The sequence below is a fragment of the Symphalangus syndactylus genome, chromosome X (assembly GCF_028878055.3).
Source record: "Symphalangus syndactylus isolate Jambi chromosome X, NHGRI_mSymSyn1-v2.1_pri, whole genome shotgun sequence".
Taxonomy (NCBI): Eukaryota; Metazoa; Chordata; class Mammalia; order Primates; family Hylobatidae; genus Symphalangus; species Symphalangus syndactylus.
Window position 1 is genome coordinate 79,113,082 of NC_072447.2, and position 144,179 is coordinate 79,257,260.

The 144,179-nt window shown below is 43.4% G+C and overlaps 1 protein-coding gene and 2 pseudogenes across 12 annotated transcripts; 1 reads left to right on the forward strand and 2 right to left on the reverse strand.

The window, feature by feature from the left end:
* Positions 1–7,661: 7,661 nt before the first annotated feature.
* Positions 7,662–104,027, forward strand: TAF1 (TATA-box binding protein associated factor 1). 12 transcript variants are annotated; one of them, XM_055268530.2, is made up of 40 exons: positions 7,681–8,063; positions 9,368–9,482; positions 9,918–10,034; positions 15,614–15,733; positions 17,400–17,641; positions 18,046–18,264; positions 18,676–18,894; positions 19,265–19,472; positions 22,181–22,357; positions 22,960–23,087; positions 23,185–23,292; positions 23,415–23,588; positions 24,384–24,557; positions 25,381–25,485; positions 27,687–27,887; positions 28,643–28,784; positions 29,144–29,274; positions 29,993–30,073; positions 32,977–33,126; positions 33,283–33,402; positions 33,715–33,890; positions 34,477–34,655; positions 37,640–37,853; positions 38,946–39,111; positions 41,909–42,120; positions 47,358–47,466; positions 48,305–48,403; positions 48,706–48,883; positions 62,215–62,282; positions 64,039–64,161; positions 64,895–64,987; positions 65,073–65,157; positions 93,939–94,006; positions 94,504–94,620; positions 94,770–94,775; positions 97,988–98,113; positions 98,905–99,006; positions 99,301–99,457; positions 100,373–100,550; positions 103,563–104,027. In XM_055268530.2, the coding sequence occupies exons 1-40, from the start codon at positions 7,884–7,886 to the stop codon at positions 103,783–103,785; spliced, it is 5,790 nt and encodes a 1,929-aa protein (XP_055124505.1). In that variant the 5' UTR covers positions 7,681–7,883; the 3' UTR covers positions 103,786–104,027. The 12 variants fall into 12 exon arrangements, with proteins under 12 accessions (XP_063490422.1, XP_055124505.1, XP_063490421.1 ...); XM_063634351.1 differs by lacking the exon at positions 94,770–94,775 and having other exon boundaries at positions 7,765–8,063; positions 97,988–98,104; XM_055268535.2 differs by lacking the exon at positions 98,905–99,006 and having other exon boundaries at positions 7,766–8,063.
* Positions 60,986–61,801, reverse strand: LOC129476337 (polyadenylate-binding protein 2-like; annotated as a pseudogene).
* On the reverse strand, positions 81,942–82,068 carry LOC129476616 (uncharacterized; annotated as a pseudogene).
* Positions 104,028–144,179: the final 40,152 nt, after the last annotated feature.

The following is a 144,179-nucleotide window of genomic DNA, read 5'->3' on the forward strand; positions in this document are numbered from 1 at the left end:
AAAACTGAGGGTCCTGAGAATTTAACCACGTTAAATGCAGTTTTTTTTACATAATGAACTGAGGAAAGGCCGGGTATGATGGCTCACGCCTGTAATCCCAGCACTTTGGGAGGCCGAGGCGGGCGGATCACGAGGTCAGGAGATCGAGACCATCCTGGCTAACACAGTGAAACCCCGTCTCTACTAAAAATACAAAAAATTAGCCGAGCGAGGTGGCGGGCGCCTGTAGTCCCAGCTACTCAGAAGGCTGAGGCAGGAGAATGGTGTGAACCCCGGGAGGGCGGAGCCTGCAGTGAGCCGAGATGGCGCCACTGCACTCCAGCCTGGGCAACAGCGAGACTCTGTCTCAAAAAAAAAGAAAGAGTTAAGAGACCAGCCTGGGCAATATGGCGAAACCCTGTTTCTACAAAAAATACAAAAATTAGCTGGGTGTTGTGATGTGTGCCTGTAATCCCAGTAATTGGGAGGCTGAGGTGGGAGGATGGCTTGAGCCCCAGAGGCAGAGGTTGCAGTGAGCTGAGATTGGACCACTGCACTCGGGCCTGGGGGACAAGTGTCAGACCCTGTCTCAGGGCTGGGTGTGGTAGCTCGCACCTGTAATCCCAGCACTTCGGGAGGCTGAGGTGGGTGGATCACTTGAAGCCAGGAGTTCAAGACCAGCCTGGCCAACATGGCAAAACCCTGTCTCTACTAAAAAAAAAAGAAAAATTTAAAAAATTAGCCGGGCATGGTGGTGCGTGCCTGTAGTCGCAGCTACTCGGGAGGCTGAAGCAGGAGAATTGCTTGAACCCAGGAGGCAGAGGTTGCAGTGAGCCAAGATTGTGCCACTGCACTCCAGCCTAGGCAACAGAGCAAGACTCCATCTCAAAAACAAAAACAAAAAGTCAGACCCTGCCTCAAAAAAAAAAAAAAAGAAAAAAATAGATGGTCTGCGGCTGTCAGCTTCATCTTCAATATTGTCTTGTCCCTTCTTACAATGAGTTATCTATTTGTAAACCGCTTTCTGTTGTTGTTTTTTTCGAGACCAAGTCTCGCTCTGTCACCCAGGGTGGAGTGCAGTGGCGTAATCTTGACTCACTGCAACCTCTGCCTCCTGGGTTCAAGCGATTCTCTTGCCTCAGCCACCCGAGAAGCTGGGATTACAGGCCTGTGCCACCACGCCCGGGTAATTTTTGTATTTTTAGTAGAAGCGGGGTTTCACCATGTTGGCCAGGCTGATCTCGAACTCCTGGCCTCAAGAAATTCACCCGCTTTGGCCTCCTAAAGTGATGGGATTACAGGAGTGAGCCACCTCACCCAGCCAACTGCTGATTTCTTTATGGCATTGTCCCCATAAACTTTTCATGAAGCACCAATGATTTCACCATTCTTTCACCCAAACTTGAACATAAATTTGATGTTCTTGCTTCAATTTTAGCAGAATTCATATTGCTCTGATAGGGGCTCTTTTCAAACTGATGTGTTATCCTTTTTAGTGCCTGAAACTAGATCCTGTCTAGACTTTTTTTTTTTTTTGAGACTCCATCTGTTTTTTTTTTTTTTGAGTCTCACTCTGTAGCCCAAGCTGGAGTACAGTGGTGTGATCTCGGCTCACTGCAACTTCTGCCTCCCAGGCTCAAGCGATTCTCATGCCTCAGCCTCCGGAGTAGCTGGGTCTACAGGTGTGAGCCACCATGCCCAGCTAATTTTTGTATTTTAGTAGAGATGGGGTTTCACCAGGTTGCCCAGCTGGGTCTCGAACTCCTGAGCTCAGGTGATCCACCTGCCTAGGCCTCCCAAAGTGCTGAGATTACAGGCATGAACCATCGCGCCTGGCCTCAGCAAATAATTATTAAGCTCCTACTATGTTACAAGCATTACCACACTAGGGGCTGGAGTTGTAAAGATAAGACATCATTTAACGTGCTTTGCCTCTTCCAGTCATCTCAGCAAAATATCCTTCTGTTTGTTATAAAAATTGACTAATTCTGGCTGGTAATTGTGTAGCGCTGGTGCACCTGTAAGGAAAGAACCATGTATTCTTATTCAAACCCAGCTTTATTGAGGTATAATTTACATAACATAAAATCCACCCATTTCAAGTGTACAATTTAATACTTTTTAATACATTTACTTAGTTGTGCAGCCATCCCCAAGATCCAGTTTTAGAATATTTCTATCACCCCAAAAAGATGCCTCATTCAGTTCCCACCTCTAGCCCTAGACAAACTAGTCTACTTTCTTTTATAGATGTCTTCTCTGGGTATTTCATATAAATGAAATATGACATATGGTCTTTTGTAACTTACTTCATTCATTTTAGATGTTTTCAATGCACATTCATTTTGTAGCATGCATTAGTACTTCATTTCTTTCTTTTTTTTTTTAAGAGATGGGGTCTAGCTGTGTTTCCCAGGCCGAAGTCCAGTGGCTATTCACAGGCACAGTCATACCACGCTAAATCTTGAACTCCTGAGATCAAGCGATCCTCCTGCCTCAGCTTCCAAAGGAGCTGGAACTACAAGTGCTGGCCGCTCTGCCTGGTTACATTTCTTTTTATTGCTGAATGATATTCCATTATGTGGATATCCCATACTTTGCTTATCTATTCATCAGTTGATGGACATTTGGGTTGTTTCTACTTTTTGGCTATTATTAACACTGCTGTGAACATGTACCAAGTTTTGTGTGGACATATGTTTTAATTCTCTTGGGTAGAAAACTATGAGTGAAATTGTTCGGTCACAAGGTAAATTTATGTAAAACCATTTTTTTAAAATTTTTTTGAGATGGAGTCTCATTCTGTTGCCCAGGCTGAAGTGCGGTGGCATAATCTCCACTTACTGCAACCTCTGCCTCCTGGGTTCAAGCTATTCTCCTTCCCCAGTCTTCCAAGTAACTGGAATTACAGGCATGTGCCACCACGCCCAGCTAATTTTTTCGTATTTTTAGTAGAGATGGGGTTTCACCATGTTGGTCAGGCTGGTCTTGAACTCCTGACCTCTAGTGATCCACCTGCCTTGGCCTCCAAAAGTGCTGGGATTAAAGGCGTGAGCCACTGTGCCTGGCCTATTTTTAAAAACATTTTTTTTTTGAGATGGAGTCTTGCTTTGTTGCCTAGGCTGGAGTGCAGTGGCGTGATCTCGGTTCACTGCCAACCACTGTCTCCTGGGTTCAAGCGATTCTCTTGCCTCAGCCTCCCGAGTCGCTGGGATTACAGGCGCCCACCACCGCATCCAGCTAATTTTTCTATTTTTAGTAGAGACGGGGTTTCACCATGTTGGCCAGGCTGGTCCCAACTCTTGACTTCAGGTGATCTGCCCACCTGGGCCTCCCAAAGTGCTGGGATTACAGAAGTGAGCCATCGTGCCCAGTCTATTTTTATTTTTTTTTAATTTTTATTTTACTTTTTGGACAGAACAGTGTGAATATATAAAACCATATTTTGAATCAAGAATGGTATCTTTAGGTTAGGTGTGATGGCTCATGCCTGTAATCCCAACACTTTGGGAGGCCAAGGCGGGAGGACTGCTTGAGCTCAGGAGTTCAAGACCACCCTGGGCTACAAAGTGAGACCCTATCTCTACCAAAAAAAAAAAAAAAAAAAGAATATTATGTTATCTTTTATATCTATAGGACCTGAAGTCTCCTTCCACATCCTACAAGCCTCTACCTCTCATTGAATCTGCTTTTTCTCAAGCACAAGCATCCAAGAGACAATATGTTGTACTAAATAACTTTTTTTTGAGGCAGAGTCTCGCTCTGTTGCCCAGGCTGGAGTGCAGTGGCGCGATCTCAGTTCACTGCCAACCTCCATCTCTTGGGTTCAAGCGATTCTCTTGCCTCAGCCTCCCGAGTCGCTGGGATTACAGGCGCCCACCACCGCATCTGGCTAATTTTTGTATTTTTAGTAGAGATGGGGTTTCAACATGTTGGCTAGGCTGGTCTCAAACTCCTGACTTTAGGTGATCTGCCTGCCTGGGCCTCCCAAAGTGCTGGGATTACAGGAGTGAGCCACCGTGCCCAGCCTATTTTTATTTTTTAAAAACTTTTTATTTTACTGTTTGGACCAAACAATGTGAATATATGAAACCATGTTTTGAATCAAGAATGGTATCTTTTGGCCGGGCACGGTGGCTCACGCCTGTAATCCCAGCACTTTGGGAGGCCGAGGCGGGTAGATCACGAAGTCAGGAAATCGAGACCATCCTGGCTAACACAGTGAAACCCTGTCTCTACTAAAAATATAAAAAATTAGCCGGGTGCGGTGGCGGGCGCCTGTAATCCCAGCTACTCGAGAGGCTGAGGCAGGAGAATGGTGTGAACCCGGAAGTCGGAGGTTGCAGTGAGCCGAGATCGCGCCAGTGCACTCCAGCCTGGGCGACAGAGCAAGACTCCATCTCAAAAAAAAAAAAAAAAAAAAAAAAAAAAGAATGGTATCTTTAGGTTAGGTGTGGTGGCTCATACCTGTAATCCCAACACTTTGGGAGGCCGAGGCGGGAGGATTGCTTGGGCTCAGGAGTTCAAGACCACCCTGGGCTACATAGTGAGACTCTGTCTCTACAAAAAAAAAAAAAGTTATCTTTTATATTTATAGGACCTGAAGTCTCCTTCCACATCCTACAAGCCTCTACCTTTATTCAGTCTGCTTTTCCTCAAGCACAAGCATCCAAGAGACAATATATTGTACTAAATAACTTTTTTTTTTTTTGAGACAGAGTCTCGCTCTGTTGCCCAGGCTGGAGTGCAGTAGCACGATCTCGGCTCACTGCAACCTCCACCTCCCGGGTTCAAGAGATTCTCCAGCCTCAGCCTCCCAAGTAGCTGGGGCTACAGATGTGCACCACTGCGTCGGCTAATTTTTTTGTATTTTTAGTGAAGATACGGTTTCACCGTGTTGGCCAGCTTGGTCTCAAACTCCTGACCTCAGGTGATCTGTCCGCCTCGGCCTCCCAAAGTGCTGGGATTACAGCCATGAGCCACTGCGCAGGCCGCTACATAACTACCATAAAGTACATTAAAAAGCATTCCAGGCTGGGCGCAGTGGCTCACGCCTGTAATCTCAGCACTTTGGGAGGCCAAGGCGGGTGGATCACCTGAGGTCAGGAGTTCGAGACCAGCCTGGTCAACACGGCGAAACCCCGTGTCTACTAAAAATACAAAAATTCGGGTGCGGTGGTATGCTCCTATAGTCCCAGCTACTCAAGAGGCTGAGACAGGAGAATCGCTTGAACCCGGGAGAAGGAGGTCAGCACTGCACTCCACCCTGGGCGACAGAGTGAGACTTTCTCAAAAAAAAAAAAAGAAAGAAAAAGAAAGATCAACCTTTTGCATTCTCCCAATATAACTGATTTAGGCAAGGGACATCAATGAATGCTAAAACCACACTGGGTGCAAGGTCAATGGGGAAAAGAATATTCACAATTTATTCTGCAGAAGGATGGGCTCAGTACCAAAAGACCGAAAAAAAAAAAAAGAATATTCACACAATCTCTTAAGTATCTGTGGATTACTTAGTAATTACACAGGGTAAATCGTACCTTTGTGATGGAGCAATCTGGTAGTGACTACTTTATCAAGGTGATGACATTTAGCATCACCAATACTAGGACAACACTGTATTTGACAGCGTACCTTCTGATGGCTGATAAAATATTTAACCTGGGCCGGGCGCGGAGGCTCACTCCTGTAATTTCCAGCACTTGAGGCGGGCAGATCACAAGGTCAGGAGTTCGAGATCAGCGTGGCCAATATGGCGAAACCCCGTCTCTACTAATCATACAAAAATTAGCCGAGGGTGGTGGCGCCGAGATTGCGCCACAACACTTTATCCTGGGAGGCAGAGCAAGAGGCTCCCTCTCAAAAAAAAAAAAGGCCGGGCGTGGTGGCTCACGCCTGTAATCCCAGCACTTTGGGAGGCTGAGGTGGGCAGATCACGAGGTCAGGAAATCAAGATCATCCTGGCTAACACAGTGAAACTCCGTCTCCACTAAAAATACAAAAATTAGCCAGGCTTGGTGGCAGGCGCCTGTAGTCCCAGCTACTCAGAAGGCTGAGGCAGGAGAATGGCATGAACCCAGGAGGCAGAGCTTAAAGTGAGCCGAGATCACACCACTGCACTCCAGCCTGGGCGACAGAGTGAGGCTCCGTCTCAAAAAAAAAAATGGCTCACGCCTGTAATCCCAGCACTTTGGGAGGCCGAGGCGGGCGGATCACGAGGTCAGCAGATCGAGACCGAGACCATCCTGACTAACACGGTGAAACCCCCGTCTCTACTAGAAATACAAAAAATTAGCCGGGCGTGGTGGCGGGCGCCTGTAGTCCCAGCTACTTGGGAGGCTGAGGCAGGAGAATGGCGTGAACCTGGGAGGCGGAGCTTGCAGTGAGCCGAGATCACGCCACTGAACTCCAGCCTGGGCAACAGTGAGACTCCGTCTCAAAAAAAAAAAAAAAAAAAGAGGAAACGAGAAATTAGAAATTCAGATCATGGAATGTTTTCAAGACAACTTGCCTGGATTCTTCCAAATATTTAGTGTCATGAAAAACAAACAAGAAGGCAGGTGGATTCTGGACTAAAGAATATGACCAAATATAATGCATGAAACGTGAATGGATCCTAGATTGGAAAAAAGGGAGAATGAGGAAGAGTGCTATGATGTGGTATAGAAATTATTTGTCTATATTATCATAATAAGTGAAAAAAGCAAGGTGAAAGCCGGGCATGGTGGCTCATGCCTGTAATCCCAGCACTTTGGGAGGCTGAAGCGGGCAGATTGCTTGAGCCGAGTCTGAGACCAGCCTGTGCAACATGACGAAACCCCGTAAAATGTCCCAACTAGGACAACTGGGGAAATTTAAGTGCGGACTCTTCGTTAAATAATATTGACTTACTTCCTAAAGATGTGATAAAGGTACTTTTGTTCCACAGTTAAGATGCTTATTTTTAGGAGTGAAGAACAAGATGCCCGTAAATGGTTTAGAAAAACAAAAATCCTAGCAAAATGTTAACCATTGTGAGTCTAGGTGAGGGGTCAGCTGTTCATTTTACTAAACTTTCACATTTTCCGAAATAAAACGTTGGGGGAACAAATATTTTTTTTGAGGCGGGCTGGAGTTCAGTGGCCCGATCACAGGTCACTGCAGACTCCAACTCCTGGCTCCCACCTCAGACCCCCCCAACAGCTGGGACTACAGGCACTGGCCACCACATCAGGCTAATTTTTTTGATTTTGTGTAGGGATGGAGTCTCGCTTTCTTGTCCAGGCTGGCCTCATACTCGTGGGCTCAAGCGATCCTCCCACCTCGGCCTCTCAAAGTGCTGGAATTACAGGCGTGAGCCACCGCGCCCGGTCAAAAAACCAATTTCTAGGGAAAAATGTAAACTCAAAACAAGTAACCTGCATAGCTGGCGAATGCCTGTATAATTTACGTCAAGTCTCTCCTTGGGACGCAGCGGTGAAATTGCAGGCAGCACAAAGACCGGCTCTTATCCTTACTTCCGGGTATTGTGGCACAGGAACCCGACGTTGCCCGATCGTAAGCCACGTGACCCGAGCAGCTCCTTCTGATTGGAGGAAGAGCCGCTGCTCTAATTCGGTGCCGTGAGAAAGCTCGCGCGCAGAGCAGTGGGAGCGGGCGGGACTGAATATTTTCTTTGACCAACCACTTTCCACATATCCATCCTCCTGATCCCGTAGCGTCGAATCAAAAGCCGCTAGTAAAGTAGTCACTTCTTTCTCTTAGGATAGCCGGTCTTTCCGGGTTTTTTCCGCCCCCTTCCCCTCTCCCCGCTTCCTCCTCCCCTCCCCTCCCCTCCCTCTCTGTATTCAGCTTCCGGTAGAGGCTGGTAGGGTAAGGGAGTTCAGTAAGTCACTTCTGGGCGACTGTTGTTTTATTTCCGGTCTATGGGACCCGGCTGCGATTTGCTGCTGCGGGCAGCAGCTACCGTCACTGCTGCCGCCATCATGTCAGACACGGATAGCGACGAAGATTCCACTGGAGGCGGCCCATTTTCTTTAGCGGGTTTCCTTTTCGGCAACATCAATGGAGCCGGGCAGCTGGAGGGGGAAAGCGTCTTGGATGATGTGAGGGGGTGGGCGTGGGAGTAGGGCTGGGGGGGTTGCGGCTAAGCAGAGGAAGGAGGTGCAGGGAGGAAAGGAGAGGGTGCTCAGGCAGCGAGAACAGGGCACAGCTAACGCCGGGGTGGAGGATCCCGTCCTCATGGGTGCGGGAGCAACGTGGCGTGGGAGTGATCAGTTCTTGGGGAGGGTGGGCAGAAGAGAGCGAGGCGAGCCCGGGGCCAGGGGCGCAAGGAATGGTGGCTTTGGAGCTAGCGCTCTGCCGACCAGACAATAGGACACATGCTCGTTTCGCCTACTGAGATGGCTTCCCACCTGCTTGGAGATTCTTGACACTGCCTGCCCCTCTGACATCGCTGACCTGAGATGGCTCTATAGAGCCAGAGGACTGGACAGGACCTGCCACCCGCTCGTTTGGTTCCGGCCCCAGGCTTAGTACAATGGGGTGTTCCTAGCACCCGGGCAGGCCTCCTGGTTCCAGTGCGCCTTTTAGGTGGTTCTCCCAGCGTCTTCACTGACTTCCGTGAAATAGTGTCCTGAGCCCTAGTGAAACTACCCTGCCTTCACTTAAGCCCGTTTTCTTGAGGAGTAAAGCTGTCGGCCGCTGTGGCCCTTCCTGTGCCGCAGGCGCATGCGAAACAGGGCCCGAAAGAGCCCCGCCTCGCCGCCTCCAATCCCACTGATCTCCCTGCCTCGGCCCTGGTTCCGAGAACGACCGTTCCATTCTTTCAGTCTTTTTTTTTTTTTTTTTTTGAGACGGAGTCTTGCTCTGTCACCCACGCTGGAGTGCAGTGGCGCGATCTCGGCTCACTGCAAGCTCCGCCTCCCGGGTTCACGCCGTTCTCCTGCCTCAGCCTCTCCGAGTAGCTGGGACTACAGGCGCCCGCCACCACGCCCGGCTAATTTTTTTTTGTATTTTTAGTAGAGACGGGGTTTCACTGTGGTCTCGATCTCCTGACCTTGTGATCCGCCCGCCTGGGCCTCCCAAAGTGCTGGGATTACAAGCGTGAGCCACCGCGCCCGGCCTCGTTCAGTCTTAGCAGTAGTTATTTGATTGGTTTTCTCTTGTAGTATTATACTTTAAAGTGTGGGCGACGCAGTCGGCTGTGGTGCTTTAATAAAGATCTGATCGATGCGGAGTTTGGTAGATGTATATTACAGTTCTTGAACGTGTTGCTTGTTTTGGCACACTGCACAGTCATTTTTCATGTGGATTTGTGACTTTGTCGTGGACCAGGGAAATAAGCCCTGTGGTGTGGGAGTGGTAGGTTTAGTTGTTATCTTCGACTCTGGTGCTGTCCCTTTTTCAGGAATGTAAGAAGCACTTGGCAGGCTTGGGGGCTTTGGGGCTGGGCAGCCTGATCACTGAACTCACGGCAAATGAAGAATTGACCGGGACTGACGGTGCCTTGGTAAATGATGAAGGTGAAGTCTGGGTTGTGGGGAGTAGGCGGGGGAGGAGGCTAGCCACGTACTATATAGGTACTTTTTTGTGTGTGTAAGACGGAGTTCGCTCTGTCTCCCAGGTTGGAGTGCAGTGGGGTGATCTGGGCAGATTGCAGCCTCCGCCACCCGGGTTGAAGCATTTCTGCTGTCTCAGCCTCCTGAGTAGCTGGGACTACAGGCACGCACCACCACGCCCGGCTAATGTTTGTATTTTTAGTAGAGACAGGGTTTCATCATATTGGTCAGACTGGTCTCGAACTCCTGACCTGAGGTGATCCGCCCGCATTGGCCTCCCAAAGTGCTGGGATTACAGGCGTGAGCCACCGCATCCAGCCTGTATGTGTACTTTTAAATGGGAATTATCTGAGGGAGTGAGGGCTACTTACTGTTGCGATTCTCCCTGCTTTTTCATAGGGTGGGTTAGGAGTACAGAAGATGCTGTGGACTATTCAGACATCAACGAGGTGGCAGAAGATGAAAGCCGAAGATACCAGCAGACGATGGGGAGCTTGCAGCCCCTTTGCCACTCAGGTGATTCTTTGGTGTATTGGCTTGAACATTCCAGTGCATTATCCTGCTGTATAGTCCAGTTTGGGCTCTGGTTTCCATACCCGCTGTCTGCCATTGTTTCTACTCTCTATGCCTTTGCTTTGGCTCCTCTCCCTTTGTCAGGTCAGTTCCAAGTAGCTGCCATGTTTTTTTGTGTTCTGGCCAGTCTTAACTGTACTCATGTGGTTATTCCTCATACTGTTCAGTCATGAATTCTTGGTTAATGACAAGTAGCTTTCTTGTCACCTCGTATTTGAATACCTACAGGGTTTGTGAGATACACTTCAAAGTTGGAAACTATGAAACAAATTCAGTTTTTGCCCTTAAGGAATTGATAGTTCAAGAAGGATACAACGTCATACATAAACAATGAACTAAGGCAGGACGTGGTGGCTCACGCCAGCACTTTGGGAGGCCGAGGCGGGCAGATTACCTGAGGTCGGGAGTTTGAGACAGCCTGACCAACACGGAGAAACCCCGTCTACTAAAAATACAAAATTAGCCAGGCGTGGTGGCGCATGACTGTAATCCCAGGTACTCGGGAGGCTGAGGCAGGAGAATTGCTTCAAACCGGCAGGCGGAGGTTGCAGTGAGCCGAGATCGTGTCACTGCACTCCAGCCTGGGCAACAAGAGTGAGACACTCCGTCTCAAAAAAAAAAAAAAAAAACCAATAAAAAACAACTTTTTTTTTTTTTTCATTCTTTGCACTGCCCTGTTATACCTCTCACTGCTTGACACTCCCCCACCCCACCCCACCCCACCCGACGGTGTCTGTCTCTGTCACCAAGGCTGGAGTGCAGTGGTGCGATCGCGGCTCACTGCAACTTCCACCTACCAGGTTCAAGTGATTCTCCCACCTCAGCCTCCCCAGTAGCTGGGACTACTGGCGTGCGCTACCACTCCCGGCTAATTTTTTTTGTATTTTTAGTAGAGATGAGGTTTCGCCATGTTGGCCAGGCTGGTCTCGAACTCCTGACCTCAGGTAATCTGCCCACCTTTGCCTCTCAAAGTGTTGGGATTACAGGTGTGAGCCACTCTGCCTGGCCTGCTTGAAACTTTTATGTGAAGTTGCTCGTTATTTATTCATCGTCCACCTCTTTGAACTAGATTTCAGGCTGCTGATAAATGTAGATAAAACCTTGGTAAATACTTGAACTTAGTTTTTTCGGGACAGCTTATGGATTTGAGTGCTCCTTATATGAAAAGAATTAACTGTACTGCATATACAAAAAGTAACCCATGAAAAATAGAAGATATAAGCCCTGCCTTTAAGGATATTGTTATCTTGTGGGGAAGATGACATGAACAAATGCAGAACAATTATTCATAGTAAGACAAACCACCTATGAGCTCATGTTTCTGTATATAGAGTGTTACATTTAGTTTTGATGGGCTGCAAGAATAGGTAAGTCAATAGCTGTCATTTTTGAGCAACCTGACTAGAGGGAGATGGTGGCAGTTATTTTCAGTAGAAGTTATAATTTCCAGGTTTGTGTTTGTTGTCTTGACTAGGGATGGTAAGGAAAAGGCTGGGAGTTTCCCTAGGTGAGTTTTATGAGCTAACTTCCTATAAAAGGAGGATGCTACATTTGATAGAATCTCAGTACTCTGGGATGCTCATTTCTAAGTTCTCTTGTCCTCTAGGGGTGCCTTCACCTATACCCTTAGCTTTTTCCTTCCTTGGCATTGGCTCTTTTGCATGGTTTGGTTTACAAGGGTGCTTCTTTGGAATAATTGGAAGTGGGTATAGATTGCTAATAAAGCTTTCATGGAGGTGAATTTTGAGTAAAATTTTGAAAGTGAGGCAAGGTTTGGTGGAGAAGGAGCAGCACGGGATTTTGGTTTAGAAACATGGCTTGTCTAAAGGTTTGGAGATACTTAGAAATAAGCAAGTAGTTGTGTGGAGGGGGGAGTTAGCCAGTAGGTTTTCTTGAAAGTAGTAGAAAACATGCTGCCAAATAGCAAGAACCAAGGATATAGCAATTTCACAGTACCTTTATGTATGCATTACTTGGGATTTGATGACATAAGGAATTGTAAACCAACATAGACTGTTGAGTGAGAGGCAGGATGGTATAATGAAAAGAAAAGGACTTTGAAGTCAAAGTGTCCTAGGCTTAGAGTGTCATAGATTCAAATTCCAACTCCATATTTAGTGTGACCCTGAGCAGGTTGCTGAATCTCTGAGGCTTGGATTTCTCATTTGTAATAATCCCCCAGTTTTCTTGTCTATAGTAAAGGTGATAATAGCAATACTTTTGTGAGAATTTAAGTTCATTATCACATGATGTAAAAGCACATAGTATAATATTATGGTAAATGCTCTGTAAATATTAGTTGGCTTTCCTTTTTTTCTGCTTTGCTAGCTTATAGTCTTAGAGGCTTCCCTTTCTGAGGCTTTAGAAGAGTGATACTTGTCGCTCTGGGGTTTTGATTAGTAAAAGAGTGAATGTGACACCAACTTGCAGGCTGTTCTTGCAGGCTAGAGATGTAAAGTTATTAAGGTCCGAGGTAGGGCGACAGTTGTAGAAAATGATACCTAGGGTCAGGCCAGGCGTGGTGACTCACGCCTGTAATCCCAGCACTTTGGGAGGCCAAGGTGGACGGATAACTTGAGGTCAGGAGTTCGAGTCCAGCCTGACCAACATGGTGAAACCCCGTCTGTACTAAAAATGCAGAAATTAGCCGGGTGTGTTGGCACATGTCTGTAATCCCAGCTACTTGGGAGGCTGAGGCAGGAGAATCACTTGAACCCAGGAGGCAGAGGTTGCAGTGAGCTGAGATCATGCCACTGCACTCGAGCCTGGGTGACAAGAGCAAAACTCCGCCTCAAAAAAAAAAAAAAGATAGCTAGGGTCAAACTTAGAAGATACTGATAACGTATTGTAGGACTTGGTTGCCTATAGTCCCAGCTACTCAGGAGGCTGTGGCGGGAAGATAACTTGAGCCCAGGAGTTGGAAGTTGCAGTGAGCTATGATTGAGCCTCTGTGCTCTAGCCTGGGCAACAGAGCAAGACCCCGTCTCAAAAAAAAAAAATAAAATACAGGGCTTGGTGAGTGAGGAATTGTGTTGGAAAGAGTGTAGGCTTTGTTGTTAAACCAGGCTTGAATTCTGATTTTGTCACTTAAAATTCAGTCTCTTCCGTATCTCAGGATAATTCCCGTTTTAAAGTGTTATTGGGAGGATTATACATAAAACAGCTAGAAATGCCTGGCACACAATGGAAGTTTAATAGTAGGAAGTTGCTATACTTACTTTTTTTTTTTTTTTTTTTTTTTTTGAGATGGAATCTGGCTCTGTCACCCAGGCTGGAGTGCAGCGGCGCGATCTCAGCTCACTGTAAGCTCTGCCTCCCAGGTTCACGCCATTCTCCTGCCTCAGCCTCTCCGAGTAGCTGGGACTACAGGTGCCCGCCACCACGCCGGGCTAATTTTTTGTATTTTTAGTAGAGATGGGGTTTCACAGTGTTAGCCAGGGTGGTCTTGATCTCCTGACCTCGTGATCCACCAGCCTTGGCCTCCCAAAGTGCTGGGATTACAGGCATGAGCCACCACACCTGGCCACTTTTTTTTTTTTTTTTTGAGACAGAATCTTACTGTGTCGCCCAGGCTGGAGTGCAGTGGCGCAATCTCGGCTCACTGTAACCTCTGCCTCCCTGGTTCAAGCGTTTCTCCTGCCTCAGCCTCCTGAGTAGCTAGGATACAGGCCCGTGCCACCTCTCCCAGCTAATTTTTTGAATTTTAGTGGAGAGTACGTTTCACCATGTTGCCTAGGCTGGTCTTGAACTCCTGAGCTCAGGCAATCCGCTCGCCTCAGCCTCCCAAAGTGCTGGGATTACAGGTGTGAGCCACCTCACTGGCCCTATACTTACTATTTGTAATGATCAATTGGATAAATGTATATTGGGGGTTACAAGATTGATGAAGGAGACAGTGGACTAAAGTCATAAGCTGGGAAATGCATATGGATGTGATGTTGATAGGGAATTTAAAAGTGATAAAGGATATTTCAGTGTTTTTATAAGGTACAGTTGTTAAATATCTGAGTAGAAAGATTCCTTAGGAAGCAGAAGAGTCGTGGAATTGTAGAGGAGGTAAATTAGGGCCGCATATGTAGATTTGGGTTTAATCTAGGTGAAGGTGATTCTTGAGAAAGGGAGTAGGGAATGTATAGGGGAATAAAAGCAGAGTCTTTAGGACGAAGTCTTGAGTGATGCCAATGGTTAAAGGGCAGTGAAAAGAGTAATAAACTGCAGATGATAGATAGAAAAAGTGTGTCATCTCTCATTTGAGAGATGAGAAGAAAGACCAGTCTTATGGGAAATTGACAGAGGGAGAAGATTCCCAAAGTGCTGGGATTACAGGTGCGAGCCACTGTGCCCGGCCCAGTATGAAAATTCTAAAAAAGATATGGTCAGGAGGGGAGCAAAGGTTTCAAGCAGCTCTTGGAAATGCTTTCATATGTTGTATGATTTTTTTTTTTTTTTGGAGACAGTTTCACTCTGTCACCCAGGCTGGAGTGCAGTGGCACAATCTTGGCTTACTGCAACCTTCACCTCCCAGTTCAAGTGCTTCTTGTGCTTTAGCCTCCCAAGTAGCTGGGATTACAGGCACATGCCACCACTCCTGGCTAGTTTTTGTATTTTTGACAGAGATGGGGTTTTGTCATGTTGGCCAGGCTGGTCTCCGAACTCTTGACCTCAGGTGATCTGCCTGCCTCAGCCTCCCAGAGTGCTGGCGTGAGCCACCATGCCCAGCCATCATATCTTGTATGAGATATTATACATGTTATAGCAGTTGACTTGCACTGTGATGTCATCTCTTTCTGAAGGCTAAAGCTACGTTTCAGATATATATGTAAAATATTTTGAGGCATGGTCTTGCTCTGTCACACGATTACTGCTCATCAAAGCCTTGACCTCCGGGCTCAAACTGTCCCCCGACCTCAGCCTCCTGAGTAGCTGGTACTACAGGCGTGTGCCACCACGCCTAGCTAATTTTTGTATTTTTTGTAGAGATGGGGTTTCTCCATGTTGTTTAGCTGGTCTTGAAATTCTGGGCTCAAGTGATCTGCCCATCTTGGCCTCCCAAAGTGCTGGGATTACAGGCGTGAGCCATCATGCCTGGCCCTCACCTTGCTTTTTTCACTTGTGTGTTCTTAAGGGATATGCATAGTGCTTCATGTGGTGCTTTAAATTATTGAGTGGCCCTGTAATCCCAGCACTTTGGGAGGCTGAGGCAGGTGGATCACGAGGTCAGGAGTTCGAGACCAGCCTGACCGACATGGAGAAACCCCGTCTCTACTAAAAATACAAAAATTAGCTGGGCGTGGTGGCACATGCCTGTAATCCCAGCTACTCAGGAGGCTGAGGCAGGAGAATCACTTGAACTCAGGAGGCAGAGGTTGCAGTGAGCCGAGATTGCGCTGCTGCACTCCAGCCTGGGCGACAGAGCGAGACTCTGTCTCAAAAAAAAAAAAAAAAATTTGAGTGGCAAGGAAGCTTAAGGCGGTTGTATAATATTTTGGATATTGAGGAGATCACATTCTTGGTTTTATTAGATTATGATGAAGATGACTATGATGCTGATTGTGAAGACATTGATTGCAAGTTGATGCCTCCTCCACCTCCACCCCCGGGACCAATGAAGAAGGATAAGGACCAGGATGCTATTACCGGTGGTAAGTAGAGATTGTCTACTTTTGTCTTAGGAGCAAGTTTCCATTCATAAGCCCAGGCTTGTGGCACACACATAAGGGACAAACTTAAGCTTATACGAAAGGACAAAACTTCTAGAAATAATTCATACAATCTCAAATTTTAGTATTAAAGGGAAGTTTTACTTTTAAAACATTTGGCAACAGTATTTTAACATGTGCTCAAGAAATAGTTTAGTCAGTGGTTCTCAAATCTGGCTACCCGTCAGAATCACTTAGAGTCTTTAAAAAAAAAAAAAAAACAAATACGTGACTTTTACCCCTTGAGCCTGATTCAGAAGATCTTGGGTAGAGTCCAGGAATTTAATTTTATTAAATTAATTAAAATTTTTTTGAGAAAGAGTCTTGTTGTGTTGCCCAGGCTGGAGTGCAGTAGCACGATCTTGGCTCACTGCAACCTCCGCCTCCCGGGTTCAAGTGATTCTCGTGCCTCAGCCTCCAGAGTAGGGGCTGGAACTCCTGACCTCAAGTGATCCACTCGCCTTGGCCTTCCAAAGTGCTGGGATTACAGGCGTGAGCCACTGCTGCCTGCCGAACCCAGGAATCTTAAAGAGTTTCTTAAGTAATTTGTGATACAATTGATCTGTATACTGGTATTTGGAAACTACTTGTTTAGATGGCTTTATTTTAAATGAAGTGGTTAAATTAGGAAGGTGCCCTGGAATGTTGATAAATAAGATAGTGTCAACTACCAGATATTCAGAGATTTCAAGGCTGGTAGAGTCTTCAGTGTTTATTTTACCTATTCCTATAACAGTAACTGTCCTAGGCTTGAAAACTGGGGAAGAGCAGTGTCTTTGACCTCCTGTATTTTGAGGCTTGTATTAACCTAAATTCTTCCTGTTGGAGTTTTAAGCCATTTCTTTTAACAGTCTGCTAAATGTCAGCTGTTAACTTTGTTTTATAGATCTTATTTATGCCAAAGAACCTTAATGTTGTCCCGTGGGCTTAAAAAAATTCTCCAGCTCATGGGTCTCTGAACTAGGACTACCTGAGTGGTATAAAGTATTACATAATTTTGCTATTGGTCACAACATTGGTTACAATATTGGTTACTTAACAGAAAGTAGGGCCAGGCGTGGTGGCTCACACCTGTAATCCGAGCACTTTGGGAGGTGGAGGCAGATCATTTGAGGTCAGGAGTTCAAGACCAGACTGGCCAAGACGGTGAAACCCCATCTCTACTAAAAATGCAAAAATTTAGCCAGCCATGGTGGCGCATGACTGTAATCCCAGCTACTCAGGAGGCTGAGGCAGGAGAATCACTTGAACCTGAGAGATAGAGGTTTCAGTGAGCTGAGATCTCACCACTGCACTCCAGCCTGTGTGACAGAGCAAGACTCTGTCTCAAAAAAAAAAAAAAAAAAAAAACCAAAAGTAGTAAACATAGTAATAGTGTTTGTTTTCTCATCACAACCCTAGGGTACCAGGTACGTGGTGAGTTGGGGGATGATGGGAGATAACTAGTCAGAATGAGTTTTCTGGGTTGCATACTAGTATTATGATTTGGGTGCTTGGGCCTATATCTCCTGGCATTGAGCCATGTGTATAGCCTAAAGTGGATGTTTGCGGAATTCGAGGAAATATGTTCACAGTTACATGCCAAAGGGGTTTCTCTTCCTTGTTGCAGTGTCTGAAAATGGAGAAGGCATCATCTTGCCCTCCATCATTGCCCCTTCCTCTTTGGCCTCAGAGAAAGTGGACTTCAGTAGTTCCTCTGACTCAGAATCTGAGATGGGACCTCAGGAAGCAACACAGGCAGAATCTGAGGATGGAAAGCTGACCCTTCCATTGGCTGGGATTATGCAGCATGATGCCACCAAGCTGTTGCCAAGTGTCACAGAACTTTTTCCAGAATTTCGACCTGGAAAGGTACATTCTATGGAGAATGCTCAGATTGCAAACCACTGACCTCTTCCAAATAATGAGTTTTGTTGTTAAGATGCTGAGTATGGAATGGGGTTTCATTACTCAGTGACATATTATTGGCTATATAAGAGCTCTTCACACTGTATTAGGTCTTTTTTTTAAAGTTGTATATATTGATAGTAAATGATTTATGCAGTTCTCGTTGGAAATATCTCTGTTATCTTAAAAGAACTAGTCCAAATTATTAAGGAACGCTTCTTTCTTAGACATTATAAGTCTGAATGCGACACTCCTTTGTTTCTTCCCCACATTTGAATAGATCTCTCAAGGGAGTTTTCAGGCCCAGATGCTGCTGTTTTCCTATCTGACTTTGAGTCTGTGTCATAGTAATGTATTCTGTGTTCTAGGTGTTACGCTTTCTACGTCTTTTTGGACCAGGGAAGAATGTCCCATCTGTTTGGCGGAGTGCTCGGAGAAAGAGGAAGAAGAAGCACCGTGAGCTGATACAGGAAGAGCAGATCCAGGAGGTGGAATGCTCAGTAGAATCAGAAGTCAGCCAGAAGTCTTTGTGGAACTACGACTACGCTCCACCACCACCTCCAGAGCAGTGTCTCTCTGATGATGAAGTAGGCAAAATAGAGACCTGAGATTAAGGCTTATGAGAGGAACAAATGAATTCAATGAATTCTCCCTAGTTTATGTCTAAATTGTAAATAACATCATAGCAGATAGAATTCTGTGCTAATTTTCAATGAGTAATCATGGGTTCAATCTCAGCGGCTGCCCCTTCCCTATTGTAAAAGAAAAATGTTTGGTGGGGTAGGCGGGGATGAGAGGGGTAGATGGTGATATGCTGCTGAATAAGAAGGTTTGATTGATAAGCGGAATGTGCTATGATACATCTCCATTGTTTACATTCTAACTCCAGGTAAATCATCCTCAGTTTCTCTAAGTTCCCCTCCTGACTGTTAACTCTCTATAGCTTTAGGACATCTGGGATCAGGAAATTCTCCCTGCTCTACTTTCTTCTGTTGCAGATCACAATGATGGCTCCTGTGGAGTCCAAATTTTCCCAGTCAACTGGAGATATAGATAAAGTGACAGATACCAAACCAAGAGTGGCTGAGTGGCGTTATGGGCCTGCCCGACTGTGGTATGATATGCTGGGTGTCCCTGAAGATGGCAGTGGGTTTGACTATGGCTTCAAACTGAGAAAGACAGAACATGAACCTGTGATAAAATCTAGAATGATAGAGGTGAGCAACACTGGTATGTAAGAAAGGAATCAATGTACTCAGGTCCTATTACTTTTACTAACTTTACTTTTTAATTGGGGAGATACTGGGTGGTAGGGTTTCTTTGGTGGGAGATTGAGGTGTCTCAGCCTTTTATTTGGTATGGTATATCACCCTGGTAGCTAGGTCCTATTCTAAGGATTCTGTTTGTGAAATGAGTGCTGTGCCAGACTAGGAGTGGGAAGAGGCAAATATTCCTCCGTTACCAGGTGGTTGTTTCAAGTAAAGGACCACTTACAATGTGTCTGATGTATCTCTAATGTGGAATTTGGAGTGGAAACTTTGACCAGTGACCAATCAAGGATGTGTTTTTTCTTCCCTACTTACACAGGAATTTAGGAAACTTGAGGAAAACAATGGCACTGATCTTCTGGCTGATGAAAACTTCCTGATGGTGACACAGCTGCATTGGGAGGATGATATCATCTGGGATGGGGAGGATGTCAAACACAAAGGGACAAAACCTCAGCGTGCAAGCCTGGCGGGCTGGCTTCCTTCTAGCATGACTAGGAATGCGATGGCTTACAATGTTCAGCAAGGTGTGCCTCTGTGCCAGCTATGTCTAGCAGATACTGCCCTTAATCTTAGTCACCATAAGTAGGCTTAGCTGTGATTTTTTTTTTTTCTTTTGTGAGACAGAGTTTTGCTCTTGTTGCCCAGGATGGAGTGCAATGGTGCAGCCTCGGCTCACTGCAACCTCCACCTCCCGGGTTCAAGCGATTCTCCTGCCTCAGCCTCTGGAGTGGCTGGGATTACAGGCGTGCGCCACCACGCCCGACTAATTTTTGTATTTTTAGTAGAGATGGGGTTTCTCCATGTTGGTCAGGCTGGTCTCGAACTCCCGACCTCAGGTGATCACCCGCCTCGGCCTCCCAAAGTGCTGGGATTACAGGTGTGAGCCACCACGCCCGGCTGGCTGTGATGTTCTGAGCTGCCAAGAGATAGTGAAATGTTTAGGATCTGAGGCCTAATTCTAGTCCCTGTAATTTTTATTTTATGCTCAACCTGGAGGGAGATAGTCCATGTAATTTTTTGCCCTGTGAAGAAGCTAGGCCAGACTCAGGTTTCTTAAAAACATGTGATAAAGATCTTTTTTTTTTTTTTTTTTTTTTTTTTTTTGAGACAGAGTCTTGCTTGCTCTGTTGCCTGGGCCGGAGTGTAGTGGCGCAGTCTCAGCTCACTACAATCTCTCCGTCCTGGGCTCAGGCGATTCTCCTGCCTCAGCCTCTCGAGTAGCTGGGATTACAGGCATGCGCCACCATGCCCAGCTAATTTTGTATTTTTAGTAGCGATGGGGTTTCTGCATGTTGGTCAGCCTGGTCTCGAACTCCCGACCTTAGGTGATCTACCTGCCTCAGCCTCCCAAAGTGCTGGGATTACAGTCATGAGCCACCATGCCTGGCCTGAAGTTACAGATCTTTCTGAACTATAACAGTACTTTATAGTATATTTTTGTTTCCCAAGTCCCTTTGTATTTAGAATTCTAGTTTCCTTTTTTTCTCCTTAAATAGGTTTTTTTTTTTTAAGGTACGCCATGATTAATGTAAAAAACTTTGAAAATACAGTATAGTGTTAAAAGTCACTGGTAATCTATCTGGAGATTATCAACTGTTAATTTTTGGTGTATTTTCAGTGTTCTGTGTGTGTATGTAGTTGAGCTCATTTCTGTATGTACAGTTTTGCATTCTGTGCTTTTCACTTAATAAATATTTTTCTCTCTTTCATTTTTTATTTTTTATTGTTGAGACAGGGCCTCACTTTGTTGCCCAGACTGGTTTCAAACTCCTAGACTCAAGCGATCTTCCTGCCTCGGCCTCCCAAAGTGCTGAGATTACAAGCAAGAGCCACCCCACCCAGCCACATAAATATTTTCATGTCATTTAGAGTTCTTTATAAAAATGTTGAATGACATGGGAAACTCATTCATTTTATTTTAATTAAATTATTATTTTTTGTAGAGGTAGAGTCTTGCTATTGTTGGTCAGGCTGGACTCCTGGGATCAGGCGATCCTCCTGCCTCAGCCTCCCGAGTAGCCAAGACTTCAGGTGCACGCCACCACGCCTGGCTTGAGAAACTCATTTTAAATGGAAAGAAAGAAGATACGAAACAACATATATGATATCCTATTAGTGTAAATGAAAAAAAGCAGACTATATAAACATAGAAAGCTGGATTACTTTTGTATTTTGGAGGAAAAACAAAATTTTTTCTTTTTTGAGACGAGTCTCTGTCGCCCAGGGTGGAATGCATTGGCGCGATCTTGGCTCACTGCAACATCTGCCTCCCAGATTGAAGTGATTCTTGTGCCTCAGCCTCCTGAGTAGCTGGGGTTATATAGGTGTGCACCACTGTGCCCAGCTAATTTTTGTATTTTTAGTAGAGAAGGGGTTTCACCAGGTTGGCCAGGCTGGTCTTGAACTCCTGACCTCAAGTGATCTGACTGCCTTGGCCTCCCAAAATGCTGGGATTACAGGCGTGAGCCACTGCACCCGGATACAAAAATGTCTGATTTTTAAAACCTAAGAAATAGGTTTTTTCCCTTCCATTCTGCCCACTGTATGGGTTGTGTATTATTACGAATGTTTCATAATTTACCGATACATGTTGCATTTGTTAATACAATTTATTACCATTTATTTTTAGCATACTTTACCATATTAATTATTATTGTAATTTAACCAATTCCTTAAACATTTAGGCTATTTAAATTTCAACTATTATAAACAGTATTGCAATGGACATTTTTGACTGCAACATTATTTTATTTTTATTTATTTATTTTTTGAGACAGAATTTCACTCTTGTTGTCCAGGCTGGAGTGCAATGGCACGATCTCAGCTCACTGCAATCTCTGCCTCCTGGGCTCAGGTGATTCTCCTACCTTAGCCTCCCGAGTAGCTGAGATTACAGGCATGTGCCACCACACCCAGCTAATTTTTGTATTTTTTGTAAAGATGGGGTTTCTCCATGTTGGTCAGGTTGGTCTTGAACTCCTGACCTGAAGTGATCAACCTGCCTCAGCCTCCCAAAATGCTGTGATTACAGGTGTGAGCCACTGCGCCCAGCCTGCAACATTATTTTAAAATGAGAAATACACTGTGTAGGTTCCTTTTCAGTGGACACATGAGTAACTCCACTAAACTCACTCTACTAACATGAGTAACTCTTTTTATCTTTGCCAGAATCTTGATTGAAAGGGGCATAAATGTTTTCTCTGTTACTGTTTCCTCCTTGCACTTTGACTAGGTTTTGCAGCCACTCTTGATGATGACAAACCTTGGTACTCCATTTTTCCCATTGACAATGAGGATCTGGTGTATGGACGCTGGGAGGACAATATCATTTGGGATGCTCAGGCCATGCCCCGGCTGTTGGAACCTCCTGTTTTGACACTTGATCCCAATGATGAGAACCTCATTTTGGGTATATTACTGGCAGAGGCCAGTGTTCCTTCTCCTTTGACAACTTGCTGTTAATGTCAACGGGCAGGAGGAAATCAGAAGGGTTGGAGATGATTAGGACTAGAAACTTATAGGTAGTGGCTTCAGAGAGCGAAGTTTTGGCTGTTAGTTTATATTATTTGTGTATATGCTTAGGGAACACTCACGTAGGAATGTTGGAAAGTTGCAACTTTGAGATGTCAAGAGCATAGTTTGTTCCATTAGTGAATCATGGACTGGAAACTTCTAGGTAGCAGTTTGAGAGAGCAAAGTTGTGGCTGTTTTTATGATTTGTGTATTCCCTAGGGAAAACTCACGTAGGACTGTCGGAAAGTACCTTTGAGATGTCAAGCATGTAGTTCAGTTAGTGAATCGTACTAGAAGTGATTTGGGATGGGATGAAAAGATATAGCTGTAGTTCAGTTAGTAAATCATGGACTAGAAGTTATCTGGGGTGGGATGAAAGGTCTAGTTAAGAACTTCATTGGAACATCCATCACCTTAAAGAAGAAAACCGTATACTTGTCTGTAGGAAAGGTGACTCTTCAGGGAGAGCAACTCAAGTGATTTTTGTTTTATTCTCAGAAATTCCTGATGAGAAGGAAGAGGCCACCTCTAACTCCCCCTCCAAGGAGAGTAAGAAGGAATCGTCTCTGAAGAAGAGTCGAATTCTCTTAGGGAAAACAGGAGTCATCAAGGAGGAACCACAGCAGGTGTGTGAAGAAAAAAGGGGCTTGGTGTTTAGAAGAACAAAGAAAGGTAATAGAGAAGGATAGTCTGACCAAGATTTGTTTGATTATCTATCATTAGAACATGTCTCAGCCAGAAGTGAAAGATCCATGGAATCTCTCCAATGATGAGTATTATTATCCCAAGCAACAGGGTCTTCGAGGTACCTTTGGAGGGAATATTATCCAGGTACAAATAGTGTCTTTTCTGTGGTAGAGGAGAACCCCATGGCTTTGTTCTGACGGAGGATATGGGAAAATCTTGCTTAGGATGGAATTAGCTAATTTTAACCCTTCTATTTCCTGTTTTAGCATTCAATTCCTGCTGTGGAATTACGGCAGCCCTTCTTTCCCACCCACATGGGGCCCATCAAACTCCGGCAGTTCCATCGCCCACCTCTGAAAAAGTACTCATTTGGTGCACTCTCTCAGCCAGGTCCCCACTCAGTCCAACCTTTGCTAAAGCACATCAAAAAAAAGGCCAAGGTATAACTGAATTCTGGTTAGAAAACAGCTATAAAGGATATTGGGGTATAAATTAAGGGAATGTACCAGGTATTAGATTGTATCAGGGAACTGGTTATTTTCTCAGATGTGATAGAATGTTATTTTGGTTATTTAGGAGAATGTCTTTATTCTTAGGTGATGCATGTGAAAATATTTAAAGGTGAGGTGTCAGAATGACTGCATCTTTCAAAAACTCCAGCAAAGTCTATAGAAAGATAAAGGTTTTAAAAAATGGCAAAATATAAACAGCGACGTGGGATAATAAATGTTCATAGTACAGTCGTCCTTAGGTATCTTTGGGAGATTCGTTCTGCGACCTTCTCTGGATACCAAAATCTTTAGATGTTCCAGTTTCTGATAAAATAGCACAATATTTGCACATAACCTATGCACATCCTCTCATATAGTTTAAATCACCTCTAGATTACTTATAATACCTACTCCAATGTAAATGCTATGTGAATAGTTGTTACACTGTTATTGTTGAGGGAATAATGACAAGAAAAGTCTGTACCTGTTCAGCACAGATGCACTTGTATTTTCTGAATATTTTCTATCTGTGGTTGGTTGAAATCACAGATGCAGAACCCATACATGGATATGGAGGGCTGACTGTACCATTCTTTGAACTTTATAGTATGTTTGAAAATTTTCATTACGAAATTGAAAAATAGGTAAAATCTTTTTGGTGTGTTTGTCTCAGACTGAAAAACGTCATTGTGTGTAGTAGTTGTCCTGTCAGGAGCTAGATGGTATTTTCTTTGTTCTGGACAGATGAGAGAACAAGAGAGGCAAGCTTCAGGTGGTGGAGAGATGTTTTTTATGCGCACACCTCAGGACCTCACAGGCAAAGATGGAGATCTTATTCTTGCAGAATATAGTGAGGAAAATGGACCCTTAATGATGCAGGTTGGCATGGCAACCAAGATAAAGAACTATTATAAACGGGTGAGTCTCTGCTCAGAAAATTTTTTTTCCATACATAATTCTGCTTATGCTTCCATAAACTTTTATGTACAAACTTTTTGTTATTAACATAGCTGCAGTGAGACAAACTGCAAACTTACAAAGTTTTTGTTATTAACGTAGCTGTAGTTAGAGATCTACTGGTAATCTGTGAACATATACCATAAATTTCTTGGGAGAAAGGAGTGGTACCTTTTTTTGTAGTTATAACATGTTGAGCATCTCAAATCTCAAAATTCGAAATCAAAATCCAAAACTTTTTTTTTTTTTTTTTTTTTTTTTTTTTTTTTTGAGACTGAATCTTGCTCTTTTGCCAGGCAGGAGTGCAGTGGCATGATCTCCACTCACTGCAACCTCTACCTCCCGGGTTCAGGCAATTCTCCTGCCTCAGCCTCCTGAGTAGCTGGGACTACAGGCATGTGCCACCACACTCAGCTAATTTTTGTATTTTTAATAGAGACAGGGTTTCACCATGTTGGCCAGGATGGTCTCGATCTCTTAACCTCGTGATCTGCCCATCTTGGCCTTCCAAAGTGCTGAGATACAGGTGTGAGCCACCATGCCCGGCCAATCCTAAACTTTTTGAGCACTATCATGATACTCAAATGCTCATTGGAGCATTTTGGATTTCCAGATTTGGGATGCCCAACTGGTAAGTATAATGCAACTATTCCAAAATCCAAAACACTTGGTCACAAGCATTTTGGATGAGGGATACTCAACCTGTATTAGTAAAGTGCTATGCTCATATTTTGTAGGATTATTGATATATTCTAAATAACTGGGTCTTCTGTGTTCCTTATAGAAACCTGGAAAAGATCCTGGAGCACCAGATTGTAAATATGGGGAAACTGTTTACTGCCATACATCTCCTTTCCTGGGCTCTCTCCATCCTGGCCAATTGCTGCAAGTGAGGAATTCTTTCCTGTTTTTACTGTTAACTAAGGAAATTAATAAATGAGGAACCAGTCAGCTCAGAAAGAACTATTATAATTCTAGTTGATTGAGATGCTTTAATTTTAAGTACAGAGAAATTAAGTATAATCCAAAAATGTTTTAAAGAAATCTTTTTCTTAAAACTGGCTGTGAATTGTGTTATTCTTAGGCTAAATGTAAAATAGGTTTTTAAAAATCACACTGGTAAGCTCAGTAACATCTGGGAAGCATAAGGAAGTCAACCTAGGATGAATTTACTATAATTTATGAATGTTTAATTTTTGTGTATAAAATTGATAACATTTTGATCACATTAGCTGTGGTTATTGTGAATATGGAACCACACCTGAACTGTGCCATCTACAGTCCCCAGCCATAGTGAAATGCTTTTTTTTTCCTCCTTTGTTCTAATGGGTGTAAAGAGGCTCTCTTGTAACAGCTTTTATATATTCAAGGCGGGGGAAGTATGATGGTCCACAAATGATGTGGAAAATCTCTAGCACCCTCCCATCTTGTTTTTTTTCTCCATTTCATTTCTCTTGGCAATCTTAACCATTTGTCCTACTCTTATACCTAGTTTATTCTACTGTTGATATTGTTTATTCTCCTAAAGCATCTGCAAAGCTCAGTTTTTTTCTTTATCCTTTACATTCATAGTCTATTGCCAACCAGATGTTTAGTATCATCTTTGTATTGGTCTTCTCCTTTCCCTGGAACTTTCTGTTGAGGTTTTCTACCAATTCAGCCTCTTCTTTTGTGGCTACTTTTGTAGTCTCTTAAAGATCTTTTTCTGGCCGATCGTGGTGGCTCACGCCTGTAATCCCAGCACTTTGGGAGGCCTAGATGGGCGAATCACCTGAGGTCAGGAATTTGAGACCAGTCTGACCAACATGGAGAAACTCTGCCTCTACTCAAAATACAAAATTAGCCGGGCGTGGTGGCACATGCCTGTAATCCCAGCTACTCGGGAGGCTGAGGCAGGAGAATCACTTGAACCTGGGAGGTGGAGGTTGCAGTGAGCCGAGATCGTGCCATTGCACTCCAGCCTGGGCAACAAGAGTGAAACTCCATCTCAAAAAAAAAAAAAAAAAAAGAAGATATTTTTCTGTATTCTTCTGCAATTCTTTTTCTGCCTATATTTCACATTTAGAATTTTCTTTCCACACTCCGTGACGGTCTTCCCTCTTTCTGTCTACTCTTCTGATTTTCGGGGAAGGCTTTCCTTAGACTCAGGCTTCTTGTGGCAGTTGATCCCTATCTTGCCTCTACTTAAACTAGCTCAAATATTTCTGTTCAGCTGTCCTCTGTCCTACTGTCTTGTGTTTTCCTTTTTTTTTTCCAGCCTAATCTGTCTAGCACTCTTTCTACCTCATTGGTTGTTTTATGATTTATTTGTTTGGAGACAGGGTCTGGCTCTGTGACCCAGGCTGGAGTGCAGTGGCACAATCTTGGCTCACTGCAACTTCTGCCTCCTGGGCTCAAGCCATCCTCCTACCTCAGCCTCCCAAGTAGATGGGACAACAGGTGCACGCTACCACATCCAGCTAATTATTGTATTTTCTGTAGAGATGGGGTTTTGTCATGTTGCCGAGGCTGGTCTTGAACTCCTGAGGTCAAGTGGTCTACCTGCCTCGGCCTCCCAAAGTGCTGAGATTACAGGCATGAGCCACTGTCCCCGGCGTTGTTTTATTTTTTAATTAGTTTACTAATTTATTCAACAAATGTTGCTCTCACGCGTTGTGTGTCGGGCTACCCCGGGGTCTAGGGTAGTAGTATAGTACTTGGTACATTATGAAGTGATTTTCATATGTAATCTTCGTAGCAGTCCTGTGAGGTATAGGCATTTTTAAGTATCTCTCTTTTGTAGATGAGGAAAACTAAACTTAGACACGTTAAATAGCTTAAATAGACATGTTAAATCATATAGGTAATGGCAGAGCTAGCATCATCTGAATTCACATCCTGTATTTTCTCCCCTACTGACTCTGAAAGATAGTGGATGAAAAATTGTTTAGTCACATTTGATAATCCATATTTTAATTTATTTGTATTACTGGATAGACCTTAGATGGCGTAATTAAGATGGAGAGCAATAAGCCTGGTTTTTCTTTCTCAGCAGTTGACTGAATTTCCTAGGGCTACTCTATATAATTTTTGTGTTTTTACTTTTGTTAGGCATTTGAGAACAACCTTTTTCGTGCTCCAATTTATCTTCATAAGATGCCAGAAACTGATTTCTTGATCATTCGGACAAGACAGGGTTACTATATTCGGGAATTAGTGGATATTTTTGTGGTTGGCCAGCAGTGTCCCTTGTTTGAAGTTCCTGGGCCTAACTCCAAAAGGGCCAATACGCATATTCGAGACTTTCTACAGGTAAGAATGGGAGGATTGGGAGGGGGTTGGGTTGTATATAGAAAGGGTATGTTGGTGCCGGGCGTGGTGGCTCATGGCTGTAATCCCAGCACTTTGGGAGGCCGAGGCGAATGGATCACTTGAGGTCAGGAGTTCAAGATCAGCCTGACCATCATGGTGAAACCCTGTCTCTACTAAAAATACAAAAATTAGCTGGGCATGGTGGCTCATGCCTGTAATCCCAGCACTTTGGGAGGCCGAGGTGGACGGATCAGCTGAGGTTGGGAGTTTGAGACCAGCCTGACCAACATGGAGAAACCCCGTCTCTACTAAAAATACAAAATTAGCCAGGCGTGGTGGCACATGCCTGTAATCCCAGCTACTCGGGAGGCTGAGGCAGGAGAATCGCTTGAACCCAGGAGGCGGAGGTTGCGGTGAGCTGAGATTGCACCATTGCACTCCAGCCTGGGCAACAAGAGTGAAACTCAGTCTCAAAAAAAAAAAAAAAAAAAAAAAAAAATTTTAGCCAGGCGCGGTGGCGCACGCCTATGGTCCCAGCTACTCTGGAGGCTGAGGCAGGAAAATCACTGAAGCCCAGGAGGCAGAGGTTGCAGTGAGCTGAGATCAAGGCACTGCACTCTACTCTGGGTGACAGAGCGAGACTCCGTCTCAGAAAAAGTAGGGTGTGTGGGTTTGGGAGCACATCAGGAAGAGGCCCTAGGGAGGACTTTTATCCTTTTCTTTGCCAAATAAAATACCCTTGGTTTGTTGGGCAGGTTTTTATTTACCGTCTTTTCTGGAAAAGTAAAGATCGGCCACGGAGGATACGAATGGAAGATATAAAAAAAGCCTTTCCTTCCCATTCAGAAAGCAGCATCCGGAAGAGGCTAAAGCTCTGCGCTGACTTCAAACGCACAGGTCATCTGTTGTGACTAGTCATTTGTTTGCCTTTTTCCAAGAAAAGAATTTTGATGGCTTTGAGTTAAAGGATAAGCATATAGTTAATAAAATAGAAATTGATGGCCGTTGAAAGGAGGTAGCAGATCTTCTAACACTCTGGTTGCTTTTTTGAATTTGGCTGCCAGGAAGTTTAATGTGATAGTTGGATATCTTCTATGAGTTGTAGGAAACTTAGCAGCTGGGGTTTTCTTGGCCAGTCATGCCAACTGTGGCTAGGCCTGTTACAGTTTTGGTTTGCTGTCCCTGTTGCTGCCAATAAATATCAGGGCCTTTGGAATTCAGAATGGTCTCATTCTCTATGTATATGTCTTTTCCAGGGATGGACTCAAACTGGTGGGTGCTTAAGTCTGATTTTCGTTTACCAACGGAAGAAGAGATCAGAGCTATGGTGTCACCAGAGCAGTGCTGTGCTTATTATAGCATGATAGCTGCAGAGCAACGACTGAAGGTGAACACCTTCCTCTTAGACACCACTTATGCCTGTGGTTTTTTGTTTTTTTTTCTCCCCCCAAGAGAGATGAGAGAGAAGACTCTCTCATTGGCTTAGGGAGGATGGTTACTAGATTATTACCAATTACTAAAAAGTTTAATTTGTATAAAGTACTTCTATGTACATCAGTTCTGGAGAAAAACTACAGTGTAGCTAAATATCAGTGGGAAGACATAACGAGGAACTTTGAGCATATTGTTTTGCTTTGAAAATGGTGACTGGGTGACTTTAATCTCTTCTTTGCAAGATAAGCATATAAGCAGGGAAAGTACTTGTCAGCCTCTCAGGTAGGCAGAGATGATGATGGTGCTGAATGTGTGGTTTAGAGAAGCACAGAATTCTTATAAGGCCAAAAGAGAAAAGGTCCAGCTGAGGTGTGACAGCACAGCTCTTTCCCACTGAGTTAATGCGACTCAGTTATTGAGCATCTCTGTTCAGCTTGCTTATGGGCTGTAACTATCTGTATATCAGCCAGTAAGCTCCTTGGCATGTGGTAATGTATCTTCTCATAGCTTAAGGATGTGCCGTGGTGTTAGATATAGTGAAGACTTTATGGAATCCATCTATGCAAAATAGGCTTTGGTATTCTGTACTTGTATTCAGTAAAAAAAAAAAAAAAACTTGTGCTTTGTGTTTTTTAACTGACTGATTTATGCATGGATCTGTCGTCTTCCAGGATGCTGGCTATGGTGAGAAATCCTTTTTTGCTCCAGAAGAAGAAAATGAGGAAGATTTCCAGATGAAGATTGATGATGAAGTAAGGCTTTATACTAGTTTGTATTAGTCAATAATACATCTCATTTATCCTTTTAAAAGAGACAGCTTTATTGAGATAACATGCAATAAACTGTACACATTTAAAGTATACTGTTTGATGTTCTTGCTTTATTCATGCCAGAAAAAATGATGCAATATATGAAATATTATATTTTATATGATATGGGTTTGTTTTTTTTTGTTCGTTTGTTTTGTTTTTTGACAGAATCTTGCTCTGTCACCCAGGCTGGAGTGCAGTGGTGTCATGACCTTGGCTCACTGCAACCTTCACCTACTGGTTTCCTGCGATTCTTGCGATTCTCCTGCCTCAGCCTCCTGAGTAGCTGAAATTACAGTTGCACGCTACCATGCCCAGCTAATTTTTTGTATTTTTAGTAGAGATGGGTTTCACCATGTTGGCCAGACTGGTCTCGAGCTCCTGACCTCAAGTGATCCTCGTGCCTTGGCCTCCCAAAGGGCTGGGATTACAGGCATGAGCCACTGCGCCTGGCAGGATCTTCATTTCTTCTAGAAAAAAGACTTAGACCTGATTTATAAGACTCCACATTATTTGAGCCTTGCATATTAATCTGACCTCCTTTCATCTCTTGTCACTGCCCGTCTTATATTCTAAGCTCCAACCATACTGACGTTCATTCAGTTTCCTAAATTTCTCTCCCCTTCCAGAATTCTGCAACTGTTATGTCCTCTGCCGAGATACTTTTTCTCCACTCCTCTGCCATTTGACTCTCATCTACAAGTTATTTTCTCTGGGAAGCTTTCCTGGACTTTTCCCCTCATTCCACCCTGGATTTCGATTGGATGATAATTCTCCTTTCATTATGTACATATAGTACGCCTTTACTTTTTTTTTCCCAAGATAGGGTCTTGCTCTGTTACCCAGGCTGTACTGTGGTGAGATCACAGCTCACTGTAGTCTTGAACTCCTGGGCTCAAGCAGTCCTTCTATCTCAGCCTCCCGAGTAGCTGGGACAACAAGCACACACCACCACACCCAGCTAATAGTTTAAATTTTTTGTAGAAATGGGGTCTCACGGCTGGGCACGGTGGCTCATGCCTGTAATCCCAACAGTCTGGGAGGCCAAGGCGGGCAAATCACCTGAGGTCAGGAGTTCAAGACCAGCCTGGCCAACATGGTGAAACCCTGACTCTACTAAAAATACAAAATGAGCCGGGCATGGTGGTGTGCGCCTGTAATCCCAGCTACTTGGGAGGCTGAGGCAGGAGAATCACTTGAACCTGGGAGGTGGAGGTTGCAGGGAGCCGAGACCACGCCATTGTAGTCCAGCCTGGACTAAAAGAACGAATCTCCATCTCAAAAAAAAAAAAAAAGAAATGGGATCTTACTGTGTTGCCCAGACTGATTTTGAACTACTAGGCTCAAACGATCATCCTGCCTTGGCCTTCTAAAGTGTTGGGATTATAGGCATGAGCCACTGTGCCTGGCCTCTACTTTCTTCCCATGGTACTGATCACATAGTACTGAACTTGGTTGGCTGTTTTTCCCTCACTAACTTGAGGTTCATGAAAAAGTAGTATGGAGTAGTGTGTAGTTGTTATTCAATAAGTATTTGTTAAATGAATTAAGTGATTATAAAATGAAGCAGAAAATGAGGCCACACGGAGTGAGTAAAGAATCGTTGTATTACTCTCTTGAGGTTGGAATGAAAAATGAGTGGATATCTAAGAATTTCAGAAATTAAGAATTCTATTGAGGCCAGGCGCAGTGGCTCAGGCCTGCAATCTTAGCATTTTGGGAGGCCAAGGTGAGAGGATTACTTGAGACCAAGGGTTCAAGACCGACCTGGCCAACATAGTGAGACCCTGTCTCTAAAAAAGAAAAACAATTTTTTTTTAAATTAAAAATAAAAAAAGAATTCTGTTGAATGGCTTTCAAGATTGAATCTTAGAGAATTGGCCATTTTCTTGCTAATCATATATACTCTTTTTTTTTTTTTGAGGCAGAGTCTCACTCTGTCTCTCAGGCTGGAGTGCAGTGGTGCAGTCTTTGCTGACTGCAACCTCTGCCTGCTGGGTTCAAGCCATTCTCGTGCCTTAGCCTTCTGAGTAGCTGGGACTATAGGTGTGCGCCACCATGCCTGGCTAATTTTTGTATTTTTAGTAGAGATGGGGTTTCACCATGTTGGCCAGGCTGGTCTTGAACTCCTGGCCTCAAGAGATCTGCCCGCCTCAGCCTCCCAGAGTGTTGAGATTACAGGTGTGAGTCACCACACCTGGCCTCATGTACTCCTGACTGGTCTGTGTGGGCAGGCACATTCACCCCTTGGCTTAATTCTTTAAGAATTTTGCAGGGGTTGGTAAACACTATTCAGGGTCCCAGGAGAGGACAGACCTTTTTGACCAAACCAGTGGCAGAAATAGAATGGACTTTGATTTAGTGTCACTGGAAAAGGGGGCCAATGCTTTGAAAGCAAGCATATCAACTATTTAGAGAAAATAGGTTTCATTCTAAAACAGCTGTTTGAGCAATTGGACAATCAAATGTAGTCATTAGTCTAATTTTGAGCATCATGAGGGTGAGGGAAACACTGTCCTTAAGAATGCTTATTGAAGCCGAAGGGATAAGGGGCTGAAGGGTTACCACTGTTCTTTATTTTTCTCCTTATCCTGCCTGAGCTCTTGACCTCTATTTAATATCATGTTGTAAGTATTGTACCATAGGATAGAAGAGAACTGAGTACTAGGTAGCTATATTTAACTGTTGATTTTTGTGGACAGTTTAAGAAAGCGTGAACCCACAAAAATTAAACATTAGAAAAAAAGAACATGAAAATAGTTTGTAATTATTCTACTCTTGTAGATATTGGCTAGACATAGAACAAATGTTTCCCACTGCCCTGAGAATCTTTTTCTTTATCTCAGGTTCGCACTGCTCCTTGGAACACCACAAGGGCATTCATTGCTGCCATGAAGGGCAAGTGTCTGCTAGAGGTGACTGGGGTGGCAGATCCCACAGGGTGTGGTGAAGGATTCTCCTATGTGAAGATTCCAAACAAACCAACACAGCAGAAGGTGAGATTGTGTTTATTTCTAGAATGAGGAAGTCAAGGGAGAAAGAAATGGGTGAGTGGAGGACTTGGAATGTAGTTAAGGTAGCAGAATGACTTAGATGCCTACTTAGAAGGAATTCAGGTTTTTAGGATTCTCACTTTTTTTTGTTTGAGGTAGGATGATAAAGAACCGCAGCCAGTGAAGAAGACAGTGACAGGAACAGATGCAGACCTTCGTCGCCTTTCCCTGAAAAATGCCAAGCAACTTCTACGTAAATTTGGTGTGCCTGAGGAAGAGGTGAGTGTGGAAGTGGAAAATTTAGAGTATACTAGGGGCTTTGTATAGAGATGGAATTGCTAGGAGGCAGATGTAAAGAACTATCTGGGGAACTTTGTATTGTAGGGTATAGTAAGCTAAGTCTTAGATATTGTTTTAGGAGTTATCTTTCTATGTAATCTGCTTTGGGATGATTTTTCTTTTTTGGTCTAACTAATTGTGTACATTGGCTTGTCCTTTGAAATCCCTGAATGATTTGTGTGTGTGTGTGTGTGTGTGTGTGTGTGTGTGTGTGTGTATAGATATATTTTTGTGTGGCTATTTGTCTCGTAGATTAAAAAGTTGTCCCGCTGGGAAGTGATTGATGTGGTGCGCACAATGTCAACAGAACAGGCTCGTTCTGGAGAGGGGCCCATGAGTAAATTTGCCCGTGGATCAAGGTTTTCTGTGGCTGAGCATCAAGAGCGTTACAAAGAGGAATGTCAGCGCATCTTTGACCTACAGAACAAGTGGGTGGTTTTAGTGCTGCAGAAAATCCAAGCTGGAAAGGGGAGGAGTTCCAGGCACTATTTCATAATAAAGAGGGAGGTCACCTAAAAGTTTGACTACCTAGGTAGTCAGATATCCGACATGTCAGGGTAGTATGTGTTTGTAATCCCACCACCAGATTACCTGTTCCCTTCAACCCAACTTGGCAAAAGTTTTTAATGGAAGGAGACGCTAGTCTTGTGTTCTAGGTTCCACAACAACTCTTATGGCCTACTTGGGCCTAACAAACAGCACAATGGTAGCAGGTGACAGGTAGGGTTTTTTTCTAAAGGTTTAGTTTTGAGAGGACGTTAATACACTATTAAAAATGACCAGTGTGCTGATTTATTTATCAAGTTATCTCCAGGAATTCTGAATTACTACAATTTTTCAAACTTGTTGACCAATTGTCTAGGAAAACTTTGTAAAGCTTTTCTGTTAAGGGCCGGGCCCCATGTCTTAGTGGATTTTGAGTATGCCTTTTTAAGGTTGATTTCCCAATTTTTTACTTTTGCCTGCAACCATATTTCTTTAGCTCTTTCTGCACATTGCTTTTTCTCTTTTTAGGGTTCTGTCATCAACTGAAGTCTTATCAACTGACACAGACAGCAGCTCAGCTGAAGATAGTGACTTTGAAGAAATGGGAAAGAACATTGAGAACATGTTGCAGAACAAGAAAACCAGCTCTCAGCTGTCACGTGAACGGGAGGAACAGGAGCGGAAGGAACTACAGCGAATGCTACTGGGTGAGGATAGTGGCTTCACAGACAGATAAAAAAGAGAAGGATTAAAAAAGGAGCCTATATAACTGCAGACTGTAATTGAGGGAGATCTGGAGGCAGAAGATGTAAGGGATGCATGTAGAAAAATGTGAATGAAGTAGAAAGCTTTTTACAAACTGGACTCTAGGATTGTCTGTGGAGGACAAATTGCAGAGATGATGCCACTCCACTACTGCCTCTGTCTGTATCAGGTGCCTGGCCAAGCCTGGGCTATTAGTGCTGTACTTCAAATGAGCTTTTTGTGCATTTATCCTAGAGGGTAAGAGTTTTTAATACAGAATTTGTAAATGAATTTAGGGAGTTATCTTTGAAACTTCTGAAATTACATGTAAAATAATGCAAATGTGCATTTTATTATTTTTTTGTTTTGGACATGGTTTCACTCTGTCACCCAGGCTGGAGTGCACTGGTGTGATCTTAGCTTACTGCAGCCCCCGCCTCCCAGGCTCAAACGATCCTCCTGCCTCAGCCTCCTGGGTAGCTGGGACTAGGTGCATGCTACCATGTCTGGCTAATTTTTGTATTTTGTATTCCTCCTGCCTCAGCCTCCTGAGTAGCTGGGACTATAGTGCATGCCACCATGTCTGGCTAATTTTTTTATTTTGTAGAAAATGTTGCCCAGGATGGTATCGAACTCCTGAGCTCAAAGTGATCTGCCTGCCTCAGCCTCCGAAAGTGTTGGCATTACAGGCGTGAGCCACTGCGCTTGGCCTTAAATGTGCATTTTCTGAGAACATTCATGGCTTTCAGAAGACCCTCAGAAGGAGTCTTAGACCCTGAAAAGAGTTTTAAAATTGTAGAAATTGAAGGTGGGAATAATAAAGACCTGAATTGGGTTGGGATATGGAGGGCATTAAGGATGAAAATCAAGGCAACCTTAAGATTTCACTCTGGGATTACTAGAAAGATGTTGGTACCATTGATTAAAGTAGTGAATTTCAAGGTCTGACATGCTGGCTCATGCCTGTAATCCTAGCACTTCGGGAGGTCAAAGTGAGAGGATCACATGAGCCCAGGAGTTTGAGACCAGCCTGGGCAACATGGTGAAACCCTGTTTCTACAGAAAATACAAAAATTAGATGTGGTGGCAGGCACCTATAATTCTAGCTACTTGGGAGGCTGAGGTGGGAGGATCGCTTGAGCCTGGGAGGCAGAGGTTGCAGTGAGCTGAGATTGTGCCACTGCACTCCAGCCTGGGTGACAGGGTGAGACTCTGTCTCAAAAGAAGTTAGGAAGGGAATGTATAATATGTGGAGTTTGAGGTCCCTTTGACACCCTTGAAGTATACATGTCAAAGAGGCAGTTGAAAACTTGGATGTAGATACTGCGAGAGAGGATAAAGGCTGATGATGAAGATTTATATGACTTCTCAGTCGCAGTAGTCTTCCTTTGTTTCCTCTTTTCTGTAAAAGTTTTGTGTAATTTCATTGTTTTGGGTCCTTTGTAAAAATGTGATATAGCCTTTTCACCAATGTGTCATCTATGTTTTCTAGTGTAGTCCTGGAACACAGTATCTATATCATTTGGGAATTAGAAATGTGGAATCTCAGGCCTCACTCTACATCTACTAAATTAGAACCTACATTTGCAGCCGGGTGCGGTGGCTCACGCCTGTGATCCCAGCACTTTGGGAGGCCGAGGCGGGCGGATCACCCGAGGTCAGGAGTTTAAGACCATCCTGGCCAACGTGGTGAAACCCCATCTCTACAAAAATTAGCTGGGCATGATGGTGGGTGCCTGTAATCCCAGCTACTTGGGAGGCTGAGGCAGGAGAATCGCTTGAACCTGGGAAGCAGAGGTTGCAGTGAGCTGAGAGTACGCCATTGAACTTTACCCTGGGCGACAGAGTGAAACTACTTCTCAAAGAAAAAGAAAGATAACCTACATTTGAACAAGATCCCCAGGTGATTCCTATTCATATTAATGTTTGAGAAGCATATGTTAGGCTTTAAGACTCGGAACTTGTTTTTGTAGTGCCATTTTTCCCTGAGTTGCATGCTTGGGTACTTTTTTTTTTTTGAAACAGGGCCTCATTCTGTTGCCCAGGCTGGAGGGCAGTGGCGCAACCATGGCTTGTTTACTGCAGCCTCAACCTCCTGGGCTCAAGGGATCCTCCCACCTCAGCCTCCTGAGTAGCTGGGACCACAGGTGTGTACCACCACACCTGGCTAGTTAAATTTGTAGAGACAGTGTCTTCTTTGTTGACCAGGCTGGTCTCAAACTCCTGGGCTCAAGCGATCCTCCTACCTTAGCCTCCCCAAATGCTGAGATTATAGGCATGAGCCGCTGTACTCGGCCTTGCGTGCTTTTATCTGTAATGTGATCATCACCCACTTCCTACTTGGTCTTTTCTCTTGCACTGTTGTTCAGAGGAATCTGCTTGTCTATCTCCTATAGCAAACATGTAGTTCTTTGAGGTTCCTTCAGAACTTTTTGTACTTACAAAAGTTGGGAAAGTGGCCAGGCGTGTGGCTTAGGCCTGTAATCCCAGCATGTTGGGAAGCCAAGGCTGGCCTATCTCCTGAGCCCAGGAGTTAGAGACCACCCTAGGCAATGTGACAAGACCCTGTCTCTACAAAAATTTAGCTGGGTGTGGTGGTACATGCCTGTAGTCCGAGCTACTCAGGAAGCTGAGCTGGGAGGATGGATTGAGCCTGGGAGGTGGAGGTTGCAGTGAGCCGAGATTGCACCACTATACTCCAGCCTGGGCAACAGAGCGAGAGAGATCCTGTCTCAAAAAAAAAAAAAGTGGGGAAATTGGCAGTGCCTAAAATGAAGTCAGGAAAGGACAAATCAGCATATTCTTGGGGCTGATGATGACTTTGATGCTTTTTGTAGAACCATAGTTTTGTGGCATGTTGAGCTTTGATAGCTCCACTCAACCCCAAAAAAATGATCATTTGGGAGATAAGGGGAACGTTTGGAAATCTTTTCTACCTACCTTGCAGCAGCAGGCTCAGCAGCATCAGGAAACAATCACAGAGATGATGACACAGCTTCCGTGACTAGCCTTAACTCTTCTGCCACTGGACGCTGTCTCAAGATTTATCGCACGTTTCGAGATGAAGAGGGGAAAGAGTATGTTCGCTGTGAAACAGTCCGAAAACCAGCTGTCATTGATGCCTATGTGCGCATACGGACTACAAAAGATGAGGAATTCATGTGAGTTTGATTTACCACTTCCTTTTTTTCTTTGAGGACAGAGTCTTGCTCTGTGGCCCAGGCTGGAGTGCAGCGGTGTGATCTCGGCTCATTGCAATCTCCATCTCTCGGGTTCAAGTGATTCTCGTGCCTCAACTTCCAGAGTAGCTGGGATTACAGACACGCACCACCGTGCCCAGCTAATTTTTGTATTTTTAGTAGAGATGGGGTTTTGCCATGTTGACCAGGCTGGTGTTGCCTGGGCTCTAGCAATCTGCCTGCCTCATCCCAAAGTGCTGGGATTACAGGCATGAACCACGGCACCTGGCCTGATTTACCACTTTCGAGTGTGATAGGGAGAATAATAATAATGGTGGGGAATGGTGATTGGGGTGGGTGCTTGAGTTTTAGTGACAGGATTCTTCACAGTTATTTCTAGAACTCTGCTGTAATTGAGAACTACCTTGCCTTTAGATTGGGTTTGAATAGAGCCAAATTACAGGGAAAATTCTATTCAGTATTTGCCACAAGATGAAGGCATGTCTTGTTCCAATTTGGTCCTTTGCATTTTGATTGGTTGGTTTGCAAAAATCTTAGCGATTACTGGCCGGGCACGGTGGCTCACACCTGTAATCCCAGCACTTGGGGAGGCTGAGGCGGGCGGATCACGAGGTCAGGAGTTCGAGACCAGCCTGACCAACATGGTGAAACCCTGTCTCTACTGAAAGTACAAAAATTAGCTGGGTGTGGTGGCACGCACCTGTAATCCCAGCTACTTGGGAGGCTGAGGCAGGAGAATCGCTTGAACCTGGGAGGCAGAGGTTGCAGTGAGCCAAGATCTCGCCACTGCACTCCAGCCTGGGTGACAGAGGGAGACTCCATCTCAAGAAAAAAAAAAAAATCTTAGAGATTACTCAGGACTTACTCTAAGAGAGTTACCTCTGCAAATGGAGGGCTAACTAGGGAGGGAGGTGGGAATGGCATGTAGCCCCTTTTATCTTAGCCTGGATGGATTACTTTAGTCCTGAGATGTTAGCTATCACGATAGTCTTCTTGGTTAAGATTTGCTTATGGTCCTGTGATTTTTCTTCCTCTGCTGCCCACATGGTTCAGTCGAAAATTTGCCCTTTTTGATGAACAACATCGGGAAGAGATGCGAAAAGAACGGCGGAGGATTCAAGAGCAACTGAGGCGGCTTAAGCGGAACCAGGAAAAGGAGAAGCTTAAGGGTCCTCCTGAGAAGAAGCCCAAGAAAATGAAGGAGCGTCCTGACCTAAAAGTAAGTATAATGTGGTATGATTACGGCTAATGGAGCAAAGGAAGAATGTATACCTTTTCCTTTAGCTTTTGACATTCTCTTTTGATATCCTCCTTTACTGGGAATGAGGGAAGTGGAAAGCTGGTTTGAATTGATGTGACTACTTGGAGGTGTCCTCAATACTAATGTGAGTGGTATTAACAATTCCACACCAAATCTGGTGCTATTGTTCTCTTTTTTTTTAAGACAGGGTCTGGCTCTGTTGCCCAGGCTGGGGCGCACTGGCATGATCTCGGCTCACTGCAGCCTCTGCCTCCTGGGCTCAAGCCATCCTCCTACCTCTGCTTCCCAAGTAGCTGGGACTACAGGCACGTGCCACCACACCCGGATAATTTTTGTATTTTTTGTAGAGACAGGGTTTTGCCATGTTGCCTAGGCTAGTCTCAAACTCCCGAGCTCAAGTGATCCTCCTACCTTGGCTTCCCAAAATGCTGGGATTGCAGGCGTGAGCCACCATGCCTGACTTGTCATTTATTCTTTTTTTTTTTTTTTTTTTGAGACAGAGTCTCACTCTATTGCCCAGGCCGGAGTGCAGTGGCGCGATCTCAGCACATTGCAACCTCCGCCTCCTGGGTTCAAGCGATTTTCCTGCCAGAGCCTCTCGAATAGCTGGGATTACAGATGTCCGCCACCATGCCTGGCTAATTTTTTGTATTTTTAGTAGAGACGAGGTTTCACCATTTTGGCCAGGCTGGTCTCGAACTCCTGACCTGGTGATCTACCAGCCTCTGCCTCCCAAAGTGCTGGGATTACAGGCATAAGCCACCACGCCTGGCTTGTTATTTATTCTTTTTTTTTCTTTTTTTCTTTTTTTTTTTTTTTGAGACAGAGTCTCACTCTGTTACCCAGGCTGGAGTGCAATGGCACAATCTCAGCTCATTGCAACCTCCACCTCCTGGGTTCCAGTGATTCTTGTGCCTCAGCCTCCCAAGTAGCTGTGCTACCAGGCGTGTGCTACCACGCCCAGCTAATTTTTTTTTGAGATGGAGTTTCACTCTTGTTGCTCAGGCTGGAGTGCAGTGGCGCCATCTCAGCTCCCTGCAACCTCCACCTTCCCGTTCCAAGCGACTTTCCTGCCTCAGCCTCCCGAGTAGCTGGGATTACAGGTGCCCGCCACCATGCCCAGCTAATTTTTGTATTTTTAGTAGAGACGGGGTTTCACCATGTTGGCCAGGCTGGACTTGAACTCCTGACCTCGGGTGATCTGCCCACCTCGGCCTCCCAAAGTGCTGGGATTACAGGCATGAGCCACTATGCCTGGCCTTATTCTTTATCTGAAATATTTTCTAGGAGTTGAGATAGATTTGGTAGGTTTTTTTGTTTGTTTGTTTGGTTTTTTTAGAGACAGAGTCTTGCTTTATCGCTCAGGCTGGAGTGCAATGGTGTGATCTCCGCTTACTGCAACCTCCGCCTTCCGGGTTGAAGAGATTTTCATGCCTCAGCCTCCCAAGTAGCTGGGATTACAGGCGTGCACCACCATGCCTGGCTAATTTTTTGTATTTTTAGTAAAGACGGGGTTTTACTATGTTGGCCAGGCTGATCTCGAACTCCTGGCTTCTAGCGATCCTCCCACTTTGGTCTCCCAAAGTTCTGGGACTACACACATGAGCCACTGCTCTTGGCCCAAGTTTGGTAGGTTTTTTAACATGTACTTTCATGTCTCTTGTCTGTGTGTATGTATTTTTAAATATGTAACTTTAAAATATTGTACATATTAAAAGAAGCAACAAAAGTAAAACATACAAGTTGTTTTCCATAACTTAGTATCACAGATACTACTGTGTTGTAATAAGCATCCTAAGATGAGGCAGTTGTGGTACAGTGGAAAGAGCCATGAGCTTGGAAACGGAAGATCTGAATTCAGGTTCTGTTTCTGCCATTTAATAGGTCTGTGACCTTAACCTCTCCAAACTTGTTTTCTCTAATATAAAATGATATGTCCACAGTGGTGTTGTATTAAATGATATAATTCAGGGGAAGCACTTTATAAACTATAAAATATTCAACAAATGAAGCTGTTCTTAACGCATACTGAGGTCATTAAGTGTTTTAATGTTCCTTTTTGTATGTAGCATTAGATAAGTGTGATACAGTATTGGCCCCATTTTACAGATGAAACAGGTCTAGGATACCAGAGCTACTCATTTGCAAAACTGAGATGGAGACTTGGTGTTATCGAAGCTTTTTCTTGTTTTGACTAGAGAGTGGGAATACACCCAGCAGGCTGATTATGCTGCTGAATGTAGATGGGCTTCCAACAGCTTGTCTCCTGCATATTTAATATTTTCATAGTTTACAACTTAAGTTGGGAGTGGAAATCTTCTCTTTTTTCTTCTTACCTGATTTTTAAAGCAATGTTTAGTCTCTGGATTTCATTTTTTTTCCATGTGTCATTTCCATACATGCAGTTTTGTCTAGTGGCTTCTGGTTGATCAGTGCATAACAATTCTATTAGAGCAAAAGTTCTGAAGCTGACTTTGTTTTTCCCGTCTTGTATGTACAGTCGAGCTTTGAACAACGTGGGTTTGAACTGCATGGTTCCACTTATGTGTGGATCGTGGTATGTGGAGCCTGTGTATATGGAGGGCTGGCTTTTTGTATATATGGGCTTCACTATGTGTGGATTTTGGTATACTTGGGGGTCCTGGAACCAGTCCCCTGCATATACTGAGGGATGACTTTATTTCTTACCTGCTTATCTCTGATGTGTGTTTCAGCCTACTTACCTCTGACGTGTTTGATACTTTTCCTTTTGCAGCTGAAATGTGGGGCATGTGGTGCCATTGGACACATGAGGACTAACAAATTCTGCCCCCTCTATTATCAAACAAATGCACCACCTTCCAACCCTGTTGCCATGACAGAAGAACAGGAGGAGGAGTTGGAAAAGACAGTCATTCATAATGATAATGAAGAACTTATCAAGGTTGAAGGGACCAAAATTGTCTTGGGGAAACAGCTAATTGAGAGGTAAGAGATACCAGGCAGGAAGTGCTGTGGGACAGATTTATTTGAGGTTGGTATATTGGTGGCTGGCAAGGGTAGATGTGATGTGTTTTCTGAAGTGGAACTGAAGGAACAGGAATTTTGATGGCGTTTCCTCAGTTACTATTGCCAGTAATGAAAATTATAACACTCATTAGGTTGTACCACTTGTTTTGGGGCATGCTGCCTAACTTCTGAGTCTGGTTCCTTAGTTACAAAATAAAACCACCCTTACCAGGATAGTTAAGAAGATAAAATGAGACAGACTACAAAGCATACAGTACAGTGCCTGACATATAGTAGATGTCAGTTATCTCTTCTTGTTCTACTTCTAGACACTTATAATATTTGCAAGGTCCCTAAGCTTGTTGTGTTTTTTTTAAGATAAAGTCTTGCTCTGTTGCCCAGGCTGGAGTGCAGTGGCTCACTGCCACCTCTGCCTCCTGGGTTCAAGCGATTCTCATGCCTCAGCTTCCTGAGTAGCTGGGATTACAGGCGCACGCCACCACGCCCGGCTAATTTTTGTATTTTTGTAGAGATGAGGTTTCATTATGTTGGCCAGGCTGGACTCGAACTCCTGACCTCAAGTGATCCGCCTGCCTAGGCCTCCCAGAGTGCTGGGATTACAGGCGTGCTGGGATTACCATGCCCGGCCTAATTTTTGTATTTTTAGTAGAGACAGGGTTTCGTCATGTTGGCCATGCTGGTCTCAAACTCTTGTCCTCAAGTGATTCTCCCACCTCGGCCTCCCCAAGCGTTGGGATTACAGGCGTGAGCCATCACGCCCGGCCTCGTAGTGTTCTAATAAAGGACCATCCTAAAAGATGGACGAGACATAGAAACTGCTTATACTTGTGTCTTGCCCTCAGAGAGTTTAATAGATAATAAAATGGAGAAGTTGTAAAGTTCTTTCCCCTAACTTTTTAGTTTGAAAATGGCAAACCTACAGAAAAGTTGAAAGAGTACAGTATATAATTCCTCTAAATTCACTAATTGTTAACATTTTGTCACATTTTCTTCATCTTTATATACCTAAAACTTTTTTTTTCCTGAATCATTTGGAACTAAGTTGCAGGCATCATATTTCACTCCTAAGAAAGTTAACATTAATGTAATAATATATAATATTCAGATCTCATTTAGTCTTCCCCAGTTGTCTCAGTGTCCTTTATTGCTTCCGTCCCCAGTTCTGGATTCAATCCCAGTTCAAACATTAAATATATTTTGAATCTCTCTTAATCTAGAATGATTTTCCCTACCTTTTATGTTTTTCTTTTCTTTTTTTTTTTTTTTTTTCTTTTTTTGAGATAGGGTCTGGTTCTGTTACACAGGCTGGAGTGCAGGGGCATGATCTCAGCTCACTGCAACCTGCACCTCCCAGTTTTAAGTTATCCTCTCACCTCAGCATCCAGAGTAGTTGAGACTACAGGTGTGCAGTACCACACCTGGCTAATTTTTGTATTTTTTGTAGAGAGAGGATTTTGCCATGTTGCCCAGGCTGGTCTCAATCTCCTGGGCTCAAGCAATCCTCCTGCCTCAGCTTCCCAAAGTGCTGTGACTACAGGCATCAGCCACTGCACCCAGCCCCATTTATGTTTTTCATGACATTGAATTTTTTGAAGATTCCAGGCCAATTGCCTCAAAATATTCCACATTCTGGAATTGTCTGTTCTCTCACTGATCAGATTCCAATTAAATGTTGTTGGCAAGACATTTTTTTTTGAGACGGAGTCTCGCTCTTTCACCCAGGCTGGAGTGCAGTGGCGCGATCTCGGCTCACTGCAGGCTCCGCCCCCCGGGATTCACGCCATTCTCCTGCCTCAGCCTCCCGCGTAGCTGGGACTATAGGCGCCCACCACCTCGCCCAGCTAATTTTTTGTATTTTTAGTAGAGACGGGGTTTCACCGTGTTAGCCAGGATGGTCTTGATCTCCTGACCTCGTGATCCGCCCGCCTTGGCCTCCCAAAGTGCTGGGATTACAGGCGTGAGCCACCGCGCCCGGCCGGCAAGACATTTAATGTCATATTTAGGTGATATACTTACTATACTACATCAGCAAGCACATAATGTCAGGTTTTCCCACTGTTTTGATCATCTTGTTAAAATGGTGATCCTCAGATCCTATAATAAAGTATGTTTTTTCTTTGTAATTAACATGTTGATGAATATCCTGTTCCCTGACAATCTTTTAATAGTTTTAGCATCGGTTGATGACCATTGCTTTATTCAGTTATTTCAGTGGGGGTTCCAAAATGGTAATTTTTCGAATTCTAGCATTTCTTCAACATTAGCTAACATTTTTCTATAAAAAAGAGCTTTCTACTCTCCAAGTATTACTATGGATTCTGAAATTCTTTCCTTTGGAAATTTAATGTTTTATAATTCCTTAACATAATTAATTTTGATGCTCACATAGTGTCCCAAATTTGACTCCCTCAAGCCAGATCCTGTGGTTTTTTTTCTTTTTTTTTTTTTTTAGATGACCCTATAAATATTTGAGAACTTCCTTGCTTTCTGGCACAAGATGTTTTTGTTTTTGTTTTTGTTTTCTCGAGACAGTCTCACTCCTTTGCCCAGCCTGGAGTGCGGTGGCACAATCTCGGCTCACTGAAACCTTTGCCTCCCGGGTTCAAGGGATTCTTCTGCCTCAGCCTCCCGAGTAGCTGGGATTACAGACATGTGCCACCACACCCGGCTAATTTTTGTGTTTTTAGTAGAGATGGGTTTTCACCATGTTGGCCAGGCTGGTCTTGAACTTCTGACCTCGTGATCCGCCCGCCTGGGCCTCCCAAAGTGCTGGGATTACAGGCGTGAGCCACCGCGCCCAGCCTTCTGGCACAAGATGTTAAAAGCTCTCTTTCAAATTTTCTTATCTTATATATCTAGAGTCAGCCATTTCTCCAAAAGTCCAGGTTCCTTTTTCTTTTTGAGACGGAGTCTTTCTCTGTCGCCCAGGCTGGAGTGTGGCACACCATAACCTCCGCCTCCCCGGTTCAAGCAGTTCTCCTGCCTCAGCCTCCCGAGTAACTGGGACTACAGGCACGTGCCACCTTGCCCTGCTAATTTTGTATTTTTGATAGAGACAGGGTTTCTCCATGTTGGTCAGGCTGGTCTCGAACTCCCGACCTCAGGTGATCTGCCTGCCTCCACCTCCCAAAGTGCTGAGATTATAGGCATGAGCTACCACGCTTAGCTGGTATACATATATTTTAAATTACAACTTTATACTGATAACCTCCAATTTAGTTTATATCTATTGATCTTCTTTTCTCATCTTCCCTTATTTCATATTTGTATCCATTCTCAGGAAATAACTTAATTTCTGTATATATTTACTTAGAAATCAATATATTTATTGAGAAATTTGCTCTGTCCTATGGTATGTACAAAATAGTTTCAGAATTACTATAATAATACCACTACCACCAACAAACCCATAAAGTAGGTTCAAGATGTTTTTCGTAGTTTATTTTTCTTGGACTGCATGCCACTGAGGTATAGTTAGGGTATTCCAAACATATTTGAATCACTTCTTTTTTTGTGTGTAATTTAAGAAATCAATTTGATACAGTTACAGTCATTCATTTCTGTTTGTATTTAGTTTTGGGTTCCTTTTCCCATCCTTGTTGATTTATTTTATATGCCCAGGCTGGAGTGCAGTGGTGCAATCTCAGTTGACTGCAACCTCTGCCTCCTGGGTTCAAGTGATTCTCCTGCCTTAGCCTCCCAAGTAGCTGGGACTACAGGCGCGTGCTACCACGCCTGGCTAATTTTTGTATTTTTAGTAGAGATGGGGTTTCACCATGTTGGTCAGGCTGGTCTCGAACTCCTGAGCTCAGGCAATCCACCTGCTTGGGCCTTCCAAAGTGCTGAAATTACAGGCGTGAGTCATCACACCCAGCCTCCATCCTTGTTGATTTAATTATTAATATCTGTAATAGTCATTGTTTTTTGAAACACATTAGAAGAGGAAGATGGGCTGGACGTGGTGGCTCATGCCTATAATCCCAGCACTTTGGGAGGCTGAGGTGGGAGGATCACTTGAACTCCGGAGTTCGAGACCAGCTTAGGCAATACAGTGAGACCCTGTCTCTATTACTGAAAAAACGGGTTTTTTTTTGTTTGTTTGTTTGTTTGTTTGTTTGTTTTGAGATGGAGTCTTGTTCTGTCCCCCAGGCTGGAGTGCAGTGGCGCAATCTCGGCTCACTGCAAGCTCCGCCTCCTGGGTTCACGCCATTCTCCTGCCTCAGCCTCTCCGAGTAGCTGGGACTACAGGCGCCCGCCACCACGCCCGGCTAATTTTTTTGTATTTTTAGTAGAGACGGGGTTTCACCGTGGTCTCGATCTCCTGACCTCGTGATCCGCCCGCCTCGGCCTCCCAAAGTGCTGGGATTACAAGCGTGAGCCACCGCGCCCGGCCGAAAAAACAGTTTTTAAATTTAAAAAATGAAGAAGAAAAAATGTGATACCATGGTCCCTTATAGTGGAAAAGAAGAAGGTGAATGAGCTTTAATGATTGAGGGAAGTCTAAACTAGTTTGTTTTCTGTTTTCAAACCAGTTTTTAATTTCTTATTTCCATTCTTGAATGAGTTAGGTTTCCTAGCCTTTTAACATTTTAGATAGAATGTTGGGGCTGGGTTCGATGGCTCACACTTGTAATCCCAGCACTTTGGGATGCCAAGGTGGGTGGATCACCTGAGGTCAGGAGTTCAAGACCCGCCCGACCAACATGGCGAGACCTTGTCTCTACTAAAAATACAAAAATTAGCTGTGCGTGGTGGTGAGCTTCTGTAATCCCAGCTACTCGGGAAGCTGAGGCAAGAGAATCACTTGAACCTGGGATGTGGAGGTTGCAGTGAGCTGACATTGCGCCATTGCACTCCAGCCTGGGTGATGAGCAAAACTACGTCTCAAAAAAAAAAAAAAAAAAAAAGAATGTTGGAACTGGAAGGATTCTTAAAATTCTTTAGCCTGGTTTCCTTATCTTCCCAATAGGAAACTGAAGTAAAGTTGTGACTTGCCTAGTTATTTATTAACTTGGAGAGCCTATGAGGGCTTGCCTGATCTGAGCCTTAGAAGGTGGATGTCTGGCCTTTGGTTTGGCTTTTTCCTCCCTAGGCTCATGCTTAGGTACCTTGGACTTTTTTTTATTATAGTTGCTTTTTTTTCCCCTGGGAACTAGAAATATGGGCTGTATCTTACTAAAGTGTTTTGATTTTAGTGCGGATGAGGTTCGCAGAAAATCTCTGGTTCTCAAGTTTCCTAAACAACAGCTTCCTCCAAAGAAGAAACGGCGAGTTGGAACCACTGTTCATTGTGACTATTTGAATGTGAGTATGTGCATTGCTTCCTTCTGATTAGGTGGGTTCTCATTGATTCCCCAGCCGTGTATGCCATAGCTCTGACAGCCTTAGATTCTCCATTTGTCTTGCCCTGAGAATTATGTGTACTGTTCATTATAAGATTTCTAAAATACGTTTGTCTAGTTAGAGAAAGTGGATTTTTTTTTTTTTTTTTTTTTTTGAGACGGAATCTCACTCTGTCGCCCAGGTTGGAGTGCAGTGGCACAATCTCGGCTCACTGCAACCTCCACCTCCCAGGTTCAAGCAATTCTCCTGCTCCAGCCTCCCAGGTAGCTGGGATTACAGGCTCACACCACCACGCCCAGCTAATTTTTGTATTTTTAGTAGAGATGGGTTTTGCCATATTGACCAGGCTGGTCTTGAACTCCTGACCTCAGGTAATCCACTCGCCTTGGCCTCCCAAGGTGCTGGGATTACAGGTGTGAGCCACCATGCTCGGCAGATTTTTTTTTTTTTTTTTTTTTTGAGACAGAGTCTCGCTCTGTTACCCAGGCTGGAGTGCAATGGTGTGATCTTGGCTCACTGCAACCTCTGCCTCCCAGGTTCAAGTGATCCTCCCACCTTAGCCTCCTGAGTAGTTCAGATTACAGGCACGTGCCACCACACCCAGCTAATTTTTGTATTTTTAGTAGAGACGGGGTTTCGCCATGTTGCCCAGGCTGGTGCTGAACTCTTGGCCTCAAGTGGTCCGCCCACCTCAGCTTCCCAAAGTGTTGGGATTACAGGCGTGAGCTACTGTGCCTGGAGAGAATGTGGGTTTTTTTTTTGGTCTGAGGAAGCATTCTGTTTTCATGTTTCTCCTTAGAGACCTCATAAGTCCATCCACCGGCGCCGCACAGATCCTATGGTGACGCTGTCATCCATCTTGGAGTCTATCATCAATGACATGAGAGATCTTCCAAATGTGAGTTCATTGCATTGGATATCTATAGTAGGGATGTCAAGGCCTTTTGTTCTGTCTGTGACTTCCAATAGAGGGCAGTAATCTATAGATTTAGGTAACTGGAATGCCTAATTTTTAAGGATTTAGTTTTTTTGTTTGTTTTTTTTTTTTAAAGCAGTTTAGTAGAGGAAACAGACCTGCTCCATCTAGAAAGATTGCTTTCAGAGTTGATACCCAGGTAGATAGGTAAGATGTGAGAGGCTTCAGGAATTGGCTCTGGCAAGTGTTCTTTGCTGATGTATGGTTCTGGCCCTTGTTTGCAGACATACCCTTTCCACACTCCAGTCAATGCAAAGGTTGTAAAGGACTACTACAAAATCATCACTCGGCCAATGGACCTACAAACACTCCGTGAAAACGTGCGTAAACGCCTCTACCCATCTCGGGAAGAGTTCAGAGAGCATCTGGAGCTAATTGTGAAAAATAGTGCAACTTACAATGGTAAGAATCAAATGTTCCATGATTGCAAAGGTCACTGTTCAGATCCTTATTCCTTACTGGCCCTAAATTCAGACTAGATTGGACTGAGAGGACTACAGTGTATTTGTGCATTCATTTGTGGGTATGAAAATCAGGTAATGTACATTTTCAGTCATTTAATAAATATCACTTCTTTTTTTTTTTAGGAGGGGGTTGGAGTCTCAGTCTGTCATCCAGGCTGGAGTGCAGTGGCGCAATCTTGGCTCACTGCAACCTCTGCCTCTCGGTTCAAGTGATTCTCCTGCCTCAGCCTCCCAAGTAGCTGGGATTACAGGCGTGTGCCACCATGCCTGGCTAATTTTTGTATTTTTAGTAGAGACTGGGTTTCACCATGTTGGTCAGGCTTGTCTTTAACTCCTGACTTCATGATCCACCCGCCTCAGCCTCCCAGGATTACAGGTGTGAGCCACTGCGCCCGGCCTAATGTCACTTCTTTTTATTCCCACTGTTTAATTCTTATATCCTCTGGAGAATTTGGAGTCTATTTGTTGCAATGAAACAGTTCCATGGAATGTAGTGGAAGAGGTGGTCCTAGGTTAGTACAAAAGAGAGACATTCGGCCGGGCACGGTGGCTCACGCCTGTAATCCCAGCACTTTGGGAGGCCAAGGCGGGCGGATCAGGAAGTCGGGAGATCGAGGCCATGGCGAAACCCCATCTCTACTAAAAAATACGAAAAGTTATCTGGGCGTGGTGGCGGGCGCCTGTAGTCCCAGCCACTCAGGAGGCTGAGGCAGGAGAATGGCGTGAACCCAGGAGGCGGAGCTTGCAGTGAGCCGAGATCGTGCCACTGCACTCCAGCCTGGGCAACAGAGCGAGACTCTGTCTCAAAAAAAAAAGAGACATTCAGTGTGGATGGAACCTGTGTAGAGTATGCACTTGTGACCGTATTTGCTGTGTCTGAATCTTTGATTTGGTCTACAAATTTGTTAGAGGTGCTGTTACATGTTCACTTTGCTCAAAAGCTGAGAAGACAAAGAGGAAGAAATCTGTTTGTCTTTTTTTTTCCCCTTGTGAGACAGGGTTTCACTCCTGTTGCCCAGTAGCCTCCTGAGTAGCTGGGACTACAGGTGCTTGCCTTCACACCCTGTTAATTTTTGTATTTTTTTGGTAGATATGGGGTTTCGCCATGTTGCCCAGGCTGGTCTCAAACTCTTGAGCTCAACCGATCTGCCCACCTCGGCCTCCCAAAGTGCTAGGATTACAGGCATGAGCCACTGCGCCTGGCCTGTTGCTGTGTCTTAAAAAGAGGAAACAGTATAGCTTCTGCATGTAAAGGATAAGGTTTTCTGGTTTCCATTTGCATCCTTGAGCACAGATTCACAGATATAAATGTAGGGATTCGGAGTACAGATAAAGTATAAATCATGGCTCTGGCACTTACTAATTGAGTTACCGTAGACAAGTTATTTAACTTCTCATACCCTCCTCAGTTTTCTCATCTGTAAACATGGGATAGTAGTACTACGTGAATTTTAAAACCTTTCACAAGCAGGCCCAACCCATTTATCTACTTTCCATCTCCAATGACTGGCTCCCATACCCACTATCAACCCCTGCCACACTCAGCATTATATTTCACAAAATGTCCCCTATCATTTCTTCATAACTTTGCAGTCTTTGCTCTCCCAGTCTTTGCTCTCTTTCTGGGATGCCTTTGTTTCCTATATTTCCGGACCAACTCATATTACCTCTTTTTATTTTATTTTTTTTTTGAGCTGGAGTCTTGCTCTGTCGCCCAGGCTGGAGTGCAGTGGTGCCATCCCACCACACTTGGCTAATTTTTGTATTTTTAGTAGAGATGGGATTTCTCCATGTTGGCCAGGCTGGTCTCAAACTCCTGACCTTGTGATCCACCCACCTTGGCCTCCCAAAGTGCTAGGATTACAGGCATGAACCACTGCGCCCGGCTGCATTATTTTCTTTATTTCACCATAAGAAATCTTTAAAATGGATACTGTTATAACCCTCATTTTCCAGATGAACATACAGGCCTGTAGTGTTTAAATAGCTTCAAAAAATTTATTTTTTTTAATGATGAGGTGATGGGTTGATGTGTGCAGCAAACCACCATGGCACACGTTTTCCTATGTAACAAATCTGCACATCCTGCACATGTACTAAAAAAAAAAGAGGAAGATGACATTACCTTTAGGGGCATTTCTTTTTTTTTTTTTTTTTTTTTTTTTGAGATGGAGTCTTGCTCTTTCACCCAGGCTGGAGTACAGTGGCACTATCTCGGCTCACTGCAAGCTCCACCTCTCGGGTTCATGCCATTCTGCTGCCTCAGCCTGCCAAGTAGTTGGGACTACAGGCGCCAGCCACCACGCCTGGCTAATTTTTTGTATTTTTAGTAGAGACAGGGTTTCACTGTGTTAGCCAGGATGGTCTAGATCTCCTGACCTCGTGATCCACCCGCCTTGGCCTCCCAAAGTGCTGGGATTACAGGCGTGAGCCACTGCATCCGGCCTTTTAGGGGCATTTCTAACCTACATTTGTGATTTTCTTTTTTTGGAGATGGAGTCTCGCTGTGTCGCCCAGGCTGGAATGCAGTGCTGCGATCTTGGTTCAGTGCAATCTCTGTCTCCTGTGTTCAAGCGATTCTCCTGCCTCAGCCTCCTGAGTAACTGGGATTACAGGCATGCACCACCACGCCGGGCTAATTTTTTTATTTTTAGTAGAGATGAGGTTTTGCCATGTTGGCCAGGCTGGTCTCGGACTCCTGACTTCGGGTGATCTGCCCTTCTCAGCCTCCCAAAGTGCTGGGATTACAGGTGTGAGCCACCGCACCCGGCCGATTTTCTCTTTTGAGACAGTCTCACTCTGTCACCCAGGCTGGAGGAGTGTGGTGGTACGATCTTGGCTCACTGCAACTTCCTCCTCTTCTGGGTTCAAGCGATTCTCCTGTCTCAGCCTCCTAAGTAGCTGGAACTACAGCTGCGCCCCACCATGCCCGGCTAATTTTTGTATTTTTAGTAGAGACAGGGTTTCACCATGTTGGCCAGGCTAGTCTTGAACTCCTGGCCTCAAGCGATTCACTGACTTTGGCCTTCCAAAGTGGTGGGATTACAGGCATGAGCCACCACTAGGCTTAGGCATGAGAATCACTTGAATCTGGGAGGTGGTGGTTGAAGTGAACCAAGATCGCACCACGGCACTCCAGCCTGTGCGAGAGAGTGAGACTCTGTCTCAAAAAAAAAAAAAAAAAAGATACAGTAGAGATGTTAATCCAGTTATATCTAACGTCAGAGCCTGTACTCTTAACCATCATGCTCCATATACTGTTCTCCACTTTTTCACTTACTGTTTATGCCTCACAACCCTGCACTTGTCTTCTGCTGAAGTACCAGCTACATCCTAATTGCTGGATCCACTGGCCACCTTTCAGAAATACCTTTTATTTAAACATCTTTATTGAAATATAATTCACATACTATGCAATTTAACCATTTAAAGTGGTCAGGTTTTTTGTTTGTTTGTTTGAGACGGTGTTTCACTTTTGTTGCCCAGGCTGGAATGCAATAGCGTGATCTCAGCTCACTGCAACCTCTGCCTCCTGGGTTCAAGCGATTCTCCTGCCTCAGCCTCCCAAGTGCCTGGGATTATAGGCATGCGCCACGACTCCTGGCTAATTTTGTATTTTTAGTAGAGACGGGGTTTCTCCATGTTGGTTGGGCTGGTCTTTAACTCCCAACCTCAGGTGATCTGCCTGCCTCGGCCTCCCAAAGTGCTGGGATTAAATCAGGCATGAGCCACCACGCCCAGCTGGCTAAAGTGGTCAGTTTTAACATGTCATCCATATTGTAACATGTATCAGTACTTCATTCCTGGTTTTTTTTTTTTTTTTTTTTTGAGACAGGGTCTCACTGTGTTGTCCAGGCTGGAGTGCAGTGCTACAATCATAGCTCACTGCAGCCTCACCCTCTCGGGCTCAAGGAATCCTTCCGTCTTAGCATCTCAAGTAGCTGGGACCACAGGCGCATGCCACCATGCCTGGCTAATTTTTATTTTTTATTTTGTAGAGACAGAGTCTCACTGTGTTGCCCAGGCTGGCCTCAAACTCCTGGGCTCAAGTGATCTTCCTGACTTGGCCTCCCAAAATGCTGGGATTACAGGCATGAGCCATTGTGCCCAACCTCATTTTTTTTATCATGTAATACTCCATTGTATGGATGCCCCACATTTTGTCTGTCAATTGATGGACCTTTAGATTGTTTGTAATTTTGGCTAATGCAAATAATGCATTTGTGAACATTTTTGTACAGACTTTTGTGTGGACATTTGTTGTTTGTTTTGTTTTGTTTTGTTTTGTTTTTTTTGGAGACAGAGTCTTGCTCTGTTGCCCAGGCCGGAGTGCAGTGGCATGATCTCCGCTTACTGCAACCTCCACGTCCTGGGTTCAGGCGATTCTCCTGCCTCAGTCTGCCGAGTAGCTAGGACTATAGGTGCGTGCCACCACACCTGGCTAATTTTTTCTATTTTAAGTAGAGACAGGGTTTCACTGTGTTAGCCAGGTTGGTCTTGATCTCCTGGCTTCGTGATCCACCCGCTTCGGCTTCCCAAAGTGCTGCGATTACAGGCGTGAACCACACATTTGCTTTTTTTAATTTTAATTTTTTTTATTTCTCAGGCGAGTAAGACAGTTAAGGGACACTTGTTTTTATTTCTCTTGGGTATATAAAGATCGAGCATCCCAAATCCAAAAACTTGACGTGCTCCAAAATCTTTAACTTTTTGAATGCCTGCTTGATGCTCTAAGGAAATCCTCATTGGAGCATTTGGATTTCTAATTTTTGAATTAGGGATGTTCACATATTTGCAGATATTCCAGAATATTTCAGATTCTTAAAAAACCTGAAATCTGAAACACTTGTTGTCCCAAGCATTTCAGATAAGGGATACTCAGTCTGTACCTAGGAGCTGAATTGCTGAGTCCATATGGTAACTCTTATGTTTAATTAACTTTTTGAGGAACTGCCAAACTGTTTGCCAGAGCAGCTGCACCGTTTTGTAATCCCACCAGCAGTGTATAAGGGTTCCAGTTTCTTCACATCCTTGTAAACACTTGTTATTGTCCAACTTTTTCCTTCTAACCATCCTAGTGGGTGTAAAGTGGTATTTCATTGTAATTTTGATTTGCATTTCCCTATTGACTAATGATGCTGAAAATTTTTGCATATGGTTGGAAATACCATTCTTGAACTTTTGTGCATTTGCCACTATTGACCACCTTTTCCTACTTGATACTCTCTTCTCCCTTTTCCAGAAATACTTTCTCGAATCATTTCCTTGCCTTTTCATTCTCATTACTTCAGCCATAATATGTCTGTTAACATCACTATCTCCAGCCCCATACCTCTCTTCAGGGCTCCATACCTGTGCTTCCAGTTGTCTGCCAGACATGTCCATTTTTCATTGCCCTACTGGCAACTTATTGTCTGATTGTCCATCTAGCTGTATATCCTAGAAATCATAGTCATAATTTATTCCATTTTCTCTTCCCCACACTCATAGATAACCAAGTCCCATAAATTGGAAATTCCAAGTTGCCAATGGAAAAATAAATAACAAAGATACTGGTCTGGGGTTAGGAGAGTGTTCGCAGTCATCATACTCCTCTTGGCCAGCAGTGTCCCATGTGTTCAGGCTGACGATTTGCCCATCCACAGATGTCTGGACGCCATAGTTGTCAAAGACAGTGGGGGGATATACTCCTCAGGAAAGACATTTGTTGTATAACTGATGAGGAGGCAGGTTTTACCTATAGCCTCGTCTCCTACAACCACACATTTGATTGTCTGCATTCTTCCCTTGTAGTCCTGTGTACAAGAGAGAAAGAAAGAATATTCAGAGATACTTGGTTAATGTAGGGAGCTATTCTAAACATTTCTCTCTGAGGAGAAGATGAGGAGGATAAGATGCCCCCCACACTCTCTATACCCTTAGTGCCATAAAAGAGTCAGCTACAAAGGGTTGTATAAGTCAAGAGTTCTTACCCTGGAGTCTGTGGACTACTAGAGGATGGACTTCAGTAGGTCCTAGAAGCCTCTTCTGAAGTTGTGTACAATACTATGTATACGTGCATAAGTGAATTTTTCTGGAAAGAAGATCCAGAGCTGTCACCAGTATCTCACAAAAGGCTTTTTAATCTTTGGGTGAGCTCAAAAAGATTAAAAACCATTCATCCACATAGGTATTTGTGTTACACTATTATCATAAGGTCTGGATCTACTGTATCAAAGGTACTAAAATATTGTAGGTGCTCAAGAAATGGTTAGTAATTTTTAAAATTATCATAGAAGGTTTCCAGGGTTGAATCAAGAAACATGGCTCTCACTTTGGGTCTCTGGCTATAGAGCCAGCAGAGGAACCTCCATTCCTGAAAAACAGAGACATCACAATACTGGAGAGAAAGGCAGACAAGTCACACTCAGCTAGAGAAATGGTTAAGAGGGCTAGGCGCAGTGGCTCACGCCTGTATTCCCAGCACTTTAGGAGGCTGAGGCGGGCAGATCACCTGAGGTCAGGAGTTCCAGGCTGGCCTGGCCAACATGGCAAAACCCCATCTCTACTAAAAATACAAAAACTAGCCAGACACGGTGGCGCACACCTGTAATTCCACCTACTCAGGAGGCTGAGGCAGGAGAATCGCTTGAGCCCAGGAGGCAGAGGTTGCATTGAGCCAAGGTCACGCCATTGCATTCCAGCCTGGGTGACAGAGCAAGACTCTTGTCTCAAAAAAAAAAAAAAAAGAAAGAAAGAAAGAAAAAAGAAATGGTTAAGAGTCTAGGCTCCGAAGTCAGGAGGCAAAACCCAGTTCTCCCTCTAATCTTTGTGAACTTGGGAAAGTTTTATGTTTTTTTTTTTGTTTTTTTGGCAGAGTCTCGCTCTGTCACCCAGGCTAGAGTGCAGTGGTGCATCTCAGCTTACTGCAGCCTCTGCCTCCTGGGTTCAAACGATTTTTATGCCTCAGCCTCCCGAGTAGCTGGAATTACAGCGTGTGCCACCACACCCAGCTAATTTTTGCGTTTTTAGTAGAGACAGGGTTTCACCATGTTGACCAGGCTGGTCTTGAACTCCTGGCCTCAAGTGATCCACCCGCCTCTGCCTCTCAAAGTGCTGGGATTACAGGCATGAGCCACCGCACCCAACCAGAGAAAATTTTTAACCTGAGGGTTAAATGAAGGAAGGCATGCGTAGTACTTATTAGTCTCTCTCACATAGACAGTACTCATTAAGTGTTAGAAGCTACTATGTCTTCTTAATAATTCTACTATTCTAGTACGGGAGAAGGCAAAAATTCTGTAATATGGTTACAATGCTAGATAAACCAGGGGTCTCATCCCCTTCAACCTTATGTGAGTAAAACTACAGGTCTTAATGGCACCATACTCATCCATTTGTTCATGAATCAGTATTTCAGAGTAAATGATATGTCAGAGATGATCTCCAAGAAGCTTGTTTATTATGAGCTCCTATATTTATACCCCCATATTAATACCCCATCAATGCCTTGCCCTCAATTTAGGTCCCAAAGTACTCCACTTTCTGTAGGTTCTTAACTACTGCCCTAATTTCAGACCTGATTCTTATAGCAGTACTTTCTTTAAGTGTCAGAGCACAGAGGAAAGGGCATTAAATAATTGTATATATTTGGTTACAGAAAAAAATTGAGAATCAATTTATTTCTCACCTTGAGGATTTGGGGAAATAGATACATCTTCCATTCTGTTGTCTCATTAGCTAAGGTCTACATTAGGCCCATATCATAGGCAAAAACAAACACTACACCTCGTTTTGGTCAGAATAAAGAAAAGTGAGCCGGGTGTGTGGCTCATGCCTGTAATCCCAGCATTTTGGGAGGCTGAGGTGGGAGGATTCCTTGAGCTCAGAAGTTTGAGACTAGCCTGGGCAACATAGTGAGACTTTGTCTCACTAAAAATAAAAAAAATTAGCCAGGCGCGTGGTGGCATGTACCTGCAGTCCCAGCTACTTGGGATGCTGAGGTGGGAGGATTGCTTGAGCCTGGGAGATCGAGGCTGCAGTGAGCTATGATGACACCATTGGACTCCAGCCCAGATGACAGATGGAGACCCTGTCTCAAAAAGAAAAAAAAAAGAAGAAAAGTGGCTTTCAGAGTATGCTTTCCACAAGCCCACTAGGGGTTGCTCTCTGCCCACACAGAGCCAATTCTGAGTGGCGAGGCCTCCCACCTAGAAGTCTTCTTTAGCACAGGTTCCACAGCTAAAATAAGTCCAGAGCATAATTTAACTCTGGTAGGAAACCACCCCAGGGTATTCACTGACCATTCAGCTCATTCTTTTTCCATCCAGGACTAGGCATAAGGATCAAACACACAAGGTCGATAGAAAAGGGGCACAGTCATCACCACCTTCCTCGAGAATAGCCTTGTTTGACTTTGCTGATCTGGATAAATGTATTTCCCCTCTGAATTCCTACAACAATTACTGTCTGTGCAACTCATTTTCCCAGCTTCCTCTAAATATCATCCAGTGTCTAACACCTCTGCTCAAAGTGACTGCTTCCAGAACAGCAGTGCAACTTAGGCAGTTGCTAAACCAGAGTAAAACTCTTAGGGACAGTCCGGGCACGGTGGCTCACGCCTGTAATCCCAGCAGTTTGGAAAGCTGAGGAGGGCAGATCACTTGAAGTCAGGAGTTCAAGACCAGCCTTGCCAACACTCCAACCTGAGTGACACAGCAAGAACCTGTCTCAAAAAAAAAAAAAAACTCATATTGAAACTTAATGCCCAAATGTGGCAGTATCAAGAGAGGTGGAGTTTTCAAGAAGTGATTGGATCTTGAGGACCCTGTCCTCATGAATGAATTAATCCATCCATGGATTAATAGATTAATGGGTTAATATGGGAGTGGAACTAGTGGCTTCATAAGAAGAGGAAAAGGGACCTGAGCAAGCATGCTCAGCCCCCTCACTACGGGATTCCCTGAGCCACCTCGGGACTCTGCAGAGTTTCCATTAGCAAAAAGGCTCTTACTAATTGTGGCCCCTCAACTATGGACTGCCCAGCCTCCATAATTATAAGAAATTTCTTGTTTTTTGGTTTTTGTTTTTGAGACAGGGTCTCACTCTGTTGCCCAGGCTGGAGTACAGTGGCGTAATCACAGCGTAATGCAGTCTCAGAATCCCTGGGCTCGATGATTCTACCACCTCAGCCTCCCAAGTAGCTGGGACCACAGGTGTGCTTCAGCACACCCAGCTATTTTCTGTATTTTTTTTTCTTGTAGAGACAGGGTTTCGTCACATTGCCCGGGCTGGTCTGAAACTCCTGGTCTCAAGCGATCTGTCCACCTCAGCATCCCAAAGTGCTGGGATTACAGGCGTGAGCAACCACCCCCGGCCCCAGTAAGCAGATTCAGTTGTTGTAAAACAACTTATAGCATACTGTGTTGTGCTGTCAGCAGTAAATGCATTTATGATGTTTTCCACCCATGTGTTTATTGGGATGTAACCCTATCATAAGTCAAGGAGCATCTGTATCTCATGCAGCTCCTCCATAATTCATGGCAACCAATATATTCCTCTGTTTATACTAATACTCTATTTTTAAAAAAAATTACGGAAATTGTTAGACACATACAGAAATAAAAGGAAATAAACTTCAGTGCTATTCAGTCAGTTCAACACTTTGTTAGCATATGGTCAATCTAGTATATATTTTCAGCTTTTGTATCATTTCATCCATAAATACTTAAAGCATTTATACTCTGTCTTGCAATAATTTATCTTCAAGTCATTTATTTGACTAGATCAGCAACTATCTTTATTTTTTTTGTTCTATTTTTTGAGATGGGGTCTTACTCTGTCACCTAGGCTGGAGTGCAGTGGCACAATCTTGGCTCACTGCAGCCTTGACCTCCTGGGCCGAAGCAATCCTCCTGTCTCAGCCTGCCGAGTAGCTGGGACTACAGGTGCGTGCCATCACATCCAGCTAATTTTTGAATTTTTTTTTTTTTGAGACGGAGTCTTGCTCTGTTGCCCAGGCTGGAGTGCAGTGGCGCGATCTCGGCTCACTGCAAGCTCCGCCTCCTGGGTTCACGCCATTCTCCTGCCTCAGCCTCTCTGAGTAGCTGGGACTACAGGCGCCCGCCACCACGCCCGGCTAATTTTTTTTTTTTTGTATTTTTAGTAGAGATGGGGTTTCACCGTGGTCTCGATCTCCTGACCTCGTGATCCGCCCGCCTCGGCCTCCCAAAGTGCTGGGATTACAAGCGTGAGCCACCGCGCCCGGCCCTAATTTTTGAATTTTTTTTTGTAGAGGTGAGGTCTTGCTATGTTGCCTAGGCTGGTCTCAAACTCCTAGGCTGAAGCAATCCTCTTGCCTCAGTCTCACAAAGTATTGAGATTACAGGCGTGAGCCACTGTGTCTGGCCTAAACCAGTAAGTCTCATAGGCAGGAAATCTGTCTTATTTTTCCTTATATTCCCATCATTGAACACACTGTCCACAGTCATTAAACATTTGTTAAATGAATAAACAAGTGAATGCTGAATTAAATAATTAGTGAGAATAGAAATGACGTTTTGGCTCTGGGGAGCACTAACACAAAAGGATAGACAGGAATACAATCTAGCAAAGGATATGTAAAAGAAGTAATTGGAATTACTAGCTAGATGAAAATATTTTAGCTTCTCTTTATGATGAGCTTAAATTAGGGCATTCATAAGCAGGGAGTGTAGGAGATAGGTTAGATAGTTCAAGGATTTTCTGAAGCTTCTGATAGGGATCAGTATGGAGTTTTTTTTTTTTTTTTTTTTTGAGATGGAGTTTCACTCTTGTTACCCAGGCTGGAGTGCAATGGCACAGTCTTGGCTCACGCAACCTCCACCTCCCGGGTTCAAGCTATTCTCCTGCCTCAGCTTCCTGAGTAGCTGGGATTACAGGCATGCGCCACCATACCTGGCTACTTTTGTATTTTTAGTAGAGATGGGGTTTCTCCATGTTGGTCAGGCTGGTCTTGAGCTCCCAACCTCAGGTGATCTGCCTGCCTCGGCCTCCCAAAGTGCTAGGATTACAGGCGTGAGCCACCGCGCCCGGCCCAGAGATTCTTTTTTAACACAGGCTTTGGATTAACCCGATGTTATTAGAACACCACAAACTGTAAATTTTACAAACAAAAATTGCAATCACAAATTGTATATGTTAAGTGTGGGAAAATTATAAGTCACCCATTGGTCTCTTTAGGCATTCTTTTTTTATTACTGTATTTTCAAAAACAACTTTATTCATCGCACATATTAAAAAAAAAATTCCCACCCCTGGAAATGAGCTAAAAAAGTAAACAAAATCTACCTCCCACCTCCCTGTTCCCACTTCCTCCCATTCCCTCCAAATAAAAGGGAAAAAAGGCAAAGGAAAAAAAAACTGAAAAACAAAAACACCCCTAAACCCCCAAAATCAAGGTAGTGCATTTCCCCAGGGAGAAGGGGAATTTACACTGGAGCTGCTGGGAGCGGAACGGAGATCTTCCGGCTACAGAAACCTGCAAAGAAAGACACTCAAAACAGAAAAAAAAACACGAAACAAAATAGATCACCAGGCAATCTGGAGGGGCAGGGAACTGGAGAAGAGGGGTGGGGTGGGTGGTAGACCTGACCGGACAGGAGCTGGCAGGAGAGGACTGTGAAAGGCGAGGAGAAGACGGAGGGAAGGTAACAAGCAGAACAGTTTGGTGTCCTTCCAGAGCCCTGGCTAAAAAATAATAAAAACTCCTACCACCCACGCCCACCTACCCTTGAGCAGCCCCCAAGGGGTGAAATGAGGCAGGGAAACGTGAGCAGCTTGCTAGTTGAGACATGTCCATGGCGAATCCCCAGAGTGAATAAGCAGCCTCCTGCTCCACTCCCTGGGCCTTCCCCTACTCCCTAAAGCAGGTCCCTCCTCAGCAGTTAGTTATGGGATTCTCCCCCCTTCCACAGTATATCTTTTTAAAAAAATACTTTTTTCCCATCAAGGTCATCTTCTGGTTTTTGTTTGTTTTTTTTTAATTCTTTTTTTTTTCCTCTCTCTCCTCCTCATACTTTTTTTAGTAAGGGGAGTACCATGATGTCGCTCTAGCCCGGCCCCTGTAGATGCGACCCTGGGGCCTGCTGTTAAAACTGCTGTAGAATCGAGAGAGGGAACTGTTGTAGTTGGTGGTCGGGCACGGTAGTGGGCTCGTGGAAAACCCCAGTCTGTTGTGCTGATTCCTGGTCTGTTGGTTCGTTTTGGGATCACCTTTATTTGCCTTCCTCTAAGTAGGGAGTCATCTAAGGCCAAGGAAGTCCTCACTGACTCTTTGTCTGAGAACTCTATATATGCAAACCCTTTGGGATGGCCACTAAATTTGTCACAGAGTATGGTAACACGGTTGACTGAACCACAGCCATGAAAGTGAGCTTCCAGCTTTTCTGCTGTTGCACCATAGTCCACAGTGCCAACATAGATGGAACGGGCATCGGCCTCCATCTTCTCAATGACCTGATCACTGGGCCAGCATTGCCTGGAGGTGGACTCATAATTATCTACTTCTCTACCTCGTTCTGTAGCTCCTTTAGCTTCTCAGCTTCTTCCTCCATCTCCCTAACTCGAGCTTTGATAGCTTCCAGCTCTGGATCCTCAATGGCGCCGTCCTCCGGGTCACCCTCGACCAGTCCCGGCTCCTCCTCCTCCTCTTGGCTGCCAGGGGCTCCCGAACCAGACCCGGAGCTCCCGTGGGGGTGGGGGCGCAGGGCCGGGGCGGCTCCTCTTCGGGCTCGGGCTCCGGCTCGGGGTTCAGCGGCAGCTCCTCAGGCTTCAGTTCCTTAGACTCCAGGCCGTTCCCGTAGTCCCCTGCGCCCCCCGGGGCCCCCTCCCCGGCCTCCCCACTGGCCCCAGGCACACGATGGCGCCAGCACCCTGGCCTGGAGGCCCGACCGCCCACAGCCCCAGCCTCCCGCCGCCGCTGCCGCCCACTCACTCTTTAGGCATTCTTAAATTATTGCTCCCCTTCCATAGTATTATGTTCGAGGTATTAAAGGCAGCAGTAGTACTACCATGTGTAGATACACAAAATTAAGGAAAGAGTTAAAGTTGGTTATTCATTCATATTGTGTACCTGCTATGTTTTAGGCGCTGAAAAATGGACATAAGTCTGGTATATCTGTCTAACCCATCAGTTAGCCTGGTGCCTGACACGTTTTAGGTTCTTAAGTAAGTGCATTAAAAGGATAAAGAAGTGTTGGCAGCTTTTGCCTCCCATTATTAATGGTTTCATCTCTTTCTGTTCCTCTACAGGGCCAAAACACTCATTGACTCAGATCTCTCAATCCATGTTGGATCTCTGTGATGAAAAACTCAAAGAGGTAAGACAGTTAGAATGAGAGAAAGGCAGTGGAATTTGAAGGTGGGGGTGGGATATCAGGGTATAGGAAGTCGGGAATTTAACAGAAGGAAAAATACATGCGGGAGTAGCAGATCTTCAGTATATGTGAAGGCTGGAAGGGACTTTAGAACTCATAGGCCAGTCCCTTTCGTAGATGGAAAAACTGGGCCCATAGAAGAAAATGATTTGCTCTGGACATCTTGACTATTAACAAAGTTAGAATTAACATCCAGCACCTACACAACTCATTACAAAGGGCAAAGGAAAGTGAGTTTCCAGGAAGTCAGCTGTAGCTAAGAGACTAGTCAATGTTTTAGGAAGAATTTTCATTTTTTCTTCATATTTTTAACCAACCAAGCAGCAAGTGCTAAAAGTTTTAATTTTTAAATGATAATCTATTTATATTCCCTCTTCTTACTGAAAACAATTAATGGTACTTTATAAACCTACAAAAGTGTAAGTATGAAGTAGACATTTCACAAAAGAGGATAACTAGCCAGTAAACATGGAAGGATTCTCAACTTGATTGCTTATTGAGGAGATGCAAATTTAAACCACGATGTCACTACATACCCACTGCAAAGGCTAAAATTAAAAAGACTGACAATACTAAATGTTGATGAGGATTTGGAGCAATAGGAATACAAACTTTTTCCTACTAGAGTCTAAAATAAACTTATTGGGTTAGGTCCCATTACGCAAAAGTCACTAATCAATAATAATGTTTAGTGTTTTCAGCAGTAGTTTTACAGCAAAAACAGAGCATGATCTTAAAGCCTAAATTGCTAAAGATGTTTTTTTGTGTGTATAGGAGCTATGATGTTGACACTCAGGGCTAAGTATAAATTTTGGTGAACCAGAAGAATAGAATGTAGAGTACCTAAAGAAGTTGTTGACACATCCTTTTTGACCCTTTTACTGGAATTTTTTTTTTTTTTTTTTTGAGACAGGGTCTGACTCTGTCACCTGGGCTGGAGTGCAGTGGGATGACCTTGGCTCACTGCAACCTCCGCCTCCTGGGTTCAAGTGATTCTTGTGCCTTGGCCTCCCAAGTAGCTGGGACCACAGGCGTGTGCCACCGCGCCCAGCTAATTTTTTTTTTTTTTTTTTGTATTCTTAGTAGAGATGGTGTTTTGCCATGTTGGCCAGGCTGGTCTCAAGTTCCTGGCCTCATGTGATCCACCTGCTCGGCCTCCCAGATTGCTGGGATTACAGGTGTGTGAGCCACTGTGCCCAGCCTAGAATATCATTTATCTTGACTTTTGTCATTCTGTAGGCAATTCAAAGTTACACTTTCTGGGGCAAGGGTAATAGCTAGCTGAACCTTAAATTATCCTTAATTAATTTGTTTTGTTTATTTTTTTTGAGATAGAGTTTTGCTCTGTCCACCCAGGCTGGAGTGCAGTGGTGCGATCTCAGCTCACTGCAAGCTCCACCTCCCAGATTCACACCATTCTCCTGCCTCAGCCTCCTGAGTAGCTGGGACTATAGGCGCCCGACACCACGCCCAGCTAGTTTTTTTTTGTTTTTTTTTGTATTTTTAGTAGAGACGGGGTTTCACCGTGTTAGCCAGGATGGTCTCGATCTCTTGACCTTGTGATCTGCCCGCCTCAGCCTCCCAAAGCGCTGGGATTACAGGCGTGAGCCACCACGCCCGGCAAACTTGTCCTTAATTTTTCTATGATGATCACACCTTAGGGAAACCTCTGTCTTGGCTTTGCTTTGTTTAATTTCAGAAAGAAGACAAATTAGCTCGCTTAGAGAAAGCTATCAACCCCTTGCTGGATGATGATGACCAAGTGGCGTTTTCTTTCATTCTGGACAACATTGTCACCCAGAAAATGATGGCAGTTCCAGATGTAAGCTGTCTCTGTGCCAAATACTGTGAGGATCGTGCAGGGGAAAGGAAAAATGTATAGGGTGTACGTGTGTGTATTTTAGAGAGTCTGAGTGGTGGTGTATGTCAGTTGTGTCTGGTATGTGATTTTAAATATTGACATTTTTGCTATATGGGTACAGTATCTTTTTTTTTTTAAGAGTACATTATCATTGAAATCAAAGAGGCCAGGAATCTTTGGATGTAGGGAGGTTTTTGCTTCCTGTTGTTGACATTCAGTATATGAATGCTCCTGAATAGCCCTGTAGAGAGAGGATGCTAGCGAATGTGAGGCTTTTGATTTAGAGGTGCTTCTAAGCAAATGATGCTTTGATAATTAGACACTGTTGATTGTCTTTTATTTCGTTTTTATATTGTTATAGTGATCCTCCCCAGGAATTCTCAACAGAGTTTCCTTTTGCACTATAGGAATGTGTTCTATGTGTGTAATGCTATAAAACTTCTGGATGGGACTAGGGAATAAGGAATTTTAATTACGACTATAGAGCAAGTGTTTTTATCCTATCATGGCATAGAAATCCTTAAAGGAATCTATGAACCCCTTACATTATATGCAGAAGTTTTGTATGATTATGTGTTTTTCTAGGAAAAGAGTCCATAGCTTTTTTTAGGAATATTTGTAATCCAACAAAGATGGTGAAATTCTGGTATGAAGAGTGGTTTCCATTTAATTTCTTATGCTTTCTATTTACTAGTCTTGGCCATTTCATCACCCAGTTAATAAGAAATTTGTTCCAGATTATTACAAAGTGATTGTCAATCCAATGGATTTAGAAACCATACGTAAGGTGAGTGAGTGATTTGATCTAAATGCCAATTTGTAATCAAGTGACTATGTGTGTGTATCTGAGTGCCTGATTCTTTTCATCGCAGAACATCTCCAAGCACAAGTATCAGAGTCGGGAGAGCTTTCTAGATGATGTAAACCTTATTCTGGCCAACAGTGTTAAGTATAATGGTGGGTATTTCTCTTTATTTTCTTTCCATGAATCCGTCCATCTTCTATCCATCTAACATTACTTAGCATTATTAAAAAAATTTTTTTTGAGACAGGATCTTGCTCTCTTACCCAGGCTGGATGCTGTGGTGTGATCATGGTTCACTGAACCAGGCACATGCCACTGTGCCAGGCTCTTTTTTTTTTTTTTTTTTTTTTTTTTGGTAGAGGCAGGGTTTTACTATTTTGCCCAGGCTGAGCTCAAGCAGTCGTCCCACCTTGGCTTCCCAAAATGCTAGGATTACAGGCGTGAGCCAACACGCCTAGCCAGTATTATTAAAATTTATGTGCATAAAGCAACCTTGAGCAGTGATAGCAGAATCAATTGAGTGACCTAGTATTTTTATTTATTTATTTATTTTGAGATGGAGTTTCACTCTTGTCGGCCAGGCAGGAGTGCAATAGCACGATCATGGCTCACTGCAACCTCCACCTCTCCCAGGTTCGAGCAATTTTCCTGCCTCAGCCTCCTGAGTAGCTGGGATTACAGGTGCCCGCCACCACGCCCAGCTAATTTTTGTATTTTTAGTAGAAACGGGGTTTCACTATGTTGGCTAGGCTGGTCTCGAACTCCTGACCTCAGGTGATCCACCTGCCTCAGCCTCCCAAAGTGCTGGGATTACAGGCGTGAGCCACCGCTCCTGGCCAGTCTTTTTTTTTAAAGCAAGCATATGTTTTAGTGTGTATATTCTATAAAGATTGCTATTAGCCGTTAATGATGAAAAAGTAGTATATGCTTACTTTTGAAATCTTGGAAGACACAGAAAAATGAGGTGAGAATAAAAATCAAATGGATTTTTATCCATTTGGGCTCTGAGCCATCACTCCTTTTTCCTGGAAAGTGAAAACTCACCTATGTCCCAGGCCCTTACATAGAGCTTAGGGAAATGGGTAGCTATAGACTGTGGTGAGCTTCCTTGGTGCATGGAGTTTTGCTCAGTACATGTGTTGATTGAATAACATATGCCAGGCCCTGTGCTAGCTGCTTAATCTACTGATAAGAAAGACAGTCACTGGCTGGGCACGATGGCTCACGCTTGTAATCCCAGCACTTTGGGAGGCCGAGGCGGGCGGATCATGAGGTCAGGAGATCGAGACCACGGTGAAACCCCGTCTCTACTAAAAATACAAAAAATTAGCCGGGCGTGGTGGCGGGCGCCTGTAGTCCCAGCTACTCGGAGAGGCTGAGGCAGGAGAATGGCGTGGACCCGGGAGGTGGAGCTTGCAGTGAGCCGAGATTGCGCCACTGCACTCCAGCCTGGGCGACAGAGCAAGACTCTGTCTCAAAAAAAAAAAAAAAAAAAAGAAAGACAGTCACTGTCCTCAAGTAATTCACAATCCAGTTGGCGGAAAGAGACAATTAGAATGCAGCTTGGAACCAGGCACGGTGGCTGATACCTGTAATCTCAACACTTTGGTAGGCTGAGGTGGGAGGATTACTTGAGCCCAGGAGTTTGAGACCAGCCTGGGCACACATAGCAAGACCTTCCTTGTCTGTATAAAAAACTTATAAACAAAAGCTTAGCTAGGTGTGGTGGTGAGTGCCTGAAGTCTTAGATATTTGGGAGGCTAAGGCAAGAGGATCACTGGAACTCAGGATTTCAAGACTGCAGTGAGCTATGATCACGCCCCTGCACTACATCCTGGGCAACAGCAAGACCCTGTCTCTAAAATAAATAAGTAAAATGCAGCTTGATAAGGGCTATAATAGAAGTATGTGCAGAGTGCATCAGACAAGAGCAAAGAATAACCTGAGAGTTAGGGAAGGCTTCATAAACGAGCTAATATAGTTCAGTTTTTAATGACTCAATTTTTAAACATTGAGTACTTACATTTGCTGGCACTGATAGATGTTATAAATATCAAATTAGATATGGTCTCTGCCCCAAGTTAGTTTAGTTGGGGAAACAGAAAAGAAAAATTATAGTACTTAAATTTTATTGCTATAAGCATGTACAGAGTGTCACAGGACAGTATGTCTAAATTAGAGTGGGGCTGGGTGGGGTGGCTCACGCCTGTAATCCTAGCACCTTGGGAGGCCAAGGCGGGTGGATCATTTGAGCTCAGGAGTGCAAGACCAGCCTGGGCAACATAGTAAGACCCCATCTCAAAAAAAGAAAAAAGAGTGGGGTTAGAGGAAGCTTTCTGGAAGAGGATTTTCTTTTTCTTTTTTGTAAATAGAGATGGGGGTCTTGCTATGTTGCCCAGTCTGGTCTGGAACTCCAGGGCTCAAGCCATCCTCCCATCTTGGCCTCCCAAAGTGTTAGGATTACATGAGTCACCACACCCATCCAGAAGAGAGTTTTCTTAAGCTGAGTTCTGAAAGATCAGTGGTGTTTACTTGGCAAAGAATGTGGAGGAGAAAATGTTCTAGGTAGAGAGAACAGCGATATGTAAAGGCACAGAGGCCTGAAATTGCATGATAGGTTTAAGAAACAGGCTGGATGTGGTGGCTCACGCCTGTAATCCCAGCACTTTGGGAGGCCGAGGCAGGCGGATCACCTGAGATTGGGAGTTTGAGACCAGCCTGACCAACATGGAGAAACCCCATCTCTACTAAAAATACAAAATTAGCCGGGCATGGTGGCACATGCCTGTGATCCCAGCTACTCGGGAGGCTGAGGCAGGAGAATCGCTTGAACCCGGAAGGTGGAGGTTGCAGGGAGCCGAGATGGCGCCATTGCACTCCAGCCTGGGCAACAAGAGTGAAACTCTGTCTCAAAAAAAAAGTGTTGGGGTTGCAGTTCAAGTGTACATACTGGTAAATAACTGTTTCAAGAGGCAGGCAAGAGTCAAATCATAGAGGATTTTGTGTGCTATACTTGAGTTTGTACTTGATCCTAAATGGGAAAACATTGAAGGAATGAAGCAGGGCAACAATTTCTTATAATTCCTTAAACGAATAGAAGAGGGAGCTAAGGACGTTTGAGAGAATTATCTGGCGTACTGAGGTTCTCAACTAAGAATCCGCATGATTATAAGACTTTTCTCCTGTAATTTTTAGCAGTAAGTAGTATGGCTGTTAAGTTTGTCAGAAGGGGCAGAGAATTGGAGAGAAAAGGTGAAGGATTGGACAGTCAGAAAGACTGATGAAGAAATAAGCATTCTGGGCAGAGAACACAATGTTCAATATCATGGAAGAATGAAAGAACAGGGCAAGTTCAGGGAACTATACGTAACTAGAACATGCATATATCATTAAGGAGATGAGACTTCCATTTTTGTTCATTCTGGTTTGGGTTGAAAGAATGTACTTTCTCAGTTTGCTCTGCTTATTACACATGGGAAATTGAAGAGTGGAAAGGTCCCTTGCTGGGTCAATTATCCATTATTGTTTCATGAAAACACCTAAAGTTAATCACCCAGAATTCTGGCAGTGGAAGTGTTGGTAAGCTCACAGACATCTAAAAAAGACTATGTATAGCAAGTGATAAGCAAGAGTGTTACAGAAAGGCACTTGACCTGGTGATGGCTGACTTAGGACATAGGGCAGACTTACAAGGAGCTTATATAAAACAGTAAGAAAAACCCAGAAGATACTAATAAAAAAGTAAGCAGAGGGCAGATGGACAAATCACAAAAGACAAAAATTAAATAACTAACAAACATGAATAAATATTCTGTTGCACTAGTAATCAAAGAAATGCAATTGGGCCAGGCGTGGTGGCTCATGCCTGTAATCCCAGCACTTTGGGAGGCCGAGGCAGATAGATCACCTGAGGTCAGGAGTTCGAGATCAACCTGGCCAAGGTGGTGAAATCCCATCTCTCCTAAAAATACAAAAATTAGCTGGGCATGGAGGCGGGTGCCTGTAATCCCAGCTACTCGGGAGGCTGAGGCATGAGAATTTCTTGAACCTGGGAGGTAGAGGTTGTGGTGAGCCGAGATAGTGCCACTGCACTCCAGCCTGGGTGATAGAGTGAGACTTAGTCTCAAGAAGGAAAAAAAAAAAAAAGCAATTGAAAGAAAGAGATACTTTTTTTTTTTTTTAACCTATTAGATTAGCTCAAATTTTTTTTTTTTTTTTTTGAGATGGAGTCTTGCTCTGTCGCCCAGGCTAGAGTGCAGTGGCACAATCTTGGCTCACTGCACCCTCCGCCTCCCGGGTTCAAGCAATTCTCCTGCCTCAGCCTCCCGAGTAGCTGAGATTACAGGCTCCCGCCACCGTGCCTGGCTAATTTTTGTATTTTTAGTAGAGACATGGTTTCACCATCTTGGCCAGGCTGGTCTCGAACTTCTGACCTCGTGAGCTACTGCGCCTGGCCAACTCAATTTTTTAGTAGACGTAATGGTAGTGAGACAGGTGCTCTCACGTATTGCTGTTGGCATTATAAAATTGCGTGAGATTTCTGGAAAGCTATTTGGCAACATTGAGAGACTAAAATAAATTGTTGAGTGAACAGACTTTATTGTTAAGTAGACTTGGATTTGAACATTGGCCCCACCACTTAATAGCAATGTGACTTTGAGCAAATAACTTAGTCTCTGCTTCTCCTATCTGTAAAATAAGAATAATAGTACCCCCTCAAGAGGATTGTTGTGAGGATTAAATAAAATAGTACACGTAAGTACTTAGCATGTGGTAAGATTATAATCCTAATCAGAGATGTAGTTAAAGGTTTCATGATAATGTTATTTTATATTAGCAAGGATTTATTTAACCTGAGTAGTTGACATAAAGGGGATGATGTTATAGTGCCATCTGTATAATTAATTATTAGGTACAGATTCAAAGCTCTTTTTTGGAAAACTTAATGACCAAAAAATGCTCACAATGTTAAGTGAGAAAAGCAGAGCACAGAGATGTTTATTTTATCTCAGTCATGCTTTTTTAAAAAAGATGTATATACGTACAAAAAAGGCTGGAAGGAAACACACCAGAGTGATAATAGTGGTTATTTCTGTGACATGGGGTTAGGATTGTCTTTGTTTTCACCTTTTATATGTTTTCCATGGTTTTTCCTCATATGGGAAGCAGGGAGGCCGGGCGCAGTGGCTCACGCCTGTAATCCCAGCACTTTGGGAGGCTGAGGTGGACGGATCACAAGGTCAGGAGATCGAAACCATCCTGGCTAACACAGTGAAACCCCGTCTCTACTAAAAATACAAAAAATTAGCCGGGCGTGGTGGCAGGCACCTGTAGTCCCAGCTACTGGGGAGGCTGAGGCAGGAGAATGGTGTGAACCTGGGAAGCGGAGCTTGCAGTGAGCCGAGATTGTGTCACTGCACTCCAGCCTGGGCGACAGAGCAAGACTCCGTCTCAAAAAAAAAGCAGAAGGAAGCAGGGAACTCTCCTAAGAGGAAGTGAGTTTTGAACTGAGTTTTGAAGCATGATGATAATAATGACTACTTATTGAGCACCTACTGTGCCAAGGAAATAGTCAAGTGGAAAATGGTGGGGGAGAGAAGTTCCTGGCAGATAGCACAAATGCAAAAGTAGATGAAGGCGCCTTGGATAGGGAAGTGCCGGTAGTTAAATATGACTAGGATGCATAGTGGAATTACGTTTGGTAGTGAGATACGAGATTTTAAAGGTAGAGGGGTCAAATCATGAAAGGCCTAGTATGTTACACCAAACCTTTAGAAGGAGAAAGGGACATATCAGGTACTAGTACCTGAATGTATCATTCTGAAACCTATCTGAAGAATGGATTGGAGGAGAATAAGATAGAGACCAGTAAAGAAACTATTGACAGCATTCCCAGTTAAAAATACTGACGGCCTGAACTAAGGTCAGTATCAATAAGAGTAAAAAAATGAAGATGGGGTATAGAGACACTTAGGAGGTAGAATTGATATTTCATAAATGGTTAGAAGTTGGGGGCACGGGTAAAGGATGGAGATTTTAAGATGGTATCAAGCACTCATGCTCTTGGTGGAAACATAAATTAGTACAAACATTTTAGAGGACTATAAATGTTCATTTCCCTTGGCTAAGCAACTTCACTTCTAGGGACTACTCCACACAAGTTTATAAAGGTACATGTACAAATGTTCTTTGCAGCATTGCTTGTAATTGCAAAAACATGGAACATTCTAAATATCCCACAATAGGAAATTGTTTAAAAAATGGCACATCTAGGCCGGGCATGGTGGTTCACGCCTGTAATCCCAGCACTTTGGGAGGCTGAGGTGGGCGGATCACGAGGTCTGGAGATTGAGATCATCCTAGCTAACACAGGTGAAGAAACCCCGTCTCTACTAAAAATATAAAAAATTAGCCGGGCGTGGTGGCGGGCGCCTGTAGTCCCAGCTACTCTGGAGGCTGAGGCAGGAGAATGGCGGGAGGAACCCGAGGTGGAGCTTGCCGTGAGCCGAGATCGCGCTACTGCACTCCAGCCTGGGCGACAGAGCGAGACTCTGTCTCACAAAAAAAAAAAAAGACACATCTATATGATGAAATACTGCTAAGCTATCAAAATGGTAGACTTAGCTAATAAATTAGGTGTATTTGTATATGCTCATATGAAAAGATACTCAAGTTGCATTATTGAGAACCATGTTACTCAACAGTATATTTAGAAAGGGGGGTCACAAATTTGGATTCTATGGACAAGTAATATAAATAAGTCAAATGGGCTATGTTGTGGGGGCCAATGAACTGGAGAGCAGGTATCCCATCTAGGTGTCAGTCACTATTTAGCTCAGTTGTTGCCATGGAATTGAATTACCAAAGGGAGAGACGGAGAATGGTTTTTACTTTATACTTGTTTGTACTTAGGTATTTGAATTTTTTAGTGAGCACATAATACTTTTGCAATTAAGAGAAATTTCCATTTTTGGAAGGATGAATAAATCAAATGACCTCCAAAATTCTGACGTGGGCAACAGGTGGTGCCATTGACTAATATGGGAAATACAGGAAGAGTAGTTTGGAGAAAAGATAGCAGAGTTCAACTTGCTATGTTGTATTGGGGTAGGACATCTAAGTGAAGACTTTTAATAGGTAGTTAGCTGTATACAGGTGCAAAGCTCAGAACATTTTTTTTTTTTTTGAGACACAGTCTTGCTCTATCACCCACGCTGGAGTGCAGTGGTGCGATCTCGGCCCATGGCAACCTTCGCCTCCCAGGTTCAAGTGATTTGCCTGCCTCAGCCTCTCAAGTAGCTGGGATTACAGGCACATGTCACCACACCCAGCTAATTTTTGTATTTTTAGTAGAGACCGGGTTTCACCATGTTGGCCAGGCTGGTCTCAAACTCCTGACCTCAAATGCTCCACCTCCCTCGGCCTCCCAAAGTGCTGGGATTATAGGCGTGAGCTTTTCCACCTGGCCTCAGAAGAGAATTTATACTATAAATGTGGTTACTTTTCAGATTATCAGCATATAAAAATATAAGTAGATGAGCTCAAATAGGGAGTAGGGTACATTCCTTGAACCCTCTGATGTTGTATGTAAAATATGATTGTATATTTTACTGAGTAGAAAGACCATAGATTTTATCAGATTATCAAAGTGTGTGACCCCAAAAAACGTAAGAGTCACCGTTTAGAGGATGTGTGATAAGAATAGACCTGACAAATTCCAGTATTTAAGATAACAGGTGAGGCCCGGCATGGTGGCTCACGCCTGTGATCCCAGCACTTTGGGAGGCCGAGGCGGGTGGATCATGAGGTCAAGAGATCAAGACCATCCTGGCCAACATAGTGAAACCCTGTCTCTATTAAAAATACAAAAAATTAGTTGGGCATGGTGGCATGCGCCGGTAATCCCAGCTACTCCGGAGGCTGAGGCAGGAGAATCACTTGAACCCGGGAGGCAGAGGTTGCAGTGAGCCGAGATTGCACCGCTGCACTCCAGCCTGGCGACAGAGTGAGACTCCGTCTCAAAAAAAAAAAGAATATGAAGGAGTGGCCAGAATGAAAGAAGAAAAACTAGGAGAGAATAATATACTGCAAACCAAGAGAAGAGGATTTCAAAGAGGGAAAATTACCAACGGGTCAGGTGTTACAGAGAAGACCAAAGAGGATGGTTATTAGAAGAGTTATTTCATTGAAGTGGTAGAATAAAAAGCCAGACTGTAAGGGTTATGAATGAATGGGAAGCAAGAAAGTAGAGATTGAGAGTTGCCTGTGAAGGGAGGAAGGAAGTAGACAATATGTTGAGGGGATGAAGGCAGTTGGACAGAGGAGACCTTTTTATAGGTCAAAGAGAAGAAAATTAAGGATATGAAATGCCTATGGAGGTGGGAAGATAGACATTGAGAAAGTTTCTGCCTAAGTAACATCTTATTTCTCTGTAAAGTAGGAAACCATATTTTTTGCTGAGATTAAAGTGGGAGAAGGAATTTGAAGAAAAATATCAATAAGCGAATTATTCTTGTGGGAAATTGGAAAAGGAGCTGATTAGGGACATTTCAGAAGAACGCTGTTGAGCAGCTTTTGAAGGTCCAGCTGAAGATGGAGACTTTTTTTTTGGCAGTATCAATTGGCACAGTTCTGTAATTTTTGTCGGTGCTCATCAAATCAAGTTAGGAAACTGAGAAGGCAGATGATAAAATTGATTCAGGATTGAGATTTTGTTTTGTGGATGTGCTGGAAAGATTGGGAATTGAGGGTATTAGCAAAAAAAAAATTATTGAAGTTCGGGCATCTCAAACCTTGTCACTCTTTAGTGATGCTTTATTGCAGAGGATTGTAACTATATAGTCTCCAGTTTGGGGGAATATCTCAGAGCAACTCCACAAAAGCTTGAAATTTCTTTGGCAATTTGTGTTTTATCTTAAAAATTTATGCAAATTTTCCGTTAGGCTTATCTGTACTTTAACTTGCTTCAAATTTCTTACCAAATTATTTTATATCCCCTCTCCAGTCTTCAAGTAAAATTGCTGATTCAGGAAGTTATACAACAATGATCCCATAGCTTATTTTGGTATATTCTTCTGCATTACCTTAGTTTTTAAAACATGGGGCTGATTATGCATTAAGGTAATGCCAGGAGAGGCTTAATATGTTGAGAGAGAGAAATTAATGGGCCTGGCAGTTTTCTTGGAGTAAGAGAAAGAGAATGAAAAAACTGGACAGATACAAGGCTGTGATAAGAAAGTAGAATATTTGGAGTTGAAAGTTCCAGAGGTGAAGCAGTTTTCAGTAGATAGCATACGGGGTATAGCCATGGATGTGTTTGGCTGGAGCAAAGGTACAAACTATTGGTACAAAGATTTGCAGGGATTTGGATAGGTTGTACATGTGAACAATAAAGTAATTCACTATGATGGGAGAGATTTGGAGCTGAGAGAATGATTGTGCCAGGTACATAAGTCTTTGTGACTGAGAATCAGTTAACAATGGTGACTAAAGGTGAAGAACACAGATTTCAAACTCAAATGTCCTGCAGGGGCCAGGCAAGTAATGTAAATGACTAAGGTGGGCTAGGTGGGATTGTGCTAAACTAGAAGAGTGCATATTCCATCTAAAGCAGCATGTCCTCCTTCTGATTGTTGTCCTAAGGAAATGAGTATCCAGTGTTGCTAGATAACTTAATTTTTCAAGAGAAGCTGAAAACCTGGACTTTTTATGTGACATTTCTCAAATTTTTACGTATTTGCTAATAGTTTAAATTTTTTTTTACTCTGTTGGCCAAATAAAAACATCTATCTGCAGGCCAAATCTGGCTCCACGTCTTCAACCTCTGGCATAGTAAAAAAAAGGCCTTAGAGTAGGAGAGATTTTTTTTTCTCCCCAAGAAGAAGTAAATAATGTCTGGGTAGTAGCAGTGGACAGCCTAGAAGGCTGACTTTCCCCCCTCCTTAACCAGTGGATGAGAGAATAGGAAACTTCTGAATAGGGCTATAAGGGTTAGTGGCGCCATGTGATATGAAATGGTGACATCTAGAAAGACAACATAAAGACATTGAGGAGTGAAAGGCACATGAAATATTTCCTACTGTCAGGTGATATACACGAAATAATATTTCTGTTTTAAAACGTTGTTGCTTCAGCCAAATATGATCCTGCCTCTGTTTTTAATTAATAGTAACAAAGTCCAGGCTGGGTGCAGCGGCTCACTCCTGTAATCCTAATGCTTTGGGAGGCCAAGGCAGGAGGATCTCTTGAAGCCAGAAGTTCAAGATCAGCCCTGGCAAGAGACCCTGTCTCTAAAAAAATTTTAAAAATTAGCTGGGCATGGTGGTGTGTGCCTGTTGTGGAGCCCAGGAGTTCAAGGCTGCACTGATGATTGTGCCACTGCACTCCAGCTTGGTTGACAGAGACCCTGTCTCAAAAAACAAAAAATAAAAATAGTAACAAAGTCCATGTGGACTTTATTCTCTACTTTAAAATTTTTATTTCGTAAAATTTTATTGTTAGTATTAAAGTTAATCTAAATTAGTAGAATGGTATCTCTAGTTAACATTATTTTGACTCTTTATATTCAGATCCTTCACGCAAACTGTATATGAGCATATTTCTATAACATTTTACACTGACTTCATTGGCTTACCCTTTATTAGTCACATATTTAGCCCGTGAACTATATTGTATATAGCCAGAATACTTAGCACTAAGATTAGGGTCATTAGGCAAAAACCAGAAGATAAGTAACACTCCATATAAAACACATCTGGACATAAGCAGCACGTATCAGAGGAATTAGTCTTGTCCTTAAGTGATGACAGTGGACTGTACGCTAATTATAGAGTTAAGCCATTGTACCTTCCAGCTGCCACGCAAGTACTAGATCAGTCTCAGAACCTCTGTTCATGTTTAAATAGCATTTGAAAAGAACATTAATAATCAGGGAAGTCCACAACTTTAAGTGGTTGGAGTTATTTGCACCAGTCCCAAAAGGACCACAACAGTTAAAGGAGAGAGTCATACAGATAAGTCCCTTCTGAAAAATACAACCCAAACTTTTTGCCAGACTTAACAAAATTGGCAGAGGCCTTACTACTTAATGTTTAGTTAAATTTGAAATGAGCTGCATAATCTGTGGCTGTATCACCCTAAATGTGCCTGATCTCATCTGAAATGAGCTACATAGTCTGAACCAATAGGTGATGCTGAGCTAGTCATGATGAGATTCCTCTTTCCCAAAGATTTCATAGCAAGTTTCTCCTCTAGTGCTCTTAAAACTAAAATCAACTCCAGTAAGAAGCCATCTTTGGGATGGACATAGGTAGAACATGTGTCATGAAACCTGAGAGCCCGAAGTTTTAGAATGCTCAGTTGGACCCCACAATCTAGATGTAAATTTACAAAGAAAAACTGAGAAATATCCCCTTGTCCCCAACTTTTGAGTATCTCCCAACCTTTTGTGGGCTCTGATAGTTGTTCAGGTTATAGGACCTTTGCCTGACATTCTGGAGTCTCATCCTGTACTGTGCAGCTTAGTAGTTATTCAGCCAAAGACTAAAGGGAGCCCTTGCAGATAGTGTTATTTTTCTGTGGAGCACCCTCTTCTCCAGTTGTGCCTTGCAATTTCCAGCTGTCTTAACCTCCTCAGACTCCAATTATGTCTCCACAGGTCAGGAAGACTGCTATAATTGGCTTGTCTTCAGCAGAAAGCCAGGGACAATTGTAGGGCTCACTTCATTTCCCTTTCCTTCTCACAAGGATCACACAATCTTACACTATTAGTTGCTCAGTGTCTGAAAACAGTTGTTTCGTTTGTTTTTTTTTTCTAGTTTTCTGGTTATAGTAGGAGGACTAATCCAATAGCATTTATTCTATCATGCCCAGAAAGTCTTTTAATGTTTAGTTTTATGGTATTTCTGACATACAGAAACTTCATATGCATACATTTGTATTTATCAGTCTTTTCCTGTATGATTCTTATCTTTGGTATTATAACTGTTCAAAAGATCTTCCCTACCCCCAAGATAGCAAACCATATTTTCTTTTAATACATACAGTATTTTAAGTATTTAAATGTTTATCTACTTTTTAGAATAAAATCTTAAGTAGAAGGTAAATATTTAACTTTCTTTCCCAAATGACTAGCCAAAGTGCCCAAGTCCCATATATGGAACAGTCTAACCTTTTCTACTAATTGAAATGCTACCTCTTTTTTTTTTTTTTTTTGAAACAAGGTCTTGTTCTGTTTCCCAGGCTGGAGTGCAGTAGCGTGATCATGGATCATTGCAGCCTCCACCTCCTGGGCTCAAGCTATCCTCCCACCTCAGCCTCCCAAGTAGCTGAGACTGTAGGCACACATCACCAAGCCCAGCTAATTTTTTTTTTTTTTTTTTTTTTTTTGAGACAGAGTCTCGCTCTGTCACCCAGGCTGGAGTGCAGTGGCACGATCTCGGCTCACTGCAAGCTCCACCTCCCAGTTTCATGCCATTCTCCTGCCTCAGCCTCCCGAGTAGCTGGGACTACAGGCGCCTGCCACCACGCCCGGCTAATTGTTTGTATTTTTAGTGGAGACGGGGTTTCACCATGTTAGGCAGGATGGTCTCTATCACCTGCCTTGGCCTCCCAAAGTGCTTACAGGCATGAGCCACCATGCCTGGCCTAATTTTTGTGTTTTTTGTAGAGATGGGGTTTCACCATGTTGCCCAGGCTGGTTTCGGACTCCTGGGCTCAAATGGTCCACCTGCCTCAGCCTCCTTAAGTGCTGGGATTACAGGCATAAGCCAATGCACCTGGCCAAAATGCTACCTTTATAATATACTAAATTCTTACATATTCTTGAACCTATTTGAGAGCTTTCTATTCTGCTTCATTGATCTATTTGTCTAGTCTGGTGCTATTATCACCAGATAATATAATTGTTTTATCACAAAGGCTTTAAAATTTTAAATTCCTTGGCTGTGCCTGCCTAATTATCCTAAATAAACTCTAAGGTCATTTTCGTTAGATTCTGCCTTGTCCTCGAATAAATAAACATGATTGAGACCTTATTTAATTTGTAGATTAATTTGGAGAAACTGTATATCTTTATAATTCTCCATTTTTCCACCTGGGAGCTAATGTTTCTTCATTTATTCACATTTTCTTTTATGTCCCCCAATAATGGCTTCTAGTTTTCTTCATATAGTTTCTAGTCATGTTTTGTTTAATTTATTTAATTTTATAGTTTTTGTTCCTTTTGAATTTCTCATTGTCGAGTTTATTCCTAGGTAATTTAAAAGTTTTTATTTTATTTATTTTTCATTGTCGATATTCAATATAAAACTTAAAAGCTTTGCTGCCATTGTGCTTGTGCTCTTTTTTTCCTAACTGGTTATTAAGTCTAAAGGTTTCAATTTGAAGAATATGAATAGATGATTCAGTATTGTTCATAGGTTTATAATGCTTAAAGTGTTTCCGTAATACTAGTTTCTAAGTCTTTGTTACAAGGGTACTACTCTGTAAGTTTGGCCACTCATAAATAATAAGGGTCTTTTTTTTCCATCAGTGATTGGGACCCAAGGTATAAGTATTTCTGACCAGGCTTGGTGGCTCACAACAGTAATTCCAGCACTTTGGGAGGCCGAGGCGGGTGGATCACTTGAGGCCAGGAGTTCAAGACCAGCCTGGCCAACATGGTGAAACCCCATCTCTACTAAAAATACAAAAATTAGCCAGGACTGGTGGCACGCACCTGGAGCTGAGATCATGCCACTGTACCCCAGCCTGGGCGACAGAATGAGACTCTGTCTCCAAAAAAAGAAAAAGAAAAAGAAAAAAGAAATATGAAAGTTAAGTCCTTCATGTCATTGAAGAGAAGAAAAACTTCCCCCAATCCTGCTTAAGTCTCTTGCTGCCATCTTGTCTCTTTCTCTTTCCATACAGACTTTTTTATTATGGTAAAATATACATAATATAAAAATTTGTCATTTTAACTATTTTTTTTTTTTTTTTTTTTGAGACGGAGTCTCATTCTGTTTCCTAGGCTGGAGTGCAGTGGCGCGATCTTGGTTCACTGCAACCTCCGCTTCCTGGGTTCAAGCGTTTCTCCTGCCTCAGCCTCCAGAGTAGCTGGGATTACAGGCGTGCACTACCACGCCCGGCTAATTTTTGTATTTTTGGTAGAGACGGGGTTTCACCATGTTGGCCAGGTTGGTCTCAAACTCCTGACCTCAGGTGATCCACCTCCCCTCAGCCTTCCAAAGTGCTGGGATTACAGGTATGAGTCACCGTGCCCAGCCGTCATTTTAACTATTTTTAAGTGTACAAATCAGTGGCATTAAGTTCAATCACAGTGTAGTGCAACCATTACCACTGGGTATTTCGAGAACTTTTTTATTATTCCAAACAGAAACTCTATACCCCTTACATGGTAACTCCCCTTCTTCCCAGCTCCTGGTAACCTCTATTCTAGTTTCTATCTCTATGAAATTGCCTATTCTAGGTATGTCATATAAGTAAATCATACATTATATACAATATTCTTTTGTGTCTGGTTTGTTTTACTTACCATATTTTCAAGGTTCATCCTTGTTGTAGCATGTATCAGAGTTTCATTCTTTTTTATGACAGCCAGACTTCTTTTATGAATATGTAATGTCTTGCATTATTTTCTTTGTCTTCCAGTAATGCCTCGCTTAGCTTTAAGCTGGCTTCCACCCTGTCCAGTCTACCAAGTAAACAGGATCACATAATTGTCAGATATAGTAGGCACTTCTGTCCTTATCTTGACCTCACCCTAGTATTTGACATCATTGACCATTCTTTCCTCACAACTGTATTGTGATTGGCTTCCATGACAATTTTTTTTTTTTTTGAGACGGAGTCTCACTCTGTCGCCCTGGCTGGAGTGCAGTGGCGCGATCACAGCTCACTGCAAGCTCCGCCTCCCGGGTTCATGCCATTCTCCTGCCTTAGCCTCTCAAGTAGCTGGGACTACAGGCGCCCGCTACCACACCCGGCTAATTTTTTTTGTATTTTGTAGTAGAGACGGGGTTTCACCTTGTTAGCCAGGATGGTCTCGATCTCCTGACCTCGTGATCCGCCCGCCTCGGCCTCCCAAAGTGCTGGGATTACAGGCGTGAGCCACCACACCCAGCCTTCCATGACAATTTTTAGCTCTGGCTGGGGGAGGCTGAGGTGGGTGGATCACCTGAGGTCAGGAGTTCGAGACCAGCCTGGCCAACATAGTGAAACCCCGTCTTCACTAAAAATACAAAAAAATTAGCCAGGCGTGGTGGCACATGGCATGAGAATGCACTCAGCATTCTTGGGAGGCTGAGGCAGGAGAATCACTTGAACCTGGGAGGCAGAGGTTGCAGTGAGCCAAGATCATGACACTGCGCTTCAGCCTGGGTGACAGAGCAAGACTCCAAAAATAAGCCCTTATTTTCCTCCCACCTCTTAAACTATTCCTTTTTAATCTCCTTTGCTGAATGTTCTGCCCACTTCTGTAACTTCAGTTGTCACCTCTTTCCTGATGACTCTATTGTAGACAAAGCCACTTGCCAAACATTTCCTCTTGGATGTCTCAATGGAACTTAAAACATACCTCAAGCTGAATGTATTATTGTTTCCCCTATCCTTCTTATTCCAACTTTCTCCCTCTCTCCTTCTTTACTTGAATCACTCATTTACAATTTCCAATCTGGGTTTAATGGGGCATTAACATTACCCAGTAGCTACGTCTAGGAAACTCTGTTTTTTATTCTTTACTTTGAATAAGTTCCAACATCCAGTATGTCACTAAAGTTCATAATATATTTTGCCTAGTTGCCTGGTGAATGTCCCAGCCTTTATATTTCTCTCCTTCTAACCTATCATCTACATTCCTGTCAGGTAGACCTTTTAAAAAACAAAAAAGCAAAACGTCTTATAAAAAGATCAAATAATCTAGAAATATATATAATTAAAAGTTAAAGCCTCTGCCTGCCCTCCCACTCCTGTCTCCCATATTTTAATTTCCCCAGAGATAACAGCTTGATCTATAGTCTTAGGTACTTTTTTCTATGCTTAGACAAAACGTGTTTACTTATTACGCTGCTCTCAGCACACTGCCTGTAGGATAGCCCTGTTCCGCAAGAGCAGTCAAAAAGAAAATGACATGTAGGTTTTTCAAGTTTTTGTTTTATTCTGTAATTTGCTCTTTTTTGCTCATGAATAGATTCTGATCCTTTTTATTTTGAGATAATTATAGATTCAGGAAGTTGCAAGAAATAGTACAGAGTCCTGTGGGCTTCTCACTCAGCTTCCTTCAATGGCAATATCTTACATAGCTGTACTTCAATATCAAAACCAGGAAATTTATATTGGTACATTACTTTTAAATAAATTACAAAACTTAGTTTTCACCATTTAAAAAATCTATTCATTTGTGCATAAGTGTGTGCAATTTCGTGCCATATATATGTTCCTGTAACCACCACCACAATCAAGACTTAGAACTGTTACCATAAAGGAACTCCCTGTTCTTTGTATCTGCACCCCCCCCACACACACGCCCACCACCACACCCACCACTGTTCCTGTTCCACTTATCTGTTCTCCATCTCTATAGTTTTGACATTTGAGCATGTTATATAAATGGAATAGTATAATATGTAACTATTTGAGATTGACTTTTCTCGCAAAGCATAATTCCCTTGAGGTCCATCTAAATTGTTGTATCAGTAGTTCATTTTTTAAATTGTTGAGTGTTCCATTGTGTGGTTGTACCAGCGTTTGTTCAAACATTTACTCATTGAAGGACATTCAGATTTTCACTATCTTGCCATTATGAGTAAAGCTGCTGTGAGCAATCATAGACAGGGTTTTGGATGAGTTTAATTTTTCATTTCTCTGGGATAAATGCCCAAGAATAGAATGGTATATGTTTAGTTTTAGAAGAAACTGCACTATTTCATTTTTTTTTCCACATCAGATGTGGAAAAAAATGTACTGGCATTGTAATAAGGCTTGAGGGAGGCACATCTCACACATGAACATGAAAACCCAATGTCATCACACTTACGTCATCTTAAGCTTATGAACTACAGAAAGATTGTGCCACACTTTTGGAGTGTCTGTACCATTTTACATTCCCACCAGCAATGTATGTGATCCAGTTTCTCTGCAGCATTCACTATTACCACTTTTTAAAATTTTAGCTGTTCTTCTATTGTGATTTTACTTGACATTTTTCTTTTTTTAAATTAAAAACATTTTCTTGCTCTCGGTTTTAAAATTATTTCCTCAAATACATTGTGTTTTTCTAATGGCTAATGATGTTGGGCATCTTTTCATGTGCCATCTATGTCTCCTCCTCCTCCCTTCTTTCTCCCTTCTTCCTTCTTCCTTCTTCCTTCTTCTTTCTTCTTCCTTCTTCCTTCTTCTTTCCTCTTCTTCTTGTTATCTTTGCTCACTGCAACCTCTGCTTCCTGGGTTCAAGCAATTATTGTGCCTCAGCCTCCTGAGTAGCAGGGATTACAGGCATGCAACACCATGCCCGGCTAATTTTTGTATTTTTAATAGAGACAGGGTTTCATGATGTTGGCCAGGTTGGTCTTGAACTCCTGGCTTCAAGTGATCCTCCCACCTCAGCCTCCCAAAGCCATGGTGCCAAGCCCCATCTGTATATTTTCTTTGGTGAAGTGACTTCATTTCTTTGGCCCAGCTTTATTTTTTTATTTTTTATTTTTATTTTTTGGAATTCAGTGCAAATTTTGTTAGACTACAAAAACATATCATACACTTATTTTAGATATAGTTATATGAAGCCATAAAAGCTATGATTTTTGAAAAACAGCACAAGAAAATTTTTTAGTTTGTTATATAAGTAAATTGACTTTGTGTCTTAAGGATTCAATGATACAGTTTTTGAATTTTTTAAATTGACAGCTATTGTACATATTCTTGAGGGCACATAATTATATTTCCATACATATAATTTATAGTTATCGGATCAGGGTAATTAGCACATCCACCATCTCAAATGTTTATCATTTCTTTGTATTGAGAATGTGCAATATCCTTCTAGCTATTTGAAACTATATTGTATTATTAACTATAGTCATTCTACGGTGCTATAGAACACTAGAACTTACTTCTCCTATCTGGCTATAATTTTGTATCTTTTTTTTTTCTAGGGTACATGTGCACAACGTGCAGGTTTGTTACATATGTATACATGTGCCATGTTGGTGTGCTGCACCCATTAACTCATTATTTACATTAGGTATTTCTTCTAATGCTATCCCTCCCCTAGCCCCCCACCCCACGACAGGCCCCAGTATGTGATGTTCCCCACCTTGTGTCCAGGTGTTCTCATTGATCAATTCCCACCTATGAGTGAGAACATGTGGTGTTTGGTTTTCTGTCCTTGTGATAGTTTGCTCAGAATGATGGTTTCCAGCTTCATACATGTCCCTACAGAGGACATGAACTCATCCTTTTTTATGGCTGCATAGTATTCCATGGTGTATATGTGCCACATTTTCTTAATCCAGTCTATCATTGATGGACATTTGGGTTGGTTCCAAGTCTTTGCTATTGTGAATAGTGCCACAATAAACATACGTGTGCATATATCTTTATAGCAGCATGATTTATAATCCTTTGAGTATATACCCAGTAATGGGATGGCTGGGTCAAATGGTATTTCTAGTTCTAGATCCTTGAGGAATTGCCACACTGTCTTCCACAATGATTGAACTGGTTTACACTCCTACCAACAGTGTGAAAGTGTTCCTATTTCTCCACATCCTCTCCAGCACCTGTTGTTTCCTGACTTCTTAACGATTGCCATTCTAACTGGTGTGAGATAGTTCTCATTGTTTTGATTTGCATTTCTCTGATGGCCAGTGATGATGAGCATTTTTTCGTGTGTCTGTTGGCTGCATGAATTTCTTCTTTTGAAAGTGTCTGTTCATATCATTTGCCCACTTTTTGATGGGCAAAAAGTTGTTTGATTTTTTTCTTGTAAATTTAAGTTTTTTGTAGATTCTGGATATTAGCTCTTTGTCAGATGGGTAGATTGCAAAAATATTCTCCCATTCTGTAGGTTGCCTGTTCACTCTGATGGTAGTTTCTTTTGCTGTGCAGAAGCTCTTTAGTTTAATTAGATCCCATTTGTCAATTTTGGCTTTTGTTGCCATTGCTGTTGGTGTTTTAGTCGTGAAGTCCTTGCCCATGCCTATGTCCTGAATGGTATTGCCTAAGTTTTCTTCTAGGGTTTTTATGGTTTTAGGTCTAACACGTAAGTCTTTAATCCATCTTGAATTAATATTTGTATAAGGTGTAAGGAAGGAATCCAGTTTCAGCTTTCTACATATGGCTAGCCAGTTTTCCCAGCACCATTTATTAAATAGGGACTCCTTTCCCCATTTCTTGTTTTTGTCAGGTTTGTCAAAGATCAGATGGTTGTAGATGTATGGTATTATTTCTGAGGGCTCTGTTCTGTTCCATTGGTCTGTATCTGTTTTGGTACCAGTACCATGCTGTTTTGGTTACTGTAGCCTTGTATTATATAGTTTGAAGTCAGGTAGGGTGATGCCTCAAGCTTTGTTCTCTTGGTTTAGGATTGACTTGGCAATGCAGGCTCTTTTTTGGTTCCATATGAACTTTAAAGTAGTTTTTTCCAATTCTGTGAAGAAAGTCATTGGTCGCTTGATGGGGATGGCATCGAATCTATAAATTACCTTGGGCAGTATGGCCATTTTCACGATACTGATTCTTCCTATCCGTGAGCATGGAATCTTCTTCATTTGTCTGTGTCCTCTTTTGTTTCGTTGAGCAGTGGTTTGTAGTTCTCCTTGAAGAGGTCCTTCACATCCCTTGTAAGTTGAATTCCTAGGTATTTTATTCTCTTTGTAGCAATTGTGAATGGGAGTTCACTCATGATTTGGCTCTCTGTTTGTCTGTTATTGGTGTATAGGAATGCTTGTGATTTTTGCACATTGATTTTTGTATCCTGAGACTTTGCTGAAGTTGCTTATCAGTTTAAGGAGATTTTGGGCTGAGACGATGGGGTTTTCTAAATAATACAATCATGTCATCTGCAAACAGGGACAATTTGACTTCCTCTTTTCCTACTTGAATATCCTTTCTTTCTTTCTCTTGCCTGAGTGCCCTGTCTTTGGCCCAGTTTTAATCATGTGTTTTTTTTTTTTTTTTTGAGACAGAGTCTCACACTGTCATCCAGGCTGAGCACAATCTCAGCTCACTGCAGTCTCTGCCTCCCAGGTTCAAGCAATTCTCCTGCTTCGGCCTCCTGAGAATCTAGGATTATAGGCGTCCGCCCCAATGCCCGGCTAATTTTTTTGTATTTTTAGTAAAGACAGGGTTTCACCATGTTGGCAAGGCTGGTTTCGAATGCCTGAACTCAAGTGATCTGCCTGCCTCAGCCTCCCAAAGTGTTGAGATTACAGGCATGACCCACCGTGCCCAGCCTTTGTTTTCTTTTTGAGACGGAGTCTTGCTCTGTCGTCCAGGCTGGACTACAGTGGCGCAATCTCGGCTCACTGTAACCTTCGCCTCCCGGGTTTGAGTGATTTTCCTGCCTCAGCCTCCCAAGTAGCCGGGATTACAGGCGCCTGCTACTACGCCTGGCTAATTTTTGTATTTTTAGTAGAGATGGGGTTTTGCCATGTTGGCCAGACTGGTCTCGAACTTCTGACCTCAAATGATCTGCCTTCCTCAGCCTCCCAAAGTGTTAGGACTACAGTTGTGAGCCACCTCGCTCGGCCTGTTTTCTTAATGAGTTTTGAGGGTTCTTTATATATTCTAGGTACAAGACCTTTATTACATATATGATTTGCAGAGATTTTCTCCCCAGTCCGTGCCTTACTTTTTCAGTCCCTTAGTAGTATCTTTCAGGCTTGGCACAGTAGCTCACACCTGTAATCCCAGTGCTTTCGGAGGCCAAGTTGGGAAGACTGCTTGAACCCAGGAGTTCGAGACCAGCCTATGCTATATAGTGAGACCCCATCTCTACAAAAAATTTTTAAAATTTGTGTTTGGTGGTGCATGCCCGTAGTCCCAGCTACTTGGGAGGCTGAGATGGGAGGATTGCTTGAGCCCAGGAGGTCAAGGCTTTGGTCAAGGCTGACCCAGGAGGTCAAGGCGAAATCCTGGGATTACAGGTGTTTGAGTCCCCAGGCGTGGCCAGTGTTTGTATCTCTCTCTCTCTCTTTTTTTTTTTTTTTTTTGAGACAAGGAGTCTCTGCTCTGTCACCCAGGCTGGAACAGCTCACTGCCAGCTCCTCCTCCCGAGTTCATGCCGTTCTCCTGCCTCAGCCTCCTGAGTAGCTGGGACTACAGTTGCCCGCCACCACGCCCGGCTAATTTTTTTCTATTTTTAGTAGAGATGGGATTACCGTAGCCAGGATGGTCTCGATCTCCTGATCTCGTGATCTGCCCACCTCAGCCTCGCCATGTGCTGGGATTACAGGCGTGAGCCACTGCGCCTAGCCCAGTGTTTGTATCTCTTAAGAAGTTGGCAGGGTGAGACGGGTGGGTTGCTTGAGGTCAGGAGTTTGAGACCAACCTGGTCAACATGATGAAACCCGTCTCTACTAAAAATACAAAAAAAAAAAAAAAAAAAATTAGGTGGGTGTGGTGGTGCACATCTGTAATCCTAGCTACTCAGGAGGCTGAGGCATGAGAATTGGTTGAACCTGGGAGGTGGAGGTTGCAGTGAGTTGAGATCACGCCACTGCACTCCAACCTGGACGAGAGATTTGAGACTCATCTCAAAAAAAAAAAAAAAAAGTCTTTCCCCAGCTCACATCACAAAGGTTTTCTCTTATGTTTTTTCCTAAAATTTTATAGTTGTAGCCTTTTACACTTAAGTCCATGATCCATTTTTAATTACTTTTTGTGCACTGTTTGTAGTTTAGGTTGAAGTACTTTTTTTGCCTATGGATGTCCAGTTTTTCGTCATTTATTGAAAAAACTGTCCTTCCTCCATTGAATTGCCCTGTATGTACACCTTTATCAAAAATCAGTTGAGTGTGTTGGTTTATTTCTAGCAGTCTTACTGTCAGGTAGAGTGATTCCTCTCACTCTTTTTCAAAACTGTTTTATATTCTAGTTCCTTTACCATTCCACTAAATTTAGAAGGGGCTTGTCTATATCTACAAAAACATCTTACTGGGATTTGGGTAAGAATTGTGTTAAAATCCATAGATCAATTTGGGGAGAATTGACATCTTTACTGATTCTGTTTTCATGTTAGTACATATAGATTTCTACATTCTTTTAAACTTATTTCTTAGCATGGATGTATGTATCATAATTTATTTAACCATTCTCCTATTGATAGGCATTTAAAGTATTTCCATAATGCTGGCTTGCAGACAGTTTTTCACTATTTTTTTTTTTTTTGAGACCAAGTCTCTGTCACCCAGGTTGGAGTGCAGTGGCATGATCTCGGCTCACTGTAACCTCTGCCTCCTGGATTGAAGCAATTCTTGTGCCTCAGCCTCCTGAGTAACTGGGATTACAGGTGTGCGTCACCATGCCTGGCCAATTTTTGTATTTTTAGTAGAGATGGGGTTTCCCCATGTTTCCCAGGCTGGTCCCGAACTCTTGACCTCAGGTGACCCACCTGCCTCAGGCTCCCAAAGTGCTGGGATTACAGGTGTGAGCCACTGTGCCTGGCCTAGTTGTTCACTATTTTATATTTTATTGATGTGTGCTTGTGCAAAATTTCTGTAGGAAATCTTGATATTTTGAAATTGTGTTCCAAAAGGCTGTACCTGTTTATAGTCAAAATAACAGTGAAGGAAAATATGTTTCCCTACAGCCTCTTTAACGCTGGGAATAATTAATACTTTAAAAATTATTCCTGTAAAAGTATATAACTTAAAATTTTATAAAAATTACATACATGTTCATTGAATAAATGAAACAGCATAGAATTGTATAAAGTGAAAAGGAAAAATCTTGTTCTTCCCTTCCTACCATCCCATTAGTAGCCAGTATTAGATTTGGTGTGAAGTATTATAAATTTTACTATATAGGAAAGGTGTTTTGAGGTGTTTATTTTTCTAGTTGTAGAGATATGAGGATATATTTTTAGCCAAAGCTATCTGTTTATTTATATATATATATATATATATATATATATTTTTTTTTTTTTTTTTTTTTTTTTTTTTTGAGGCAGAATCTCGCTCTGTCACCCATGCTGGAGTGCAGTGGCACCATCCCGGCTCACTGCAACCTCCGCCTCCCAGATTCAAGCGATTCTTCTGCCTCAGACTCCTGAGTAGCTGGGACTACAGGAGCGCGCCACCATGCCTGGCTAATTTTTGTATTTTTAGTAGAGACAGGGTTTCACCATATTGGCCAGGCTGGTCTCAAACTCCTGACCTCATGATCCGCCTGCCTCAGCCTCCCAAAGTGCTGGGATTACAGGCGTGAGCCACCACGCCCGGCCTTATTTATATATTTTTAAGTTGCTAAATGGAATGGTGTTTCATTTTTGAGAAAAAAAAAAAAAAAAAAACAACATTTTCAGGGTCTTTGGGCTTTTCATCAAATAGGCCCTTGACCAGTGAGATTTATTACCCCACTTTCCTCTGGATGGTTTCTGCCTTCTTGAATTTCTAGTTTAGATTCTGAGTGAGATTATGTTACTCTGGTTTGAGAGACTGAACCTCTTAATCTTGGAAACTAAACATCCTAATTTACATTTGATCCTCATTCTACATAAGGTAAGGAGCCTAACTATATTGTGAAAGACTAGATTCACTTCTCTTTAATTTTCACTTGTTTTGGATCTAGTTTGAACATAAATATCTAAGAATCGCAAAGTCAGAGCTCATCTCTTTGGGATCTGTACTATGTGTAGTTGCATTTAGTAATTCTAATTTCTTTAGGAATTTAGTATGCAGATTTTTCTTTTTATATATGGCACTGATCTTTTTTTTAAAAAACTTTCTACTTCTGAGCTTTTATTTTTTAATTTTCATGGTTCACATTGGAGCAAATGCATATCCTCACACCATCCACTGTCAAGATAATAATTTATGCTGTTTTGACAGAGTACTCATTTTCTTAGGGAGGAATTATTTTTAGTATTTGTGGAAGAGTTTTCAAGGGAAACGTGAGCCTAGGAGTGATCACAAATCCCCTCTTCTCCTTGGTGCCCAGGGGTGCTTACCAACTTGACTGGTGTTTTTCTCTGAATCTTTTCAGAAAGTTAGCAGCAATAGGCTGGGCATGGTGGCTCACGCCTGTAATCCCAGCATTTTGGGAGGCCGAGGCAGGTAGATCACTGGAGGTCAGGAGTTTGAGACCAGCCTGGCCAACATGGTGAAACTCTGTCTCTGCTAAAAAATAAAAAAATAGATGGGTGTGGTGGTGCACACCTGTAATTCCAGCTACTTGGGAAGGCTGAGGCAGGAGAAGTACTTGAACCTGGGAGACGGAGGTTGCAATGAGCAGAGATCGCGCCACTGTACTCCAGCCTGGGTGACAGAGTGAGACACCGTGTCAAAAAAAAAAAAAAAAATAGCAATAATGCTTGCTTTCCCCCCTTACTAGACCATGAAGCCTGTGACTTGTGTTTCTTCTCACATCACCATACAGAAGGAAATTAACTTAGAAACCAGAAAAGGAATTTTCTTGGTGGAATATCAACTTTCCAAAGCTGTCATTGGCATTATCTCTATTTAAGGACATTTGAATTTGAATTGTATGTGATTCTGTAGATTCTACCGCTCCTTATTTGGTATGAGGCAAAGTATAAATAAATAACGTTTCTCCAGCATGACATGTAGAGTTGCCTCAGCCATGATTTAACAAGAAGAGAGAGAAAAAGCAAAATATACTCAGAAAAAAACATTCCTTTTCATGAGTGGGTAGCTTATTCTTACAGTGACAAGTCACGGATTATCTTTCATTCATTTTGGTGTCATTCTAGAAACTCTTTGTAACTTAATTCTGGTTTTCTGTGTAGTAACCCTTTAGGGACTGGGAATTGGAGTTCAGTTCTGTTTAATCTTCTTCCCAGCCCCCACACAGTAGCTTCAGCACCTTTACTATTCCTGTAGAGGCTCTATTGTCTTTGTCTCTTTACTTGGATTCCTCATTTCTTCCTAAGCTACAAAACCTATAGCTGATCATCCTACTTTTAGTAAGCTCCTGATTGCTCCAGAATGTAGAACGATATTTTTAGATTTATGGAGATGGTTATGGATCTCTTTGAAAATCCAATGAAAAACTAAGACTGTTCTGCTCTCAAAAATGTATATTATATACAGAATTACAAACAGCTAATATCAAACACATAAGTGTATCAGCTATGCAAGTAAGTGTGGGTTTTTTTTTTTAATATTCTAGAGGTATTAGTGGATATTTATTTTCTTTTTCTTTTTCTTTTTTTTTTGAGACGGAGTTTCGCTCTTGTTGCCCAGGCTGGAGTACACCATGCCTGGCTAATTTTGTATTTTTATTTTTATTTATTTTTTTGTTTTGTTTTGAGAGCTCTTGTTGCCCAGGCTGGAGTGCAATGGCGCGATCTCGGTTCACCGCAACCTCCGCCTCCCGGGTTCAAGCAATTCTCCTGCTTCAGCCTCCCGAGTAGCTGGGATTACAGGCATGTGCCACCACTCCAGGCTAATTTTGTATTTTTAGTAGAGACGGGGTTTCTCCATGTTGGTCAGGCTGGTCTCGAATTCCCAATCTCAGGTGATCCGCCCACCTGGGCCTCCCAAAGTGCTGGGATTACAGGCGTGAGACACCGTGCCCAGCCTAATTTCGTATTTTTAGTAGAGACGGGGTTTCTCCATGTTAGTCAGGCTGGTCTCAAACTCCTGACCTCAGGTGATCCACCCACCTCGGCCTCCCAAAGTGCTGGGATTACAGGCATGAGCCACTGCGCCCAGCCATTAGTGGAAATTTCTTAGAGTGATGTGTTGCAAAGAAAATGGGTAAGGAAGAGGTCCCATTTTCAAAATGGATTAAAGTAAGAGAGAAACTTCACGAGTGTGTAAAACTAATTTTTCCTTGTATTATAAAGTGAGAGAATTGAGATATTGAGAGGTTAGTTCATGTTTAAGTTTCGAAACTAAAGTAGAATAAAGGCTGAATTCCTAATTTATAGGCTGGGGTTTTAGCCATGAGGCAGGTCCCTATAGGTAGAAGAGCCTATACTGTATACTGTAAGGAACTACTGTTGTACAGGTTTGGTGAAGGAGGCCTGTAACCTGTATGCAGCCTATTTTCTCCAGCAACATTTCTGTTTTCTTTTTTTGTTTTTTTGAGATGGAGTCTTGCTCTGTCACTCAGGCTGGAGTGCAGTGGCGCGATCATGGCTCACTGCAGTCTCAACCTCCTGGGCTCAACCGATCCTCTTGCCTCAGCCTCCTGAGTAGCTGGGACTACAGGTGCACGCCACAATGCCCAGCTAATTTTTGTGTTATTTGTATAGACAGAGTTTCACCATATTGCCTAGGCTGGTCTTGAACTCCTGAGCTCAAGTGATCATCCTGCCCAGCCACCCAAAGTTCTGGGATTACAGGCGTGAGCCACCACACCCGGCTCTAAATATCTGGACAATTGACTTTTCTTTTTTGTTTGTGTTTGGCACAGGCAGTTTCTGTGAGGATACAACTTTATTTTACATATTTTAAAGAATAAATGACCTATACTTGTAAGAGGTTTTACCTGGAAGAGACTTTTTTTTTTTGAGACAGAGTCTTGCTCTGTCGCCCAGGCTGGAGTTCAGTGGCGTGATCTTGCCTCACTGCAACCTCTGCCTCCCGGGTTCAACTGATTCTCATGCCTCAGCCACCTGAGTAGCTGGGATTACAGGCATGCACCACCACGCCCAGCTAATTTTTATATTATTAGTAGAGACAGGGTTTTGCCATGCTGGCCAGGCTGGTCTCAAACTTCTGGCCTCAAGTGATCTCCCCACCTCGGCCTCCCAAAGTGCTGAGATTACAGGCTCGAGCCACTGTGCCTGGCCTGTGGTATATTTTTTATCCTTTATATCCTGATAAAACAGCAGGTTCAATTTAGGGATCACCTCTTGTGAAGGCTTTCTTAATTCCTCTTCCCCTCTTACCTCCCAGAATCAGCCACTTCCTTCTTTGTGCCACTGTTTCTCCGTTGCATTGTATTGCCCTATTTGTTTATAGTCTATCTCACTGTACTAGACTATAAACTTCTTGAGGATATGACCTATATCTCACTCATTTCTATCATCTCCAATGCCTGGCACACAAAAAGTATTAAGAAAATGTCTCACGAATAAATAAGTGAATGATCCGATCCGTATATTAAAAGAACATTTTAAGTATTTAAGGCAGGGATTGAAAACTCAAATGCCTTCAGGGTCTAGGCAGAAGATAAGCAGACCTGGGAGGGACTATGATAACCTGGAGAACACATACTATATCTAAAAGGAACAGCTGCTACTCAGCCCCAGCCCATTGGTGCCTTGTGGGAATGCTGACCCTGTCTTGGCCACATCTTTAAATTTTCTAAAAGAAGCCAGACAATTTAGGTTTTTATGTGAAATCTCCCAGCTGTTAAATGTTATCAAGTAAGTTTTTTTCAAAAAAGCCTTCTATTGAAATATAACTTAGATACAGAAAAGTGTTTTATGTATTATGGGTGTATAGCTCAATCCATTTTTACAAACTGAACTAATTTTTTATGTGAGCCAAACAAAACTACAAGCCACCAGTTTGCAACTTGTAACTAAGGCCATATGGGGACCCATATAGTTAAGAATCATCTTATAGGTAAAAATGTCTTAAGGAGACACATCAGTCAAATGCAATGTATGGACCTTTTTTGGGTTATGATTCAAAGAAATAAATGTAAAAGAGTGTTTATAAAGTAATTTGGGAAATTTGAATCTTGGCCAGCTATTTGATAATATTAAAGAATTATTGTTCATTATTTTAGATGTGATATAGTTAGTTTGTTTTTAGAGCAGCTTTATAGTTCATGGCAAAATTGAGCAGAAGTTACAGAGAGTTCCCATATACTCCCTGCCCTCACATACATACAGCCTCTCCGGTTATCAACATCTTGCACTAGGCTGGGCGTTGTGGCTCACGCCTGTAATCCCAGCACTTTGGGAAGCCAAGGTAAGAGGATCTCTTTAGGCCAGGAGTTCAAGACCAGCCTGTGCAACATAGTGAGACCCCCCCCATCTCTACAAACAAAGAAAAATGGGCATGGTGGTGCATGCCTGCACCCAGGAGTTCAAGGCTACAGTGAGCCATGATCATGCCACTGCATTCCAGCCTGGGTGACGGAGTGAAACTCTGTCTCAAAAGAAAAACAACAGCCTGCACCAGAGTGTTATATTAATTGTGTTAGTTGATGAACCTACATTGACATATCATTATCACCCCAAGTCCATGGTTCATTCTTGGTGGTGGTATACATTGTGTGGGTTTTGGAAAATGTATAATGACATGTATCCACCATTATATTATCAGACATAATTGTTTATTAAAAGCATCCTTAGGTCGGGCACAGTGGCTCATGCCTATAATCCCAGCACTTTGGGAGGCTGAGGGGGGCGGATCACTTAAGGCCAGGAGTTCAAGAGCAGCCTGGCCAACATGGTGAAACCTAGCAACACATACTGAACAATTTTTAGAGGAAAATTGTTATGATGCTGGAATTTGCTTCAAAACAATTTGAGAAGAGTCTGAAAATTGAAGAAACAAGATTGGCTGTGTGTTACTCATTGAAGCTGGCTAGTGAGTACATGGGAGTTCATTATGTTAGTGTTGTATTGCATATGTTTGAAATTTTCTGCCTCTGAAAGTAGAACAAGAGTCCAAGTTAAAGCTGAGGCATGATTTTTCTTGGTCTAGGATAATGGGACACACTGCTGATGACAGAATGTAAAATTCTGGAACAAGTCTGCAAAGATAATGGCACTTTCTTATTTTATTTATAGGACCTGAGAGTCAGTATACTAAGACTGCCCAGGAGATTGTGAACGTCTGTTACCAGACATTGACTGAGGTAGGTGGTAAAGATGGAGGTCTTAAGCCTGGGCAACATAGGGAGACCCCATCTCTACAAAAAAAGATTTAAAAATTAGTGGGGTCTGGTGGTACACAAGCATGTGGTCCCAGCTACTCGTCTGAGGTAGGAGAATCATTTGAGCCTGGAAGTCAAGGCTGCAGTGAGTCATGACCATATCTCTGCATTCTAGCCTGGGCAACAGCAAGACCCTGTCTCAAAAAATAAAAGAGGTCCCCCTGGGATCTAGCTTTTTGAAATCCTGTTCCCTTTAATGAGGAGCTTTCCCTGATTATCCTATTTTAAAATGTAGTATTCTCCACCCCGCAACTCCACATCACATATTTCCTTCCCTGCTTAATTTATTTTGATTATTATCTGTGTCCTGCCACTAGAATATAAGCTCCATGAAGATAGATATTTTTGTCTTTTGTTTACTTTTGTATCCCCAGTACTTAAAATACATGTTGAATGAATTTATTTTCTTTGTTTCTCAGTATGATGAACATTTGACTCAACTTGAGAAGGATATTTGTACAGCTAAAGAAGCAGCTTTGGAGGAAGCAGAATTAGAAAGCCTGGACCCAATGACCCCAGGGCCCTACACGCCTCAGGTGAGTCTGAGGGCTAAGTACTTCCTCGTATAGTTTTCTTATTGGTTTGGGAAATTGGGAGCATGTTAACAAATCCGTTTACTGAGATACCATTCTTCTCTGTCCTTCCTCTTCATATGCCTTTCGTGTGCTTTCTTGTCTTCTCAAAGGCTAAGGTGAGTGAGGGCCATGGGTCTTGGTGGCCTTGAATCCAGAAGAGGCAGCTGTGGGATGAATGAATGGGGTGGGGCCTTAGTTGTTTAGGCAGTGTTTGGGAATACCAGATCCCTGACCCAGCCATCCTCTGGGTCTTGGGAATTTTCTTATCCATGAATTTTGGGACTCTAGAACATCCCTAGAGTGTAGACTTCTCAGTTACAGACATAGGCCATATTGTTCCTGTGCCTTACAGACACTTGATTACTCATTCCCTCAGAAATATCTCAGTGTAGCTCAGAAGTCACCCATTTTCCTGGATTGACTCCTAGTAAATGAAGAAAGGTAGTATTAATAATGTTCTTAAATGTTCATGTCAAAAGAATGAGAGAGCAGGATAAATGAGAAATTTTTAGTCTTCCTGGTCTAATTGAACCCTTGAAATACACTAAGAGTATATTTCCTCCTCCATACTGTACTCTTAGAGGGTTGGCATATTTGAAGAATAGGACTTAACAGAATATCACTGGTGCTTGGTTTCTGTATTGGAGGCACTATGGTAGGGTGGAAAGTACATAAGAATTGACATAAAGCAGGCCTGGGTTTGAGTCTTAGTTCTGCTGTCTAGCTTTGTAATCTTGGAAAGTTAACCTCTCTCATTTAGTTTCCTTTTCTGTGAAATCTTTTCAAGATTGTTGTAAACATTAAATGAATTAATTTAATTTGCCTGACACATCTTTATCTGTTCTCTGAGACCCTTTCAAATTTAATCAAATATTTTAATGCAGAACTCTGCCAATTCCCACAGGAAATTTTTTTTTCATTCTATCCAGATTTCCTTCTGAACTTATAATGCAACCTATGTGACCTCTGTTGGATTATTGCTGTCTCTATATCTCGTTCATGCACTATCCCTATCTATCTTTTACTCTCTCTTTCATCTTACAACGTAGGTTACTGAGGGGCCAGGTATAAAAGAACCCTCAGATACTTCTTCAAGGTCCAGAACAAGGAAAGGCTCTTGGAGTGTGTGGGCAGATTGGGTCAAGGGGGCTTGGGTGAGTGATGTTGCCTAGGAAGGCCCTATTTGTTAATAGGCCCACAGCTTCCACAAGGTACTTTCTGGTAAGTTAAAGCCTGGGTATTAGCTATCATTCTCCAGGAGAGTCTAGCCATTGAGTGGCACATGGTTTGCTCATTTCTAGGACAGCCTAAGCCTAGTCCTTTGGTGAATCAAAGCCGTGGACCCCAAAGTCACCTTCCTTTCTTTACTATGTCTCCCAGACTACCTCAAATGGCTAAGGAAAACCTGTCAGCTATTCTCTCTCTTGAGCATTAGCTGTCGTTTGGTACAGTTAGAGGGTTTCCTATGAAGAGTAGGATTAGATAGTACTGCTTCATTATTCCAGTTCACCTTTTCATCATTCCCTTCACTCACAAACAGTTTAAGATAGTAACCAACTCATTATCTCTTAACCTGAGGAAGGTGTACATGAGTGACTGTCCTTACTTTACTTACATTACTACTCTCAAACTCAAATGTTATTAGAGTGTGTTTGCAAACGTGTAACCTGCCTTAATACAATTTTGGTTGTAAGAAGCATGATAGTAATCATACCTTTCAACTTCTAAATGGTGGTGGTCAATAATGTATTTTCTTTTCTTTTTTTTTTTTTTTTTTTTTTTTTTTTTTTTTTTTTTTTTTTTGAGATGGAGTTTCGCTCTTGTCACCCAGGCTGGAGTGCAATGGCGCAATCTTGGCTCACCGCAACCTCCGCCTCCCGGGTTCAAGTGATTCTTCTGCCTCAGCCTCCCGAATAGCTGGTTTTACAGGCATGGGCCACTACGCCTGGCTAATTTTGTATTTTTAGTAGAGACAGGGTTTCTCCATGTTGGTCAGGCTGGTCTCAAACTCCTGACCTCAGGACCGCCTCGGCTTCCCAAAGTGTTGGGATTACAGGCGTGAGCCACCGCGCCTAGCCCAATAATGTATTTTCACTCAACTATTTCCACCTAACTTGGATTGCATCATCTGTTCAGCTTAACACCTTATGTAAAACTGTTGACTTTGCAGTTTTCTGCACTGTGCTGTAGGGTTTTGCAGAAATTTCATCCCCTTATTTTTCATTTCTTCTGTTCCACACTGATTTACCTGCTCTGTAATGCTTTGAATTTTGTTTTGCCTCTGTTTCTCCAAAACCCTCTTCTGAATCAGTTTTGTTTCCTTTTTAAAAAAACGCAATGTAACATATCTCTTTTATCTGTTGATAAAAATAACATATTCATTAGAGAAAACTGGAAAATAAAAACAAGAAATAAGTTACCTGTAATCACTTCCACCACTCAGAAGCAACATCAGCCAGTGTGAATATTTTTATTTCTTTCATATCTGTAGCGTATGTATTTGTGTTTATAGACACACTTTTAAAATGAAATTGATCAATATGCTTTTGTGTCTTACTCTTTTCACTTTACATTATTTTGTGAGCACTTTATCTAGTCCTTCTTGCCCTCCTGTCACTGAATAGTCCATTTGCTGAATCCCTGTTCTTTCCAGGGCAGAAAACAGGGAAGGGATCTATAATTTATTGAGTACCAGGCATGGGTAAGGAACTTACACATCTCTTAATTCTCACAACAACCCTGTGAGGTAGACATTATCATCCATGTTTTATAGTTGAGTTAATCAAGGCTTAGAGATGTTAAGTAATTTGTTACTCACTAGCAAGTGTTGGAGCCAGGACTCAAACCCAGGACATTTTACTCCAAGGCCTGTGATTTTTTACCATGCCATTTTGCTTCGTAGCATCCTCTGATGGGCTCATAAACTATCAAAGCATTCTGTGCTCTTGTTGGAATTGAAATTCCTTTATCCTATTTCCTCTTAGATGTCTCCAAATCAAGCAATCAAAATAGCACTGATATGAAGCCTTGGGCCTAAAAACCAAAAGACAAGGCTTAGAAAAAAACTAGGTTATTGACCAGAAAGGCTGTTAGGACATAAAATTGTCCCATAGCTTTGGTGCCTTTCTGCTTCAGGCACCTGTCTACTAGAATAGGCAACATTTGTAAGAGTCCCAAAAACTTGTCTGTAAAGCTGTGTCAAACTATGTTTCTCTTTAACTGAATTGCTCTGCATGATCTTTTTCTCCAGTAAATGCCTTAAAGGGGAGTTATCTGTATTTATTTTCCTTTCCTAGATAGAAGCTAAGTTGTATGTTTTGTGCCACAGCCTCCTGATTTGTATGATACCAACACATCCCTCAGTATGTCTCGAGATGCCTCTGTATTTCAAGATGAGAGCAATATGTCTGTCTTGGATATTCCTACTGCCACTCCAGAAAAGCAGGTAACACAGGTAGGATGTTCTTTTTCTCTTTGTAAGATTGGTATTATGCCTGCAAGTGGGGCTAGGGGAATGGTGATGGTGATGGTGATATGTGACATATGTCAAGAATGACTGGGCCCTTTGGCCCTGGGAATGAAAGCTTAGAAATGGGATTTCAAGTTGGGATGGCGGCACGTCGTGTGACTGGTGTTATCTTCTCTCTGTCCCCATGGGCAGAGTCAGGCACAGCAGAACTTCAGGGAAGACACAAGTATGAAAAAAGGGTGTGAAGCATCAGAGTAGCCTGATGGGTGACTAGAGTGACCAACTGCCCTCAGACAGTTCAAAATAATTGGCCTACTTTATGTGTATTATAATTTAAATTAAAATTATTTATAAAATTAAATTTTAAAAATTGGTCTTTTCTAGAGGTATCAGAAGATATAGTTTGGAGCCAGAAATTCTACAGCTATTCTCAGTCAGGGTTTCACCGGAAAGTGTAAAACCCAGGAGGGTTTTTCTTTCCCAAAGAGTTCAACACAAGCTATAAGGAAAGTTTGGGTTAGAAAGGAAGAGTCTCTTTGTAATGATACAGTAAGAGTAGACTAAGAGCCTTTCCTGTTCTTTGGGTTTTTTACTCTGGCTGTGATTTCCAAAGAATGGGGGAAAATGCGTATGCCTTGAGCTGTCTAAACAGCCCCCACTAGCAGTGGGATTGGCTGGGATATCAGGGAGGAGCATCCACCCTGGGTGAGAGCCCTTGGTTAACTCCTCCTACAGGCACGTCCCTCAATGATGTGCTATTTGTGTTCCTTACTCAGATGCGCCAGGGCCGAGGTAGGCTGGGCGAGGAAGACTCTGATGTAGATATTGAAGGGTATGATGATGAGGAGGAGGATGGGAAACCTAAGACTCCAGCCCCAGTGAGTATGCTTACAGAAAGCTCATGGTTACGTTATACCCTTATATGATAGGAGCCCCATCAGTACAGGGCAGGCCAAATCCTAAGATGATATCAGGGGGTCTCCTTAGTGAGCCCCAATCCAACTTTAATCCTTGGGACCAACTAAACAATCTATCCACCAAAAATAATTACTTCTTGTGAGGCAGCAAGTGGAGGGATGGGCGGGGTGGGGAGGAGGGTGTGCCTGGTGGTGGCTTCTGGTCTCTTAAGTGGTCAGTTGATAGGACTTTGACCCCCAACTGGTCTCATTCAGGAAGGTGAAGATGGAGATGGTGATCTTGCAGATGAAGAGGAAGGAACTGTACAACAGCCTCAAGCCAGTGTCCTGTATGAGGATTTGCTTATGTCTGAAGGAGAAGATGATGAGGAAGATGCTGGGAGTGATGAAGAAGGAGACAATCCTTTCTCTGGTAGGCCTCGACCATTGCTTCTATTCCTTTATAACTCACTATAGCACCCTCAGGACTGGACTGGATAGGTGCTCTTGGCCACATATGCTTTTATTGGAAGCTGCCTCTTTTATTGAATTCCTATTAATAGACCTAAGAGTACTGAGCACTCAGGCGTAGGATGATCATATTCATTAGCAAGAGGTACAAAAGACAACAGTGGAAAAGACAGTGCCTAAGTAACAGCTTTGATCTGGATACTTGTTAAAGGCTGGGCACAGTGGCTCATGCCTGTAATCCCAGCACTTTGGGAAGCCAAGGTAGGAGGAACACTTGAGACCAGGAGTTTGAGACCAGCCTAGGCAACATAGCGAGACCCTGTCTCTACAAAAAGTAAATAAATAAAAATTAGCTGGGTGTGGTGGCAAGTGCCTGTAGTTCCAGTTAGGAGGCTGAGGCAGGAGGATCGCTTGAGCCCAGGACTTCAAGGCTGCAGTGAGCCATGATCATACCATTGCACTACAGCCTAGGCAACATAGTGAGACTGTCTCCAAAGAAAAAGAAAAAAAGATGAGAACAGAATGATCAAGTGTTACATGTGGCAACTGGGAAGGAAAATTAAGAAAAATCCTGTTTGGGGATATTTTGTGGATTAATGGCAATGGCCAAGGAAAAGTATGGGAGTAGATGGTAGAAAAAATACAGATAGGTTGGCATGAGATGGAAAAGGAAATTGTTATTTGGATTCAGATTCTAAACTACAAACCTTGCTGCTGTTGACCCTAGGCAGTTATAAGAGGCATTTAAGGAGAGGAGTATAGGCAAGATGCCTGTGTAGATGTGTGAGAGTTACTAGTTTGGGAAGATCAAGCCAAAGATCAAGTTAAATCTGTCAAGCTTAACTCCTGATGAACCAGAATCTGTCTCTTTTTACAGCTATCCAGCTGAGTGAAAGTGGAAGTGACTCTGATGTGGGATCTGGTGGAATAAGACCCAAACAACCCCGCATGCTTCAGGAGAACACAAGGATGGACATGGAAAATGAAGAAAGCATGATGTCCTATGAGGGAGACGGTGGGGAGGCTTCCCATGGTTTGGAGGATAGCAACATCAGGTAATCGGCAGCAACATGCTACAGGGCTGTGGCATCAGAGCCCAGCTATGATGTTGAGGGGCCCAGCATCAGATTACTGTTCATCCATCAAACATTTCCTGGGCACCTACTAGGGCCAGGCACTGTGCTAGGCCCTGGGGATACACAGAGGAGCAAAACATATCCTGCCCTTGAGAAGCTCACAGCCTAGTGGAAGAGACTGACACAAACAAATCATTACAAATACAACGTGATAAGTGCTATAGCATAAGTAAGACAAAGTGCCAAGGCACCACTGAGAAGGGAGTGTCTCAGTCTGCTTGGAGTTATCAGGGAAAGTTTCACAGACAAGGGAACATTTGAATTGGGCCTTAAAAGATTAATAGGAGTTTACTAATAGGTAGTATGGCAGGGGGTGGGGAGATCTTTATAGGTGGAACAATGTGTTCAAAGACACAGAAATAGAACACAAAGTATGTTCCAGAGCATATGGAAGTTGTTGGGGAGTTGAGGCTCCAGAAGTGTAGCAAGGGGGGTTATATTGTGAAGGACTTTAAAAGGCATGCTAAGACATTTGGACCTTAACCTGTAATAGGAGTCATCAGTTTAAGGAAAAGGAAGTAACATCAAATTTGTATAACTTAGCACAATGTGGGACAGATGATGAGGATATCAACAGGGACTTGTCAGGAGTGGGGAAAATAAAGGAACATAAAGAGGTAAGGAGGTTAGATGAATAATGAATGGAGATGTCTGGTAGAGGAAAGAGGAAGAGTACGTATTAGATGGGACAGGAAAGGAGGAAAAAATGGATTTGGATTTGGCATTGGACATGCTGGATTTAATGTACCTGTGATACATCTAACCAGCAAGCAGATAATATGCAATAACATTGTAAACAAATTAAAATTTTTTACTTCAGCAAATATTTATCATAAGTACAAAAACAACTAAGATATGGTTCCTTCCTTCAAGGAGATCAGTCTAGTAGGAAACCTAAAACAGGTAAAACAGGCAATCATAGTGTAATATGAAAAGTGCTATGCTAGGCAACCGCAGGGTTTTTCTAGGACTTGGGTAGAGGTGGGGAGGGAGGGGAGCTGGCTAGAGAAGGAAATTGAGCCAAGTATGAATAGGAATTAGCTAAACGAATAAGAAAGCAATGGGCATTCCAGAGACTAGGAAGAGCCTATATGAAGACACAGGCATGAAACACTTTACAGGCATGAAACACTTTTAGAGAACACACGTAGCTCAGTGTGACTGGAGATTTTTTGATTGATCCATGTAAGATCTATAATTCATGTGATAGAAATGACTTAAAGAGGTAGGTAAATACCAAATCATGAAGGGCCTGAAAGTTCTGGGCAGTCATTGAATGAGAATAGTATGACCAGATTTACATTTTAGAAAGATTGTCCTGTGCCCCAAAAGAAAAATGGGCAAAGGCATGAACTAATTTACAAAAGAAATGTAAACGGCCAATATATCATATGAAAAAATAACTTCCAGCCAGGCGCGGTGGCTCATGCCTATAATCCCAGCACTTTGGGAGGCCGAGGCAGGCAGATCACAAGGTCAAGAGATCTAGACCATCCTGGCCAACATGGTCAAACTCTGTCTCTACTAGAAATACAAAAATTAGCTGGGCCTGGTCACACCTGTAGTCCCAGCTACTCAGGAGGCTGAGGCAGGAGAATCGCTTGAACCCAGGAGGCAGAGGTTGCAGTGAGCCGAGATCATGCCACTGTATTCCAGCCTGGCGACAGAGCAAGACAGTCTCAATAATAATAATAATAATAATAATAATAACTCCCCTAATAAATGCAGTAAAACCACAAAGTGCAATTTTTTTACCTAACATATTGGTGATTAAAGTGAATGATAATGCCTAGTGTTTGGAAAGGCTATGAGGAAAAAGACATTCTCAAACTACTGGTGGTAATGTCGATTGATAAAAATGGGGTGGTTTGGAGAGAGGCTTATTTATTTATCATCATAAATAAAAACATTTAAAAATGTGCATCCCCTTTGGCCCAAAAAATCCACATCTAGGAAATTATTTTATGGGAATAATTAACACAACATCAAGATGTTTGTGTAAGGATGTTTTATGACAGCATTGTTTCTTATAGTGGAATAATTGGAGACAGCTTAAATGTCCTAGTGAGAGACTGTTAAGTCATGTTACAGCCGTATGTGGAATACCATGTAGCTATTAAAATTATGCTATAGACGTTATGTTTATTGACATGGAAAGATGTTCATTATAATCATTAGTGAAGAGGGCAGATTTCCTGGAGAGTATGTAGAGTATCCCAATTTTGTAAATTAAAAAAAAATGTTTAAGCATCTAAAGTTCACAAAAAATTTTGGAAGGTAATATACCAAAAGATTATCTCTGGATGATGGAGTTATTGATGATTTTTTTTTTATTTTTTTCTGGTGTATATTCTAATTTTTTTAACCAGTGAACGTGCATTACTTGTGTGATTTTTTTTTCAAGTAAAATTAAGAATAAACAAACAAACAAAAAAATAAAGAGCACTCTGGCAGAAGTGTGAAGAAGTAATTGGAGGAGAGCAAGACTGGAGGCATGACAACTTATTTCAGTAGTGCAGGCCAGAGATAACAAAGGACTAAGCCAAGGCAGGCAGAGTAGGGATGGAAAGGAGGGAATAGAGACAAGATATATTGAAGAGAGAATCTTCAGGACTATTGACTAATTGGATACTGTAAGTGGTAGATGAAGCCATGAGGCTGTCAGAGCATTTATGGTCATGTAAGATGACAGTGTGTTGTTCAGGTGTAAGGGAGTTTCTTCCATTCAGGTTCTTGTGTATATGACGTTGGCAAGTTGATGTTTTTGAACAGGGTCATTTTTCTCTCAGGGACATGTAGAATAGTCCAGAACCAGTCACTTTAGTGTCCAGGGGAGGTGAGATGGGCTGATCCTTTGGTGGCACTGAGAATGGGAATGGTCAGCTAGAGGATGGTGTCCGAGCTTGAGAGATGACATGTTTCTCTTCTCAGTTATGGGAGCTATGAGGAGCCTGATCCCAAGTCGAACACCCAAGACACAAGCTTCAGCAGCATCGGTGGGTATGAGGTATCAGAGGAGGAAGAAGATGAGGAGGAGGAAGAGCAGCGCTCTGGGCCGAGCGTACTAAGCCAGGTCCACCTGTCAGAGGACGAGGAGGACAGTGAGGATTTCCACTCCATTGCTGGGGACAGTGACTTGGACTCTGATGAATGAGGCTTCCTTTGGGCCTCCTTGGTCAGCCTTCCCTGTTCTCCAGCCTAGGTGGTTCACACCTTTCCCCAATTTGTTCATATTTGTACAGTATCTGATTCTGAAATCATGAAATTAACTAACACCTTAGCCTTTTTAAAAGTAGTAAGTAAATGATAATAAATCACCTCTCCTAATCTTCCTGGGGCAATGTCACCCTTTGATTTAAAATAAAGCAACCCCCTTTCCCCTACCACTACCAAAAAGAGCAAGCTTATTTTTCCGTGTCCTCCTTTATTTAACTCCATTTATTGCTTTTGGTATAATTTTTCCCTGGGGAAGGAGGGGAAATTATGAAAGAACTAGTAACTTTATGTCCTCTTGATGTATTAGGAAATTTCCGGCCGGGCGTGGTGGCTCACACCTGTAATCTCAGCACTCTGGGAGGCTGAGGCGGGTGGATCACCTGAGGTCAGAAGTTCGAGACCAGCTTGGCCAACATGGCGAAACCTCATCTCTACTAAAAATACAAAAATTAGCCAGGCGTGGTGGCGTATGCCTGTAATCCTAGCTACTCGGGAGGCTGAGGCAGGAGAATTGCTTGAACCCGGGAGGCAGAGGTCGCAGTGAGTGGAGATCACGCCACTGCACTCTAGCCTGGGCGAAAGAGTGAGATTCCGTCTCAATAAAAAAAAAAAAAAATTTCCAAGCATGGTATCATCTCACTTTTCTAATTTACAGGCTGGAGCAGATGAGAGCCCTCCTGCTGGGACAGAGAATTGGGTTCTAGTGGACTCTGTGCTACACTTAAACCTGTGAGACAAACCGCCCATTATTTTATTATTTATTTAATTATGCAATGCCCAGTTCCTAAATGGATTGGAGGCAAATTACCACAAATTTTGAAACAGCCTATATGTCAGAAATGATAATGTTGCCACCTAAATGTTTTCTGTCCCTCCCCCCCAGGGGAAATGGTAGGAAAATGGTAAGTTTCTTAGGGCAAAGACTGTGTCTTCTGTTTCTTTTCATGCTTAGGATATGGTTCTGTGCATAGTAGGTACTCAGTAAATGTTCCTAGAATCATAAAATCCTCAACAGATACGTTACTGAGCATCTGCTTTTCATGATAAGCACTCTATCAGATCCTTGGGATGCAAAGGTAAATAAGACAAATCCCTTTTACCCAAAGAGCTCACCATCGAGTTGGGGGAGGGGAAGTGGAATTCAAAACATATTAATAAATCATCATAGTACTGTGAGATAAGTGCAATTAAGAAGCTAGTTATAAAGTATAGGGGAAATAGAGGAGTAATCATGTCTGAAAAGTCAGGGAAGTCTTCCCAGAGGTAATTTTTAAGCTGATTGTTTTAGAATTAGTAGAAGCTTGCCAGATGGAAAAGTCCAGGCAAAGTGTAACATGAATGGGAAAGGCCACAGTCTAGAAATGGCAGAGTGTGTTCCTAGTTTGTTTGTTTGTTTGTTTGTACCTGCCTTGTTCCAGGAAGGATTTAATGTGGTTTATATTCCAGTCCTTTAATGCCGGAATGGTTGAGATGAGACTGAAAGATGGGCAGGAAGTATATCATCACAAGCTTTGTGTTTGATGTTAATGTGTATTATTTTTATATTATGGGAAATAAGCTCTTAGAGGAGTGATATAATCAGGTTTGTGTTTTAGAAATCTGTGTAATGAATGAATGAAGAAAGAAATCGAAGAATCATGTAACAGATATATATGATCCCATTTTTGTAAAAGAACCATGTGTGTTTATTTATATGTGTTTATATATATACTTGTGTATGCAAAGGTAAAAGTCTGAAAGGATATATGCTAACTGTTTGCAATGATAACCCCCCAGGAATGGGATTGGAGGGGAGGGGTCTTCTGTGTTTGTTATGTATGCTGGGTGGGATATTGTGCTTTTATTTCTGTATTGTTTGAATTTTTTCTACAAGTATGTATTATTTTTGTAATAAAATTTTAAAAAAATTCCAGCAGTAGTGTGGAGATTGGTTTGGATGGATCTAGTTCAAGTAAGAGAGAATGGAGCCCAAACTGGTGCTATGGCATTGGGATGGGGAGGAGGGGGATGGATTTGAGAGATCTTTAGGGAGTAGGACTTGGCATTTGGGGGTTGAGAAGGCGGAATGGAAGGTGGCTTTCAGAATTTTGGTTGGGGGATTGGGTGAGTACATGGTATTCATTGGTTCATTTCAACATTTATCATGCCACCTATTTTTGTTTTGTTTTTTTTAGATGGAGTCTCCCTCTGTTGCCCAGGCTGGAGTGCAGTGGTGTGATCTCAGCTCACTGCAACCTCCACCTCTCTGGTTCAAGCGATTTTCCTGCTTCAGCCTCCTGAGTAACTGGGATTACAGGCACGCATCACCACACCGGGCTGATTTTTGTAGGCTGGAGTGCAGTGGTACGATCTCAGCTCACTGCAACCTCCGCCTCCTGGGTTCAAGCGATTCTTGTGCCTCGGCCTCCTCTGTAGCTGGGATTACAGGCACCTGCCATCATGCCCAGCTAATTTTTGTATTTTTAGTAAAGACGGAGTTTTGCCATGTTGGCCAAGCTGGTTTCAAACTCCTGACCTCAGAGGATCCGCCCGCCTTGGCCTCTCAAAGTGCTGGGATTACAGGCGTGAGCCACCGTGCCCAGCCAAGATGGGGTTTTACCATGTTGGCCAGGCTGGTCTAGAACTCTTGACCTCAAGCGATCCACCTACCTTGCCCTCCCAAAGTGCTGGGATTACAGGCATGAGCCACTGTGCCTGCCCAAGCCACTTGTTTTTATAAGCAGCCTGCCAGATGCTGATAGAGAAGTAAGATACAGTCCCTGATTGCAAGGAACTTAAGGTCTAGAATGAGAGGTAGATATGTAAATAAACAAGTTTAATAAAAAGTGATCATTGCAATAAATATTTACAAGAATCCGTGGTGAGAGGAAAAAGTTCTTGACTCTTTACGAAGTAGGAACAAGAATGCTTCACAGAGGAGACTCTTAAAAAAAATCACGAAGAGTGGAAAGGAATTTACCAGATGTTCATAGGGGTGGGATGGGAGGGCATTCTAAGCAGAGGGAACAGAATGCTTAGGAGCATGAAGCAACATGTTCGCAGAACTACATATAGATGGCTGGAATGTAGGGAACCTATGTAGTATAGTGATCACAAGCTCAGGATCAAATGCTCATTTTAAAGCAGTCACTCTGGCAACAGTATGAAAATAGAGTGGAGAAGGGGTGGTGCCAGATAAGAGATGCTGGAGACCTAAACTGTGACTGGGGCATTGACAGCAGGGATGGAATGAGTGGTATATCTTGGTGACTGATTGGATAATAGAAGATAAGGGAGTGGAACCTAGGTTTCTGATTTGGGTGACTGGATAAATGGTGATACCATTTACTGAACAGGTTGAGGGTGGAAGGTAGGGGAAACAGCTAAGCTTAGTTTTGAAGCATGTAAGTTTGAAGTATGTATAAAGTTTAGGATTTGTACAATCTTGGAAGTAGGTGAGATCACCCAGGAAGCATGTGTAGAGTCAGAGTATGGAGGATAGACTCCTAGTGAAGACCAGTATTTAGGGGTGGTCAGAAATAGAAAACCTGAAGAATATTTCTCAAACCAAGGAAGGGATTTAAGGAAGAGAAAAAGACAACATATTTACCACAGAAAAGTAAAATAAAGTCAGACCCAAGAAAGAGTGTTTGGATTTGGCAACTAGCAGGTCCCTGGTGACCTGAGCGATCAACAAAAGCAGTTTTTACAGAGTAGTGAGATTGTAATCTCACCAGCAGTGGGGCAAGGAACAAATGCGAGGTGAGGAAGTGATGACAGAGATAATAGACTACCCTTTCAAGAAGCTAGGGAGACGGACAGTCTTAAAATGGAAGATAAATAAGTATACCTATGTAGGCTTAGGGAAAGAAAGCAGGAGAGGATAATTGTTAGAAGGACCTGTGAAAACAGGAGAGGATGTTAGCTAACATAGGTAGAGATACTGCCTTAAGAGGAGAGATCTCTTCTCCTGAGATAGAGAAAATGGATGTAGTTATGTATCATTGTGTAGATAGGGAGATGGGAAATTGAGTTCACGCTTCATAGCTTCAGCTTCCTCTGTGAAACTAAGATCATCCTTGTGACAAAAGTGAAAATGGGAATGAGAGCTGGAATACTATCCTACTGTGAGGGATAATGAGAAACTGGAAACAAGCTAAATGTCCAGTAGCAGAGAGGTTGAATTATGGTCATATCTATTCAGTGAAAAAGTATGCAGCTGTTAAAGGAAAATTGGCTGGGCACGGTGGCTCACGCCTGTAATCCCAGCACTTCACTCGAGGTCAGAAGTTTGAGACCAGCCTGACCAACATGGTGAAGCCCCATCTCTACTACCAAAAAAAAAAAAAAAAAGGCATGGTGGCACATGCCTGTAATCCCAGCTACCCGGGAGGCTGAGGCAGGAGAATTGTTTGAACCTGGGAGGCAGAGGTTGCAGTGAGCAAAGATTGTATCATTGCATTCCAGCCTGGGCAACAAGAGTGGAACTCGGTCTCAAAAAAGGAAAATCTATATGTGCTAGTGTGAAAAGATATTCTTGAAAAAACTGGTAGGGTTTGATTTCATTTGTTTGGAGAGCAAAGGGGAATAAATATATGTTTGTATACCCACAGAAAAGATTGGGCAAGATGCACTTCAGACTGTTAACACCTCTAAGAGTGAGGTGGAATTGGGAGTGGGGGTTCATTTTTTTCACTTCAAACCTTTCTAAATAAGTCTAGGCAGGCCTGGCATGGTGGCTCATGCCTGTAATCACAGCACTTTGTGAGGCCAAGGCAGCTTCACCTGAGGTCAGGATTTCGAGACCAGTCTGGCCAACATGGTGAAACCCCATGTCTACTAAAGATACAAAAATTAGCTGGGTATAGTAGTGCCTGCCTGTAGTCCCAGTTACTCAGGAGACTGAGACAGGAGAACTGTTTGAACCTGGAAGGCGGAGGTTGCGGTGAGCCAGGATCGTGCCACTGCTATCCAGCCTGGGTGACAGAGCAAGACTCCATCTCAAAAAAAATAAGTCTAAGTATTTTTGTTTTTAATCTTATAGTCACTGATGAAAATGGGAGCTGGAGCTGACTAGGGATCCATGAAAGGATTACTGGATGCTTAATGTACAAGCAAGGTTGAAGACTTAGTTTAAAATGGTACCAACTTATTATGGTGTGATTTTTTTCCTTTATTTTATTTTTATTTTTATTTTTTTGAGACGGAGCCTTGCTCTGTCGCCCAGGCTGGAGTGCAGTGACGCAATCTCGGCTCACTGCAACCTCCGCCTCCTGGGTTCAAGTGATTCTCCTGCCTCAGCTTCCTGAGTAGCTGCGATTACAGACACATGCCACCACGCCCGGCTAATTTTTTGTATTTTTAGTAGAAATGGGGTTTCACCATGTTAACCAGGATGGTCCTGATCTCCTGACCTCGTGATCTGCCCACCTCGGCCTTCCAAAGTGCTGGGATTACAGGCATGAGCCACCGCGCCCGGCCTGTTTTTCCTTTAAAGGTACTTAGCAACACAACTGGTCAGGGTGTAGAAGCACAGATAGTAAAGCAGTCTGGGGTGAAGACCTGGTTATAAGGAATTGGTGAATTTCATTTCATTTCCGTAACCCTTTCTTGACTACTTTATACCAAGCACTGTGCTGGCTGCTGTGAATACCGCTCACAGTCTAGTGTTAGACAAGTCCATGCGAGAGTGTGATAAGTGAGATGATAAAATACATACGGTGTACTTTGAAGGTACAGAGTAACCCCAACTCTGGATCTAAGGGAAACCTTTCCAGAGATTACTAGCTTGAATTAGGCAAATAAAGCAATGGGGGTAGGGAATGGATATCATTCCAGGCAGAAAAAATAGCATGTGCAAGGAGCATGTGACTAAAAAATTAGGAATGGTAAGAGCATGGTGCACATGGAAGGGCTGGCAAGAACTGAAACTGAGGAATTAGCCAGTGTCCAGATCTGGAGAGCTCTGTACGCTTTGCTAAAGAATTTGGACTTTATCCTAAAGGCAGTGGGGATCTGTTGAAGGACTGGGATCATTTCAGCAGCAATTCAGAATGTGGATGGTAGAAGAGGAGGACTGGAAATGGTTATGGCAATCATTAGGTGAGACACGAATCAGCTGTAAGGCAGGAACAGTGGTCAGAGATTTGAGAGAATGTAGGAGGTAGAATCTATATAAGATTTGATGACTGATTAGATGTGGATTAGTCAGTCAATACTCATTAAGTCTAATGGATACCAGGCATTATTCTAGATCGGGGTGTCCAATCTTTTGGCTTCCCTGGGCCACATTGAAAGAATTGTCTTGGTCCACACATAAAATATACTAATGATAGCTGATGAGCTTTTTTAAAAAAAAAGTCCGCATAAATCTAATTTTTTTTTCTTTTTTTTTTGCAGAGCTAGCTGAGGTTTTATTTTGGACCAAAAAGAAAAAAAAAAGGCAGTTGAATTGTTTCATAGCTGGAGGCATGGGCAAGGGGGGTCCCCAGGCAGTAAACTCCCCCGCCGGTGGGCTGAGGGCTAGGGCTGAGCCTCAGGTGGATCTCCCATTCCCTGTGCTCCCTTGCACAGCAGCCTCCCTCCTGGGCTCTATGGAAGCTACAGGAGGGGCAGGCTGGGAGGGGCTGCCACAGCTGTTCACTTGGGCAGGACATCAGAGGACTCAGACACCAGCTTCCCATCGCGGGTCTCGATCTTCACAACCATGGCCCTGGTGGAGCTGGTGCGGCTGAAGAAGCTGGAGCCCGTGCCAGAGCCAAAGCTGGAGCCCAGGCCATAGCTGAGGCAGGGGCTTGTGAGGCCCCCATAGGTCAAGCTCAGACCACCTGCATAGCCGCTGGTGGTCTTCGTATGGATACTCATGTTCTGCATCCCAGACTCCAGCCGGTTCTCCTCGCCCTGCAGCAGCTTCCTGTGGGTGGCGATCTCGATGTCCAGGGCCAGCTTGACATTCATCAGCTCCGAGTACTCACGCAGCTGCCACACCAGGTCCTGTTTGGCCTGCTGCAGGGCTGCCTCCAGCTTGGACAGCTTGGCGTTGGCATCCTTAACGGCCGGCTCCCCAGGCCGCTTGGCATCTGTGATGGCGGCCTCTAGGGAAGCCCTCTGGCCTTTGAGACCGTCAATCTCAGCCTAGAACTGGCTGATGTTCCAGTTCGTCTCAGAGTTCTCCAGTCTTTGTACACCACAGGTCAAACCCGGGCTTCCCAGCCAGCGTCTGCAGCTCCTCGTACTTGATCTGGGACATGCTTTCACCTCAGCCTGGCTGTGGTTGGTAATCTTTTCGTAATGCGCCTTGACCTCAGCGATGGTACTGTCCATGTCCAGGGAGTGGCTGTTGTCCATGGACGGCACCACAGATGTGTCCAAGATCTGGGACTGCAGCTCCCAGATCTCTTCATACAGCTGCCTGAGGAAGTTGATCTCGTCAGTCAGGCGAGACTTCAGCTCTACCTTGCTCATGTAAGCTTCATCCACATCCTTCTTGATGAGGACAAATTCATCCTCCATCTCTGTATGCTTATTGAGCTCATCCTCATACTTGTTCTTGAAGTCCTCCACTAGCCCCTGCATGTTGCCAAGCTCTGCTTCCAGCTTCAGCTTCTCCTGGCCCAGAGTCTCCAGCTGCCGCTTAAGGTTGTTGATGTAGCTCTCCAACATGTTGTCCATGTTGCTGCGAGCCATCCACTTGGGAGAAGCTCAAGGAGCTGATGCAGGCGCTGGGCCCACTCATGTAGGAGTGGCTGCTGAAGCCCCAGGGGCCAGAGGTGGACACCTTGTAGGACTTCTGGGTCACCCTGATGGACATGGTGGAGGCAGAAGTGGAAGCAGGTGGGCTGAACCAGGCGGAGATCCCAGAAGGGGCAGAGAACTTGCTTCTTGGTCCTCATAATGTTTTAAGAAAGTTTATGAATTTGCATTGAGCTGCATTCAAAGCCATCCTGGGCCGCATGTGGCCTGTGGGCCACAGGTTGGACAAGCTTGTTCTAGATACAGCAATGAATAAAACAGCCCCTTCCCTCAAAGAGCTTAGAATTTAGTGAAGGAAGGAGGCAGTAACAAATAAGAGTGAGAAGCACTATTCAGAAAATAAAAATGATGTGAGGGTGTGGGTGAGGGTGCTAGTTTTTTGTTATGTTTTGTTTTGTTTTTTTGAGGCAGTCTCACTCTGTCGCCCAGGCTGAGTGCAGTGGCGCTATCACAGCTTGCTGCAGCCTCAATCTCCTAGGCTCACGTGATCCTCCCACCTCAGCCTCCTGAGAAGCTGGGACTACAGTCACTTGCCACCACACTCGGCTAATTATTTTTTGTAGAGACAGAGTCTTGCTATGTTGCCTAGGCTGGTCTTGAACTCCTGGACGCAAGCAGTCCCTCCTGCCTTAACCTCCCAAAGTGCTGGGATTACTGGCGTGAGCCACTGCACCCGATCAAGGGTGCTAATTTAATGGTCAGGGAAGACCTTGCTGAGTAACTGTCATTGGCATACAAATATACATGTATTATTTTGGTAAAGTTAAAACATTTTAAGTGTGAAAAGGCAAGCAATAAAAGAACCTCAAAAGATACTTTGAAACACTGTCCAGTGTAGAAACCAGGATATACTGTTTGGAGGGAAGCCAAAGAAGGAGAGTTTCAAAGGATGGAGTGGTCAGCAGTGTCCAGTGCTTGCAGAAAGGTCAGTCAGGTAAGGACTGAAATTTGTCATTTGGATTTGGCATTTCGTGAGCCTGGTGAAAACAGTGCTGAAATCAGATGGCAAGTAGGTTGAAGAATTGAATGAGAAGAAGTAGCAACAGTTTCTAGGAGCTTGATTTGATTAAATAATAGCTATCATTCATTGTGCCAGCCCCTCCGCAGAGAGTACCTGACCTCATTTAATCCTGAACCATCTATGAGATAGGTATTATTCCCATTTTACAAATGAAGGAACTTGTTCAAGGTCGTACAAATAGAGGGCTTAGTCTTGGACTAGAGAAGGACTCTCTTTAAGGCCAGAAAGATGCATATATATGCAATGGGAAGGGGGCAAAACCATGCCCCTGGGCATTGTAGGCCCTGTTGAGGAGTTTTGTCAGCCTGGCCCAGTGGCTCACGCCTGTAATCCCAGCATTTTGGGAGCCTGAGGCGGGAGGATCACATGATCCCAGAAGTTCGAGACCAGTTTGGGCAACATAGGGAGACCCTCTCTCTAGAAAAATAAAGAAGTTTTGTTTTTATCCTAAGAGTAATTGGAAACTTTTCAGTGGGAATGGGGTAGAACCTGGGGAGATGACCTCAGGTTTGTGCTTCCAAATCAGTGTGAAAATAGACAAAAAAAAATTTTTTTGAGATGAAGTCTTGCTCTTGTCACCCATGCTGGAGTGCAATGGCGCCATCTCAGCTCACTGCAACCTCCGCCTCCCAGGTTCAAGCGATTCTCCTGCCTCAACCTCCCGAGTAGCTGGGATTACAGGCACCTGCCACCAGGCCCTGCTAATTTTTGTATTTTTAGTAGAGACGGGGTTTCACTATGTTGGCCATGCTGGTCTCGAACTCCTGACCTCAGGTGATCCGCCGCCTTGGCTTCCCACAAGTGCTGGGATTACAGGAGTGAGGCACCGTGCCCTGCCTTTTTTTTTTTTTTTTTTTTTTTTTGATTCTACGGAGTCTCACTCTGTCGCCAGGCTGGAGTGCAGTGGCGCCATCTCGACTCACTGCACCCTCTGCCTCCTGGGTTCAAGCGATTCTCCTGCCTCAGCCTCCCAAGTAGCTGGGACTACAGGTGTGCGCCATCACGCCCAGCTAATTTTTGTATTTTTAGTAGAGACGGGGTTTCACCATGTTGGCCAAGATAGTCTCTCCATCTCTTGACCTCGTGATCCACCAGCCTCAGCCTCCCAAAGTGCTGGGATTACAGGCGTGAGCCACCACGCCCGGCCTCTTTTCTTTTTCTTTTTTTTTTTTTTTTTGAGACAGAGTTTTGCTCTTGTTGCCCAGGCTGGAGTGCAATGGCACAATCTCGGCTCACTGCAACCTCCGCCTCCTCGGTTCAAGCGATTTTCCAGCCTCCGCCTCCCGAGTAATTGGGATTACAGGCATGCTCTATGAAGCCCAGCTAATTTTTGTGTTTTTAGTAGAGACGGGGTTTCACCATGTTGTTCAGGCTAGTCTTGAACTTCTGACCTCTGGTGATCCACCCGCCTTGGCCTCCCAAAGTGCTGGGATTACAGGCATGAGCCACTGCACCTGGCCATCCAAAAAAATTTTTTTTTCCTATGGGTAGTTTAAGCTTCATTTGCAGATCTAGGGTCTTGGGAATTACAGTACAATTTTTGCTAAATATGATAATCTTTTTCCCTTCCCCCAAGTTTGAAAATAAGCAACTGGCATACTTGTTAAAAAAAAAAACAAAAAAAAAAAACACTGATTCTAGGCCCCAGTTCAGCCCTCTTGAGTCAGAATATCTAGTGGAGAAGAGGTGGTAGTCTGTATATTTTATAGATAGCCTAAGTGATTCTTGAGAAGTTTGGGAAATTCTGATCCAGCAACATTCCCAAATTAATGTTATTCTCTATATCAGCTGTTCTTAAACTAGCATGCATCAAAATGGAGTAGGGATCGCTTATTGTGAAATTTCAATTCCTGGGCTTGGAATGTGCATTTATAATATGCACACCTGTAATTCTGATGCAGATAGTCCCTAAAACAATAGCGACATTATTAATAATAATCCTTTGGTAAATACAAGTAATTTAGAAGAAATATAGTCATAATTTAAAAAATTACTAGCTATATTGCAGATTTATTCTTTGCTTTTTGGTTAATAACTTAATAGTCAAGGGTTTTTTTTTTATTTTTGTGACGGAGTCTCGGTCTGTCGCCCAGGCTGGAGTGCAGTGGCGCCATCTCGGCTCACTGCAAACTCCGCCTCCGGGGTTCACGCCATTCTCCTGCCTCAGCCTCTGGAGTAGCTGGGACCTACAGGCGCCCGCCACCACGCCCGGCTAATTTTGTTTTTGTATTTTTAGTAGAGACGGGGTTTCGCCATGTTAGCCAGGATGGTCTCGATCTCCTGACCTCGTGATCCACCCACCTCAGCCTCCCAAAGTGCTGGGATTACAGGCATGAGCCACCGCACCTGGCCAATAGCCGAGGTTTTCTAAGTAATAAATTGCTCTTAACATTTTATATTTCATCCGTCATGCATAAATTGTGATGATTAAAATTACATATAAATTCTACAAGTTGGTTTAAGTGGATATAAAAGTTTGAAAATGGTTTATTTTAAATTTTGCCTATATAGGTTTGGATTTTCCACATTTTGGGGACTCAGAATCCAGTGTTTTCAGTCAACTCCATGTTACAACGTTTCATCTTGTTTATCCATTCTTCCTGATTTACAATAAAATAAAAATGTGTACTTATATCTTGTATTTGTGACTCTATTACTTATGTAGTACATAAGACCTTCCATTAACCAGAAATTTGACTCAGTTATCCTACAGTATATGTAAGAAGTGGTCAAATAGAGTAAGCAGTTAAATTACATTTGAATAGTTGGAGGGCATGTTGTATCAGTGATCACAAAATTACTCTCTCCTTGTGTTTCCTTCTTCCTATGAAATCAGGAATGCTTTAAAGAAAAGACTGTAATGGGAAATTGGAAACATAAATAGTCAAAACTAGAGAAGTAGTATCCCCTTGGCTGTAAATCAGTGCCTTGGTGAGCCATTGTTACAGATGAAAATGTATAAAGGACCAGCCTGGGCAACATAGCAAGACCCTGTCTCTAAAAAAAAAAAGAAAGAAAAAGAAAATTTATAAAGGTAGGGGAAAAGCTTCAGAACCACTTACTGACTTCGTCTCCCATTTCTGACAGGGCTAGAAAGGAACCTTTTCAACTTACTTGACTCTCCGTTGTTTAAAATAAACTCTTTATGACACAGTCAAATGAAAGCAAAACAAATACTTGAGAGCTCTAGACAGCTCCAAGTACTATAATACAGTTTCTTGATATATTTCTAAAATTCAAATTTAGAATAAAAATTGGGAGTTTTAAAAGGTTTGCTTCTCATTTCATTTTCTCTTCATTTTTTTAAACTTTATTTATTTATTTATTTATTTATTTAATTTATTTTTTTTTTGAGACGGAGTCTCGCTCTGTCGCCCAGGCTGGAGTGCAGTGGCGCAATCTTGGCTCACTGCAAGCTCCACCTCTCGGGTTCACGCCATTCTCCTGCGTCAGCCTCTCCGAGTAGCTGGGACTACAGGCGCCCGCCACCACGCCCAGCTAATTTTTTTGTATTTTTTAGTAGAGACGGGGTTTCACCGTGGTCTCTCGATCTCCTGACCTCATGATCTGCCCGCCTCGGCCTCCCAAAGTGCTGGGATTACAAGCGTGAGCCACCGCGCCCGGCCTATTTTTTTTAACTTTAGAATTAAATTCTAAGTCAACAGATTTAACTCTTAAGATGACCAAGTAAGTATGGGTTCTCCTAACTTTAAGTAACAAGTATTGGACTGGAGGCCGGGCGCAGTGGCTCATGCCTGTAATCCCAGCACTTTGGGAGGCTGAGGCGGGTGGATCACGAGGTCAGGAGATTGAGACCATCCTGGCTAACACAGTGAAACCCCATCCCTACTAAAAATACAAAAAATTAGCCGGGCGTGGTGGCAGGCACCTGTAGTCCCAGCTACTCGGGAGGCTGAGGCAGGAGAATGGCGTGAACCCGGGAGGCGGAGCTTGCAGTGAGCCAAGATTGCGCCACTGCACTCCAGCCTGGGCGACAGAGCGAGACTCCTTCTTAAAAAAAAAAAAAAAGAAAAAAAATTGGGCTGGGCAGAATTTGTTTACCAGAAACTGTAATATAAATTTTTTAAAAGGTAAGACAAATTTCTTACAATTAGGCTGGGCATGATGGCTCACGCCTATAATCCCAACACTTTGGGAGGCTGAGGTGGGAGGATCTCTTGAGGCCAGGAGTTTGAGACCAGTGTGGCAACGTAGGGAGACTCCCCCTCACCATCTCTACAGATAATTTTTTTTTAATTAGCTGGGCATTATGGTGCATGCTTTTGGTACCAGCTACTCTGGAGGCTGAGGAAGGATTGCTTAAGCCCCAAGAGATTGAGGCTGCAGTGAGCCGTGATCATGCCACTGCACTCCAGCCTGGGTGACAGAGTGAGACCCTGTCTCAAAAAAAGTTTCTTACAATTAAACCAGAAGGTGTTCCCTTTAACTCAATTCTGGCATGATGATTTTAAATCAATATTTAGAAGTTATTACATAGTAAATACATCCATTCCATTAAAATACATTTTTACATCCCAGTGTAGCCAATTGACCTAATTTCAAGGCCTCTTCATTTTGTGACATAAATTCTAGGTTTTTCTGTGCAAACCTGTAATTATTAAAGTTTCAAGCAATTAGAGTGCTTTTGCTATCAGTCGGAGCTGTGTAAAGAGGACTGCCTGGAGTTATCCCTAGATGTCAAGTCTTACCGTAGATAATGCCCTGAAACGTCAAAGATAGTCTCTCAATATATAAGTGGCCAGCTGTGGTGGCTGACGCCTGTAATCACGGCACTTTGGGAGGCTGAGGCGGGAGGATTGCTTGAGTCCAGGAGCTGGTGACAAGCCTGGGCAAGATGGTAAGACCCCATCACTACAAAAAATACAAAAAATTAGCCAGGCATGGTGGCACGCACCTGTGGTCCCAGCTACTCGGGAGGCTTGGGTGGATCGCTTCAGCCCAGGAGATAGAGGTTGCAGTGAGCCAAGATCACGCCAATGCACTCCAGCCTGGACAACAGAGTAAGACCTTGAATAAAAAAAAAATGTGTGTGTGTGTGTGTGTGTGTGTGTGTGTGTGTGTGTGTGAGGCTATGCTGTCCTGTCCCCTCCCTCCAATATTCATTACAAAATAACTGCAAATTCCCATTAACTCACTTTTTTTCTCCAACATAAGCTAATCTTGTGCATTTTGCCAGGGACGTATTTGCTTGCCCAGTTTGTAGTACACTGCTTTAGACTGGTTCAGAGACGCTCATGTCTGTGATTTACAAAATAAACTAAGTGACTGGTGACATGGTTCTCAAATTAAGATAGTATTAGTAAAGTCAAACTCCTGCGTTTAAACTCAGACTCTTTAGGCAAGTCCCCTGAGCCTTAGTTTCCTCATCTGTAAATATAGGATACTAGGATGGTTGTAAAGATTAACTGAAATAATTTATTGTAAAGTGCTTAGAATAATGTCTGGCACATAGTAACAACTCAATAAGTGTTATTTTATTACATATAATAAATAATAATGATGAATGTAGGAGAAGGGAGGTGGATCTTCCAATAATAATGAATGTGGGAGAAGGGAGGTGGATCTTCCCTTGTTCTAATTCCATAGCTCAAGCTTCCAGTGTTACAGTTCAAGTAGAAGAACACAGCATGCTGGTAAAATAGTGAATGCAAAACTGTTGAGAGTATGTCCTCTCAGAGAAGACCAGTTGACTATCCAGTTAGTTGACCACTGATAGCATTCATCATGGTTTGTGTTTTCAAGTCTCACCAATCAGAAGGTGTGTCCAAACCTTAAACCGATATCTAAACATTTACTAATTTATTAAAAATCTACAACGAAAAATTTAACAAATAGGCAAATACTGATGTTTGTTGATCGGCACATTCTCTCCTGGTTGACAAATCTACACGTCAGAAGACTTTTTTTTTTTTTTTTGAGAGTTTCTCTGTCACCCAGGCTGGAGTGCAGTGGCACAATCTCGGCTCAGTGCAACCTCTGCCTCCCGGGTTCAAGCGATTCTTGTGCCTCAGCCTCCCGAGTAGCTGGGATTACAGGCACGTGCCACCATGCCTGGCTAATTTTTATATTTTTAGTAGAGACAGGGTTTCACTATGTTGGCCAGGCTGGTCTCGAACTCCTGACCTCAAGTGATCTGCCCTCCTTGGCCTCCCAAAGTGCTGGGATTACAGTCGTGAGCCACCGCGCCCGGCTGACAGAAGACATTTTATTTATTTTATTATTATTATTATTATTGTTATTTTTGAGACGGAGTCTCACTCTGTTGCCAGGGCTGGAGTGCAGTGGCAAGATCTTGGCTCACTGCAACCTCTGCCTCCTGGGTTCAAGCGATTCTCCTGTTACAGGCGCCCACAACTATGCCCAGCTAATTTTTTGTATTTTTAGTGGAGACCGGGTTTCACCATGTTGGCCACGCTGGTCTCGAATTCCTGACCTCGTGATTCGCCCGCCTCTGCCTCCCAAAGTGCTAGGATTACAGGCATGAGCCACTGCGCCCAGCCCAGAAGACATTTTAATCAGAATGTTGCTCAGTGAGAAATCAGAACCAGGCAGTGAGTTGGATTTTATTTTTAACTTTTTGCTATGGAAAATTTTAAACATACTTAAAGGTATAAAGAATATAACGGGCCGGATGTGGTGGCTTATGGCTGTAATTCCAGCACTTTGGGAGGCCGAGGCAGGCAGATCATGAGGTCAGGAGTTCGAGACCAGCTTGGCCAATATGGTGAAACCCCGTCTCTACTAAAAATACGAAAATTAGCCAGGCATGGTGGCATGCGCCTGTAGTCCCAGCTACTCGGGAGGCTGAGGCAGAAGAATCGCTTGAACCCAGGAGGTGGAGGTTGCAGTGAGCCGAGATCACGCCACTGCCCTCCAGCCTGGGTGACAGAGTGAGACTCCGTCTCAAAAAAAAAAAAAAAAAAAAGAAAGAAAAAGAAAGAATATAATGAACCTTCAAGAGTATAGTGAACCCTTATCAAGCTTTAACAATTAACAACATTTTGCCAGTCTTCTTTCATCTATCCAGCCCCCATCCTCTTTTAGAAAGATGCTGTGGTATCTTAAAACAAATCTCAGACATTTTATTTTACCAGTAAATTCTTCAGTATCTCTTACAGATAAAAACTTCTAAAACTAATAACTCTTCTGGCCAGGCACAGTGGCTCATGCCTGTAATCCCGGCACTTTGGAAGGCTGAGGCAAGAGGATAGCTTGAGCCCAGGAGTTTGAGACCAGCCTGGGCAACACAGCGAAACCTCCATCTCTACAAAAATAATAATAATAATAATAATAAAATGGGCTGGCCTAGTGGCACATGCCTGTAATCCTAGCTACTTGGGAGGCTTAGGCAGGAGGATCGCTTGAGTCCAGGAGTTCAAGGCTGCAGTGAGCTATGATCACACACACCATTGCACTCCAGCTTAGGCTACAGAATGAGACCCTATCTCTAAAACAAAACGAAACAAGCCTCCCAAAAATGCTTCTACCATTATAACACTTATCAAATAGTAATAATAATCCCCTAATACAATCTAATGTTCAAAGTTCCCCACTGTCTCGAAAAATGTCTTTATACATTTGGCTTGTTGAAATCAGGATTTAGACATTGTCTTTGAAGTCTTTTATAATCTTTAAGAGTTCAGGCCGGGGAGGTGGCTCGGGCCTGTAGTTCCAGCACTTTGGGAGGCCGAGGCGGGCAGATCGCTTGAGGTCAGGAATTCTAGAACAGCCTGGGCAACATGGTAAAACCCCATCTCTACACAACATACACAAATTAGCCAGGCATGGTGGCATGTGCTGTAAGTCCCAGCTACTCGGGAGGGTGAGGCAGGAGGATCGCTTGAGCCTAGAGGCAGAGGCTGCAGTGAGCCATGATCCTACCACTGCACTCCACACTCCAGCCTGGTCGACAGAGTGAGACCCTGTCTCCACACACAGACACACACCAAAAAAAAAGAAAAAAAATCCCACCAATCTTTTTCTTTCCTTCATGAGCTAATTATGCAGGAATTTTTTAAAATGGCATTTATTTTTCTTTTCTTTTTTATTTTTTTTTAATTTTTTTTTTTTTTTGAGACAGAGTCTCCCTCTGTTGCCCAGGCTGGAGTGCAGTGGCACAATCTCAGCTCACTGCAACCTCCGCTTGCCAGGTTCAAGCAATTCTCCTGCCTCAGCCTCCCGAGTAGCTGGGATTACAGGCACCTGCCACCACACCCAGCTAATTTTTGTATTTTTGGTAGAGACGGGGTTTCACCATGTTGGCCATGGTTGGCCAGGCTGGTCTCGAACTCCTGACCTCAGGTGATTCCCCCCGCCTCGGCCTCCCAAAGTGCTGGGATTACAGGGGTGAGCCACCTTGCCCAGCCTAAAAATGGCATTTATTTCTTGAGGAAACCAGGTGATTCTGAATTTCTCACAGTATGGCTGATTGTATTCCCAGTATTTTTCTGTACTATCAATGGACATTTAGACCATCAATCCAGTAGGCTGGATTAGACTCAGGTAAAAACTGATTTTATTTTTGTGGATCAGGGAGTAGCAAGATGCTTTGTAAGCGATGGCGTATGCTATTGTATCACATGAGAAGGCATATGATGTCTAGTTGTTGTGTTCAACGATTTTAATGCCTGGTTATCATCAAGCACTCATTTTCTCTATAGGAATGCATTTCTACCAGAACACTCCCCGCTTCCAGATAGTGCTGGTGAATATTGATGAATTTGGCCTGTATTCTGCACTCTCATCTGATGACTTGCTTACTATCCTTATTCTGTTAATACATCATTTCATCAGATAGAGCTCAGGGTAGTTGCTGAAATAGAAGAGTCTTACCTACTGGCACAGCCAATCCCGTGCTTATTCCAAATCAACTTAATTGACTTTAGAGTGTTAAAAATCTCAGAGATCCTTTCCAAAGATGGCTTATTTTAGAAGCCTTACATTTTTCCTTTATTGTTTATTAATAAAGGAAAATATAATTATTTATTATTTTTATTTTTTACCGAGTCTCACTCTCCACCCAGACTGGAGTGCAGTGGCACAATCACAGCTCACTGCATCCTTGAATTCCTAGGCTAAGGGATCCTCTCACCTCAGCCTTCTGAGTAGCAGGGACTACAGGTGTGTGCCATCACACCTGGCTAATTAATTCTCTTTGTAGAGACGTGGGTCTCACTTTGTTGCCCAGGCTGGTCTCAGACTCTTGGGCTGAAGCAATCCTCCTGCCTTGGCCTCCCAAAGTGCTGGGATTACAGGTGTGAACCACCACTCCCAGCCTTGTTTTTTAAATTATGAAATAGTTCATGTGTAAAATAATATAGGATAAAAAAGTCCTAAATAATTATCCTAAAATATTATCCTAAAGTAATATAGGATATATTAGATATGGAGAATAATAAAATCATTAAATGTGTATCTGCCACCTAGCTTAAGAAATCACATTTTTTGGCTGGGCTTGGTGGCTCATGCCTGTAATCCCAGCACTTTGGGAGGCCGAGGCAGGCGGATCACCTGAGGTCGGGAGTTTGAGACCAGCCTGATCAACATGGAGAAACCTTGTCTCTACTAAAAATACAAAATTAGCCAGGCGTGGTGGCGCATGCCTGTAATCCCAGCTACTTGGGAGGCTGAGGCAGGAGAATCGATTGAACCCGGAAAGCGGAGGTTGCAGTGAGCCGAGATTGTGCCATTGCACTCCAGCCTGGGCAACAAGAGCAAAACTCCGTCTCAAAAAAAAGAGAAAGAAATCACATTTTTCCTTCAATACTCTTATTTTGAACTAATTTTAGATTTATAGAAAAGAGTTTCCATATACCCTTTACCTGGCTTCCCCTAATGTTAACATATTACTAAAGGCACATTTATTAAAACTAAATTATTAGAATTGGTATAGTTCTTTAAACTATAGACTTTATTCAAATTTTACTAGTTTTTTCACTCACATCCTTTTTTCCTTCCAGGATCTGATTCAGGATACCACGTTGCATTTGGTCATCATGTCTCTTTTTGTTTGCTTGTTTGTTTTTTATCTTTTTGTGGTATTGTTAGGATTTCAATGTGGAACATTGTGTCTCTTTAGTCTTCTCCAATCTGTGAATCTTCTCAGTCTTTCCTTGTCTTTCATGATGTTTTGGAAGAGTACTGGCCAGCTATTTGTAGAATGTGTTTCAATTTGGGTTTGTCTGATGTTTTTCTCATTATTAGACTGGGTAACGTATTTTTGGGCAGAATACCACAGAGATGAAGTACATCTGCATCATATCAGGTGGTACACATAACATCAACGTAACTTACTATTGGTGATATTAACATTGATCACTTGGTTAAGGAGCTGTCTGCCAAGTTTCTCCACTTGATCTTAACCAAAAGGCTGAGAAGCAATGCCAGATTTCTCCACTATAAAGTTACTGTTGGCTGGGCCTGATGGCTCACGCCTGTAATCCAAACGCTTTGGGAGGTCAAAGCAGGAGGATCACTTGAGGCCAGGAGTTTGAGACCAGCCTAGGGAATATAGGGAATAGGGAGACCACCACACCCCCCACTGTGTCTACAAAACAATTTTTTTGGCAGGTGTTGGGGGAGACAGTCTCACTCTGTCGCCCAGGCTGGAGTGCAGTGGCGCAATCTCGGCTCACTGCAACCTCCACCTCCCGGGTTCAAGTGATTCTTGTGCCTCAGCCTCCAGAGTGGCTGGTTCTACAAGTGCACACCACCATGCCAGGCTAATTTTTTGTATTTTTTAGTAGAGATGGGGTTTCACCACGTTGGCCAGGCTGGTCTCGAACTCCTGTCCTCAAGTGATCTGCCCACCTCAGCTTCCCAAAGTGCTGGGATTACAGGCGTGAGCCACCAAGCCCAGCCGCATACTCTAATCTTTAGAAGCAAGTCACTAAGTCCAGCTCACTCAAGAGCCAGGGAAATTAAGTTCCACTTTGCAGAGGAAGATATATCCAAGAAGTTGTGGACATATGTTAAAACCACCATAGTAATTAATAAATTTTTGATAGGTCCCTTACATTTTGACTCATCCTAATTTTGTTATCTTACCAATATTGCCTGCACTATCGTCCACCTCATATTTCCTCATCCATGAGGTTATTGCGAGTTTGCCTTCTTGAAAGCCATAAGGTACAGCAGTTTCCCAGACTTGTCTGGTTATCATAATCACTTGGGGTACATGTTTAACTATTGGTTTCCAAGCCCCTCCTCCAGAGTCAGATTCAGTGTGTCTGGGGTATGAGCTTGGAAACTAGCTTTAAAAACAACTCAGCTGATTCTTACTGTTAACCCAAATTTGAGAAGCACTGGCTTCTGCATTTCTCTTTTCTCTCTGTTTTCCATTAGCTAACCATGGACATACACATCACTAATCTTTTTTTTTTTTTTTTTTTTTTTTTTGAGACAGAGTCTCGCTCTGTTGTCAGGCTGGAGTGCAGTGGTGCGATCTTGGCTCACTGAAACTTCCGCCTCCCAGGTTCAAGCGATTCTCCTGCCTCAGCCTCCCCAGTAGCTGGGCCTACAGGCGGGCACCACCATGCCCAGCTAATTTTTGTATTTTTAGTAGAGATGGGGTTTCACCATGTTGGCCAGGATGGTCTTGATATCTTGACCTCGTGATCCGCCATCTTGGCCTCCCAAAGTGCTGGGATTACGGGTGTGAGCCACAGCTTCCGGCCTTACACCTCATTATTCTATAGTTTGTGATCCTCCCACCTCAGCCTCCCAAGTAGCTGGGACTACAGGTGCATGCCACCGTACCTGGCTAATTTATACAATTTTTATTGTAGAGACAGGGTCTCACTTCATTGCCCAGGCTGGTCTCAAACTCCTGGGCTCAAGTGATCTTGCCACCTCAGCCTCCCAAAGTGCTGAGCCATTGCACCCAGCTTATAGTTTCCTTATTTATGTAGTTTATAGTTTCCTTATTTTCCTTTTTGAAATTTAGGAAATTTGCACTTTCCCATCTTCCATAAAGTAAGGATATTATTTAGACTGGACGCGGTGGCTCATGCCTGTAATCCTAATACTTTGGGAAGACAAGGCAGGAGGATTGCTTGAGCTCAGGAGTTCAAGACCAGCCTGGGCAACATAGAGAGACCCAGCTCCACTAAAAATAAAAACAAATTAGCCAGGTGTGGTGGCACGTGTCAGTAATCCCAGCTACTTGGGAGGCTGAGGCAGAAGGATCTCTTGAGCCCAAGAGATTAAGGCTACAGTGAGCTATGATAACACAACTGTACTCCAGCCTGGGTGACAGAGCAAGACTGTCTAAAACAACAAACAACAACAAAAAACAAAAGTAAGGATAGTAAAATGTAAACTACAAGAGAGATTTATAGATGGGAAGGAGAAGGTGATCTCCAACTGTTTCCCCATAGTTTTTTGTTTTTTTTTTTGACACAGAGTCTCCCTCTATCGCCCAGGCTGGAGTGCAGTGGCACGATCTCTGCTCACTGCAGCCTCTGCCTCCCGGGTTCAAGTGATTCTCCTGCCTTAGCCTTCCGAGTAGCTACAGGTGTGTGCCACCACACCTAGTTAATTTTTGTATTTTTAGTAGAGATGGGGGTTTCGCCATGTTGGCCAGGCTGGTCTCGAACTCCTGACCTCAGATGATCTGCCCGCCTCGGCCTCCCAAAGTGCGGGATTACAAGTGTGAGCCACTGCGCCTAGCCTGCCCATAGTTTCGATCTCTACTTCCTTGAGGCTTCCTTCCCTCTCTCCCTCCCTCCATCCCTCCTTTCCTTTCTTCCTTCCTTCCTTCCTTCCTTTCCTCCCTCCCTCCCTCCCTCCTTTCTCTCTCTCTTTCTTTCTTTCTTTTTCTCTTTTTTCAGGGTCTCGCTGTGTTGCCCAGGCTGGATTACAGTGGCTTTTCACAGCGGTGATCTTACTACTGATCAGCCCATGAGTTTTGACCTGCTCAGTTTCCGACCTGGGCTGGTTCACCTCTTCTTAGGTAACCTGGTGGTCCCTCCTCCCAAGAGGTCACCATATTGATGCCAAGCTTAGTGCAGACACCCAATCATCATAACCCAGAATTTCTGGGCTCAAGCAATCTTCCCACCTCAGCTTCCTAAGTAGTAGGGACTACAGGTGCATGCCACCACTCCTGGCTTCCAATCCTTTTCTAAAAAGGCCAGTTTTTCTTGAGGAGTTTATCTGTGCTTATTTCTTCTTAGTTTGGGTGGTTTCATTAAGGATGCCGTTCACTTTTATCATCCCACTTCCATGATAATAATTTCTATATCTACCATTTATTGATCACATAATATTCCAGATCACATAACATGCTTTATGTATTAGGTTTAACCATATGAAAAACATTTTTGTAGGTCAAAAAGAATAAATATTGGCAGTTTCACATGTTTCAATCTAGTTTGTAGTCTCCCTTAATCCTCACAATAACCTTGAGGGTAGGTGGTAGTATGCCTATTTTTACAGATGACAAATCTGAAGATTAGAAGGATTAAGTGACATTTCCTAACATCACTAAGTGGTAGAGCCAGGATTTGAACATGGGATTACCTGTTTTCAAAACATGTTTTTAAACACAGTATACCTTTAAAGAAAATATTATGATGAGAATGTGGTAAACCAGGCCCTGAAACACTGCTTGGGAGTGTAACTCAGTACAACTTTGCTGAAAGCTATTTGACACCGTGCATCAAGAGCATTAAGTATTTTCAGGCTGGGCACAGTGGCTCGCACCTGTAATTCCAGCACTTTTGAGAGGTCAAGGTGGGTGAATCACTTGAGCCCGGGAGTTCAAGACTAGCCTGGGCAACATGGTGAAAACCCATCTCTACTAAAAATACAAAAATTAGCCGGGCAAGGTGGCACGCACCTGTAGTCCCAGCTACTTGGGAGGTTGAGGTGGGAGGATCACTTGAGCCCAGGAGATCGAGGCTGCAGTGAGCCATGAATAGTGCCACTGCACTCCAGCCTGGGCAACAGAGACCCTGTCAAAAAAAAAGAGAAAAAAGAATTTTCATACCCTTGCATCTAGTAATGCCATTTCTAGAAAATTATCCTAAGGAAATAATCAGAGATGAACATGAAGATCCATGTAAAATATGCCCATCAAAGCATTATATTTTTAATATTAAAAATTGGAAACAGAGGCCGGGTGCTATGGCTCACGCCTGTAATCCTAGCACTTTGGGAGGCTGGTGTGGGCGGATCACAAGGTCAGGAGTTTGAGACCAGCCTGGCCAACATGGTGAAACCCCGTCTCTACTAAAAATACAAAAATTAGCTGGGCGTGGTGGCACGCGCCTGTAATCCCAGCTACTCAGGAGGCTGAGGAAGGAGAATCGCTTGAACCGGGAGGCGAATGTTGCAGTGAGCCGAGATCGCGCCACTGCACTCCAGCCTGGGCAACAGAGTGAGACTCCCTCTCAAAAAAAAAAAAAAAAAATTGAAACAGGCTGGGTCTGCTGGCTCACACCTTTAATCCCAGCACTTTGGGAGGCCAAGATGGGCAGGTCACTTGAGCCCAGGAGTTCAAGACCAGTCTGGGCAGCATGGTAAAACCCCGTCTCTATCAAAAAAAAAAAGGCAAGCATAGTGGTGCGAGCCTGTGGTCCCAGCTACTTGGGAGGCTGAGGCAGGAGGAATGCTTGGGCCTGAGGTCAAGGCTACAGTGAGCCATGATTGTGCCACTGCACTCCAGCCTGGGCAACAGAGGGAGACCCTATGTCCAAAAAAAAAAAAAATGGAGGCTGGGTGAGGTGGCTCACGCCTGTAATCCCAGCAATTTGGAAGGCCAAGGCGGGAGGATGGCTTGAGCCCAGGAGTTTGAGATCAGCCTGAGCAACATAGCAAGATCTTGTCTCTACTAAAATAAAAAAACAATTAGCTGGGTGTGGTGGCATGTGCTTGTAGTCCCAGCTACTCAGGAGGATCCCTTGAGCCCAGGAGTTTAAGGCTGCAGTGAGCTATGATCACACCACTGTACTCCAGCTTAGGTGACAAAGAAAAAGGGTATGGCCACAAGATGAACATGGGAAATGGGGAAAAGCTCATAACATAATAAGTGAGACAATATACAAAATTAAGTATGACCACTTTTTTTGTTAAGTGTAGAAAAGGTCTGGAAAATAATAATGGTGGCTGGGCACAGTGGCTCATACCTGTAATACCAACACTTTGAGCAGCCTAGGAGGGAGGCTTGATTGAGTCCAGGAGTTCAAGACCAGCCTAGCAACATAGGGAGACCTCCTCTCTACAAATAATGAAAAACTTAGTAGCCAGGCATGGTGGTGCACACCTGTAGTCCCAGCTACTCGAGAGGCTCTGGTGGGAGGATCATTTGAGCCTGAGGTGTTAAGGCTCAAGTGATCCTCCCACCTCAAGTGTCTCCAGAATAAATACATTAATAATACAGTTTTATTTTTCATTTATTTATTTTTTTTGAGACGGAGTTTCGCTCTTGTTGTCCAGGCTGGAGTGCAATGGAGTGATCTTGGCTCACTGCAACCTCTACCTCCCCGGTTCAAGCGATTCTCCTGCCTCAGCTTCCTGAGTAGCTGGGACTAAAGGCATGCGCCACCATGCCCGGCTAATTTTGTATTTTTAGTAAAGATGGGGTTTCTCCATGTTGGTCAGGCTGGTCTCGAACTCCCAACCTCAGGTGATCCGCCCTCCTTGGCCTCCCAAAATGCTAGGATTACAGGCATGAGCCACTGTGCCTGGCCTAAAGTTTTAAAATAAAGCATTATATAAAGTGTTATGTGCAACTATGATCTAGTTTTGAAAAATTACATACGTTAATATACACACAGCTCGGTAAGAACAAACAAGTTAACAGAGGTTCTCTCTAGACTGTGGGATTACAGGTTTATATCACGTTCTTTTTGTTTATATTGTCTAATTTCCTATAATGAGCAATAATATTGTAAAATAATAATTTATAAAAGTTTAAAAAACATGTTTTGTACACCATGACTGCTGTCAGGTAATATTACACAATTGAGGGAACAAAGATGGAGAGGTGATATTCAAAAATGAAAATTGTTTCAGTAATGAGATTATAGGTGACATTTCTTTTACCACAATATTTCCTGTGTGTGTATATATGTATACACATGTATTATGCATATATATATGTATACTTATTATTTTTTTTGAGACACAGTCTCGCTCTGTAGCCCAGGCTGGAGTGCAGTGTCGTGATCTCAGCTCACTGCAACCTCCGCCTCCTGGATTCAAGCAATTCTCATGCCTCAGCCTCCCAAGTAGCTGGGATTACAGGTGTCTGCCACCATGCCCAGCTAATTTTTGTATTTTTAGTAGAGATGGGGTTTTGCCATGTTGGCCAGGCTGGTCTCGAACTCCTGGCCTCAAGTGATCCACCCACCTTAGCCTCCCAAAGTGCTGGGATTATAGGCTTGAGCCACCACGCCCGGCTAGTTTGTTTGTTTGTCTGTTTTGTTTTTTTTTTTTTTTTGAGACGGAGTCTCGCTGTGATACCCAGGCTGGAGTGCAGTGGCGTGATCTCAGCTCACTGCAGCCTCTACCTCCCGGGTTCAAGTGATTCTCCTGCTTCAGCCTCCGGAGTAGCTGGGATTACAGGTGCTAGCCACCATGCCCGGCTAATTTTTTTTTGACATGGAGTCTTGCTCTGTTGCCCAGTCTAGAGTGCAGTGGTGTGATCTCGGCTCACTGCAACCTCCACCTCCTGGATTCAAGCAATTCTCCTGCCTCAGCCTCCCGAGTAACTGGGATTACAGGCACGTGCCACCACACCTGGCTAATTTTTTGTATTTTTGTTAGAGATGGGGTTTCACCATGTTGGCCAGGCTGATCTCAAACCCCTGACCTCAAGTGATCTGTCTTCCTCGGCCTCCCAAAGTGCTGGGATTACAGGTGTGAGCTACTGCACCTGGCCTAAATTTTTTTTTTTTTTTGAGACAGAGTCTGGCTCTATCGCCAAAACTGTAGTGCAGTGGCATGATCTCAGCTCACTGCAACCTCCACCTCCCGGGCTCAAGCAATTCTCTCACCTCAGCCTCCTGAGTAGCTGGGATTACAGGCGTGAGCACCACGCCCAGCTAATTTTTTTTTTTTTTTTGAGACGGAGTCTTGCTCTGTTGCCCAGGCTGGAGTGCAGTGGCGCGATCTCTGCTCACTGCAACCTCCGCCTCTTGGGTTCATGCCATTCTCCTGCCTCAGCCTCCCGAGTAGCTGGGACTACAGGCGCCCACCACCACGCCCGGCTAATTTTTTGTATTTTTAGTAGAGATGGGGTTTCACCATGTTGGCCAGGATGGTCTTGATCTCCTGACCTCGTGATCCGCCTGCCTCGGCCTCCCAAAGTGCTGGGATTACAGGCGTGAGCCACCACGCCCGGCCCAATTTTTGTATTTTTAGTAGAGACAGGGTTTCTCCATGTTGGCCAGGCTGGTCTTGAACTCTTGACCTCAAGTGATCCGCCCACCTCAGCCTCCCAAAGTGCTTGGATTACACACTTGAGCCACTGTGCCCAGGCCCTTCCATTCATATTTTAAAAAAAGAATGTATAGGCCGGGTGTGGTGGCTCACGCCTGTAATCCCAGCACTTTGGGAGTCTGAGGTGAGAGGATCACTTGATGCCAGGAGTTAGAGATCAGCCTGGCAACAAAGGGAGAACCAGTGTCTAAAAATAACATAACATATAACATAACATAACATAACATAACATAACATAACATAACATAACATAACATAAAATAAACAGGTGGCATGCACCTGTGGTTCCAATTACTGGGGAGGCTGAGGTGGGAGGATTGCTTAAGCCCAGGAGGTCGAAGCTACAGTAAGTGGTGATCATTGCTACTACAGTCCAGCCTGGACAACACAGAAAGACCATGTCTCAAAAATATATATACATGGCCAGGCGCCGTGGCTCACGCCTATAATCCCAGCACTTTGGGAGGCTGAGGCAGGAGAATCATGATGTCAAGAGATCGAGAGCATCCTAGCCAACATGGTGAAATCCCGTCTCTACTAAAAATACAAAAAAATTAGCTGGGCATGGTGGCGCACGCCTGTAGTCCCAGCTACTCGGGAGGCTGAGGCAGGAGAATCGTTTGAACCCAGGAGGCAGGGGTTGCAGTGAACCGAGATCACGCCACTGCACTCCACCAGCCTGGCGACAGAGCGAGACTCTGTCTAAAAAATATATATATATATGTGTGTGTATATATATATATGTGTGTGTGTATATATATGTGTGTATATATATGTGTGTGTATATATATGTGTGTGTATATATATGTGTGTGTATATATATGTGTGTGTGTATATATATGTGTGTGTGTATATATGTGTGTGTGTGTATATATATATATGTACACACACACACGAATGGAACCCAGATATATATTATGCTTTCTAAACATTATGTCATAAATTGTCTTCCATGTTTCTGCATAGTTTATGAAATGGTCACTTTTTTTTTTTTTAATGTGACAGGGTCTCCCTCTGTCGCCCAGGCTGGAGTGCAGTGGTGCAATCGTGGCTCACCGAAACCTTGATTTCCTGGGCTCAGGTGATCCTCCCACCTTGTTACTGGTGGAGGGTGTCCAGGTTCTTGGCATTTTGAACAAAGAATTGGACAAAAGGCACAAACAAAGCAAGGACAGAATGAAGCAACAATACGGCAGAGATTTATTGAAAACGAAAGTACACTCCACAGGGTGGGAAGCGGGCCCGAGCAGCCGCTCAAGGGCCCCAACACAGAATCTTCTCAGGTCGAAATACCCCCTAGACGTTTCCCATTGGCTACTTGGTGTTCACCCCATGTAAATGAAGTGGTGGCCCACAATCAGTCTGATTGGTTGTGGACAGCAACCAGTCTGAGGCTGAAGTGACATTACAAAGTTACACTCCTATGCAAACCTCTGATTAGTTGAGGTACTTTCAATTTCCCAACTGCCAGGCAGAAAAGGAGGGGCTTTGCAAAGGGCATAGCCTCTGGTCCTTTTGTTACTTAGACATGGAAAGTTAGAGTTTTCCTTTCAATTTAGTTCTAGGAAGTCAGCGTGAAACGGCCTTAGGTTCCCTGCCTCCAGATCCTATTCTCCTGCCTCAACCTCAGCCTCCCAAGTAGCTGGGACTACAGGCATGTGCCACCAAGCCTGGCTAACTTTTTGTATTTTTTTAATAGATAAAAGGTTTTGCACAGGCTAGTCTCGAACTCCCGGGTTCAAGCAATCTGCCCACCTTGGCTTAATAGTTTATTGAATTAATTTATCCTTATTTACTTAGCCATTTCCCTATTATTAGTTTGTTCTAAGATTTCAGAATTTTCGATAATACAATGAGCATTTCATCCATATAGCTTTTACTTCTTTCTCATTGCTTCTCTTGCATCAGTTCTTGAGTATAGAATTATTAGGCTATAGGTCAAAAATAATTCTTTGAAATTGTTATTGGCCAGGTGTGGTGGCTCACGCCTGTAATCCCAGCACAGGGGAGGCCGAGGTGGGCGAGTCACTTGAGGTCGGGAGTTTGAGACCAGCCTGACCAACATGGTGAAACCCCGTCTCTACTAAAAATACAAAAACCAGCCGGGCGTGGTGGCACACACCTGTAATCCCAGCTACTTGGGGAGGCTGAGGTAGAAGAATCGCTTGAACTTGGGAGGCGGAGGTTGCAGTGAGCTGAGATCTCACCATTGCACTCCAGCCTGGGTGACAGAGTGAGACTGCATCTCAAAAAAATAAATAAAATAAATAAAATAAAATAATAAAATAAAATAAAAGTTATCTATGTAATACACAGTTAAAAATCAGAACAGCTCAGAATGAATAGCAAGTTCCCTTCCCTACCCCTTCCCTTTTCTCCTCTGCTCACTTTCTCCAGAGGTGACCACTTTTATCTGTTACAAAGATATTTATGAGTTTTGATATGTAGTGTCATATTGCTTTTCAAAAGTTTGTATTTGTTTATCTTGCCAGAAGTCCTATGTAAACATACTAACTTCACTACAACTTTGACAACTTTAGATATTATTTAGAAAGGGTTTTTTTTTTGTCGCTCATTTTCACTTGTTCAATAAACATTCCAGCACTTACTACATGTGACAACTGAGAATATGAAGAATGAGATACAGCATTTGCCCTCAAGTGTCACAGGTAGTCAGATAGACACAAGAAGCACAAACCTGAGAGTAGGGTGTGGCGGATGCAGCAGAAGTACATGAAAGGAAGGGGGAAATTTGGGAGGAAAAGGAAATCAACTTTGCAGGGTATAGGCAGGTTGGGTGAGTGTGAGGAAAAGCTGAATCTGAATGGATAACAGGGGGTTGGCAGGTGAGGTGGGGTGAGGATAGTCCAGACAGATAGTACCATATCCAAAAGCCAGAGCCATGGCCGGGTGCAGTGACTCTTGCCTGTAATACTGGCGATTTGAGAGGCTGAGGCGGGATGATCACTTAAGGCCATGAGTTTGAGACGTTGCCATAGTGAGAATACATCTCTTAAAATTTTTTTTTTTAATTTTTTAATTAGTCAAGCATGGTGGTGTGCATCTCTAGTCCTAGCTACTTGGGAGGCTGAAGTGGGAGAATCACTTTACCCTAGGAGTTCCAGAAGGCTACAGTGAGCTGTGAGCCACTACATGGAGCCACTGCATACCAGCCTGGGCAACAGAGCATGATACCCCCGACTCTTAAAAAGAACAATAACAACAACCACAACAACAAAACCAGAGACATGAACTACCATGAAATGTTTGGAGAGCTACGAGTAGCCCAGTATGATTGGAGCATTGGGTATATGGGGAAGGAAGGTAAGCGCTGGGGAAAGGTGAAGAAGGCAGGGCAGATTACGAAACAGGTCCTCTGGCTAGGCGTGGTGGCTCATGCCTATAATCCCACTAGTTTGGGAGGCCAAGGAGGGTGATCACCTGAAGTCAAGAGTTCGAGACCAGCGTAGGCAACATGGTGAAACTATGTCTCTATTAAAAGTACAAAAATTAGCTGGGCGTGGTGTCGGGCGCCTGTAATCCCAGCTACTCAGGAGGCTGAGGCATGAGAATCGCTTGAAACCGGGAAGCAGAGCTTGTAGTGAGCCAAGATCGCACCACTGCACTCCAGTCTGGGTGACAAGAGCAAAACTCCGAAGAAAGAAAGAGAGACAGAGAGAGAGAGAGCAAGCAAGCAAGCAAGAGTCCTCAAAGGATTTATAGTTCATGGTAAGGAGTTTGGAATTGATCGTGATTGACGATGTAGAATTTTACGCAGGTGAAGGATGTGATTAGATTTAGTTTGGTCGCAGAGAGATTAGCCCTGGTTTCAGAGTATGTATATATTGAATGTAGTGAATGTATTAGGGAAGGGGCCAGGCTTGAGGAAAAAGCACCTGTTATAAGACTATAAGGTGAGAGGTGATGAGTGCTTCAATTAAAGCAATGACTGGGTTAGAGAATATGGGCTAGATTTGGGAGATGTTTAGGAGGTAGACTCAACTGCATTTGGTGACTGACTATTATTGGCAGACAAGGAATAAGGAGGCATATAGGATTCATTCATCCAGTCAATAAGTATAGTGTACCCACCATGCACCTGACACTATTCTAGGCTCTGGCAATATAGCATGGAAAACATGGATATAGATCCTATTCTCATGGAGCTTGCATTCCAGTGGAAAAGAACAGACAATAAACAAGTAAACACAACTGTGAGAAGTAAAAGAAGGTGATGTATTAAAGTAATTGTGGCTGGGTTGGAGTAGAGGCCATCCTACTTTAGATAGATAGGTAGACAGAGAAGGTGTCTAATAACGAGGTGGCATTTTAGCTGAGACTTGAAGATGAGAAAGAGCCATCCGTGCATCGAGCCAGGGGAAGATCATTCTAGGTAGAAGGAATAGTAAGATCAAAGGCTCTGAGGCAAAAAAGAGGTTGGTGTATTTGAGGAACTGAAATATTGCCAGAGTTTCTGGGAGTGTAATAGGCAAAGGGGAGAGTGGAATTCTTCCAGGTTTTTGTCTTAGGAAATCAGGGGTGGGGGTGGGACATGATTGTGGAAGAACTTAAGGAATAGGTTTTGGGTTGAAGAGGTCAAATTTGGTGAGTGAGATGTCTGGGAGACATCCAAGTGGAGATGTTCAGTAAGTAGCTGGAAATAGTGGAGCTCAGGAGAAAGGTTGGGTTGTTATGTCATTAGCTAATGGACAGGATGTAAAGTTACGGAGATGAGATCAGGCCCAAGGGGAGAACTTGGGAAAAGACCCAATGTTCAATGGGTGGGCAAAGGTAGAAGAAGCTAGAGGGGTCAGGAGCAGTGGCTAACGCCTGTAATCCCAGCACTTTGGGAGACTGCGGTGGGCGGATCACGAGATCAGGAGTTCGAGACCAGCCTGGCCAATAGGGTGAAACCCCGTCTCTACTAAAAGTACAAAAAATTAGCTGGGCATGGTGGCAGGAGCCTGTAGTCCCAGCTACTCAGGAGGCTGAGGCAGGATAATCACTTGAGTCCGGGAGGTGGAGGTTACAGTGAGTGGAGACTGCGCCACTGCACTCTAGCCTGGGTGACAGAGCAAGATTCAGTTTCAAAAAAAAAAAAAAAAAGAATAAATCTAAATAAAAGATTTTCAAGATCTTTATGAAGAAAATAATGAAATTTTACTGAAAGATATTAAAGACTTAAATAAGTGGGGAGACATTCTAGATTCATGAATAGCAAGACTCAATATAGTAAACATGTTGATATGGCTTGATGTTTGTCCTCTACAAGTCTCATCTTGAAAGGTGATCCCCAATGTTGGAAGTGAGGCATGGAGCGAGGTGTTTGGGTCATGGGGGCAGATCCCTCATGAATGGCTTAGCATCATCCCCTTGGTGATGAGTGAGTTCTCTATTAGTTCACTGAGATCTGGTTGTTTGAAAGAATGTGGCACCTCCCCCTTCTCTGTCTTGCTCCCACTTTCACCATGTAACATGCTGGCTCCCCTCCAGCTTCTGCCATGATTGTAAGCTTCCTGAGAACTGCTCAGAAGCAGGTGCCAGCACCATGCTTCCTGTAAAGCCTACAGAGAACCGTGAGCCAATTAAACCTCTTTTCTTTATAAATTATCTAGCCTCACATATTTCTTTATAGTGACGCAAACGGACTAACACAGACGAAAAGATATCTTAAATTGATCTGTGAATTCCAAGGCAGTTTCATCAAAATTCCAATAAGGTTTTTCATAGAATTTGACAAAATGATTCGGCACTTTATATGGAAGAGGAACTGACCAAAAATAACTAAGGAGACAAACAGGGTGAGGGAACTGGAACTTGCCCTTTTGGATATCAAGGCTTATTTTAGGCTGGATGTGGTGGCTCATGCCTGTAATTTTAGCAATTTGGGAAGGGGAGGTGGGAGGATTGCTTGAGTCCAGGGGTTCAAGATCAGCCTGGGCAACATGATGAAACCCCATCTCTACAAAAAACACACACACACAAATTTAGCCAGGCGTGGTGGTACACGCCTGTGGTCCCAGCTACTTGAGAGGCTGAGGTCGGAGGATCGCTTGAGCCCAGGAGTTTGAGTTTGCAGTGAGCCATGATTATGCCACCGCACTCTAGTCTGGGCAACAGAGGGAGACCCTCTCTCTCTTTCTCTCTCCCTCAAAAAAAAAAAGACTTATTTTAAAGCAACAGTTAAGAGTTTGGGATTGGCACAGGAATAGGCAAATGCAGCAATGGAATAGAGTAGAGAACTTAGAAGCGGACCTGAACATATATGGAAACTTGATAAATATCAAAGTAGCATTGCAGATCAGTGGGGAAAGGATGGATTATTCAATAAACAGTGCTAGATCAGTTGGTTATCTATATAGGAAAAAAATGAAATGGGATCCCTACCTCATACATCACACAAAAATCAATCTAGATGGATAAAAGACTTAGATGTACAAGGCAAAAATTTTAGACTTTTTTTTTTTTTGAGACTGAGTCTTGCTCTGTTACCCAAGCTGGAGTGCAGTAGTGTAATCTTGGCTCCCTACAACCTCCACCTCCCAGGTTCAAGCAATTCTCCTGTCTCAGCCTCCCGAGTAGCTGGGATTACTGGTGCCTGCCACCATGCCTAGCTAATTTTTGTATTTTTAGTAGAGACGGGATTTCACCATGTTGGCTAGGCTGGTCTTGAACTCCTGACCTCAAGTGATCCACCCGCCTCAGCCTCCCAAAGTGCTGGGATTACAGGCATGATCCACTGTGCCTGGCCAAAATTTTAGACCTTTTAGGAGAAATATAAGACAATTAAAAAAATTTTTTTAATTTTAATTTTATTTTTTTTGAGACAGAGTCTCACTCTGTCACCCAGGCTGCAGTGCAATAGTGCAATCACAGCTCACTGCAGCCTCAACCTTCTGGGCCCAATTGATCCTCCCACTTCAGCCTCCTGGATAGCTGGGTCTACAGGCACATGACACCTGCCTGGCTAATTTTTGTACTTTTTATGGAGACAGGGTCTCACTATGTTGCCCAGGCCAGTCCCAAACTCCGGGCCTCAATCGATGCTCCTACCTCAGCCTTCCAAAGTGCTAAGTGCTGGGATGATAGGTGTGAGTCACTGTGCCCACCAAGAGTATTTCTATAACCTTGGTATACAAAAGGATTTCTTAGACAATAACATAAAGGGCAAATCATAAAATAAAAGTTGAATGCATTTAACTATGTTAAAAAATATAAACTTTTGAAGCCGGGCACAGTGGCATATGCCTGTAATTCCAGCACTTTGGGAGGCCGAGGCAGGTGGATCACTTGAGGTCAGCAGTTCGAGACCAGCCTGACCAACATGGTGAAACCCCATCTCTACTAAAAATACAAAAATTAGCTGGGCATGGTAGCACATGCCTGTAATCCCAGCTTCTCGGGAGGCTGAGGCAGGAGACTCACTTGAGCGCAGGAGGCAAAGGCTGCAGTGAGCTGAGATCACACCACTGCCCTCCAGCCTGGGTGACAGAGCAAGACTGTTTCTAAATAAATAAATAAACTTTTTTTCATCATAAGACATCATTTTAAAAGGTGATGGGCTGGCAGAAGATGTTTCCAATTCATATAACTGATTAAGAATAACTATCCTGGGCCAGGCACGGTGGCTGAGGCTGGCTGATCACCTGAGGTCAGGAGTTCTAGACTAGCCCGGCCAACATGGTGAAACCCCATCTCTACTAAAAATACAAAAAAATTAGCTGGGCGTGGTGGTGGGTGCCTGTAATCCCAGCTACTTGGGAGGCTGAGGCAGGAGTACCGCTTGAATTCGGGAGGTGGAGGTTGCAGTGAGCCAAGATCACGCCACTGCACTCCAGCCTGGGCAACAAGAGTGAACCCCCTTCTCAAAAAAAAAAAAAAAAAAAAAGAATAACTATCCTGGCCAACTGCGGTGGCTCATGCCTGTAATCTCAATGCTTTGGGGGCTGAGGTAGGAGGATCACTTGAGCCCAGGAGTTCAAGGCTGCAGTCAGCTATGATCATACCACTGCACTCCTCCAGCCTAGGTGACAGAGCAAGACCTTGTCTCAAAAAAAAACAAAAAAACAAAAAAAACAACAAGAGAATCCTGGCCAGGCGCAATGGCTCACACCTGTAATCCCAGCATCCCAGAACTTTGACAGGCAGAGGTAGGAGGATTGCTTGAGCCCACGAGTTTGAGACCAGACTGGGTAACATAGGGAAGTCTATCTCTAGCAAAAATTCTTTTTAAATTCTAAAAAAAACCATGTAAGACTATATATCAGTAAGAAAAAGACAAGCCATCCAATGAAAACTGACCAAAAAACATAAAGTAGCATTTCACAGAAAAGAAAACAGGAATAGCCAATAAATGTGAAAATCATCCATAATCAGAAAAATGCAAAATGATCATGATGAGATTCATTTTGTACCTATCAGATTGAAAAATATTAAAAATATTAAATATTAAAAAGCCTTATAATACTAGTGTTGTGAAGGATGGTAAGCAATGGAAATCCTACTAGCAGAAGTGTAAACTGATATAGTCACTTTGGATACATTTTGATATTTAGTAAATTAATCAGCAATTTTTTCTTTTTTTTTCTGAGAAGAAGTCTTGCTCTTGTCCCCCAGGCTGGAGTGCAGTGGCACAATCTTGGCTCACTGCAACCTCCACCTCCCAGGTTCAAGTGATTCTCCTGCCTCAGCCTCCTGAGTAGCTGGGAATACAGGCGCGTGCCACCATGCCCGGCTAATTTTTTGTATTTTTAGTAGAGACGGGGTTTCACCGTGTTAGTCAGGATGGTCTCGATCTCCTGACCCCATGATCCGCCTGCCTCGGCCTCCCAAAGTGCTGAGATTACAGGTGGGAACCACTGCGCCAGGCCTATTGATGGGTTTTAAGTAGGAAAATGACACGATGCCATTTGTGTGGTTATAAGTAACAAAAAACTTGACTTAAATAAGTAGGTATTTGTTTTTCTCATATAAGAAGTCCAGAGATAGGTAGTTGTTGGCTTTGGTTCAAAGGCTTAGCAATGGCATCAAGAATTCAATCTCCATCTGTCTGCTCAACCCTCCTTAGCAGGTTGGCTTTCGGCCTTCGTGCTTGTTGCCTTATGGTCACAGGATGGCTGCTTTAGTTCCAGTAATCACATTCATGTTTGGGGAAGGAAACTGGAGAAAGTAGTGGCACTATGGCTGTCCCTTATATCATGAAAGCACAAGCTTTCTCCCACTATCAACACACTTCCCTTTATCTCATGGCCAATACTGGACAATATGGCAACTTGCAGCTTTAAGGTTGTACAATTGTGAATCTCACAAATGGAAACAGGTTTAGACAAAGCATGATTCATATTGGGGTTGGGCATATTTCTTCCCTGCACATATATGGGTTCTTTTGGCAAATAAGAAGTGGAGGGGGTGGCTCTTGAGTGGACAATTAACAATACAAGCATACCTCAGAGATATTGTGGGTTCAGTTCCAGACCACCGCAATAAAGTGAGTCACAGGGATTTTTTTGTTTCCCAGTGCATATAAGTTATGTTTACACTATATTGTGTTCTATTAAATGTGTTCTATTAAATGTGCAATAGCACGTCTAAAAAATACTTTATCGCTAAAAAAATGCTAATGATCATCTGAGCCTTCAGCAAGTGGTAATGTTTTTGCTGGTGGAGGGTCTTGCCCTGATATTGATGGCTGCTGACTGATCAGGGTGGTGGTTGCTGAAGGTTGGGGTGGCTGTGGCAATTTTTTAAAAGAAGACAGAAGTGAAATTTGCCGCATCAATTCACTCGTCCTTTCACAAAAGATTTCTCTATAGCATGTGATGCTGTTTGACAGCATTTTACCCACTAGAACTTCTTTCAAAATGGGAGTCAGTATGTTATCAACTAGGTTTATGTAATATTTTAAACACTTGTTGTCATTTCCATATTGCTCACAGCATCTTCACCAGGAGTAGATTTCACCTCAAGAAGCACTTTTTTTTCCCTCTTTTGAGACAGGGTCTCGCTCTGTCACCCAGGCTGGAGTGCAGTGGCGCGATCATGGCTCATGCCGCCTGGGCTCAAGTGATTCTCCCAACTCAGCCTCTCTAGTAGTTGGGGCTACAAACATGTGCCACCACGACTGGCTTTTCTTTTTCTTTTTTTTTTTTTTTGTAGAGATGGGGTCTCACTGTGTTGCCCAGGGTGATCTTGAACTCCTGGGCTCAAGTGATCTTCCTGCCTCAGCCTCCCAAAGTGCTGGGACTACAGGTGTGAGCCACCACGCCCGGCCAAGAAACCACTTTTCTTTGCTCATCCATAAGAAGCAACTACTCATCCATTCACATTTTACTATGAGAGTATAGCAATTCAGCCACATCTTCAGGATTCACTTCTAATTCCAGTTCTCTTGCTATTTCCACAACATCTTTTTTTTTTTTTTTTCCTTTGAGACAGAGTCTTGCTCTGTCACCCAGGCTGGAGTGCAGTGGTGCGATCTCGGCTCGCTGCAACCTCCGCCTCCCAGGTTCAAGCAATTCTCCTGCCTTAGCCTCCCAAGTAGCTGGGATTACAGGCGTGTGCCACCATACCCGGTTAATTTTTGTATTTTTAGTAGAGACGGGCTTTCACCATGTTGGCCAGGCTGGTCTCAAACTCCTGACCTCGTGATCTGCCCACCTTGGCCTCCCAAAGTGCTGGGATTACAGGCGTGAGCCACCGTGCCTGGCCTATTTCCATAACATCTTTAGTGACTTCCTCCATTGAAGTCTTGCACCCCTCAAAGTCATCCATGAGAGATGGAATCAACTTCTTCCAAACTCCTGTTAATGTTGATATTTTGACGTGTTTCCATTAATTACAAATGTTCTTAATGACATCTAGAATGGTGAATCCTTTCCAGAAGGCTTTCAATTTGTTTTGCCCAGATCCATCAGAGCAATCACTAACTGTGGCAGTTATAGCCTTACAAAATGTGCTTCTTAAATAATAAGACTTGAAAGTCTAAATTCCTCCCTGATCTGTGGGCTGTAGAATGGGTGTTGTGTTACAGGCAGGAAAACAGCCTTAATCTCTTTGTGTATCTCCATCAGAGTTCTTGGATTACTAGGTGCATTGTCAATGAGCAGTCGTCTTTTGAAAGGAATCCTTTTTTTTTTTTTCTCTCAGCAGTAGATCTCAACAGTGGGCTTAAAAATATTATTATTATTTTTTTGAGACTGAGTCTTGCTCTATTGCTCAGGCTAGAGTGCAGTGACGCGATCTCGGCTCACTGCAACCTCCGCCTCCCGGGTTCAAGCAATTCTCATGCCTCAGCCTCCTGAGTAGCTGGGGTTACAGGTGCCCGCCACCCCGCCCAGCAAATTTTTTGGGGGGGCGGGGGATGGAGTCTCAATCTGTCACCCAGGCTAGAGTGCAGTGGCTCGATCTCAGCTCACTGCAACCTCCGCCCCCTGGGTTCAAGCAATTCTCCTGCCTCAGCCCTTTCTAGTAGCTGGAATTACAGGCATGCGCTATCACTCTCAACCAATTTTTGTATTTTTAGTTGAGACAGGATTTTGCCATGTTGGCCAGGCTGGTCTTGAACTCCTGACCTCAGGTGATCCGCCTGCCTTGGCCTCCCAAAATGCTGGGATTACAGTTGTGAGCCACTGCATCTGGCCCTAATTTTTGTATTTTTAGTAGAGACAGGGTTTCACCATGTTGGCCAGGCTGGTCTCGAACTCCTGACCTCAACTCCGCCCGCCTCGGTCTCCCAGAGTGCTGGGATTACAGGTGTGAATCACTGCGCCTGGCAAAAATTAAAACAAAACAAAAGAAAAACAAACAAACTAAAAAAAACGAGTAAGCTTAAAATATTCAGTAAACCAGCTGGGCATGGTGGCTCATGCCTGTAATCCTAGTGACTCCTCATTTGTTGCTGGGAGGAGGCTGCAATGGATAGGAGGCTGAAGCAGGCAGACTGCTTGAGCCCAGGAGTTTGAGACCAGCCTGGACAACGTGGTGAAACCTTGTCTCTACAAAAAATACAAAAAAATTAGCCTGGCATTGTGGTGCACACCTGTAATCCCATCTACTGGGGAGGCTGAGGAGGCTGAAGTGGGAGGATCACCTGAGCCCAGGAGGCTGCAGTAAGCTGTGACTGTGCCACTGCACTCCAGCCTGGGTGACAGAGCAAGACCCTGTCTCAAAAAGAAAAAAAGTCACCAGCTGCATTAGCCCCTAACAAGAATCAGCCTGTTCCTTTGAAACTTTGAAGATAGGAATTGACTTTTCTCTAGATTTGAAAGTTCTAGATGCCATCTTCTTCCAATAGAAGACTGTTTCATCTACATAGAAAATCTCTTGTTCAGTGTAGCCACTTTCATTTCTTTTGTTTTTGAGACGGAGTCTTGCTCTGTCACCCAGGCTGGAGTGCAGTGGTGTGATCTCAGCTCGCTGCAACCTCTACCTCCTGGGTTCAAGCAATTCTCTTGCCTCAGCCTCCCAAGTAGCTGGGATTACAGGCACGTGCCACCACGCCCGGCTAGCTTTTTGTATTTTTAGTAGAGATGGGGGTTCATCATGTTGGCCAGGCTGGTCTCGAACTCCTAACTTCAAGACCTGCCCGCTTTGGCCTCCCAAAGTGCTAGAATTACAGGTGTGAGCCACCACGTCTGGCCATAGTGCAGCCACTTTCATCAATCATCTTAGCTAGATCTTTTGGATAACTGGCTGTGGCCTCTACATCAGGACTTGCTGCTTCACCTTGCACTTTCATTTTATGGAGATGGCTTCTTTCCTTAAACCTCATGAACCAACCTTTGCTAGCTTCAGACTTCTGTTTTGCAGCTTCGTCACCTCTCTCAGCCTTCGTACAGTTGAAGAGAGTTAGGGCCTTGCTGTGGATTAAGCTTTGGTTTAAGAGCACACTGTGGCTGGTTTGATCTTTTATCTGGACCATATCAGCAATAAGGCTGTTTTACTTTCTTATCATTCATGTATTCACTGGAGTAGCACTTTTAATTTCCTTTAAGAACCTTTCCTTTGTGTTCCCAACTTGGCTAACTGGCACATGAGGCCTAGCTTCTTGAAAGCCTGTCTCGGCTGGCAACACGCCTTCCTCACAAAGCTTAATCATTCCTGGCTTTTGGCTTAAAGTGAGAACCAGACTCATGCCTGTAATCTCAGCACTTTGGGAGGCCGAGGTGGGAGGATTGCTTGAGCCCAGTCATTCGAGGCCAGCTTGGGCAACATAGGGAGACCCCGTCTCTACAAAATTTTTTTTAAAAAATTAACTGGGTGTGGTGGTCCCAGCTACTCAGGAGGCGGAGGTGGGAGGATCCCCTGAGTCCAGGAGGTTGAGGCTGCAGTGAGCCGTGATTGTGCCACCGCACTCCAGCCTGGGTAACAGAGTGAGACCGTGTCTCAAACAAACAAACAAACAAATAAATAAATAGAGAGCTGTGTGGCTCTTCCTTTCACTTGGACACTTAGAGGTGGATAAGGGAAACCTCGGATAAAGGGGACTGCTGTATTTTCCAACTTGCTTTTTACACATAATATATTGTGAATATCTCTCTCTCTCTCTCTCTGTATATATACACATCCCTCATTATTTTTTTTCTTCTGCAGTGACTTGGAACCCATTTTTTTAATTGAAAATTTTATTGAGATATTTACAAGAAATAATAGAGGTTCCTTGTACACTTTGCTTAGTTTCTCCCAATGGCAACATTTTGCGAATATCACAACCAGGATATTGACATTGATATGATTCACCAATCTTTATTCAGGTTTCCCCAGTTTGCCTCATTCTTTTCTTTTTCTTTTATTTTTTGTAGAAATGAGGTCTCACTATGTTGCTGAGGCCAGTCTCGATCTCCTGGCGTCAAGTGATCCTTTGGCCTCAGCCTCCCAAAGTGCTGGGATTATAGGCGTGAGCCAGCACATCCAGCCCTCATTCTTTTACAACATCCTATGGATAGACATTTAATTTTCCAATTTTTTGCTTTAACAATGTTTGAGTCTCCTGGACTCTATTGAGTTCCACTTAATCTTTTTCTTTCTGGACCACTATAATATTAATTACTATGCATTTAGTTGTATCTGGTGGGTCAAATTACTTTTTTTTTTGAGATGGGGTCTTGCTCTGTTGC

What these genes read in the sequence shown, in the direction of transcription:
- TAF1 (XM_055268530.2), top strand. Translation starts at nt 7,884, where the DNA reads ATGGGACCCGGCTGCGATTTGCTGCTGCGGGCAGCAGCTACCGTCACT. An exon ending in ACAAACCAACACAGCAGAAG is followed by an intron (nt 33,127 to 33,282) that starts GTGAGATTGTGT and finishes TGTTTGAGGTAG; the next exon opens with GATGATAAAGAACCGCAGCC. An exon ending in ATCTTTGACCTACAGAACAA is followed by an intron (nt 33,891 to 34,476) that starts GTGGGTGGTTTT and finishes TTCTCTTTTTAG; the next exon opens with GGTTCTGTCATCAACTGAAG.